Source organism: Scyliorhinus torazame, chromosome 8 (genome assembly GCF_047496885.1).
Source record: "Scyliorhinus torazame isolate Kashiwa2021f chromosome 8, sScyTor2.1, whole genome shotgun sequence".
NCBI classification, from domain to species: Eukaryota; Metazoa; Chordata; class Chondrichthyes; order Carcharhiniformes; family Scyliorhinidae; genus Scyliorhinus; species Scyliorhinus torazame.
Genome location: NC_092714.1, coordinates 31,994,588 through 32,138,766, shown reverse-complemented (window position 1 = coordinate 32,138,766; position 144,179 = coordinate 31,994,588). Strand labels below are relative to the sequence as shown.

General features: G+C 45.8%; 4 protein-coding genes across 57 annotated transcripts; 1 reads left to right on the top strand and 3 right to left on the bottom strand.

The window, feature by feature from the left end:
• Positions 1 to 6,195: 6,195 nt before the first annotated feature.
• On the bottom strand, positions 6,196 to 15,142 carry LOC140427726 (uncharacterized). 2 transcript variants are annotated; one of them, XM_072513320.1, is made up of 2 exons: positions 10,551 to 15,142; positions 6,196 to 10,190 (listed from the first exon to the last, which is right to left on the bottom strand). In XM_072513320.1, exon 2 carries the CDS (start codon positions 8,221 to 8,223, stop codon positions 7,399 to 7,401), a length of 825 nt encoding a protein of 274 aa, XP_072369421.1. In that variant the 5' UTR covers positions 8,224 to 10,190; positions 10,551 to 15,142; the 3' UTR covers positions 6,196 to 7,398. The 2 variants fall into 2 exon arrangements, with proteins under 2 accessions (XP_072369421.1, XP_072369422.1); XM_072513321.1 differs by having other exon boundaries at positions 6,196 to 9,556.
• A 1,803-nt stretch (positions 15,143 to 16,945) lies between these two features.
• pigp (phosphatidylinositol glycan anchor biosynthesis, class P) lies at positions 16,946 to 26,112 on the bottom strand. Of its 7 annotated transcripts, none has more exons than XM_072513326.1 (5): positions 25,980 to 26,112; positions 24,211 to 24,325; positions 21,493 to 21,565; positions 20,128 to 20,246; positions 16,946 to 17,270 (listed from the first exon to the last, which is right to left on the bottom strand). In XM_072513326.1, exons 2-5 carry the CDS (start codon positions 24,290 to 24,292, stop codon positions 17,062 to 17,064), a joined length of 483 nt encoding a protein of 160 aa, XP_072369427.1. In that variant the 5' UTR covers positions 24,293 to 24,325; positions 25,980 to 26,112; the 3' UTR covers positions 16,946 to 17,061. The 7 variants fall into 7 exon arrangements, with proteins under 7 accessions (XP_072369427.1, XP_072369423.1, XP_072369428.1 ...); XM_072513322.1 differs by having other exon boundaries at positions 24,211 to 24,428; positions 25,980 to 26,108; XM_072513327.1 differs by having other exon boundaries at positions 24,211 to 24,357; positions 25,980 to 26,100.
• Positions 26,113 to 40,848: 14,736 nt separating this feature from the next.
• LOC140428725 (SH3 domain-binding glutamic acid-rich-like protein 3) lies at positions 40,849 to 68,699 on the top strand. The gene is made up of 3 exons (XM_072515446.1): positions 40,849 to 41,086; positions 63,030 to 63,197; positions 68,568 to 68,699. The coding sequence occupies exons 1-3, from the start codon at positions 41,039 to 41,041 to the stop codon at positions 68,652 to 68,654; spliced, it is 303 nt and encodes a 100-aa protein (XP_072371547.1). The 5' UTR covers positions 40,849 to 41,038; the 3' UTR covers positions 68,655 to 68,699.
• A 7,227-nt stretch (positions 68,700 to 75,926) lies between these two features.
• Positions 75,927 to 133,183, bottom strand: sh3bgr (SH3 domain binding glutamate-rich protein). 47 transcript variants are annotated; one of them, XM_072513270.1, is made up of 12 exons: positions 132,985 to 133,183; positions 104,557 to 104,742; positions 98,100 to 98,180; positions 94,768 to 94,830; positions 88,906 to 89,001; positions 87,271 to 87,363; positions 84,293 to 84,322; positions 83,776 to 83,805; positions 83,485 to 83,511; positions 79,357 to 79,386; positions 78,810 to 78,881; positions 75,927 to 77,386 (listed from the first exon to the last, which is right to left on the bottom strand). In XM_072513270.1, the coding sequence occupies exons 1-11, from the start codon at positions 133,027 to 133,029 to the stop codon at positions 78,855 to 78,857; spliced, it is 708 nt and encodes a 235-aa protein (XP_072369371.1). In that variant the 5' UTR covers positions 133,030 to 133,183; the 3' UTR covers positions 75,927 to 77,386; positions 78,810 to 78,854. The 47 variants fall into 47 exon arrangements, with proteins under 47 accessions (XP_072369371.1, XP_072369374.1, XP_072369370.1 ...); XM_072513273.1 differs by having other exon boundaries at positions 87,292 to 87,363; XM_072513269.1 differs by lacking the exon at positions 78,810 to 78,881.
• Between the last annotated feature and the right edge of the window lie 10,996 nt (positions 133,184 to 144,179).

The following is a 144,179-nucleotide window of genomic DNA, read 5'->3' as shown; positions in this document are numbered from 1 at the left end:
AGTGAAACTCCTTGGATTTTATTCAGGCCTTCAGACTATATTTATACTCCAAGTTACATCTTTGCACTGATGGTGATTTATGGGGTGTGAATTCACAAGATACCCTGGAGGTACTCCAGAAGATGCACTAAGGCATCCTCCAGAAATCTCCAAATTAAGAGCTACATGGGAATCGCCCAAGATGTTGAAACTTCCGATGGGAAATTACCCTGCACTGGGAACTGTCTGAAATTCCGATGTGAATCGGAGACTTTGGATGATTCCAACTCTCTTAGCAGAATAGTTACTGAGGAAAAGTTGGAAGAACTAAAACTACTTCTAACTCCTGGGTAACTATACTAGTGACCCTCCCAAGCCACCACTGTAACCCCCCATCCCCCATCCTCTTGATTACCTCCACTAACCGGCCCGACTACCCCGGCCACCTACACCAGCCCCCTGACTATCCACAAAAACCCTTCCTGACATCCAATCTCCTTCTGATCACTCAAACACAAACCCCCCTCCCCGACCATTCAACCCTAATCCCCTCCACCTCCAACTACCCACCCCCTCACCCAATTGCCTTACAAACTCACCTTCCCCCTGGTTTCTCAAAGTGCCTGGGGCCTTTAAATTTACCTGGTTTACAGCAGCTAGTGTTGTAAAAAGAGGGCATGGCTTCATCTCCCCTGACACTGTGATTCGACTGTGATTGCCATTCTCCAGAAGTTCCGACTACAACTGTTCGGAGTCTGAAACAGTGGGGCCAGTCAATTCTTATTATCTGTCTTACACTACCATAAGAGTTCCATGCTGGAAACTGTTGAAAAACAGACCACTGCCAAGATAATTAGACTCCTTGCATTCTAACACTGCTTCAGGCATTAGGCAGTTCACTAAAAAAGATTGTGCAGTGCAACCTTATATTGGTGATAACCAGCCTGTGATCAAAGATGGCTAAGGGGTGAGATTGAGGGCAAGTTTAGGTGTATATTGCCTCCCTCCCCCACTAGACCAATCCTTAAAAACTTTGGACATATGATCCGATTCCATTTACTTTAAGCTCCTGAGTAAATCATTACTCTGGGGACACTGCTCTATGATGGAAGCCTTGTTTGTTTGACTGCTTTATCTAAAAGCAGTGATGACAGTTCAAAGCCACTGAATTGTCTGTGTTCTGTGTAAACTATGATAGGCCTGGGTTTAGGTGAAATTCTGCTGCTTTGTACGAGCACACCAATTGAAAAGCCATGGTGAAAACCACATTGATAAAGATCAACCACCTATTTCACTTGCACCCCTAAGATTAGGGGTCATGGACTGTAAGCTGTCACTTTACATTATGGCTGCTCCTGTGCACTGAGTGATCACAATCTAACACACCCTAATCGGGGTGCTAATAGTAACATACCAAAAATGTTAATATCAAGAACTAGTTCAGGAAATTATAAACCAGCACCTGATAAAGCACCCTCACAAACAATGTACAACTACTAATTATCCAGCAGTTTGACCTTGTATTCAATTGAATAAGTCCTACCAGTTCAGTGACTCCCACAAAACTGACTAAACTCACTCAAATATGTCCGAGGGTTTAATTGACAAGAGCTAAATAATCTATATTCTTCCTTAACACTCAGGATAGCAAATACTGTGAGTTTGTAAGGGGAATGCCGAATATTGTTGATACCATGTCCCAAAGATTCTTAATCTGTCGCTGGATTTGTGGGTCCATTACCCCATAGAATTCCCAAATAGGGATCCTCAATTGAATATTCACCAGGCTACTGGCTTTCTATGGGATGTTATTTTCCGCCTGGGGGAAAGGCACTTTAACAGAAGGATAAATGGCCAGCAATCAGCCGGTTTGCAACATTGTGTAAAAGCAAAATACTGTGGATGCTGGAAATATTCATTAGGTCATGCAGAACCTGTAAGGGAAGAAACAGTTAATGGGCGGGATTTTCAGGCCCCACTCACCACAGGACCAGACATTCCCGTCCGAAGTCAACAGACCTTTTGCTGGTCCGTCAAATTTCCCATCGCACCTATGACGGTTCCTGTGGCGGGCAGGGCTGGACAATCCCACCCAATATTTCAGGTCGGCAACTTTTCATCAGAACTGGGAGAAGTTAGAAATTCAAATATGTTTTGAGTGCAAGTGAAGTGCTGAAAAAATGTCAGACCTGAAACATGGGCCGGAATTCTGCAGCCGTCAGGATTCTCTTTTCCCGCTGGCAGCGCAGCCCCGCCCATTGGTTGCCTGGCTGCATGAGGTGGCTTCAATGGGAAATCCCATTGACAAGCAGCGAGAGTAGAGAATCCTGCCGCCAGTGAACGGCGCGCCGCGAGAAACACGCAGCCGGGGGCACCAGAGAACCCTGCCCATTAACTCTGTTTTTCTCTCCATGGTGCTGTCTGACCTGCTGAGCGTTTCCCGCGTATGCTTTGGGTTTTCTATTTCTGTGGGAATTTCTGAACCATCCTGCTCCCAGTAGTAACCTTTTGAAGATTGAAGTACGACCGTCGTCTTACATTGCGCCTGTAACAAATACTATGGCTTAAAAAGCAACACATCTCATAACTGTCAAATGCCTTGTCTCAATGATAGCACCATTGTCTCTGAGTTGGAAGGTCATTGATTCGAGCCCCAAAGACTTGAGGGCATAATCCTGACTCTCCAGTCCAGCTACAGTGGAATGCTGTGATTACTGTTCACTGCAATGTTTAATTATCCTCTCAAGTGGGCATAAAAAGATCCAAGACACTTTTCAAGTCAGACAGCACAGTTCACCAGGTGTCCTAGCCCACGTTGATCCCTCAGCCAACGTTGCTGAAACGTCTGCTCTGTGAAACAGCTCCATTCAGTCCACAAACACATCCTGAGCTTTCAGTCACGTCTGTCCAATGCTCGCCCATTTCCACTCTGAACGCTCAACATCACTAATTCAATGATAGCAACAGAAATTGCTGGGAATAAGCAGCAGGTCTGGCAGTACTTGGTGTGAATCTGATCAATGGTCACACACCTGAATTGACACTGTTTCGCTCTCCACAGATACTGCCAGATATGCTGATTATGTTCAGCATTTCCTGTTTTTAAGTCAGATTTCTAGTACGTGTGTCAAATTAAATAATTTTAGATCAGAATCACCATCCCCCTTATTTGTTCGTCGGCCACTGCTTTTCCCATTTACACCTCCTCTTGCCCCACCTTTTGTTTCTTTACTTATTCCATTGCCGTCCCTTTTGCCATTTAATCTCGTCTCTCTCCTATCACAGACCTTCCTGTATCTTTTTGCCCCTCCCCCTTTTCTCTGCCTCTGTACCTGAATGACCGACCCTCTTATGGACTGAACTGATCTCTCTACGCACCTTCTCTACTGTTTTAGCTCTACATGCAGTATGCTTCACCCGATGTCTATGTCCATGTATTTACGTTGTGTATTTATCGTACATCATGTAGGGAACGATCTGCCTGGACGGTACGCAGAACAATACTTTTAACTGTACATAGGCACACGTGACAATGCATCTAAATCTAAATCTAAAACCTGCTGCATCTCTTTTTCCAGTTTTGATAAAAGGTCATCCATCTGATGTGTTAACTCTTTTTCTCTCTCTACATGCTGCCTGACCTGCTAAACATTTCCTCCATAGTTTAATTTTTATTTCAGATTGTCAGGCTCCCTTGCATTTGGTTTATAAATATAAATGATTTAATAATTTATCTCATTGCTTTTTGGGGGATATTGCTGTTTTCAAATTGCCTTGTTGTGCTTCCCTATAACATGGTCACCTTAGAAAGATTTAATTAGTTGTAAAATATTGTGGGATGTCACGAAAGGCATGGACTTGGATGGGTATGGGAGTACACATCATGCTAACATGTCTTCTCTTTTCCCCCTGCAGAGAATGAATTTTGGAGTACAGTCAGGAATGGTTGCCTTCTGCCTGGCCGCAGTTGCCCTTGCGACTCACTAAGGCCGCAGGCACAGGCGTTGCTCGGGGAGGACCCTGCACAACAGGTGAGCAGTGATGGGTCACTCACCGGGTTGGCCGTTCTACATGGCACCCCCAACATCTCTGGCCTTGTTCCCTGCTGCCTCCGAAGGTGACCCCAGGTGGCACATTGACCGACTTAGGGGCCCTGTCCCGTGCCTCCCTCTAACACCCACACCCCATACCACCAACCTCCCATAACCACCCACCCTGCAAACCCAATAGATCTGGCCCAGACCATCCCTCATGCCCTTCAGGTAGAGGATTTAGGCAGATCGGAATGATGGTGAACAGGTGTTTAATAGCCATGTGCAATTATTGCACCTCGGTCCCTAACGCTATCCTGTGTGCTACACCCATGCCAACTTAACTGGTGTCTAACTTTATTTTCATTATTCCTTCTAGTTGTGTCCCCAGGCGGCACATCAGGGGCGAGAACCTCCGACCCCCTGCCGGGTCGGAGAATCGCCGGGAGCTGGTGTGAATCCCGCCCCCGCCGGTTGCCGAATTCTCCGGCACCAGAGATTCGGCGGGGGCGGGAATCGCGCTGCGCCGGTTGGCGGCCCCCCCCTTCCCGGCGATTCTCCGGCCCGAATGGGCCGAAGTCCCACTGCTGGAATGCCTGTCCCGCCGGCGTGGATTAAACCACCTCTCTTACCGGCGGGACAAGGCGGCGCGAGCGGGCTCCAGGGCCTTGAGTGGGGCGTGGGGCGATCTGGCCCTGCGGGTCCCCCACGGTGGCCTGGCCCGCGATCGGGGCCCACCGATCCGCGGGCGGGCCTGTGCCGTGGGGGCACTCTTTTCCTTCCGCCTTTGCCACGGTCTCCACCATGGTGGAGGCGGAAGAGACTCCCTCCACTGCGTATGTGCAGGGATGCCGTGAGCCGCCGCTGACGCTCCCTCGCATGCGCCGCCCGGCAATGTCATTTCCGCGCCAGCCTGCGGGGCACCAAAGGCCTTTCCCGCCAGCTGGCGGGGAGGATATCAGTCCGGCGCGGGCCTAGCCCCTCAAGGTTAGGGCTCGGCTGCTCAAGGGGCGGAGGATTCCGCACCTTTGGGGCGGCGTGATGCCGGACTGATTCGCGCCATTTTTGGCCCCAGTTGACGGACATCGCGCCGATCTCGGAGAATTTCGCCCCAGATGTGGAGATGGCCTGCTGTGCATCTCGCCTGGGGTATCTTTGGCGGCCATCCTCTGGAGCGACTGGGCCTGGATGGGCCTGGCCATCTTGCAGGTGTCACAGGTGGTAGAGTGCCACACTGTTCTGCTCGCTGCCAATGCGATGCACCAGGGACAGGTGGGGGGTTTCAGAGGCACTGCGGCATTCCAGGACATTACCTGCGGGTGTCACTGGCACGGGTCCCAGCATCTCCTCCGTCCTCAGAATGCCCGGTGGTCTCTGGTATACACCTTCGGGCAGGTGTGCGGCCGGAGTGAGCGCTGGAGACTCCACCGGCACCTGGCTCTGCCTGTCCTGGAGGTTCACTCTCGTCTTGACCAGGTTCTTGACACCCTCAGCCATGGAGCACAAGGACTGCACCACATCCCTCCGTGATTATGCCGCGTACCTCTGTGCCTGGCCCACGTCAGCCAGCACCCGGCCAATGCTCTCGGCGCCCTCAGTCAAGATGCTTTGTGACTGGGCCAAGTTCTGGAGTGCCACAGCAATGTCAATGTGGGTCTGGTACATGGCTGCCTGTGACTGGGCTGCCATATCCTGCGCTTCAGCAACTGCCTGCACAGTGTTCCCCAGGCCTTAAACATTATGCCCATGGCCATGACCTTCGCACCCAAAGCTTCCACCACACACCACCTGTTCGGTGTGGCCTAGGTCGCACGCATTTGTTGCCACTGCCTCCTGCTTATGCAGGGGGTTAGACTCCTCCAATTGCAGATGCTGGAAGGTTGCTGACACCCCCTCCTGCAGACCCTGACTCTGCGTTTGCATCTCCAACATTGGTGGGACCATCCTTTCCAGAAGCACGAGGCCTGTCTGGACTACAGCTAGTTCCTAGGGTCGTACGGCCCTCCGACTGTCCGCCCCCTCGGGGTTCCTACCTCCACCTGATGTCCCGGAGCATGTATGACATGCGCACCAGAGAGTGTCCTGGGAGCCTCTTCACTAATATATCCTAATTTGTTATGTTGTAGGTGTAACATAAGCAGCTTCCTTGTGGTGCACTTGACAAAGGAAGGTTCAGACGTGGAGATAACTTTAACACGTTTATTAAACTATTTACACTTCTATTACTCGGGTTCAACACTACTGCTAATCCTACTATAGCTACCCAGACTGACTAACCAGTTGCTGCAATCCACGTGGTGGGTGTAATATTGAATCAACACTGTGTCTCTACTCACTGACTGTCTCCACTGGAAAAAGGCAGATCATGTGTGTGGTGTCCTTTATATATGGATTGGTGTAATGCCCCCCTGTGGTCATGTCACCTCCTTGTGTATCGTGAATGTCTATTGGTCGTGTCCTATCTACTTGATCTATTGGTTGAGTGTGTGTGTGTGATGTCTCTTGTGCTCCCTCTAATGTCTAGCTAGCCTACATGTATTTACATTGATGCACATCACCACATCCCTCCTATTTTATATGTTACATATTTTCTGCACACCTTAAGAAAATTGAACAAAGAACAGGTAGATAAGGTAAGGTTTATACAAGTCATGGGAACAGTGATTAAACAATAAGTCCAAATTATTCGTTTGAGTCCATAAACCATCAATCACCATGGTCCAATGTCTCTCTTGGTTATGAACGTCATCAACGTCCCTGTGCCACAGGAACCAAGAAGTGGTCAAATCACTTCGCTGTCTGATTTGGAGTCCCTTTCTTTTTCCGATGTTTGTGATGATGCTGTCAGATGGCATCTTGTGGCTGATAAGGTGTTGACGTTGAAGAGGTACCATCAACAGTATCATTCGAGGTCATGGATGTGCCATATGTTGAAGTTGGATAAGACTGTACATACTGGTTCTGGCCACGTGCTGTGCTGGAAGGGTGATCCTGCTGAGAACCGTTGAAGCTTGTCGAATTGGAAACAGAATTGCTACTCGCATAAATACCTGGTGATGGTGTGAAACTCGAACCTTACATCTGATAGGAATATGCCGTATGGCCAGGCTGGGGTGCAGCAAATCCTGGGCTGTAACTAAGGCATCCTGTCTGTAGTGCAGATTGCGCTTGCGGTAGTCCTCTTTCGGTCTTGATTCCATCAGTGGGCAATCGTAGTACTGGCTTGTTTGAGAATATGCTGCATAGACTGCTGGCTGCTGCATGCCTGAATACTGGGTTTGTCCAGCATGAGCTGTCATTGGCTGCACTGCTGGTGTGGAAAAAATGTGTGGATATAGCTGTGGTGAATATTGGTGTATTCCTCTTGGACTGTAGCCGCTGCTTGTTATTACTGACCCAGTGTAATTGTTAAGTGATCCATCACCCTGAGCATGCCATCAGTGAGGTTGTGGCACTCCCTATCTGGAATAAAGTCCGGCTTACGTGAATCAGAGTCGGCGTTTGGTTGCTCCCCATCTGGAGTCTGGTCTGTTTTAACTGAGTCAGTGTTGGTTTGTTGATGCTCCCCGTCTGGAGTCTTAGCAGGTTCACTGGAGTCAGCTGAGATTTCTTGAAGCTGCACGTCTGGAGTCAGAACATGCAGGAATGCATTGACTTGTAGAGAGGTTCGAGTGAATGAGGGTGGAAGTATTATGGTGTCACCGGTGTCACCAGTGGTCTCACAGGGATCGTCGAGTGCCTCTGTACACACTAGCTGAGGTCTGTCACTTTGCACATCTTGCATGGGAAGTGGGATGCTGTCACTCGTCTCACATACCGTGGGTAGATCCTCAGTAGCTGCTTGTTGTTCACTTGGGTTGGGTAAATTGTCAGAGTCTTCATCTGGTGGTGCAAACAATGTGGGTGGACTGTCATTGTCACTTTGTTCTTCACTGTAGCATGATAGACCATCATGGTCGTCCGGCTGTGCACTGGAGCGTGGTAGACTGTCATAGTCTTCTTGCTGTTTACTTGAGCATGGCAGACTTGCATCATCTGCCACTAGTTGGTCAGAGGAGGTTGCTAGACCCTCGTGGTCTTGTTCCTGCAAGGATTGCGCGTCGGAGTCCTGCGTTGCTTCTATCGTGGAGGCTGTCCACGAGCTCGCTGCGGAGGCTTGTGACATTGGAGTCATGTCTTGTGTGTGCAAGGACTGTGCTCTGGAGTCTTGCATTTCTGCAATTGTGGAGTCTGTCCATGAGCTCGCTGTGGAGGCTTGTGACACTGGAGTCACTTCCTGTTCATGCAAGGACTGCGCTCTGGACTGCAATTGTGGAGTCTGTTCACGAGCTAGCTGTGGAGGCTTGTGACACTGGAGTCACTTCTTGTTCATGCAAGGACTGCGGTGTGGAGTCTTGCATGTCTTCTTTCGTAGAGTCGGGAACCCTGAGCGGTGCGTGGACCACGCTCTGTGTGGCAGCAGGCCGCTCTCTGTGGGCGTGTACTGCTCTCGGTCTCTTAATTTCAGGCTGCAGCATCATCCTGCATTCACAAGTTGGGATGTCATATCTGCTGGGCTGAAGATCCTCAAATCCGAAGAACGAATCCGCGCCTGCGTCGGATTCAATATGGGGGTCGCCAATGTGCAACATGTCTAGTTGCGGTTCGGATTTGGTACTGGGGAAGCCTCCCAAGGTGAAAGGTTTGTCTGAGTCGTAGTCTTCTAGGACCATATCATCACTGTTTGCGTCGGAGCTGGCATTGGGCTCGCAAGGTCCAGAGAAAATGTAAAGGTCGGTATCGAAGTATGCAAGATCGGAATCATCGGTTTGGGCGCAGGTAACTGCTTGTTGCATGGTTCTTCGGAGGTTAATTTCATTCCCTGGTTCAATTTGAGGCATTGTGCTGTCATTCCAGGTGAAGAAAGGTTGTTTTACGCCTTTAAAAGATTTTTCTTTGATTTGGGACATTTCCCCTTTAAATGGGCGTGGTCCAGGGCCTCTGACGTCATGACGCATGTGCCATAGCGCGTAGGAAGTTATTGCTCATGCGCAGATCGCTGTTCCTTTATTGATGGCCGTTTTCGTGATTGCGCATGCGCAAACGGACCTTCCCGTTCTGTGCGCTTCTCGCGCAACTATGCAAGTACAGTCCCTTTAGAAAGATGGTCGCCGATCAAAACTGTTCTCTGCTCTGGGATCTCGGCCTCGTGGTGAGTACTGGCGCTTCTCTTACCTTTTCTTGCTGGTTGGAGTGTGTTTTCCTCACAGTATTTGCCGAATTTGTCCAGGACTGCCTGGAAGTCGCTCTTGTTTTGCCCCTTGGAGAACTTGAATTTTTAAAAGATTTCTTCTGCTCTGGCACCGGTGATGGTGAGGAGAAACTCTGTTTTTTCAGCATCGGCCAGGTCTTCTAGTTCAGCTGCTACCAGGAAGATTTCAAACCTTTGCCGGAATCCCCGCCAGTTTTCGCGGAGATCGCCGTGACACTGGAGCCGTTGCGGAACCCAGATCTCGAACATCTTGCCTGGGTATCGTTGCTGGTTGTCGCTGTACGCTGAGGTATGGCTATGTGGATTGAAACATTTCAGTCCTGGTACCATAATTTGTTATGTTGTAGGTGTAACATAAGTGGCTTCCTTGTGGTGCACTTGACAAAGGAAGGTTCAGACGTGGAGATAACTTCAACACATTTATTAAACTATTTACACTTATATTACTCGGGTTCGACACTACTGCTAATCCTACTATAGCTACCCAGACTGACTAACCAGTTGCTGCAATCCACGTGGTGGGTGTAATATTGAATCAACCCTGTGTCTGTTCTCACTGACTGTCTCCACTGGAAAAAGGCAGATCATGTGTGTGGTGTCCTTTATATATGGGTTGGTGTAATGCCCCCCTGTGGTCGTGTCACCTCTTTGTGTATCGTGACTGTCTATTGGTCGTGTCCTATCTACTTGATCTATTGGTTGAGTGTGTGTGTGTGATGTCTCTTGTGCTCCCTCTAGTGTCAAGCTAGCGTACATGTATTTACATTGATGCACATCACCACATATCCCACTGAAGTGATAGTCTCTGGGACGACGGAGAGTGCAGCTGACAGTGGCGATGTAAAGTCGGTGGGTGTTGTGGGGTTATGGCTCGGGGCATGGAACACCAGACGGTCCAGCTTTGTCCGATGGTGATCCTGCAAGACAAACTACAAAACACATGGTGAGGTCTCGGATAGGGGTGGTGTGAGTGTTAGGGGTGACTCACTTGCTATAGGGACAGCACTATGCATTAGGGGCTCAATTGGATGACCCATGCCAACCTCCACCTCGGAGAAGGCTCTCTCTCCCACCTCCCTGGCTACCTCCATTGCCCTCTGCTCTGCGGTGGTCAGGACTCGCAGATCGGGCAGCCCACTCCAGTTTTTGTTGCACTCCCGAAGTGGCCATAGTGCTGGCCCATTAGCATCTCCTGCATATCGCCAGGACTGGCACCCCCAATGGGAATGGGAAGCACTCCGAATTCAGTCCCTCCATCAACACTTAAGTCTCTCAACTGAAAATCTCACCTGTTGAGTTGGCTGCCAGATGCTATCGATTGATCCGGTTAACAAAGTCCTCTATTTTCTCTCCCCATAGCTGAGTTGGGATTACAAACCTGCTGTGATAGAAAACTGCAAATTTAAATCTATAAAACATTAATCTCTGCTGCAGATTACCTGTTTGTTATTTTCTGTAGCCAATGACACCTGATGATGAAATTTGTGAAGCGTACTATTGGTGTCAGGCAAGGCAGTGAGTATTAGTGGGGCTACAATTGGTCTTTGTCCCCTGGATAAAACACACAGCCATGGTCCATAATCTTGGTCACTGTCTAGTAATCCCTGTGGCAAGTTAACACAAGCATGATCACTAGTGGAGAAAGTAACAGCCGTTACAGCCTCCCCGAACAGGCGCCGGAATGTAGCGACTAGGGGCTTTTCACAGTAATTTCATTTGAAGACTACTTGTGACAATAAGCGATTTTCATTTTTCATTTCAAGTAGATTCAATCATAACAAATATGTGAGGCTTAAAGTTCCATCAGTCTAGTGGAGATTCTATTAATTCCCCATGTCAAAACTGACACTTGGTTGAGCTAATCGGAACCCATTATTATTATTCATAGATTTACATGGAATATATAGCACAGAAACAGACCACAGGACCCAACTAAACTATGCTGCTGTTTAGACTTCACCCGAGTCTCCCCCATTCCATCTATCACATTTTGGTCTTTCAATTTAACTTTCCATTCCTTTTTCTCTCAATTAACCATCTAGTTTCCTTTTTGAAGCATCTAAACTATTTGCCCCAACCACCTCCTGTGGCAGCTAGTTCCATATTCTAACCATTCCAATTAAAGAAATTTCTTATTTCCCAATTGGCTTTATTAGAAATGATCTTGTATTTATGGCTCCTAGTTTTGGATTCTCCTTGAAGTGAAAACATTTCTTCCACATCTTTCCTGTTCGACTCATTCATAATTTTAGTGACTTCTATCATGTCTCCTCTTACAATCGGGAGAGAAAAGGGAAGATTTTTAAAAACAGTTTCACAAAGAAAATGTCTTTCCAGATGTAACTGCCGCTCAACTCTGACAGACAGGCAGGCAGTTTGAACAAGTAAATTTATCTCACCTGGACAGATGGCTCCAGGTTGTCTCTCCCTAGCTAACCTTATTATCTTTTCCCATCATTGTAACATTTCAACAATTAAACAAAATGACAGAGTTTGCCTTTAGCAATAATGATAAAATCTTAAAGTAGGATTTACAGTTCTCTGCCTCCCCCACACCCTCAGGTAACATCAGCTTACCTGCCACAGTCCAAACTATGCCCTATAAGGAAACACAAAGAATCTGCAATCACAATAATTCTTTGGTGTATGCTGATGAGTTTTCTTTCTGCTTTGAAACCCAAATTGTTAATTTTTCCAAAAAATAATCTCTTGACTGCTGAGCAGTTTTTTAAAAATCTGATTCCACATACATTATCCTTAGAACCCAAACCAACTTCATTCCCCATCTTCTCACTCAACATCTCTTACGACAATGCTGATAACAAATTAGTGAGGCTTAAGTTCTCCATTTGAGGTGTATGGAGACCTACAAGATAATTGAAACTCAAACATGAACTCTTGACCATATGGATTGCAAATTGACACCAAGGGACAAGTTGATGTCAAACGGAGAGTAAGAATTCGTGTTGAGGCAGGAGGTTTGGATATTTTACGTTTCCATAGGTTTGATTTAAAACACGGGTTAATATTTTTTTTTTTTTAAGAGGTACTTCCTCTAGCCAGTAATTAATTATGGCGGCACGGTAGCAGAGTGGTTAATAGGTGGCACGCATAGGTCCCCTGGGCTGGATGGGATTTATCCTAGGATTCTCTGGGAAGCTAGGGAGGAAATTGCTGAGCCTTTGGCTTTGATCTTTAAGTCATCTTTGTCTACAGGAATAGTGCCAGAAGACTGGAGAATAGCAAATGTTGTCTCCTAGTTCAAGAAGGGGAGTAGAGACAACCCCGGTAACTATAGACCAGTGAGCCTTACTTCTGTTGTGGGCAAAATCTTGGAAAGGTTTATAAGAGATAGGATGTATAATCATCTGGAAAGGAATAATTTGATTAGAGATAGTCAACACGGTTTTGTGAAAGGTAGATCGTGCCTCACAAAACTTATTGAGTTCTTTGAGAAGGTGACCAAACAGGTGGATGAGGGTAAAGCAGTTGATGTGGTGTATATGGATTTCAGTAAAGCATTTGATAAGATTCCCCACGGTAGGCTACTGCAGTAAATACGGAGGCATGGGATTCAGGGTCATTTAGCAGTTTGGATCAAAAATTGGCTAGCTGGGACAAAGGGTGGTGGTTGATGGGAAATGTTCAGACTGGAGTCCAGTTACTAGTGGTGTACCACAAGGATCTGTTTTGGGGCCACTGCTGTTTGTCATTTTTATAAATGACCTAGAGGAGGGCGTAGAAGGATGGGTGAGTAAATTTGCAGATGACGCTAAAGTCGGTGGAGTTGTGGACAGTGCAGAAGGATGTTACAAGTTACAGAGGGACATAGATAAGCTGCAGAGCTGGGCTGAGAGGTAGCAAATGGAGTTTAATGCAGAAAAGTGTGAGGTGATTCATTTTGGAAGGAATAACAGGAAGACAGAGTACTGGGCTAATGGTAAGATTCTTGGCAGTGTGGATGAGCAGAGATCTCGGTGTCCATGTACAAAGATCCCTGAAAGTTGCCACCCAGGTTGAGAGGGTTGTTAAGAAGGCATACGGTGTGTTAGCTTTTATTGGTAGAGGGGTTGAGTTTCGGAGCCATGAGGTCATGTTGCAGCTGTACAAAACTCTGGCTTTGAAAGCAGACCAAGGCAGGCCAGCAGCACGGTTCAATTCCCGTAACAGCCTCCCCGAACAGGCGCTGGAATGAGGCGACTAGGGGCTTTTCACAGTAACTTCATTGAAGCCTACTTGTAACAATAAGCAATTTTCATTTTCATTTTTCATTTCATTTGGAGTATTGCGTGCAATTCTGGTCGCCGCATTATAGGAAGGATGTGGAAGCATTGGAAAGGGTGCAGAGGAGATTTATCAGAATGTTGCCTGGTATGGAGGGAAGATCTTATGAGGAAAGGCTGAGGGACTTGAGGCTGTTTTTGTTAGAGAGAAGGTTAAGAGGTGACTTAATTGAGGCATACAAGATGATCAGAGGATTGGATAGGGTGGACTGTGAGACCCTTTTCCCTCGGATGGTGATGTCTAGCACGAGGGGACATACCTTTAAATTGAGGGGAGATAGATATAAGACAGATGTCAGAGGTAGGTTCTTTACTCAGAGAGTAGTAAGGGCGTGGAATGCCCTGCCTGCAACAGTAGTGGACTCACCAACACTAGGGGCATTCAAATGGTCATTGGATAGACATATGGACGATAAGGGAATAGTGTAGATGGGCTTTAGAGTGGTTTCACAGGTCGGCGTAACATCGAGGGCCGAAGGGTCTGTACTGCGCTGTACTGTTCTATGTTCTATGTTGCCCTGCCCTCACCGAGACACCTGGGAGTTCCCTACATTAACAGAAAGGGGTTCCACTCCCTCAATATACAGCTCTGGTGCGACCATCACATGAAGACCATGCACGTGTGTGCACGCTTCCCAGGGAGCGTCCACGACAGCTACATCCTGAGGCAGTCGGTCATCTTCAAGGACCACCCTAAGATGGGCGCCTGGCTCTTGGGGGATATGGGGTACCTGCTGAGGACCTGACCAATGATGCTGGTATGGAGACAGTAATTTTGCTAATTGCCTGTGACACACATACTTATGAAGCCTCACATACCCTGCAGTTCCAGGCGCTCACACTTTCAAACAGTTGGTGACACTGATGGGACAATACTTTAACCCTACACCATCCGTAATTGTGCAGAGAAACCGTTTCAATACGGCAGAAAGGACCCCTGGAGTTTTTGTTCAGATTGTGCAAGATAGCCAAATTTTGTCAATACGGTACTTCCCTTTTAGAAATGCTATGCAACCATTCGGTATGCGGTGTAAATAATGCAACTCAAAAAGAATTGCTGGCAGAACAGTCTTTAAACCTGCAACAGGCCGTGCAGATTTCACTTTCCCGAGAAAGCGCTGAGCGAGGGGTACAGGAAATCCAGGGGATAGAAGTAAAATTGCTGATGGGCCAGAGGTTTTGATCCGTCTAAGTATGATTTTCCCTGATATAGGCAGGAAAGTTTTCAGCAGCCAGGAGCTACCTGTTCGTTGCCCCGTTCGTTGACGACCGCCTAGACGCGTGGTACCAGGTGACACAGTCTATATTAGAAGCTTTGCAGAAGGTGCCCAGTGGATCTCCAGGACCTTCGTCCACCAAACAGGGCCGGTATCTTATTGAGTATAGGCACAAGGTTGAATCATGCGGAGCACCTTGCTCACATTCGGTCCAGACGACCAATTCTTCATAAAGTTCCTCAAGGGAAGAAAGTTCTTCCCGAGCCAAATCTGATACCCAAAGAGACCAGAGCATTGCCCCAAGGTGGTCCTGATGCCAACATGAGAGAGTTTGGCGATATAGATTTGGACATGCAAACCCAGACATCGGGGGTCTCTGACAAGCAGATGACAATGCAGCAGCCTCCAACAGTGCATCTACCACAGCACTCATGTCGGAAGTGGCATTTGCCATCCAGGTATAAGCAGCCTGATCCAGCACCGCAAGTCACAGAAGCACTGCCGTTTACAAAGCAAGTCCGGCACCCTCCTACTCCACAGTCGTCGGAGGAATCTTCGGACTTGGAGGGGCGGAGGAGGGATGTTAGAACCCGCAAGAGACTACAAAATTGGAGAAATCAATCTCCTTGCAAGTCTCACCGAATAGGAGCTCCCTCTCTAAAAGGGCGGGGAACCCTAAGTCAGTCAGGTATGGGACTGACAGTTCAGGCATGGTTGGGGTCTGGTGTATTGTAAATACTAATGTGCGTTATTAAAATCAAGTTTTCTTAAATCTACTGAGTCCGGACTCGCTTGTGGTCTACAAAACTATCGAAAGGGGAAAGACAGCCTTAGCACAAGCATGCTACCTTGCAAAAGCCATCACAACAACCTGGATTAAGCATTAAATGAATGAGGTTGGTACTGAGCCAGGATTTGGATATCTAGAACATCAAGGTGATTGGCACAATGTGCGTTGCCCCGTTTTTAATCCTTCCACCATGAAAAATAGATTTGTCCAGTGCAGCTCCTGAAGAAAGTCAAATTTGGGATGGCAGCTGCTGGAAAATATTACCTAGAGGCAAAAAATGAGATTACATACTTGTACATTCACGTCTTTATGTCTCTAATTATTGAGTTATAAAGAGACAAATAACTGCTGACGTTTTCTGCCTCCAACTACTGGAATCGCTGCTTGATTGGATACAGGAAATCTATACAGTGGTCAGGCAGTTCACTCACATTTTACAGTGAATTGTACTTTTCACCATGTAGCTAGTGAGGGGCTCCAGGTACCTCAAATGTCCTAAACCATACTTATCATTTGTCCAACCATCAACCCACGGACAGGGTCTCTTTTAGATCAATCTGACTCCATGCCTGTCAATGGGAATTCAGAATGAAGCAGTGAACTTCTAAATCAATTACCTAAAACAGGCAGGTCAGCAGTACCTGGTTAATGCTTGATCAACTAACCTAGTTCACTTTCAGAATCCAGTTACTAGAGGCAATCCTTCCTAATCAGCTCCAGATAAACCAGCAAGCCAATTCCCAAACGGCAGGGAAATTCCAGCTGGATAAGAAGTGTCAAACTATTACATAATACAGGTAATTTCATGAATTTAGCTGGTTAAGGTCCAGAAGTACCCACATGCATTTGACATAATTGCTAAACTGTATCCAAGCTTTCTGCACTGAAATACATGCAGTGTGAACCCCTCCTCAGACAAAGAGATTTTAAAAAAAACATTTAGAATACCCAATTCTATTTTTTTCCAATTAAGGGCAATTTAGTGTGGTCAATTCATCTACCATGCACATCTTTTTGGGTTGTGGGGGTGAGACCCACGCAAACATGGGAAGAATGTGCAAACTCCACATGGACAGTGACCCAGAGCCGGGATCGAACCCGGGTCCTCGGCACCTTGAGGCAGCAGTGCTAACCACTGCGCCACCGTGCTGCCCGGAGACAAAGAGATTTTACATGTCACGTGGTGATGGATTTACGTTTCAAGTCTCTCAAATCAAGGTCATTATTTCTTCTACCCTAGCTCAATGATGCTGTTGCCAATTGTTGCTTCCTCACTCCCAGTTAGTTCAACACAAACTATGGACTCAGTCTTGGATCTTTGTGGTTTGTATGGCCCAGTTTCATATAGCACAGTGCACTTATTAAATTAGTCTTTGGTGGAAACAAAAACTGCATTTTCTAGAATTTTGGAATATCTTTTAATTCACAGAGTTATAAACAAGTGTAGAATCAGAATTGTTTGTTGACAATATTCTTGAATAATACATACAGCATTATAATTACATCTTAGTTAGTTGTCAGAAACATCACTGCAGTTCTCAGTGTATGAATCCATATTCCTAGCAGCACATGAACGCCATACAAGTGGCTGATCACCAGCTGACTCGTAGGATGAGGAAAGGAAAAACATTTGATTGACTTCACTGATGGAAACATCTTGAAGGCCTGGAATTGCTCCTTCAACATATGGTTTGCTCTGTTGGTTTTTTGCATAGTTGTCTGAAAGAAAGAATTGTTCCTGATACGAACTGCAAAGATAATGAACTTACTATGTAAAGCAACAGATGATATCAGTAATATTAAATAATAGTCCAATAGTCCAAAGATGTGCAGATTAGGTGGATTGGCTATGATAAATTGTCCTTAGCATCCAAAAAGGTGAGGTGTGGTTACTGGGTTATGGGGTAGGGTGGAGGCGTGAGCTTAAGTAAAGTGCTTTTTCCAAGGGCCAGTGCAGACTCGATGGGCTGAATGGCCTCCTTCTGCACTGTAAATTCTATGATTCTAAATATTTTGCACCACCCAAACTAACCCTCTCCCATATGTATGCGTGCAAACACAGAAGTGAATGCAGATATGGGTACACCCTTTTAGAGAGAGCAGAGAAGCTAGTATGATTCTCACTAGCATATTCTTCCAGGTTCTCTCTTATATTTCCTTATGCCATCTCTGAGCTAAACTTATCCACAAGGCCTATCCTTCTGTTCCTCGAACCTATTCTCACTAAACTGCTGACCACCCAACTTCCCCTCCTTCCCCATGTTATAATAATAACATTCTTTATTGTCACAAGTAACACTGCAATGAAGTTACTGTGAAACTCCCCTAGTCGCCACACTCCAACGCCTGTTCGGGTACACTGAGGGGGAATTCAGAATGTCCAAATTACCTAACAGCATGTCTTTCGAGACTTGTGGGAGGAAACCGGAGCACCCAGAGGAAACCCACGCAGACACGGGGAGAAAGTGCAGACTCCGCACAGACTCCGCCCAAGCCGGGAATCAAACCTGGGATCCTGGCGTGGCTGATATTGTTAATGGTTTTCAATCTTCAGATGTCCTCTCTCTCTCCTTTAAATCTGTAACCATCAAACTACTGCTCCGAAAACCAAACCATGACACCACCATCATTTTACCAGCCAATCTCCTCTCCAAAGTTCTTGAATGTATTATTACCTCACAAATCCATGTACAGCTTTCTTGCAACTTTTTGAATGTTTCTGAATGTTTGAAACTAACCAATCAGGCTTCTGCCCTGGCACTGTGCCAAAATAGCTCATGTCAAGGTCACAAATGAGACCCTATATTACTGTGGCAACGGTAAACTTTCCCTCCTTGTCTATGTTGACCTGTCTGCAGCCTTTGATAGTTAATAAAGCCACTCTTGTCCAACCCCCTCCACTGTCATCCAACTGGCGAGGACTGCTCTCACCTGGTTCCAATCTCATCTACCTCACCGTGGCCTAAGTATCACTTACAATGGCTTCTCTTCCTGATCCCACACTGTTACCTCCAGTGGCCCTCTGCTAGTCCTCATCCACATGCTGCTGCTCAGCAATATCATCTGAAATCACAGCATCAGTTTGCACATCTAGTCAGAGCTCTACTTTACCTCCACCCCTCTTGACTCCCCACTGTTTGCTAAATTGTCAGACTGGGAGGCAGTGATGCAGCGCTATTGTCACCAGACTAGGAATCCAGGAACCCAGCGCAAGTTCTGGGGACCTGAGTTCAAATCCCGCCACGGCAGATGGTGAAATTTAGATTTAATACAAATCTGTAATTAATGATGACCATAAAACCTTTCTCGTAAAAACCCATCTGGTTCACTAATGTCCTTCACGGAAGGAAATCTGCCATCATTACCTAGCTGTGAATCCAGATCCACAGCAATGTGGTTGACTCTTAAATGCCCTCTGAAATGGGCAATAAATGTTGGCCCAGCCAGTGACACTCACGTCGTATAAAATGAATTTTAAAAATCTAACTAGAAGAGCAGAAATTTGATACAATTAAATATTGGCAAGACTGAAGACATTGTGTTCAGTCCCTGCTACAAACTCCATCTCTAGCTGCTGACTGCAGCTTAGCTCTTGTCAATAGTCTGAGATTAAGCCAGTCTGTTTGCAACCTCCATGCAATCTGACCCAGAGATGAGCTTCTGACCACAATTCGCACCATTACTAAAACTTAATTTCCATCTCTGTAACAGCCCCCAACTTTGACCTTGTCTCAGCTCATCTGCGGCAGATACCCTTTGTTACTCTATATTTGACTACTTCAACGCATTCCCGGCTGGTGCTCCACATTTTACCTCTGCTGCCCAAATCTTAACTGGCCCAAATCCAGTCCACCTAAAACCTGCTGATATACATTGGATTGCAGTTAAGCAATGTCTTGATTTTAATATTCTCATTCTTGTTTTCAAATCCTTCCATGGCCTCAGTACTCCCCATATCTGTAATCTCCTCCAGCCTCAGCTGCACGGATTTAATTCTGGCTGTGAGTATCCTCGATTTTAATACTCGACCATTGGTGGCTGTGGGTATCCCAAAGGCCAGAGCGGAGTACTGCTATGGAGACATTGTACTCTGATTTTTACATTGCATCTTGTATTCTTTAGGTAACTTTAGATCACTGAAAGCAAGGAGTGGGTACATAAAACTGAAGAGTACTTTCTATACCTGAAATGAAATTAAATGAAAATTGCTTATTGTCACAAGTAGGCTTCAAATGAAGTTTCTGTGAAAAGCCCCGAGTCGCCACATTCCGGCGCCTGTTCAGGGAGGCTGGTACGGGAATTGAACCGTGCTGCTGGCCTGCCTTGGTCTGCTTTAAAAGCCAGTTATTTAGCCCAGTGTGCTAAACCAGTACCTAAAGCTATCTGCATTCTTGCCAGAAAATCATACATTCAACACAAATTTTCATCGTAGCATTTTACAAAAGATCAGAACTGGTGAATTTAGAACAAAATAAATCATTCCCAATAAGAAATAAAATAACAAGTTATTTAATGATCACTTAAGCATTTCCAATACCGCTCTGACTTCTTGTCAGATTTGACAGTCACGACCCACCTGTAACATTATCTACAGAGTCCAGTGGAGCAGTACTCATCATGTTAATTCCACAGAGTAAAATGTAAGCAATCACTATGATGACAAGGACATAAATGGGCAAGGCCACAGCCCAGTACCTATGAAAAAAGTTAGTAATGTGTTAAATAAGAACTGATTGTACATTGTGATGTTACAACTTTAAGATGAAAATTACTGCACGCTTCGTTAAGAAGAAATGTGCAATTTTGTGAATGCTGGAAAAATGGGGTTTATCATTAAAATAGTTAATTTTATTACGAGTAGATATCTGGTTTATTGTTATTTCCACATTTACACATGCTATGGATTTCTAGAGAAACATATTGCAGGCAAAATGACAGAAGCCAAGACATTTCAAAACTGTGAGTATGTTCTCCTTTTCACGCATGAGAGCAAGAATGTTGGTACATATCAAGGAATAAAGAAAATGGTTTTCATCCATACAGCATCTTCTTTGTCCTCAGGATTTCCCAATGTACAGAATCCATAGAGTGCAGAAGGAGGCCATTCGACCAATTGAGTCTGCATCAACCCTCCGAAAGAGCACCCTACCTAGCACTCTAGCCTATCCCCGAAACCCCACCTAAATGGCATATTTGTGACTGTGGAAGGAAACTGGAGCACCTGGAGGAAACTCACGCAGGATGGGGTAGAATGTGCAAACTCCACACAAGGCCGGAGTCTAACCCGAGTCCGGAGAGGCAGCAGTGCTAACCACTGTGCCACCGTGCCGCCCACCATCAGCCTGTTCATTCTCTTTGAAGTGTTACCTTTATTTGTATTCAGCAAGATTTCAAACAACAGTATGTGAAGTGGGAATACATCTCCCATCCACATGCAATTGTTTTATTAATTTTGTGTTAAGTTGCTGCTCAGTGCTATGTTAAAATCACATGAGACATTTTGATTTAATGCAATATATTTCTGCAGCTGTTTTAAGCCGTTTGTGCCGGAAATTCTTAAAGGAAGCAAACACTTAGTAAAACATTTTTTAAAAGTTAGTTGAACTTGGGATCTTTCTGGTTTAGGTACTCTTTTTCACAAGGGGCAATTTAGCGATGCCAATTTACCTACCCTGCACATCTTTTGGGGTTTTGGGGGTGAGACCCAGGCAGACATGGCGAGAATGTGCAAACTCCACACGAACAGTGACCCAGGTCTGGGATCGAACCCAGGTCCTCGGCATTGTGAAGCAGCAGTGCTAACCAATGCACCACCGTGCTGCCCATTGGTTTCCATACCCAATGAATAAATACACAAATATCAAGATGACTATAGGATAAATGTTATTAGCTTTAATGTGGAGCCACAATTATTATTAATATTATTTTCATCGATACTTACTTCTGTGGCCAGTAAGTGAGACCCACTGAGTGTAGCCAAGGTTCTGGAACATAGGCCCATACTAAATACAGAACTGTTAAACACAAGAACAAATAAAAGAAAAGCCATTGGATAAAGAGACCAAGTAACATGGTAGCAACCTATATCATAAACTCCTGCTTATTTGAAATTTGAACAAATTACATTCTGCATCGTTAAATAACTTCAGTATCATTTCAAATAGCCATTAATTAGCACTATTAACACCAGCATGACCTCTTCAAGCTGGCTAAGGCAAAAATGACACATTCATGACCTGTTTCAGTTTTAGGAGTTTGCCAAACTAGATGCACTTCAGCCCCAAGCTTCTCTGATCCTAAAGGTGCCAAAAGAGCAAGCATTTTGTGAATGAACCCTTTAAGACTGTTCTTCTCTCTGGTTGCAATTGTACTATATTATGGTACTGTACAACGTAGCTTTGATGCAAAATTATTTTCATTCACACCAATACAACAAATATATGTTAAATACAGCTTGAATCAGTGACAGTGGAAATCAGTGATAATGTAAATTTGATTCAACACCACCAAGTGAAATGAGAAAATTCTATTAGGAGGGAGTAAATGAGACAATGGTTGTTCCTAGTAATTGCGCGGTCCAAACTAAATGTTTTTCAGCAGGTTGGTACCAGTAAAAGAAAAGTGACTATCATAAAACTGGGTCACTATGTTCCTTTACTTAAGGAAATCTGCCATCTCACCAGGTCAGGCCTATATATGACTCCAGTACCACACCAGCATTGTTGACTTTTAATTTCCCCGTAAAATGGCCACGCAAGCCTTTACGAATGCTTACTGTCATGGTCACCCCTCTGGGCATCTAAATGGGCAATAAGCTTTAGCTTTACAAGCAAACACAAAAACACAAACAAACTCACTATAACCAATTGCTATTCATTAATTCCTGGGGGAGGGCAGCACGGTGGCACAGTGGGTTAGCCCTGCTGCCTCACGGCGCCGAGGTCCCAGGTTCGATCCCGGCTCTGGGTCACTGTCTGTGTGGAGTTTGCACATTGTCCCCGTGTTTGCGTGTGTTTTGGCCCCACAACCCAAAGATGTGCAGGGTAGGTGGATTGGCCATGCTAAATTGCCCCTTAATTGGTAAAAATGAATTGGGTATTCTAAATTTATTTAAAAAAATTTAATTCCTGGGGGAATTAATGACATTGAGTGCATCGGCCTCAGCTGTGAAGTTCCTTATTGTCAAATAGCCTGTTATAAACAGTTTTTAAGTGGAAGGGATAGGTAAATCAATGAACAACTAATTGTTCCCAGCAAGGTATCAAAGATTGTGGAAAAGAAGGGGAAAAAATTAAAAGAGAAATTGATGAGAAAAAATATACAACGTCTCTCCCCAGCCTTCAGATACCTGAGGAACAGAGTGTTTGAAGACCAAGATCTCAAATCCAGCACCAAGCTCATGGTTTACAGAGCAGCTGTGGTCCCGGCCCTCCTGTATGCACCAGAAACATGGACAATGTTCAGCAGACACCTCAAATCCTTGGAGAGATATCACCAATGTTGCCTCTACAAAATCCTGCAAATCCACTGGCCGGATAGGCGTACAAATGTGAGCGTCCTCTCCAAGGTCAATATCCCCAGTATCAAGACACAGGTCATGCTCGACCAGCTGTGATGGTCAGGCCACATTTCCTGCATGTCCGACACAAGACTCCAAAACAAGTGTCCAACTCCAAGCTCCACAATGGCAAGCGATCACTAGGAGGGCCAAGGAAACGCTACAAGGGCACCCTGAAAACCTCCCTAAATAAATGCAACATTCCCATCGACACATGGGAATCGCTTGACTTAGAAAGCACAAACTGGAGAAAAGCATCCGCGAAGGCACCAATCACCATGAGTGTTGACAGGTGGAGCTTTGCACGGTGGAGCTTGAGGAGGCAAAGTGTAAACAGCGAAAGGAGTGCGCAGGATCCAGAGTGTCCCACCCACCCACCTTATCAAACACCAGCTGCCAAACCTGTCCCAGAGTCTGTTGATCTAGGATCGTACTATTCAGCCACCATGGAACCCACTTCCCCGGAGTGGAAGCAAGTCATCCTCGACAGTGAGGGACTGTCCAAGAGGGACTCCAGATCCCACAGGTATTAGTCATGAACACCATCATTTTGCAACCAGTTCATGCCAGATAAAGTATCTTCACAACCCATATAAAAGGACAGGGCACACATGCTCTGCCTCTTTCCACAGACAGACATCTAGAGAGTACATCAGGGTTGATCAACAGCATCACACCCAGCACGTGGCTTAGAGGAGGCTGGTAAAGATAGACTGAGTTACTACAGCTAGATTAGCAGAGAGTCGAACTCATTTAAGAACTGTGTTAATATTTCAATAAACACGTTGAACTCATTTCATAGCCTGGAGCTTCCTTTGTCAAAGCATACATCAAGGAAGCAGCTTATGCTACACGAAGCCGCATAACACAACACTTCCCATTGATTTTTTAGTCCAAAGTTTATCTAGATAGGACCCTCTTTCAGGACTTACATGGTCATCAAGGAAATCTTTTTATAATACTGACCAAAATAAAGACAGGAGGTTAGAGCAGCAGCAACAGTTTAAATGGAAAAATGATAACTATCTGCTACATTCATAGCAAATTATACTTGAAAGACTTAAACGGATGCATTTTAATTTAGTACACAATGTTACTTACTGAATGCAAACTTTGACGCGAGAAATAAGACAAATCCATAAATGGCCCTTTCAGGTAATGGTGAAGGGGAGCTCACCACCATCGTTCATTTCCAAGAATGAGGAGTTGGCTTTCACTGAGAATACAAAAATATCCCTTGGAGAGATCCTGTAACGTTATTGCAGTTGCCTTTCTGAAATGTGCGACTTTTAGCAAAATTAAGCAAATCAGATTTTCCCCTAAAAATTAATGTATAAACTGGAGTTAAGTTCTTTTGGACACATTTACAAAATATTATAGATACTAATAATATTTATTGCTATAATTATGTGTAATAATAATACAGTAATATAGAAGTGCAATTGTGGCCACAAAGCACTGCTTGTTTGAGTTTGTTTACTGCGACCAGAGAAAAACGATAAATGACAAAATATTGTGCTGCAATAAGCCTCTCTATAACGACCCCTCAAAAAGATCAGACAGTTTTATGGTAATTCTTAATGCTTACTATTCAATCCCAGCTTTTTAACTCTCAGTGCAATTTGATACTCCTATTCCATGAGCCTCTACCTGGGCCAACATCAGACACAAACCTTACAGGATCATTCCCTTCCGCACCAATATGTTTAATTTCCCAGATTAAATATCCTTCAGGCCACTTTGTGATTACATTTATTTTAAGATTGTATAGTGGCTGACAGTTTTACTTAACATATCAGTCTGGAATGCATGGTGACACAGTGTTAACACTGCTGCATCACTGCACCAGAGACCAAGGTACAATATTGGCCTTGGGTGACTGTGTGGAGTTTGCACATTCTCCCCTTGTTTGTGTACGTTAGGTGGGATTACATGGATGGGGGGGGGGCCCTTCTGCACTGTAGGGATTCTATTCTATTCAAACGGGGGGGGGGGGGAATAGACCGAGGTATGGTGCTCTTTCAGATGGTCGGGTGAGACTCGATGGGCTGAAAGGCCTCCTTCTGCACTGTAGGGATTCTATTCTATTCAAACCAGTCACAGCGATTGGTGCTTATTTCACTTTTTAAAATTCAAATATATAATGCAGGTCAGTTTTTTTTCAACTGCTCTAATTATTTTTCTCTGGGACTGTGAGGCAAAGATAAGGGTGAGGCACATGGGATATTTCCCATGACAACAGTGGAAATATTGATTTTTTTTTGTCCGCTTATTGTCACAAGTAGGCTTCAAATGAAGTTACTGTGAAAAGCCCCGAGTCGCCACATTCCGGCGCCTGTTCGGGGAGGCTGGTACGGGAATCATCATAATACAACAAAGTTGTTGATTCTCCAGCTCAGTTGGCATGTTAAACCATCCAAGCTGCATTCTGAGGCCAAGCCTTCCTGTTAAAACAGCTGCTCAAGAGGAAATAGTTTTTATTAAAAATCAGATATATCAGTTTCTGGCTCTCGCAGCAGAAGGCGCTGGGCGGGTTGAAACCTGGATTCCTCAACCAGGTCTCAATGAATCTGCAAAGTAAACATGAGGCTTCCCACCTACAACCGTCCATTCTGTCCCCTGTCCAAGATTTTAACTTGGCAAAATCTGAGACACCGATCGCAATTGATGCATCCTCCTTTCAATTACAGATAACTATAAACCAATAAAATACTGACAACAGTCATTGTCGTCGCTACCCTTCTTCCGACACACCATCCTAACCCAAACCAACTCATCATCTCTCTCCCTCCTCCCTCTCTCTTCCTGGTCTTCCAGGGATCGTTTCCGATTAAGCGGAGTCAAATTCCGACATTGTCTTTTTCTCCTACCCGTCAATACCGGATTAGTGGAAAGACATCAGGCGCAAATTGGGAATCACAGTCAGCGTCCAGTTTTAATGTAAACTGAAAGCGTTTTAACGTCACTCTGCCCCGCATCAACATGGCGGCACTTCCGGCCCAGCACGCATGCGCCAGCTACAGGCCTCTGAGTCCCTGTAATAATTGGGCAATCAAACTGCAGATATTATACAGGAACTGCTGTATCAGACACATTGGACAGTGGAGCAATGAAAGTGCAGATGGTGTATAAGAGCAGCTGTTTGCGATACACTGGGCAATGTGGGGAAATTGAACGGCAGATATTGTACAAGGGCAGCTGTAACAGATACACTGGGCAATATGGGAAATTAAACTGCAGATATTGTACAAGGGCAGTTAAATAGTACAATTAGCATTGAGGTACTATTGTGCATAATTCAAAGGTATAATATTGTGCATAAGTTAATGTGTGCATGTCAGTTATATAACTGCAATAGTGCAGAGATGGTGCATGGATCAGCAATGGGAAGAGCTCTCTGCAATTTTGTGCATTGGGAGATGTGTTGTTATCTGGGGAGGGGGTGACATAGTGGTATTGTCACTGGACTAGTAAACTAGAGACCCAGATTAGTGCTCTGGGGACCCAGGTTCAAATCCCAACACTGCAGATGGTGAAATTTGAATTCAATAAAAAATATAGAATTTAAAAAGTCTAATGATAACCATGATATGATTGCCGTAAGAACCCATCTGGTTCACTAATGTCCTTTAGGGAAGGAAATCTGCCGTTCTTACCTCGTCTGGCCAACACATGGCTCCAGACCCACAGCAATATGGTTGACTCTTAACTGCCCCCTCAAGGGCAATAAATGCTGGCATAGTCATGACACGTCCCATGAACAAAATTTTAAAAATACATAAGATCATAATAGGAGCAAGTAGGCCATTCAATGCTTCGGGCTTGCTCCACCATATTGTGGTTGATCTGATTGGGGCCTTAACTCTACTTTCCTGTCTGACCCCTAACCTTTGACTCCCTTATCCACCAACTCAGACCTGAATATATTCAGTGGCTCAGTCTCACTGCAATCTGTGGAAGAGAATGATACTCTAAGAAGATATTCCTCCTCATCTCCATTTTGAATGGGAGACACCTTCCTTATTGTTAAACTAATAATAATAATAATCTTTATTGTCACAAGTAGGCTTACATTGCAATGAAGTTACTGTGAAAAGTCCCTCGTCGACACATTCCGGTGCCTGTTCGGGTACAGAGGGAGAATTCAGAATGTCCAAGTTACCTAATAGCACGTCTTTCTGGACTAGCGGGAGGAAACCCGAGCACCCGGAGCAAACCCACGCAGACACAGGGAGAACGTGCAGATTCCGCACAGACAGTGACCCAAGCCGGGAATTGAACCCGGGACACTGGCGCTGTGAAGCCACTGTGCTGCCTCGCCAATGTAATGCAATATCCTCTCAGCATTCACCCTGCCCAGAAGCTTACATAGTTTAATAAGATAGCCTGTCATTCTTCTAAATTCCACTAAGTATAAGGCAACCCTTTCATCCCAGCAATCAATGTGGCAACTTTCTCTGAACTGCTTCAAATGCAGATATATCCTTCCTTAACTAAAAAGAATAAAACTGTGCACCAGTCTCACCATTTGCACAGTACAACTGTAGCAAGATTTCCCTACTTTTATATTCCATCCTCCTTGCAGTAAAATCCAACATTTGATTTGCCTTCCTAATTACTTACTATACCTCCAAGCTAACCTTTTGTGATTCATGTACAAGGACACTCAGATCCATTTGTACTGCAGAATTCTGTAGTCTTTCTCCATTTACAGAATACTCCGTTTTTCCATTCTTCCTGCTAAAGAGGATAACCTGACATTTTCACAGAATCACAGAATGCTACAGTGCAGAAGAAGCCCTTCGGCCCATCGAGTCTGCACTGGCGCATGAATGGCCCTGACCTGCCTACTGAATCCCACTTGCCAGCACTTGACCCTTAGCTTTGAATGTTATGGCGTGCCAAGTACTCATCCGGGCACTTTTTAAAGCATGTGAGGCATCCCACCTCTACCACCCTTCCAGGCACTGCATTCCAGACCACTTTCTGGGTAAAAAGGCTTTTCCTCAAATCCCCCCCTAAACCTCCCACTTCTTACTTTGAACTTGTGTCCCCTCGTAACTGACCCTTCAATTTTTAAAAAATTTTAGAATAACCAGTTATTTGTTTTTCCAAATAAGGGGCAATTTAGCGTGGCCAATCCACCTAACCTGCACATTTTTGGATTGTGGGGGTGAAACCCACGCAGACACGGGGAGACTGTGCAAACTCCACACGGACAGTGACCCAGGGCCGGGATTCAAACCCGGGTCCTCAGTGCTTTAGAAAGCAGTGCTAACCACTGTGCCACATGCCGCCCTAACTGACCCTTCAATTAAGGGGAAAAGCTGCCCCTATCCACCCTGTCCATGTCCCTCATAATTGGCTCCATCTGCCAAATTTTTGCCCATGCACATGTGCCCTGCCCGAAGCCAGGTCCTTGGCTGATTAGTGCCTATGTTTCATCCTGCACTGTTTTGTTTGGCAGTATTTGTCAATGTGGTTCACCATTGCTTGCACAATCAGGGGCAGGGTGAGGAGGCAGGTCCCCAAGTCTACCTCAGCCAGGACTGAAATCAAACCTGCGCTTTTGGCGTTATTCTGAATCACAAGCTACCCATTTGCCAACTGAGTTAACCGGCCTTTTTACCTATCATTGTATTATCAGCAAATTTGGCTACAGTGCAGTCAGTCTCTTTATCCAAGTCATTAATGTAGATTGTAAATAGGTAAGGCCTTAGCACTGACCCCAGTAGCACTTCACCAGTTACAGTTTGCCAACCCAGTTATCCCGACCCTCTGCTCCTATTAGCCAATCCTCTATCCATTCTAATTCATCAACCCCAACACCAGGAGCAGTAATCTTTTATATGGTACCTTATCGAATGCCTTTTGGAAATCTGAATACACTACATCTCCTGGTTTCCTTTTATCCATCCTGTTTATTACATCCTCAAAGAACTCTATTAATTTTGTCATACACAAGTTCCTATTCACAAAACCATGTTGACTCTGCGTTATTGTATTGTGACTTTCTACTTTCTTAATAAAGGATTCTAGCATTTTCCCAATGACAGGCGTGAGACTAACTGGTCTAGATTCCTGCTTTCTGTCTCCCTCCTTTCTTGAATAGTGATACTCCACCTGCAGTTTTCTAATTCACTGAGCCTTTCCAGAATCTAGGGAATTTTGGAAGATTACAATCAATGCATACACTGGGGGTGATTTAGAGCACACACTCACCGCCAGTGAGAAACTCGACGCAAGCTCAAAATCTGGAGAGAATTGGAAAAGGGGGGGGGGGGTGCGAGAATGGGCTGAGGATAAGTGGGGGTGAAGGAAGAGAGGCGAGGGAGAGGGGGGATAGGCAGGGAGAGGAGGGAGTGAGGGGGAGGTGAGGGAGAAGGGAGATAGATAGCAGAGAGGAGGGGTAGGGGAGAGGAGGGGGAAAAATGCAGGGGAGAGGAAGCCTTATAGGTGGGAAACCTGTGAGGTGGCTGAGTGAGAGATCACCTTGAAAGTGCAAGGAGGGGTGAAGGGAAGCAGCGAGAGACTGTAGGTGGCATACATACCCTGGCTGTGTGAAGAAAATCATTCATCTTCTTCCTGCACTGCCACCCCGTCCTCTTCTGAAGTGAGCTGACACTCACTTATGCAGCTATTCCCTCCTAGGCGGGGGTGGCCCCTTGCGGTTGGGCACTTCCTGGAGTGCAGGTACAGGACGTCCCTTCTCTGCTGCACACCATCCAGGGATCTAGTCAGGGTTCCCTCTAAGAAATGCAGTGCTGCTTCCTGACAGCCATCCCCTGGAATGGATCTGGACAAGTGCTGGGATGGCGTTAAAATGGAGCTCTCCAGTAATTAAGTTTCACTGGGCCAAGTGAATCAGCGGGAGGCCACCAAGAACCCAGCGCAATTCACGCGGGGAAAAAACATTTCTTTAAGAGGCTCAAAATTTTCCCATAGTCCCTACTTAAAGCCCAGATAGAGTATAGAACATAGAACAGTCCAGCACAGTACAGGCCCTTCGGCCCACGATGTTGTGCCGACCATTTATCCTAATCTAGGACCAACCTAATCTAAACCCTTCAATTTACTGCTGTCCATGTGCCTGTCCAAGAGTCGCTTAAATGTCCCTAATGACTCAGATTCCATCAGCTCCGCAGGCAGTGCATTCCACGCACCCACCACTTTCTGCGTAAAGAACCTACCTCTGACATCTCCTCTATACCTTCCAACAATCACCTTAAAACTATGTCTCCTCGTGACAGCCATTTCCGCCCTGGGGAAAGGTCTCTGGCTATCCACGCCTCTCAACACCTTGTACACCTCTATCAAGTCACCTCTCTTCCTTCTTCGCTCCACTGAGAAAAGCCCTAGTCCTAGAGTATGTGACAATTACTTTTTCAAAATTCATTTATGGGATGTGGACATCACTGGCTAGACCAGCATTTATTGCTCATTCCTTGTTGCCCTGGAAAAACTGCCTTCTTTAAACGCTGCAGTCCTTGAGATGTAGGTACACCCACAGCAGGATTTTGACCCAGCGACAGTGAAGGAACAGTGATATATTTCCAATTCAGGATGACTCGGTATTGTCATGGAGCACCATAATTGCTTTCAGTAAATCTTAAATCAGTGGGAATAAAACCAGCCAGCATTTTCATTTTCTGCAAAATTTGCATGCACAGATGTCACATGAAGGTATGTTCAGATTTGGGGGCGATGCCCACCATAGTTCAGTAATCTGCTGATATTCCCTGCCGACATTTGGCCATGGTTCAAACAGGCAGTCAATGGAACTATATGAACAATCACTTGTCCAAGTAAGGCAGCATCAGGAAGGGAGCTCAAATTGGGGGAAAAACATATACTTTACAGGTGTACTTTATCTCAACTCAGATAAAAGCTTAAATATGAATATTCTCACTATCCCCAGGCATCACAAATATCTGTGCCCATGCTTCTACACTGGATGTTGCAACTGAATATCAAATATTGCTGCACTGACTCAGCACTTAAGTTTTAATAGACGTTTAGTCCATTACAGGAGAAGTAATCAATAATGAGTCTATGGTATGTAAACAGAAAGTGTTAAATACTTTCAACCCAGCCAGTGAAGATTTGTCCACTAGTCACCCTTGTCTAAGTACACAAAAACGTAATAACATATCTGATCCTCCCATAGTGCTCCATTACAGAGGCACAAAACGTGATGACACATCTGCACTGATCTTTGATAAGCAAGGGTCTGAGAGCAGCAGGAAAATTAAAGTCAGCAAAAGTTCATCATTGCAGTTGGCCTCTGTATGCCCTGTGTGGACATTCCCGGTCAATGGAATGTCAGAGGGTCACCGACTGGTCAGTGCAACAATCAGTGATAACAGAGGTCTAAGGATCTCTCAACTCTTCAGCTTTAATAAGAATGCACTGACATTGAGCAGCAGCAGTGTGAGAAAGCCTGCAAAATCAGCTGATCTGCTGGTTACACAGAAAACCATGGCTCTACTCCAGTGTAATCCAAATTTCACCCTTTCAACAGATTGGAGATTGTGAGGGATGACTTGACCTCCTTCCAATCATCATTCAAACCAAATCTGACATTGTAACTATTTATGCACTATTTTATCTAACAGAAGTTGTTTTTGCAAAAGGAGATGCATTATCGGAAAGAATACTTTTCTTTTAATCTATCACCGATATTGATTGGAGGATGGAAGTAGGAAGCATTCTGCTGTCCCAAGCTATAACAAACTAGTTTTATACTCAAGTAATATACTGAAAACTCTTATTGTCCTCACATTATAGCAGAAATCCCTTTCTACATGACTGATTCAAGATAGATGTTGCAGATGAAATCCCAGTTTGGGTGAACCTCAGACCAGTGCCAAATTAATGCCTCCTCTCTGCCATTCACTAGTGTACAGGTATACTTAGTCCCCTTGCAATCTCACCAAATATAAGACTAGATTTACCGGAATATTCCTTTCAACCATAACAACTTGGTTTTTATAGTCTCAGAATATGGGTGATGCACCAAAGCTGTATTTATCACCAATCGCTATTTGCCTTGAAAAATGGTGGGCCTTCTACTACTGCTCGGTTTGTACAACTGGGAGGTTTGCTGGGTCACCTCAGAGTGTAATAAGGGTTAAATGGGTGGTGTGAGCTGCAGATTCCTGAGGGCTAGGCCAGGTAGGACTCGAGTTGGATTTTTGCAATAATTTTCTAGTGCCAGACCTGTGTCCAATTTATTAAAGTCATCTTTTTAAAAATTAATTTCAAGGATATGGACGTCACTGGCAAGGCCAGCATTTATTGCCATCCTTCATTGCCCTTCAGAAGGTGGTGGTGAGTTGCCTTCTGCAGTTCTTGCGGGGTAGGTACGCCCACTATGCTGTTAGGGAGGCAGTTCCAGGATTTTGCTCCAGCGACAGTGAAGGAACGGCGCTATATTTCCAAGTCAGGGTGGGTGAGTGACTTGGACGGGAACCTCCAGGTGGTGGGGTTCCCAGGTATCTGCTGTTCTGTGATATCGCTTATTGTCACAAGTAGGCTTCAAATGAAGTTACTGTGAAAAGCCCCTAGTCGCCACATTCCCGTACCAGCCTCCCCGAACAGGCGCCGGAATGTGGCAACTAGGGGCTTTTCACAGTAACTTCATTTGAAGCCTACTTGTGGCAATAAGCGATTTTCATTTCATTTCATGAGTGATATGACCAAACATGGTCTGCTCTTTGCATCCGTTTGTATTTCCGATCAAACTCCTGACCAAACTGTTGCCACATAATCTTGATAAAGTTAATGTATAAATATTGAGCTAATTCTCCACGAAAAGCACGGAACCTGTGAAAGACTGAGCAGTTTTGTTGACTGCCCTCTTACTTCAAGTTTCAGCCATTACTGCAAGTAGTTGTTTTCGAAAATAAAGCTTGTTATTCTGTCTTAACGAGTGTGTTGAATTTTTGTCCCACAGAAGCGAAAATATTTACTTTCACAGTTCTTGTCCTTCTAGGTGGTAGTGGTCATGGGTTTGGTAGGTGCTGTCTAAGGAACCTTGGTGAGTTACTGCAGTGCATCTTGTAGATGGTACACATGGGTGCCAATGTTCGTCAGTGTTGGAGGGTTTGAATGTTTGTGGAAGGACGAGCAATCAAGCGGGCTGCTTTGTCCTGGATGATGTAGGGTTCTTGAGTGTTGTTAGAGCTCCACTCATCCAGGCAAGTGGAGAGTATTCCATTACCCTCCTGACGCGTGCCTCGTAAATGGTGGACATGCTTTGGTGGGTCAGGAGGTGTCTTACTCACCATAGGATTTCTAGCCTCTGAGTATAACTAACTTACTGTCAATAGAATCATAGAATCCCGATGTGGCAACAGAAAGAAAATGTTTATTCTTTCCAGATTTACTCCATTTCTGATTTTTACAATGGGCTAAAGGAATACGAGGAAGAGGTAAGGAGGGGATTTGAGACCAGGAAGAGATCAGCCATGATCTGATTGAATAGAGAAGGCTCAAGGGGCTGATTTGCCTACTTCTGCTCCTAATTTTATGTTCCACAATAGTTTTTTTCTCCCAGAAAACAGCTCTAGTTTTGAAATTTATGGTATTATCCAAACCTCTTGACAAGTCTGCTGCCATCAGCACCTTTCCTCTCAATTTTCAAAATGGTATTAACACTATTGTTATAACACTTTTCACACTATTACTTAGAAGTGCTGGGACATTGTTACTTTGACAGAAACAGAAACCATTCTATTCTGCTCAGGCAATGTCCCACAAATAACAATAAAGTTAATGTTTTTTGGTGATATTAACTATGAGAAATGTTGCCCAGGGTACTTGGACAGTTCCATGTTTTTGTTTTGAATGGTTGATGTTCCTTTCAGGAGAAAGTACCTCTGTCAATGTACAGCTCTTTAAATATTGAATAAAGTGTTATCTCAAATTGTGAACTTAAGCCATAGTCATAGTGCCTTGAAACTTTTTACTGTGTAAAAGACACTATATAAATAGAAGTGTGGCTTAAAATAATAAACTTCTGATCTAGACTCCAGAGGGCAACACACTGAATCAACTTCACACTACTTGCTGCTCTTTTCCCCATCTCCCTGAGCCTGGAAACATTTGGAATCTTAATCAACTCATGAGCCTGGAGCGTCACAATGGTTAGCACTATTGCCTCCAGCGCCAGGGACCAGAGTTCATTTCTGACCCTGGGTGACAGTCTGTGTGGAGTTTGCACATTTTCCCCTTGTCTGCGTGAGTTTCCTCCCACACTCCAAAGATGTGCAGGTTAGGTGGATTGACCATGCTAAATTGCCCCTTCGTGTCCAGGTTAGGTTACGGGGATAGGGTGGGGTGAATGGGGGAAGTGGACATGGGTAGAGTGCTCTTTCGGAGGGTCGGTGCAGACTCAGTGGGCCAAATGGGCTCCTTCTGCACTGTAGGGATTCTATCATTCTACAGACAATGAGTATTACCAAGCTATTCATTCATAGGGGTCATCACAACTCAATCAAATATACATATGACATCCATATTTCCAGCAGGAATCACGGGGTTTCTATGCCAAGTGGTATCCAAGTGGTATCTATCCCAAGGGTATCAGCACTGTCTGGAAGGAAACACATGAGTGCAAGATGTAGATTGACACTTGTGTCGGGGGGCGGGAACACGAAAATTCAAAATGGAAGACATATGGTTTGAAATTGTTTGAACTCAATGTTGAGTCCAGAAGGCTGCAAGCTGCGTAATTGGACAATGAAGTGCTTGAATTGGGCTTCACTGGAACATTGTAGCAGGTTAAGGACCAAAACATGAAGATGAGAGCTAGATGACAAATTTAATTTGCAAGCAACCAGAAGGTCGGGGCAAATGCGGACTTCCACAAAGTGGTCACTCAGTCTGCGTTTGGTCTCCCCAATGTAGAGGAGACTGCATTGTGAGCAGCGAAATTGAAAGAGGTACAAGTGACTCCCTGCTTCACCTGGAGGGAGTGTTTTGGGCCTTGCATAGGATAATTGAGGAGGTAAAGGGGAAGTTGCTACACCTCCTGTGATTGCATGGTAAGGGGCCTTGGTAAGGGGTTGAGATGTTTGCGATGATAGAAGAGTAGACAGGGCGTCGCGGAGGGAATAGTGAATAGTCCCTTCGGAATGATTGACTTTCTTGATTTGAATAGCTGTGCTGCCTGAATAATCTACTGTGTTAAATACTCTGTAAACGTTAAATAGGACAGGAGGAATAATAACGATAATCTTTATTAGTGTCACAAGTAGGCTTACATTAACACTGCAATGAACTTACTGTGAAAATCCCCTAGTTGCCACATTCCGGCGCCTGTTCGGGTACACTGAGGGAGAATTCAAAATGTCTAATTCACCTAACGAGCACATCTTTCAGAACTTGTGGGAGGAAACCGGAGCACCCGGAGGAAACCCACGCAGACACGGGGAGAACGTGCAGACTCCACACAGACAGGGACCCAAGCCAGGAATCGAACCTGGGTCCCTGGTGCTGTGAAGCCACAGTAATAACCACTGTGCTACCGTGTTGCCCGAGAAATACTCTATCAGTCTGACGTGATAACTACTTGCATTCATATCGTTCCACCAATAAAACACCCCTATGCAGTTCAGAGGAGCATTATCAAAAAAAAATTGACACAAGGCCATGTAAGGAAATATTAGGACAGGTAAGCCAAAGCTTAGTTAAAGAGTGTTAGGATCCCTGATGAGAATCCAACTATTTTCAATTTCTAAAACTGTGTGGAAATAATGCTTCAGCCCAGGAGTGATAACACTGGCCAATAGGTATCTCTTCTGTTAAAACAAATTCTAATTTAAACACAGAATAAGCCACATTAGCAACAAGGAAATAGCTTTACTGTTAACAGTTACAACAGTTCTTAAGTAAAAGAGAAAACCTTAACTTGCTTCCTAAGCCTGCCACTATATTCCAATTAAACAAACCAATATATTTCAAAAACCACTCATGAATAAAGTTAACAGCTAGGATTTTACTTGCTTTTCTCTGTGCAGAATCTTTGGAAAGGGAGAACCGTTTGGAGCCAAACTGAAACCCCTCTGCTCAAATGCGAGTTTTAGGACCAACAGACTTTTCAGGCAGATCTGGCTCCTCCCAATAACTACATCATCTGTACCCAAAGCATAAGGCATTCTTTTATCAAGAATGTCCTTCTTTCAAGATGTCCCTTGACTTGTTTGTGTGCATCTTAACATAGGTTTTAATAACATCACTGCAAAAATATGATAATTGATTTCATTCATCACAAGAGATAGGTTTTAATGATAAGGAAAGAGAGCTGGTCAGGCATATGGAGAGGAATTCAAGCTCCTTGGGCCCGGGCAGCTGCCAATGGGGCAGTGATTAAAATTGGGGTTGTGCAAGAAGCTAGAAATGGAGAAGTGCAGCTCATATCACTAAGAGTTGTAGGGCCGAACAAGGGTACTAAGATAGGGAGGGGTGAGGCCATGGTGGGATTTAAAACGTGGATGAAAATTTTCAAATTGACAGACTGGGACCCAATGTAGATCTGTGAGCACAGCAATGAAGGATGGGGATGAGAGGTTCTTTTCCAGGTTGGCAAACTGCAACAGTGGGGTTCCACAGGGATTAGTGCTGGGACTGCAATTGTTTACAATATATATTAATGACTCGGAGGAAGGAAGTGAATATACTGCAGCCACATTTGCAGATGACACAAAAATAGGTGGAAAGGCAAGTTGTGAGAGGGGTACAAACAGTTTGCAAAGAGATATTGATAGGTTAAGTAAGTCGGCAAAAAGTTGGCAAATGAAATATGTGGGAAAATGTGAAGTTGTTCATTTTGGAAGGGAGAACAAAATAACGGTATTATTTAAATAGAAACGGCAACACAAAATGACTTGCAAGAAACGCAGTAAACAAGCACACAGGTGCAGCAGGTAATCAGAAAGGCTAATGGAATTTTGCCCTTATTTCAAGAGGGTTGGAGTATAAGGGTAGGGAAGTGTTGCTGTAACATAGGGTGGCACGGTGGCGCAGTGGTTAGCACTGCTGCCTCACAGTGCCAGAGACCCGGGTTAGATTCCGACCTTGGCTGACTACTGACTATGTGGGCTTCCTCCGGGTGCTCTGGTTTCCTCCCAGAGTCCAAAGATGTGCAGGTTAGGTGGATTGGCCATGCTAAATTTCCCTCAGTGTCTAAAGATGAGGTGGGATTATGGGGATAGGGCGGAGGATTGGACCTAGGTAGGGTGTTCTTTCGGAGAGTCAGTGCAGAATCGATGGGCTGAATGGCCTCATTCTGCACTGTAGGGATTCTATGGTGTTCCAAGGTGCCTCATAACTGTACAAGGTACTGGTGAGACCACATTGGGAGTACTATGAGCAGTTTTGGTCCCCTTATTTAAGGAAAGATGTTATTTCATTGGGCATGGTTCAGAGAAGGTTCACGAGGATGGTCCCTGGATTTGTGTTATGAGCAAAGGTTAAACAGGTGGGGACTCTGCTCATTGAAGTTTAGAAGAATGAGAGGTTATCTCATTGAAACATACAGAATTCTTAAGGCACTTGACAGGGTAAATGCTGAGTGGATGTTTCTGCTTATGGGAGAGTCTAGGACCAGAGAGCATAGTCTCAGAAAAACGGGGTGCCAATTTAAGATTGAATTTTGGAGGAATTTCTTCTCTCAAAAGGGTTGTGAGTCTTTGGAACTCTTTGCCGGTGACTGTGGGGACAGAGTCCTTGTGCATATTTAAGGCGGAGGTAGATAGATTCTTGATCAGTAAGTGAATCAAGGATCACAGGGAAAGGGGAAGAAAGTGGACGTGAGGAATGTAGATCCTATTGAATGGTGGAGCAGGCTTGAGGGGCTGAATGGCCTACTTCGAATCTTCATGGTCTTATGATCTTACCAAATTATACATAATAAATATTTTAGAAAAGGGGGATCTATTTCAAATTAAACCATGATAGTCGAACAACAGGACACAGTTTCAAATTGGCAAAGGGCATATCTGGGGCTGACGTCAGGAAGTTCTTCACATGGACAATGATCCACCCACAGAACCGTTTTCTGGATAGTGGAGATGAAAATCCTATTATCATTTAGCAATGTTAAGGTCCCTTGATGGAAAAAAAGGTTAAGATATTAGACAAAGGAGCTAAAATGTCCATTTGTTTTCAATTTGTATCTTTCTTTTGATTATCCCTATCTGCAAATGCTGTAAGGAATAACACAGGCACAAAACACATGACAAATGATTTCATAGAATTTACAGTGCTGAAAAGGAGGCCATTCGGCCCATCGAGTATGCACTGGCCCTTACAAAGAGCACCCCACTCAAGCCCACGTATCTACCCCAACCCCGTAAACCCCACTTAACCTTTTTGGACACTAAGGGCAATTTAGCATGGCCAATCCACCTAACCCGCACATCTTTGGACTATGGGAGGAAACCCACGCAGACACGGGGAGAACATGTAGACTCCTCACAGACAGTGACTCAAGCCGGGAATCGAACGTGGGACCATGGAGCTGTAAAGCAACTGTGCTAACCACTATGGTACCGTGCTTCAAGCTTAGATGTCATTACTGTGGTGATATGCCTGTCGATAATATTACATGTACTCAGCAGTGTGACCACCCACCAGCAGGTGGCCATGTATTCAGCAGTGTGACCTCCCACCTGCAGATGGCATCAGATATAAGTCAGGTGATATCCAGCTACGGCCAGAAGGTTGTAAGGCATACATGAGGATAGTCATGCATAAGTGGGCAGCATGGTAGCATTGTGGATCGCACAATTGCTTCACAGCTCCAGGGTCCCAGGTTCGATTCTGGCTTGGGTCACTGTCTGTGCGGAGTCTGCACATCCTCCCCGTGTCTGCGTGGGTTTCCTCCGGGTGCTCCGGTTTCCTCCCACAGTCCAAAGATGTGCAGGTTAGGTGGATTGGCCATGATAAATTGCCCTTAGTGTCCAAAATTGCCCTTAGTGTCCAAAATTGCACTTAGGGTGGGGTTACTGGGATAGGGTGGAGGTGTTGACCTTGGGTAGGGTGCTCTTTTCAAGAGCTGGTGCAGACTCGATGGGCTGAATGGCCTCCTTCTGCACTGTAAATTCTATGATCTAAGGGTCGTTCCAGGAGAGTCTAATATAACTTAAGAACATAAGAACTAGGAGCAGGAGTAGGCCATCTGGCCCCTCGAGCCTGCTCCACCATTCAATGAGATCATGGCTGATCTTTTGTGGACTCAGCTCCACTTTCCGGCCCGAACACCATAACCCTTAATCCCTTTATTCTTCAAAAAAACTATCTATCTTTATCTTAAAAACATTTAATGAAGAAGCCTCTAATTTGTCTGCATTTGATCGTTACCTTACAATGTGTACATTAATAAATCCGAGTTCTGGCTAAGTCACCAGCAGTTCTGTAGATTCATTACTAGACAAGATCACGGAACACAACAATTATGAAATCATTCATTTATTTTAACCCCTTGCTCACGGTCGCATTGCAACACTTATGTGTTATATTCTTTTTTAACATGAGACTTCAACAGTAATATCAGATTCCAAGGCTAGGGATTAGGATGGGATAGAGGATAAATAAAACTACATCATGCCATTGCCATCTCTTTCCAAATTCTAACGCCAGGCAGCCTCCAGAAGATGGGCAATGGGACTCTCACTCCAGTTCTCTCAGATGGAGATTGAAAGCCACATTTACTGCCAGCACCGCACATGCGCACTTGCACGCGTGCCCGCCATCTTTATGGGGTGAAGTAATCAGTAAAGTCAGAGTTAAAAGCATCGGCGCTCATTAACGATCCCTGCCACTCCTCGTAAAACACTGCAACACGTTCTCCAAGCGTCGGTAAAATACTTGTATGCTGGATATTCCGAACAACTTGCCGACTCAGTCGTGTGCGGTGTCCATTAATCGAAAGCGAAATAAGGTGGCGGTGGTGAATGGTCTGCGCATGCGCGGACCAGCGCGCATGCGCAGACGGGTCCAGGCGGCCATGTTGCGATGGCAGGAGGGGGGTGTCCGAAGTTTCACGCCGGAGAAGAAAGAGAGCAAGTGGAGGCGATGGAAGTTACTCCACTCCGAGAAACAGGCCCAAACATTCCCAGAAAATTAATTCCGTGGGCGTTGACACTTTTCCCATGCAGAGATTAAATCTGAATGATTGGTGAATCTTTTTTGACATGTTGTTGAGGGGAGAATGCTGATCAGGACTGCAGGAGTCGTTGTTCTCCGGATAGTTTTCAGATCTTCTAAATCCACGTTCAGAGAGTTTAGTTTAATATTGCACCCAAAGAGGAACACATCCCGACAACGTAGCTGTCGCTCATCTTTGCACGGGAATGCCAGCCTAGAATAACGTCCACCAACCACACACTGGGGGAGTCGTCGCAGTCATAACTTTCTTAAATAAAAGCAAAATACGGCGGATGCTGGAGTCCGAAACAAAACTTTATGTCTCAGAAGTTGGAATCGAACCGAGACAGTAGGTAGCGAGCGAGAGGAGGGTAGGATAATCTTCTATTTAAAAATAAACTTGAAATCCAGATTCCAGCCCCAGAAACATCCAGTCACCCAATGCAGAATCCCCTATGACGCCCAGAATTGTCACCTTATTCCAATTCCTACTCATTAACATTGACGTAAGGAAACAGCCTTTCAAAACATGATACTTTTCAAAAGTTTTACTAATTTCAAATAATCTGCAATAGCGGTGGTCGTTTACTAACATTTAAATTTTTCATAATCCTAATTTGGGCAATGCTGCCCACGCCTTGAAAGCACATTCCCTTCCATAGAACGTCTTGCAATTCTGACAGTTACGCGATTTGTGTAAACAGACACAACCGAAGGTGCTGGTGGCGGGGGTTGATAAATAAGCGGTCAAGTTGTTCAAGTTAAGGCTGGACGAGCCATGTCTGGAGTCCAATTGTACATCTCTAGTGTGTCAGCATCGAGAGAGGTAAAGCGCGATGAACCAACCTAGAGAAACATGTAATCATTGTTAATATAGTTAATTTATTCCAAACATTTCGGCAACGAATTCTACTAGACTTACATACGATCAGTTATTCGGTGTAACCAGCTCCCCATTTGAGTGTGTAGGAAATCAGTATTTCGCAAATTTCATTCATGTGAGACCATGATTGTTTTGGAGATAGATATAAAATAACATGTTGTAAGGGATCGGGAAGATGGTGAAGAAAACCATGAATTATACTCCTAAAATATTTCGGCACAAAATCATTTGAAAGGAGTTGCACAGATCCGCTGGAACTTTCCCGAGTTTAAAACTAAACGAAAGCTCTGGGATCTCTTGCCAGAAAGGAAACTTGCATTTAACATATAACGGCCCTTTATTTCAGTACATCACACTAACACACACAAACACTATAATTCAAATACTGATCGGCTTCACCAATTTTTGGGTAAGTGGAACCTGTGGCACGGACTCATTGAACCTCGGAATCCCTTATCTGAGGGGCGGGATTCTCCAAACCCGCGGCACAGTGTCCACGCCGTCGTAAACGTCGTCCCGTTTTACGACGGCGTGAACGGGCCGCTCCCACGACTAATCCAGCACGGAGCTGGAGCGGTGCAGATCCCGGCGCGAACTGTGCGCCGCGGGATCCGCGCATGCGCAATGGCACCGGCGCCAATGCGCGTATGCATAGTGGCCTCCTTCAACGCGCCGGCCCCGATGCAACATGGCGCAGGACTACTGGGGCCGTAGAAAAGGAGGCCCCCAGCCACAGAGGTCGGCCCGCTGATCGATGGGCCCCGATCGCGGGCCAGGCCACATTGGAGGCCCCCCCAGGGTCGGACATCCCTCCCCTCCCCAGAGGACGCCACCCGGCCCTTACACACTGAGCTCTGCGGAAAATGGCGGGGCGGTGTGGCGCGATTCACGCGGCCCACTGCCGATTCTCCAACCCGGCGTGGGGTCGGAAAATCCCACCCGAGATGTTTGTTGATTTCAGCCGGGCAAGATGATTGGCCTGTCTAGTCAGCGAGGGATTCTCCCCTGATTTCTGTCCACTGATTCAGAGAACGATACATCACAGAAGCTTGGCCATTTGGACAATCATACTTCTGTCGCTCTTTGAGTTATCAAATATTTTCCATATCCCTCTTTTTCTATGTAGTCTAACCTTTCCCCGTTCAAATATTTATCCAATTCCCTTTTAAAAGCTATTATTGAATTTACCGACAGTGCAATCCAGATTGACAACTCCAACATGAACTTTTTCACACGTGTTGCCTCTCGTTCTTTTGCCACTTACCTTAAATCTCAGTTGGCTGATTACCAATCCTTCTCCTTGTTTATTGTATCAAACCTTTCATAATATTGAATAATCTCTTCCACTGAAAGGAGAACAACTCCCAGTTTCCATAGGCCTTTCAACCCTAATACCATTCTAGTAAATCTTCACTGCACCCTAAGGTCTCGATATCCTTCCTAAAGTCTGGGACCCCAAAATGGCCATAAGTAGTTGTCACCTAGCTAGTATTTTATACAAGTTTGGCATAACTTCCTTGCTTTTGTACATTTTTGGGCTAGAATTCATATCAGGAAGTGGCATAAAACGTGCTATTGCAACTTCCTCATATGCAATGATTGTGCGGTTGCACAAATTCGTGGAGAAGGAAAAGATGCTACTTTGGGCCAGTGAGAAGCGAGACTGAATAGGAGGGGAATTGTGTTCGAAGATATCAAAATATCGGCGCTGAGCTGGTGAAGAGGCGTGCGGGATTCAACAGGGCCAAGGCGGTGTTGTACTGAAGGCAGATTCGATTTGGGGTGTTGTACCTGGTGAAACTGGGTCACATTTGGTGACCACATAGGCCCCCACGTCCGACCCCTCCAGCCCCTCCGTAAGGCCCAGAATCCGCAAATTCTTCCGCCTCGACCGATTCTCCATCTCCTCGAACTGTTCCTGCCATTTCTTGTGGAGCGCCTCGTGCGCCTCCATCTTTACCGCAAGGCCTAAGATCTCGTCCTCATTGTTGGAGACCTTTTGTCGGACCTCGCGGATCGTCACCCCCGGGCCGTCTGGGTCTCCAGCAGCTTGTCTATAGAAGCCTTCATCGGCTCCAGCAGGTCCGCTTTAATCTCCCTGAAGCAGCGCTGGATAACCTCCTGCTGCTTCTGCGCCCTCTGCATCCACGCTGCCTGGTCCCCGCCCGCCGCCATTTTGCTCTTCTTCCCTCGCACCTTTTTTTTTTAATAAATATTTTATTGAAAATTTTTGGTCAACCAACACAGTACATTGTGCATCCTTTACACAACATTATAACAATACAGATAATAATGACCTTTTTTTTTAAATAAACAAAAAACAACAAATAAATAAATGTTAAATAACAAAAATGAAAACTAGCCCTAATTGGCAACTGCCTTGTCACAGGCTATACCGCCCATCCCTCCCCCCCCCCCCCCCCCCCCCCAAGTCCTGGGCTGCTGCTGCTGCCTTTTTTCCCCCATCTATCTTTCCACAAGATATTCGACGAACGGTTGCCACCGCCTGGTGAACCCTTGAGCCGACCCCCTTAGGACAAACTTAATCCGCTCTAGCTTTATGAACCCCGCCATATCATTTATCCAGGTCTCCACCCCCGGGGGCTTGGCTTCTTTCCACATTAGCAATATCCTGCGCCGGGCTACTAGGGACGCAAAGGCCAAAACATCGGCCTCTCTCGCCTCCCGTACTCCCGGCTCTTGTGCAACCCCAAATATAGCCAACCCCCAGCTTGGTTCGACCCGGACTCCTACTACTTTTGAAAGCGCCTTTGTCACCCCCACCCAAAACCCCTGTAGTGCCGGGCATGACCAAAACATATGGGTATGATTCGCTGGGCTTCTCAAGCACCTCACACACCTATCCTCCACCCCAAAAAATTTACTGAGCCGTGTTCCAGTCATATGTGCCCTGTGTAATACCTTAAACTGAATCAGGCTTAGCCTGGCGCACGAGGACGACGGGTTTACCCTGTTTAGGGCATCTGCCCACAGCCCCTCCTCGATCTCCTCCCCTAGCTCTTCTTCCCATTTCCCTTTTAGTTCGTCCACCATAGTCTCCCCTTCGTCCCTCATTTCCCTATATATATCCGACACCTTACCATCCCCCACCCATTTCTTTGAGATGACTCTGTCCTGCACCTCTTGTGTCGGGAGCTGCGGGAATTCCCTCACCTGTTGCCTCGCAAAAGCCCTCAATTGCATGTACCTGAATGCATTCCCTTGGGGCAACCCATATTTCTCGGTCAGCGCTCCCAGACTTGCGAACTTCCCGTCCACAAATAGATCTTTCAGTTGCGTTATTCCTGCTCTTTGCCACATTCCATATCCCCCATCCATTCCCCCCGGGGCAAACCTATGGTTGTTTCTTATCGGGGATCCCCCCAATGCTCCGGTCTTTCCCCTATGTCGTCTCCACTGTCCCCAAATCTTCAGTGTAGCTACCACCACCGGGCTCGTGGTGTATCCCTCGCACCTTCTTTGGGTTCACCACCACTTTTTTAGTCGCCCTGCTCCTGGTCCAAGCCATACACCGTCGAGGAACTATTGCAATCTCCTTCCCACACCGGGAAACGTCGAAAAAGTGCCGTTGGGGGCCCTGAAAAGAGCCCAAAAGTCAGTTTTTAGCGGGAGCTGCCGAATGTGCGACTTAGCTCCGCATAGCCGCAACTGGAAGTCACTGGGTCACATTTGCAGGCCAGGAGTACTATTTTGAATTACCAGAATACGCTAATAACTTTATAAGGGACCATAAACTGGGGGGAAACTGAAACTTGGTATGAGACGGAGGAGTTGTATCTGCAAAGATTGATGGATATGGTTGTGGTATGTTGCCGGAGGGTGGAGAATTTTTCTCTTGTTTGTTTTTGTTATCATTGTTATTGTGCTTTTGGGAGTTCTAAGTTTGTACGTGGGGTCTCCCCCTCCCCCTTCCGGCCATCTGTGGTGTTTTTCTTTTGGAGGGGATGGTTTGTGACTTTGGGTGTTTTTTCTCTTTGGGTAACGGGTGTGTTTGGTGGGGCCAGCTGGGTGGGGTTGTGGGTGAGGGGCATTCGGGGGGTGGGGGGGGGGGGTGGGGGGGGGGAGGCACTTGCACAGGTGAAGAAGGGATCAGTGGGGTGGGGGGGAGGGTGGCAAAAGGGTGTGCAGAGGGAGCCTTTGATCTGGACCTGCCACGCTGGTGAATGGAGGTGAGGTGGGGGAGGAGTCCAGGAGAGGTGGCCAGGTGGGGAGCATTGCGATATGGCAGAGTTGGAGATTGAGCGTGGTCATGGACGAAGGGAGGATTTAGGGTGGAATTAGAGGAGGCAGAGCCATAGGGGGATGATGGCGGACAGTAGAGGAGAGTGGAGGTATAAGTGGAGACCTGAGTGCTCATCCGGGCCAGTGGCCTTCTGTGGGTTGACCTTCGAGAAGGCTGCTCTGACGTCTGCAATGGTGATCTCAGATATAAGTTCATCCGAGGCTTCTGGGGTGGAGGGCTCGCTCTCGCTGACCTCTTGCTCAAAGTGTGCATAGAATGCGTTGAGCTCATCAGGGAGGGGTGCATTGGAGCCGGTGATTTTACATGCCTTCATCTTGTAGCCCGTTATGTCTTGCAGACCTTGCCATAGACGGCGGGGGTCCGTGTGAATAGCCTGGGACTCGAGCTTGGTCCGGTACTGTCTTTTGGCATCGTTGATGGATTTCTTTAGATCATATTTGGCTTTCTTGTATAGGTCAGGGTTGCCTGACTTGAACGCCTCAGACCTAGACTTCAGCAAGCAGTGGATATCCCTGTTCATCCAGGGTTTCCAGTTGGGAAACATGCGGATTTGCTTCTTTGGCACACAGTCTTCTACACACTTACTAATGAATTCAGTTACTGTAGTGGCGTACTCGTTCAGGCTGGTTGCAGAGTTTTTAAATACTGACCAGTCCACTGACTCTAAGCAGTCCCGTAGAAGATCATTCGATTCCTCAGACCAACAATGCACAACTTTTTTTGATAGATTCTCCCGCTTCAGTTTTTCTCATTATTATATCTCATATAATATCTCATTATTACGGATGAAGGTATTGTCTTGAGTAAGAATAGAAGAGCTTTGCTCAAAGTATGGCAACGATTTGTGATGCAACCACCAGAAAAAGCATACAACAGTCCTAAAACATCTGAGGAACATACGGAGCAAGCAGAAGAGGATGATAAGTCAATACATGAAGAACATCAAACTCAAGCAACAAATAGTAAAGAACATGAAGAACCCTTGCCAGTTCAGCAGACACTGAGAAGATCCACAAGAATAAGGCACAAGCCAGAAAGATTGAACTTGTATACAGTTCTGCATATTATGAGGAAATGTAAAAAGTAATTTAATGCATGTGTCATGCGCGAGTCCCTTAAAGAAAAGTGTGTTTTATCCAATGGCTGCAGTGATGTCATTGTGTGGGTGGAACTGGGCTCTGCTCTGCCTTTTACTTTCATTTTGAGCTGAAAGCTCTTTTTGGACACTTCTTCAGTGTTTCCCTCCCTACCCCCTCCTCTAACCAAAAAAAACCCCAACCGCTGTAAGGATCCCAGACGAGAGGAAGGCTCGAGGGCAGGTAGAAGTAGAAAGAAGTTGAACCGTGATGTCACAGCCTGCAGGTAAGTGATTGACTGATGATTGGTCAGTAGTTTTTCTTTTCCCTGAGGTGTTATCGTATGGGGCGCAGTGGTTACTGAGTGAGTGCTTGCTGAGAAGGGGAGTAAATTTTTAACAAAACTTAGTGTAGGGAGTTTCCAGCTGAATCCGGTTGGAGTGAGGACAGAGTGACTGCCGGGTAAGTAGTAAAGATTTAAATTGTTTGCGCAGGCTGTTGATTGATTGCTGTTTTCGTGTGGGATGCAGTGGTTGCTGGTTAAGGGTTTTTTTTTTACCTGTATTTACGTTGGGCAGTTTCGAAACCCTAGACACTACACTTGTAGTGTCCCCCACCCTTCCACCTCCTTTAACTTAAGGGGCAGAGTGAAGAACAGGTAAGCTCTTTCTTTCTTTTTCTTTTTTAATCTAGAGGGGATGGCAGGGAAGGCAGTGCAATGTTCCTCCTGCAGAATGTTTGAGGTGAGGGACGCCGTCAGTGTCCCTGCTGATTTCATCTGTGGGAAGTGCACCCATCTCCAGCTCCTCAGAAACCGCATTCGGGAACTGGAGCTGGAGCTGGGTGAACTTCGGATCATTCGGGAGGCAGAGGTGGTTATAGATAGAAGCTTCAGGAATGTAGTTACTCCAAAGAATAAAGATAGATGGGTGATGGTGAGAGGGGCTGGGAGGAAGCAATCAGTACAGGGAACCCCTGTGGTCGTTCCTCTTCGTAACAAGTATACCGCTTTGGATACTGTTGGGGATGACGACTTACCAGGGGTAAGCCATGGGGTACAGGTCTCTGGCACAGAGTCTGTCCCTGTTGCTCAGAAGGGAAGGGGGGAGAGGAGTAGAGCATTAGTCATTGGAGACTCCATAGTTAGGGGGATAGATAGGAGACTCTGTGGGAACGAAAGAGACTCACGGTTGGTGTGTTGCCTCCCAGGTGCCAGGGTCCGTGATGTCTCGGATCATGTTTTCGGGATCCTTAAGGGGGAGGGGGAGCAGCCCCAAGTCGTGGTCCACATAGATACCAACGACATAGGTAGGAAAAGGGATAGGGATGTAAGGCAGGAATTCAGGGAGCTATGGTGGAAACTTAGATCTAGGATAAACAGAGTTATTATCTCTGGGTTGTTACCCGTGCCACGTGATAGTGAGGCGAGGAATAGGGAGAGAGAGGAGTTGAACACGTGGCTACAGGGATGGTGCAGGAGGGAAGGTTTCAGATTTCTGGATAAGTGGGGCTCATTCTGGGGTCGGTGGGACCTCTACAAACGGGATTGCCTACACCTGGACCAGAGGGGTACCAATATCCTGGGGAGGAAATTTGCTAATGCTCTTCGGGAGGGTTTAAACTAGTTCAGTAGGGGATTGAGAACCTGAATTGTAGCTCCAGTATACAAGAGGTTGCGAGTAGTGAGGTCATGAGTAAGGTTTCAAAGTTGCAGGAGTGTACCGGCAGGCAGGAAGGTGGTTTAAAGTGTGTCTTCTTCAATGCCAGGAGCTTCCGGAATAAGGCGGGTGAACTTGCGGCATGGGTTGGTACCTGGGACTTCGCTGTTGTGGCCATTTCGGAGACATGGATAGAGCAGGGACAGGAATGCTTGTTGCAGGTGCTGGGGTTTAGATATTTCAGTAAGGTCAGGGAAGGTGGTAAAAGAGGGGGAAGGGTGGCATTGTTAGTCAAGGACAGTATTACGGTGGCAGAAAGGACATTTGATGAGGACTCGTCTACTGAGGCAGTATGGGCTGAGGTTAGAAACAGGAAAGGAGAGGTCACCCTGTTAGGGGTTTTCTACAGGCCTCCGAAAAGTTCCAGAGATGTAGAGGAAAGGATTGCAAAGATGATTCTGGATAGGAGCGAAAGCAACAGGGTAGTTGTTATGGGGGACTTTAACTTTCCAAATATTGACTGGAAACGCTACAGTTTGAGTACTTTAGATGGGTCAGTTTTTGTCCAATGTGTGCAGGAGGGTTTCCTGACACAGTATGTAGGTAGGCCAAAGAGAGGCGAGGCCGTATTGGATTTGGTACTGGGTATTGAACCAGGACAGATGTTAGATTTGGAGGTAGGTGAACACTTTGGTGATAGTGACCACAATTCGATTACGTTTACTTTAGTGATGGAAAGGGATAGGTATATACCGCAGGGCAAGAGTTATATCTGGGGGAAAGGCAATTATGATGCGATGAGGCAAGACTTAGGATGCATCGGATGGAGAGGAAAACTGCAGGGGATGGGCACAATGGAAATGTGGAGCTTGTTCAAGGAACAGCTACTGCGTGTCCTTGATAAGTATGTACCTGTCAGGCAGGGAGGAAGTGGTCGAGCGAGGGAACCGTCGTTTACTAAAGCAGTCGAAACACTTGTCAAGAGGAAGAAGGAGGCTTATGTAAAGATGAGACATGAAGGTTCAGTTAGGGCGCTCGAGAATTACAAGTTAGCTAGGAAGGACCTAAAGAGAGAGCTAAGAAGAGCCAGGAGGGGACATGAGAAGTCTTTGGCAGGTAGGATCAAGGATAACCATAAAGCTTTCTATGGATATGTCAGGAATAAAAGAATGACTAGGGTAAGAGTAGGTCCAGTCAAGGACAGTAGTGGGAAGTTTTGCGTGGAGTCCGCGGAGATAGGAGAGGTGCTAAATGAATATTTTTCGTCAGTATTCACACAGGAAAAAGACAATGTTGTTGAGGAGAATACTGAGATTCAGGCTACTAGACTAGAAGGGCTTGAGGTTCATAAGGAGGAGGTGTTAGCAATTCTGGAAAGTGTGAAAATAGATCAGTCCCCTGGGCCGGATGGGATTTATCCTAGGATTCTCTGGGAAGCTAGGGAGGAGATTGCTGAGCCTTTGGCTTTGATCTTTAAGTCATCTTTGTCTACAGGAATAGTGCCAGAAGACTGGAGGATGGCAAATGTTGTCCCCTTGTTCAAGAAGGGGAGTAGAGACAACCCCGGTAACTGTAGACCAGTGAGCCTTACTTCTGTTGTGGGCAAAGCCTTGGAAAGGTTTATAAGAGATAGGATGTATAATCATCTGGAAAGGAATAATTTGATTAGAGATAGTCAACACGGTTTTGTGAAGGGTAGATCGTGCCTCACAAACCTTATTCAGTTCTTTGAGAAAGTGACCAAACAGGTGGATGAGGGTAAAGTAGTTGATGTGGTGTATATGGATTTCAGTAAAGTGTTTGATAAGATTCCCCACGGTAGGCTACTGCAGAAAATACGGAGGCATGGGATTCAGGGTGATTTCGCAGTTTGGATCAGAAATTGGCTAGCTGGAAGAAGACAAAGGGTGGTGGTTGATGGGAAATGTTCAGATTGGAGTCCAGTTACTAGTGGGGTACCACAAGGATCTGTTTTGGGGCCACTGCTGTTTGTCATTTTTATAAATGACCTGGAGGAGGGCGTAGAAGGATGGGTGAGTAAATTTGCAGATTACACTAAAGTCGGTGGAGTTGTGGACAGTGCGGAAGGATGTTACAAGTTACAGAGGAACATAGATAAGCTGCAGCGCTGGGCTGAGAGGTGGCAAATGGAGTTTAATGCAGAAAAGTGTGAGGTGATTCATTTTGGAAGGAATAACAGGAAGACAGAGTACTGGGCTAATGGTAAGATTCTTGGTAGTGTGGATGAGCAGAGAGATCTCAGTGTCCATGTACATAGATCCCTGAACGTTGCCACCCAGGGTGAGAGGGTTGTTAAGAAGGCGTACGGTGTGTTTTCTTTTATTGGTAGAGGGATTGAGTTTCGGAGCCATGAGGTCATGTTGCAGCTGTACAAAACTCTGGTGCTGCCGCATTTGGAGTATTGTGTGCAATTCTGGTCGCCGCATTATAGGAAGGATGTGGAAGCATTGGAAAGGGTGCAGAGGAGATTTACCAGAATGTTGCCTGGTATGGAGGGAAGATCTTATGAGGGAAGGCTGAGGGACTTGAGGCTGTTTTCGTTAGAGCGAAGAAGGTTAAGAGGTGATTTAATTGAGGCATACAAGATGATCAGAGAATTAGATAGGGTGGACAGTGAGAACCTTTTTCCTCGGATGGTGATGTCTCGCACGAGGGGACATAGCTTTAAATTGAGGGAAGATAGATATAAGACAGATGTCAGAGGTAGGTTCTTTATTCAGAGAGTAGTAAGGGTGTGGAATGCCCTGCCTGCAACAGTAGTGGAGTCGCCAACACTAGGGGCATTCAAATGGTCATTGGATAGACATATGGACGATAAGGGAACAGTGTAGACGAGCTTTAGAGTGGTTTCACAGGTCGGCGCAACATCGAGGGCCAAAGGGCGTGTACTGCGCTGGAATGTTTTATGTTCTATGTTCTGTGTTTTAGTTTCGCTTTCATTTGGAGATTATTAAGGGTTTCCTGTGGAGTACTGTATCTTTTTGTGGGTTATCAGTGTTGGTAGTTGGGAAGATGTTTAGTGTGGGTAAAATGTTAACTGGATTCATAGAATAAACATTGTTTTGTTTTAAAGATTCTTTAGATCTCTGTTGCATCACACCTGTAAAGTGGGCCCTTGTGCTCCCCAAAACCAAAATCAATTAAAAGTTGTGGATCAGGTGATATACCATGATATACTTTGGTGTTCTCTAAACCCTGGCCCATAACACGTGAATAATTTTATTTTACAAAGGAAAGGGGATGTGATGATCTGCATCAGACAAGTTTGTACATAATGTTATGCACGACTTCCGACCTCCTTGTAAACCCATCACATGACCCTGTGATCTGAGAGTTGTCATGCTGGAGGATAGACATATTTGCAATAGTTCCACAATAGTTGATTAGTGTTAGTAGTTTATTATTTTATTTATCTTAGTTGCCTCAGTTATCTCATCACGCAGTTGTTCTACAATAAATTATTTAAATTACATGTTCTGTAGTTCATCATTCACTTTGGCCAGTCTACAGAACATGACAGAGTGCACGTGCTGCATCATGGTCTTCACTGCAGATGCCTCGCAGTGTTGGCTTCTTTGCGTTCCATTGATGGCACCATCTCCTCAGTCAGAAGGCGATTGGACTCCTCTTTCTGGCCTCCTCGACAGGAGGGATGCTGTCATCTCTTCCTGATTCTCACAACTCTGGCAGTTCCATCAGCTTGGAGATGGCCAGACTCGGGGAGCGCGATTCTCCGGCATTGTTGCGCTCCAGCTCAAACAAAACGAGGCCGGTGAATAGTGGGAGAGGCTGAAAACGAGAACCATGCCAGGTGCCAAACAGTTTATGATGTAACCAGCCCACACCCATGGGCGAAATCAGGATCTCACCGTAGTGCAGCGAGAAATCAATAATCACCACTGAAGCCCTATTTTCATACAATTAACCGGAGCCACCCAATATCCAACAGCCTCCCCAGCAAATGGTCACGCTGGTGCTGATTAGTAGTCCTTTTGAAAAACGTGAACCCGACGGAAGGGCTTCTGTGGGGAGTCGAGGTGAGTAGCCATCTTTACTCACAGGCAAAGAGCCCGGGGGCACTGGGCTTGCCATCCCAGTGCTCGGTGAAGATTGGAAGAACCCTCCGCAGGGGTTGGCCGCCATGGGAGGGTGGTGGAGTGCGTGTTGGGGGGGGGGGGGGCAACAGCACGCAGCACCATCATGCCAATCCCTAGATCATGTGTACCCAGTCCAGTGGCAACCCTATTCCTGCCCACCATCCACCCATAACCCCCATCAACTGCCGAGGCATCTGGCTGTGTGGCCGAAGGCTATTAATAGGGAACTGGCAACCGTGGTTAAATGAGCACTTCACACAACCCAAGTGGATTCCCGTGGGTAAGTAGGCCTTGCAGCATGTGGTCGTCATTGTCTAGCATCCCAATCACACCTTGATGCCTGGGCACTGTGCCTGAACACTGCAGGAGACAACACTACACACTACATAGCAGCCACCATACAAACACTCAGGGATGGGACACAGCTCCGGGGACATGTCCACGGCTGGAGCGTGGGTGAGCACCGGGGAGGGTTGCCTAGAGAGATGGGCCAAGGGTTCGGAGGTCGCCCCACATAGCGGAAGAAAGTGACAGAGGCATCATACTGGTTGTGCACAAGGGTGTTTATTGTATTCTACAATCCCCACCCTTCTGATGGTGCCGCCTCCTCCCCCACCAACTCACCAGCCCCCCACTCCCACCCCACCCCCCTGCCCTCAGTGATCCTCGATGCGCTTAGCCTTCCTAGCTCAAGCACTACATCTAGGTGTGTCCCCAGAATGCACATCTGAGGTGGAAGCAGCCAGTTGCTAACCACGTCCCGTGGCCTTCGATGCCCCTGGCGGGCGTGCTTTGGGGCCAGAGGGCCTGGATCACTTGACGGCAGCACATGCACCACTATGCCACCGTCTCCCGTGTACTGGCTGTGAGACATGGCCTCCTTAGAGGGTTGGAATTCGAGCTGGGACCATAGTCACCCTAGAGGATGGGTCCGGGTTTGCACCCGGCAACCCTCATCCCGCTCAGTGTGCAAAAGGCCCTGGGTTTATCTTGGGACGGAGGGGCAGCTGGTTCGAGCCCCGGCTGCCCCTGCATCTTCTGGCTCTACCAGCCCCGGCGGTTCCCTATGGTTTGCACCATCATGTCAATGCCTTCGGCGATGCTCTGCAGCACCATCTCGGCCATTCATTTTTAAAATTAAAATTAAAATATTTTTTTATTCTTCACTTTTTTCACATTTTCTCCCAAATTTGCCCCCAACAATAAAAAATAATCAGTAACGACTTCCGGGTGCGGCGATGACCAGCTGAGTCGCACGTTTCGGCAGCTCCCTGTGAAACGGACTTTTGGGCTCTTGATAGGAGCCCCAACGGCAATTTTAACGGCTGAAAACACCGTGCGGTAAACCAGAAGGGTGTTCCCCCTGGACACGGATGGAAAAAGGAGAGGAAAGTGGCCGGATTGCAGCGGATCCTTTGGAACAACGGCAAGGAAGGCAAGCAGAAACCAAGATGGCGTCGGAAGGTGGCAGTTTCATATGGGGCCCTGAACAACAAGAGTTTTTGAAACGCTGCGTGGAGGAGATAAAAAAGGAAATGAAGAAAGAGTTGTTGGCCCCGATATTACAGGCGATTGAAGGGCTGAAAGAGGAACAAAAGACCCAGGAGCAGGAGCTTCGGGTCGTGAAGGCGAAAGCAGCTGAGAATGAAAACGACATACAGGGCCTGGTGGTGAAGTCGGAGATACAGGAGGCACACCAGAAACGATCTGTGGAGAGGTTGGAGGCACTGGAAAATAACGCAAGGAGGAACAACTTGAGGATTCTTGGCCTTCCTGAAGGTGTGGAGGGGGCGGACGTCGGGGCATATGTGAGCACGATGCTGCACTCGTTAATGGGAGTGGAGGCCCCGACGGGTCCGTTGGAGGTGGAGGGAGCATACCGAGTTATGGTGCGAGGACCGAGAGCAGGAGAAGCTCCCAGAGCCATAGTGGTGAGATTTCTCCGTTTTAAGGATAGAGAAATGGTCCTTAGATGGGCGAAGAAAACTCGGTGTAGTAAATGGGAGAACGCGGTGATCCGCGTCTATCAAGATTGGAGTGCGGAGGTGGCGAGAAGGAGGGCGAGCTTTAATCGGGCCAAAGCGGTACTTCACAAAAAAAAGATAAAGTTTGGAATGCTGCAACCGGCAAGACTGTGGGTCACATATCAAGGGAGGCACCACTACTTTGAGACGGCGGATGAAGCGTGGACTTTTATTGTAGAAGAAAAATTGGAATGATTGGACTACGAAAATGAACGTTTGGACAAAGTGGTGGGACGAGTGGGGGGGGGGGGGGGCGAAGAGGGATTGTATGATTAATCCTGCGGTATGGTAACTTTTCTTTCTCCCACAGGTGGTGATGGGGGGAGGTGGGGAGGGAGAGGAGATGGGGCGATGGCCATGGGAGGCGGGGCCGAGGGAGAGGCGCGGGCTTGGTTCCCGCGCTATGATAATTATGGCGGGAATAGAGAAGCAGGAAGGAGGGGGCACCGCACGGGGCGAGCCGTGATCACGGGGGGAAGCCGAGGTCAGCCAGAGTTTGCTGACTTCTGGGAGCAACATGGGGGGAGTAATTACGCTAGCGGGGGGTCTAGCGGGGGGGGGGGGGGAGGGGGGAATTACTGGGTTGCTGCTCCTGGGGAAAGGGGGGAGTGGGTGCGGGAAAGGATGGGCGGGGGGGCACCGTCTGGGAGAAATACAGCCGCGTGGGAACTGGGCGAGAAGCTGGAAAAAGATGATGGCTAACCGGCAAGGGGGGGGGGTGGGAAGCCCCCCAACTCGGCTGATCACGTGGAACGTGAGGGGGCTTAACGGGCCGATAAAGAGGGCACGAGTACTCGCACACCTTAAGAAACTTAAAGCAGATGTGGTCATGTTACAGGAAACGCACCTGAAACTGATAGATCAGGTTAGGTTGCGCAAAGGATGGGTAGGGCAGGTGTTCCATTCGGGGCTGGATGCGAAAAACAGGGGGGTGGCTATATTGGTGGGGAAGCGGGTAATGTTCGAGGCAAAGACTATAGTGGCGGATAACGGGGGCAGATACGTGATGGTGAGTGGCAAATTACAGGGAGAGATGGTGGTGTTGGTAAACGTGTATGCCCCGAATTGGGACGATGCCAATTTTATGAGGCGAATGCTAGGACGCATCCCAGACCTAGAGACCGGAAAGCTGATAATGGGGGGAGACTTTAACACGGTGTTGGAACCAAGGCTGGATAGGCCGAAGTCCAGGACTGGTAGGAGGCCGGCAGCAGCCAAGGTGCTTAAGGATTTTATGGAGCAGATGGGAGGGGTGGACCCGTGGAGATTCAGTAGACCTAGGAGTAAGGAGTTCTCGTTTTTCTCCTATGTCCATAAAGTCTATTCACGCATAGACTTTTTTGTGTTGGGTAGGGCATTGATCCCGAGGGTGAGGGGAACGGAATATACGGCTATAGCCATTTCGGATCATGCCCCACACTGGGTAGACTTGGAGATCGGGGAGGAAACAAGAGGGCGTCCACCCTGGAGAATGGATATGGGACTAATGGCGGATGAGGGGGTGTGCTTAAGGGTGAGGGGATGCATTGAAAAGTACTTGGAACTCAATGACAATGGGGAGGTTCAGGTGGGAGTGGTCTGGGAGGCGTTGAAGGCGGTGGTTAGGGGGGAGCTGATATCAATAAGGACACATAAAGGGAAGCAGGAGAGTAAGGAACGGGAGCGGTTGTTGCAAGAACTTTTGAGGGTGGACAGACAGTATGCGGAAGCACCGGAGGAGGGACTGTATAGGGAAAGGCAAAGGCTGCATGTGGAATTTGACTTGCTGACCACAGGCACTGCAGAGGCACAATGGAGGAAGGCGCAGGGTGTACAGTATGAATATGGAGAGAAGGCGAGCAGATTGCTGGCACACCAATTGAGGAAAAGGGGAGCAGCGAGGGAAATAGGGGGGGTGAGAGACGAAGATGGAGAGACGGAGCGGGGAGCGGAGAGAGTGAATGAAGTGTTTAAGACATTTTATAAAAAATTGTATGAAGCTCAACCCCCGGATGGGAGGGAGAGAATGATGGAGTTTTTGGATCGGCTGGAAATTCCCAAGGTGGAAGAGCAGGAAAGGATGGGATTGGGAGCACAGATCACGGTAGAAGAAGTGGTGAAAGGAATTAGGAACATGCAGACGGGAAAGGCCCCGGGACCGGACGGATTCCCAGTTGAATTTTACAGAAAATATTTGGACTTGCTCGCCCCGCTACTGACGAGGACCTTCAACGAGGCAAAGGAAAGGGGACAACTGCCCCCGACTATGTCAGAAGCAACGATATCGCTTCTTTTAAAGAAGGAAAAGGATCCGCTACAATGCGGGTCCTACAGACCAATCTCCCTCCTCAATGTAGATGCCAAGGTCTTGGCCAAGGTAATGGCAATGAGAATAGAGGAATGTGTCCCGGGGGTGGTTCATGAGGACCAAACTGGGTTTGTGAAGGGGAGACAGCTGAACACGAACATACGGAGGTTGTTAGGCGTAATGATGATGGCCCCACCAGAGGGTGAAACGGAGATAGTAGTGGCGATGGATGCCGAGAAAGCATTTGATAGAGTGGAGTGGGATTATCTGTGGGAGGTGTTGAGGAGATTTGGGTTCGGAGAGGGGTATGTTAGATGGGTGCAGCTGTTGTATAGGGCCCCAGTGGCGAGTGTGGTCACGAATGGACGGGGATCGGCATATTTTCGGCTCCACAGAGGGACAAGGCAGGGATGTCCTCTGTCCCCATTACTGTTTGCACTGGCGATTGAGCCCCTGGCGATAGCGCTGAGAGGTTCCAAGGGATGGAGGGGAATACTTAGGGGAGGAGAAGAACACCGGGTATCTTTATATGCGGACGATTTGCTACTATATGTGGCGGATCCAGCGGAGGGGATGCCAGAAATAATGCGGATACTTGGGGAGTTTGGGGATTTTTCAGGGTATAAATTGAACATGGGAAAGAGTGAGCTGTTTGTGGTGCATCCAGGGGAGCAGAGTAGAGAAATAGAAGACCTACCGTTGAGGAAGGTAACAAGAGACTTTCGTTACCTGGGGATCCAGATAGCTAAGAATTGGGGCACATTGCACAGGCTAAATTTGACGCGGTTGGTGGAACAGATGGAGGAAGATTTCAAGAGATGGGACATGGTAGCATTGTCAATGGCAGGGAGGGTGCAGGCAGTTAAGATGGTGGTCCTCCCGAGATTCCTTTTTGTGTTTCAGTGTCTCCCGGTGGTGATCACGAAGGCTTTTTTCAAAAGGATAGAAAAGAGTATTATGGGTTTTGTTTGGGCCGGGAAGACTCCGAGAGTGAGGAAGGGATTCTTACAGCGTAGTAGGGATAGGGGGGGGGCTGGCACTACCGAGCCTAAGTGAGTATTATTGGGCCGCTAATATTTCAATGGTGAGTAAGTGGATGGGAGAGGAGGAAGGAGCGGCGTGGAAGAGATTAGAGAGGGCGTCCTGTAGGGGGACCAGCCTGCAGGCTATGGTGACAGCCCCATTGCCGTTCTCACCAAGGAACTATACCACGAGTCCGGTGGTGGTAGCTACACTGAAGATTTGGGGACAGTGGAGACGAGATAGGGGAAAGACCGGAGCACTGGGGGGGTCCCCGATAAGAAACAACCATAGGTTTGCCCCGGGGGGAATGGATGGGGGATATGGAATGTGGCAAAGAGCAGGTATAACGCAATTGAAAGATTTATTTGTGGATGGGAAGTTTGCGAGTCTGGGAGCGCTGACCGAGAAATATGGGTTGCCCCAAGGGAATGCATTCAGGTACATGCAATTGAGGGCTTTTGCGAGGCAGCAGGTGAGGGAATTCCCGCAGCTCCCGACACAAGAGGTGCAGGACAGAGTCATCTCAAAGAAATGGGTGGGGGACGGTAAGGTGTCGGATATATATAGGGAAATGAGAGACGAAGGGGAGACTATGATGGACGAACTAAAAGGGAAATGGGAAGAAGAGCTAGGGGAGGAGATTGAGGAGGGGATGTGGGCAGATGCCCTAAACAGGGTAAACTCGTCGTCCTCGTGCGCCAGGCTAAGCCTGATTCAGTTTAAGGTATTACACAGGGCACATATGACTGGAACACGGCTCAGTAAATTTTTTGGGGTGGAGGATAGGTGTGCGAGGTGCTCGAGAAGCCCAGCGAATCATACCCATATGTTTTGGTCATGCCCGGCACTACAGGGGTTTTGGATGGGGGTGACAAAGGTGCTTTCGAAAGTAGTAGGAGTCCGGGTCGAACCAAGCTGGGGGTTGGCTATATTTGGGGTTGCACAAGAGCCGGGAGTGCAGGAGGCGAAAGAGGCCGATGTTTTGGCCTTTGCGTCCCTAGTAGCCCGGCGCAGAATATTGCTAATGTGGAAAGAAGCCAAGCCCCCGGGGGTGGAGACCTGGATAAATGATATGGCGGGGTTCATAAAGTTAGAGCGGATTAAGTTCGTCCTAAGGGGGTCGGCTCAAGGGTTTACAAGGCGGTGGCAACCGTTCGTCGAATATCTTGCGGAAAGATAGATAGGGGAGAACAAAGAAGGCAGCAGCAGCAGCCCAGAACTTGGGGGGTGGGGGGTGGGGGGGGGGGGGGGTGTGGCCTGAGACAAGGCAGTTGCCAATTAGGGCTAGTTTTTATTTTTGTTTTTTAATATTTATTTATTTGTTGTTGTTTTCTTTTGTTCTTGTTTAAATAAAAAAGGTCATTATTATCTGTATTGTTATAATGTTGTGTAAAGGATGCACAATGTACTGTGTTGGTTGACCAAAAATTTTCAATAAAATATTATTTAAAAAAAAAAATAAAAAAAATAATCAGTAACGAATGTAATGTAAATCCCCATATCAATAACAACAATCCCATCCTCCCAGCAAACCCCAGACATTGGCCCGCATGTTAACATAAACAAATGACAAAAAGGAATCAGGAATCACCCATAGTCACCATTAACACCTACAGTCCCCCTCTCCCCAACCCTCCCAGCCCCCAACCCCACTAATGTTCGATGTGATCCAGTTCTCGAAAATGCATAATGAATAACGCCCATAAATTGTAGAACCCCTCCATCCTTCCCCTCAGTTCAAATTTGACCTTTCAAGCATTAAGAATTCCAGCAGGTCCCCCTGCCACGCCGCGCACAGGGCGGAGAGGTTGATCTCTACCCTAACGGATCTGCCTTCGGGCGATCAACGAGGCGAAGGCTACAACATCTGCCTCCGCGCAGATCCGGCTGGTCCGACAACCCAAATGTGGCCTCCCGAGGGCCCGGGTCCAATCTCACCTCGGCCATTCATATCTGAGAGGGGGACATGTGCCGTGGAACCTCATCAAGGTCAGCTTGGTGCTGGCTGACATCCCCCAGCGAGGCGGCCATTCTACAGAAACCCTTAGCCATGGCCGTCACCGACTGCACAACGCCTTGGACACTTTCATTAATGGTGCCGACGTCGTGCACCAGGCTTTCCACTGCGGTCGCTACCCTAACTGTGTTGGCCTCGGTGCCACGCATTGCCGGCGCCATCTCCGGAGTCCGTAGCCTCTGAGATTCCTCCAAGTAGCTATGGATCTGCTGGGGTGACGATGACATCTCCCTCTGAATGTTCCGGCCGCACCCTAACATCTCCATCAGCTCCAGGAAGACCTCGTCCACAGGCTCAGCATCAGGCTGGGACCCAGATGAGTCCTGAGATGCAGCAGACCCCCAACTGCTGTCTCGCCTGGGGGTTCCTGCCTCCACCTGCTGTGGTGCTCACCAGATTTTCCCCATAAATCCGACACTAACATTTCTCACAGAGGTGCATCTGCGCTGGTGGAGGGCAGGGATGAAAGCTGTGACACGCCTATTATGGTGGCATCCTCGGAACTCTCCTACAAAATGTTCTCCTGGAAGGCAGGAGAGGGGGCCAGCCAGGATGGGCCGGCACCGTTGGCTGGAGGACCTGCAGGAGAATGGATATGTGATCAGTGGGAGGGATTGGTCAGTCAGGAAGACATTAACAACTCACGTTTGGCAGGTCCTCCAGGTGGAGCCCGGTGATTCCTCACCTCTGCGGAATCTGCCAGCCTCCGCGTTGGTGACAGCCCTGTTGTCGGCCACATCAGTCACCTCCAGGGCTCGCTCCTCGAAGGTGGTGAGGATTCTGATGTCCGGCTCACCTCTGACTATCTGGGCCCTCTCCCCGGTCGGGGGGGGGGGGGGGGGGGGGGGGTCTACTCACTCGTGCTGCCCGGCGTAAATCGTTGACCGTTGTCCTGCACAGCGAAACAGCTGGCGAGCCTTCATTTGCGGCGAGAGGCCAGGTGCTCGTGATGCCTTGTTAAGTGGACCAATTAACGTTAAGTGGACCAATTAACGTTCAATAGCGTTGCCAGCCTCGCTGTGCCGAGCATCGGGAAGCTCACGGCAATTCCCACTCGCTACACTTCGAAATCTTTTCACAGAATCGCGTCCAGAGGCATGTTTAGCACAGGGCTAAATCGCTGGCTTTGAAAGCAGACCAAGGCAGGCCAGCAGCACGGTTCAATTCCCGTAACAGCCTCCCCGAACAGGCACCGGAATGTGGCAACTAGGGGATTTTCACAGTAATTTCATTGAAGCCTACTTGTGACAATAAGCGATTTTCATTTCATTTCATTTCATTGGAGGCCAATCCTCCTGGCCACACTTCCGCCGGCTCTTTCTCCCAGGCTGCACTGGATGCCCTATGGCTGACCCTCCTGGACCCTAAGGGGAACAAGACATCCATCCAGGCCTCCACAGTGTCCAGCAGCTGCCTCAAGTCTGTGCCCCTGAATCCTGGGGCCTGTCCGCTGTGCACTATTGTTGTGAGCTGGCTGGGGTTGGCTGAGCGAGTACTGCTTAACCTCGTTAGCGAGGGGCTTGCAAGCATGGTGCCAGCGAAACAGCTGGCGAGCCTTCATTTGGGGCGAGAAGCCAGGTGCTCGTGAGGCCTTGTTAAGTGGACCAATTAACATTCAATAGCATTGCCAGCCTCGCTGTGCCGAGCATTGGGAAGCTCGCGGCAATTCCCACTCGCTACATTTAGAAATCTTTTCAGAGAATCGCACCCAGAGGCATGTTATCAGCCAGGGGCTCAGTATCCTTTGGATGTTTCTACCTCCACCTGTGGTTCATCAGCTGTGAGTGCTCACTAGCGAGTGACCCAGAAGCCTGACTACTACAAACTCCATTAGGGGGAGGTGACATTAGTACATTGACGTGACTATCAATTCACACGAGGCGATTAGTAGAAGTGAACACTGGTTTTAATAAGCTAGATCTGTGCCTGCCTGCGACTGCTCTGTACTGATTGCCGCCTACAGGCTGCAGATCTATATACCACCCCCGAGGGGGCGAAGCCACAGGCGGAGCCCACAAGGGCATCAACATAATACAACACAATAGTGGTGAATTGTAGCAGCAATACGTTCACCACATACATCATGGGGCATAAATGATGTGACATGCTTACTCACGTGAGGTTTGAGGCATGACTGTGTCCTTAGGGTTCTAAGAACATAAGAACTAGGAACAGGAGTAGGCCATCTGGCCCCTCGAGCCTGCTCCGCCATTCAATGAGATCATGGCTGATCTTTGTGGACTAACTGCTTTTTTTGCTTGCTGCCCCCACTTTGCCATCTGCACAGGCGCAGGCCTGCTCTTCCCCGGCCAGCTCAAGGGCCCTTTCCTCATTAGGAGTGCGGTTGCAGAGCTCCCGCATGACTCCAGGTGGCTGCACCCTCTTATCCCGGTTGTGCTCGAGTTTGTCCTGCAGAGAGACAGATGGGGAGAGCGTTGGCCGGTGTCCTGGCAGTTCAGATGGTTGCGGAGTGGTACGCGTGGGATTGGAGTGGGAGCAAGAGATGAGAGGAACAGAATAGAGACTGTGGGCACCATAGGACAGCGGCAGAGGAAAACAAACGAGGGCATCTTGGCAGGTCGGCAACACTTGCGGTGACTAGGTGAGAGATCACCTTGGAGGTGTGAGGGGTGGGTGAGGGGATGCAGTGAGACTGGACTTGGCTCACTTATCCTGGCCGCATGGAGAAGATACTTCACATTCTTTCAGCACTGCTGCCCTATTCTCTTCTGAAGTGAGCTGTACTCATTAATGCCGCTACAGCCTCCCAGCAGAGGTCATCTCCTTGTTGGTGGGCCGCATCCTAGAGTGCAGCCAGGATAGGTCTGCCAAGTCCAGTTCCCCCTCATGGAATCTACCGAGGGCTCCCTCTGAAAACCTTCAAGCTAGTTTCCTGGCAGCTAACATTCCTACCCCCTGCCGACCCTGGATCTGGAACAAGTGGTGCAGAGGTGTTTGTATGGAGCTCCCCAATGATTGTACTGTTTAAATATCGCAAGGGGGAGCAAATCAGTGAGAGACCACCAGGAGCAGTATGATTCACGTGGCGGAAAAACCTTTCTTCAAGAGGCTCAAAATTCTGATAAATCCCACTCTCTCACTGGAATTGACAAGTTGCCATTTTTTTGGTAAGATTCCACCCTCTGTCTTCTATCAGTTAGCCAATCCTCTAACCATGCTAATATCTTATCCCCTATACCATGGGCTCTGATCTTGTTACATTATCACCGTGGTGTAGGTACAGACACAGTGTTGTTAGGGAGGGAGTTGCAGGGTTTTGACCCAGCGACAGTGAAGGCAACAAGGCTGAATTAATGCCAATCTGTCTGGTTTCATTCCTTTTTGTTGACTTTGTATCATGACAAGTGCCAAAGATGGATTACTATTTTAGTTCATAGTAGATTCTTTACTGCTCCTAGATCAGGTCGCAACAATCAGAAGTGGAAAGGGTGCTAGACATTAAAAAAATTAAGTACAAACGGATAGATATCTCAGTCAGTGAAACACTTCTGGAAGAAATGAGAGGCCGAACAGCCAACCCTACTGCTCTTCCACCTCAAATATTCAATGAAGACAGTTACTGTGGGGTAAGAGATCTTTAATTTGGCATTATAACCATGAAAAAGAAGTTTTTATTCAGCGGATAAAATATTGTGGGCTGGATTCTCCGTTTGGGTGACTAAGTCCCCACGCAGGCGTGTTTTACGCCAGGCAAACTGACGCAAAACGGGCGATTCCCTGCTCCGGGGGGGGGGGGGGGGGGGGGGGGGGGGGTTGGGGGCGGGGGCTGGCAGCCAGGCAGCGTAGAGCTCTCGCTGCCCGGAGCATCGCCGGGTCTGTGGCTGCACTGCCTGCAGCGGCCGTGCCGTGCTTCGTGGCGGACACAGCCCGCAGATCTGTCCCGCAAAAATAGTCCCCCCATTTCGGCTGGCTTCGCGCACCCTCCCCCTCCTACCAACCCCCCAACCCAGCTAGTGCCCTAGCTGCCGGATCGGCCCTCCCCCGACTGTGGTGGCGCTGGACTGAGTCTGCAGCCGCTACGCTGAGTTCCCGATGGGTGAGATCACACATGTCCCATGCCGTCGGGAACTCGGTCGGTCGGGGACGGAGCATTGCGGGGCGGGCCTCAGACCATCCGGTCAAGGGGCGGAGCATCACGAAAGCACCGCCGCCCCCGATTTTGCTGTCGTGGATTCTCCGCCCTGTCCACAAACACGATTCCGGCGGGGTATCGGAGAATCCAGCCCCAGATCTCATCATAAGATGCTCCAGTCAAATTGTCATCCATCAGGAGGTGGTAGTAGAGAAATTGATAAGATAAAAATACCTACAAGATTGGCAGCAGTAAAAAGTATAACATGTCACCAGAAAGAATGCATCCTAAGCTATTGGGAAAAGTAGATGTTGGAACTGCGGAGGCTGTGGCCGCAAATGACAAAACCCGGAAATGTGTTAACTAGTGAGAATGGTAATGAACTACGTAAGGACATATGCATGATGGCCTGGTGATCTAAAGTAAAAACTTTTAAGTCCATCACTTAGCTCTGCCCTAATCACTCAGTTGGTTAAGTATATAACCGAGATTATGGTTCGAAACTATATATACACCAAGAGTGTTTCAAGCTCAATTACTGGTCTGTGCTATTAGTCAATCTTCACAATTGACCTCAGCCCTCGAGGAAAAGAAAGAAATATCAAACATGTCTCAGACCCGAAGTGATTTCTGTTTCACGTTGTACATGCTTTGATGTCAATTCAGGTCAGGTTAATTTTAGCACTAATATTCAGAATTCCTGAATGCCCTGCAGGCATCTATTGCTCAGGCATATAATAAATAGCTATGGTACCAATGTGCAATGCTAATGTGAAATCAGACCCACATTATCAGCCTTAGGTTTTGGGAACATGAACCCGTCCTCAGTGAAAGGCAATAAGTATACAGTGGACTGATGTACACTATAAACTGCGATGGACCCAAATCAAGGCTGGGTTTTATTTACCTTTCATATAATGAAGTGTGTGTATTGACATGTTTTAAAGTTGCTCCAACAGATTAAATATTATGACGTTAAACTATCCTGTGCTAATCCTGCATTTGGGCATTATTCTACCAATTAAGAATTCATCCCCTACTGGTAGTTTTGTTAGGGGTTTTCACACATACTACACCTGGAGGCTGCTAATGGGAGCACCAATTGGAGTGGAGGTATTAAAATAATAAAAGCAAATTACTGTGAATGCTGGAATCTGAAACCAAAGAGAAAAACTCAGCAGGTCTGGTAGCATTGTAAGGAGAGAAAAAAAGCTACCGTTTCAAGTCCAGATGACCCTTTGTCAAAGCTAAAAGGCATAGAAAGTGGGAGATATTGATACTGTAGGGTGAGGGAATGAAAGATGAGTCATAGCCTCAGAAACCAAGGGAAAAGAGTGCTAAAAACCACAGAAATCAAACGAAAAGAGTGCTAATAGCTACAGAAACCAAGGGAAAAGAGTGCGGATGGCAGTCCCCAGGGAGAATAAAAGGTGTGAAATGCCAAACAGCAGAGAAACTAAGACCAGAGGGGAAGCTGTGACAGGTGTAGATCTGGGGGGAGGGGGTACATGGGTGGGGGAGAGGTAAAATGAAAGGGAGGGGGGAGGGGGAAGCAAAGTGGAGAAAAGGAAAGGAAAGGGGGGGATAAGATAGAAGGAAAGGGGAGAGATAAGATAGAGGGAAAGGGTGGGGGGGAAATTATATAGAAAAGGAAGACCAGAAAGAAATACAAGGTAAAAGACAGTTAAAATGACATGGAATGAAAACAAAGGGGTCGAGGTGGGGTAAAGGTAATCATTTGATGTTGTTGAATTCAATGCCGAGACCAGAAGGCTGTAGTGCCTAACCGGAAGATGAGATGCTGTTCCTCCAGTTTGCGTTGAGCTTCACTGGAACATTGTAGCAGGCCAAGGACAGACATGTGGGCATGAGAGTAGGGTCTTGTGGTAAAATGACAAGCAACGGGAAGGTCAGGGTCCTGAATGCGCATGGACTGAAGGTGCTCGGCAAAGCGATCACCCAGTCTATGTTTGGTCTCTCCGATATAGAGACGACCATATTGGGAGCAGCGAATGCAATAGATCAAATTGAAAGGGGTGCAAGTGAAATGCTGCTAAACCTGGAATCAGTGTTTTGGGCATCTCGGGATGTTGCATGGTGGCTCGGTAGCACAGTGGTTAGCACTGTTGCTTCACCGCTCCAGGGTCCCAGGTTTGATTCCCGGTTTGGGTCATTGTCTGTGTGGAGTCTGCATGTTCTCCCTGTGTCTGCGTGGTTTTCCTCCAGGTGCTCTGGTTTCCTCCCACAAGTCCCGAACGACGTGCTGTTAGGTCACTTGGACATTCTGAATTCTCCCTCTGTGTACCTATGATGTGCACCTATGATGGGAGGAGTGGGCTAGATTATCCTGGAGGGAACGGTCTCTGGAATGCTGACCGAGAGAGTAAGGGAATGATGTGGTGGCATCACATTGGAGTTGGCGAAAATGGCGGAGCATTATGCTTTGCATATGGAGGCTGCTGGGGTGAAATGTGAGAATGAGGGGGACTCTATCCTTGTTTTGGGAGGGAGTGGAGGTAGTGGTGCGGGAGAAGGACCACACGCTGTTGAGGGCCCCGTCAACAACTATAGGTGGGAAATCACTTGAGAAAGAAGAAACACATTTTCGAAGCACCACTTTGGAAAGTGGAATCATCGGAACAAACGCGACGGAGGCGAAGGAGCTGAGAGAAAGGGATGAGTCCTTACAGGGTGTAGGGTGCGAAGAGCTGTAGTCCAGATAGCTGTGGGAGTCAGTGGGCTTGCAATAGATATTAGTAGATAGTCTATTGCCGGAAACAGAGACAGTAAGATCAAGGAAGGGAAGGGAAGTGTCTGAGATCATACATACAATTTACAGTGCAGAAGGAGGCCATTTGACCCATCGTGTCTGCACCGGCCCTTTTAACGAGCACCCTACCCACGCCCACACCTCCACCATGTCCCTGTAACCCCATCTAACCTTTTTTGGACACGAAGGGCAATTTAGTGTGGCCGATCCGCCTGACTTGCTCATCTTTGGACTGTGGGAGGAAACCACCTGGAGGACACCCACGCTGACACAGGGAGAATGTGCAGGCTCCGCAAAGACAGTGACCCAAGCCGGGAAACAAACCTGGGACCCTGGAGCTGTGAAGCAACTGTGCTAACGACTGTGCTACCAGCTGCTTCATCGATGAGATTGACCAGGTGAAAGTGATGGAGGGTGGAAACTGGAAGCGAAGGTCCATACGAGAGCATGATGCAGTACCAAAATAGTGATCGATGTACCAGTAAAGGAGTTGTGGAAGTGGACCCAGGTAGGCCTGGAACAAGGAATGTTTCACATACCCCATAAAAAGGCAAACGTAGCTCGGACCCATGAGGGTACCCATTGCTACACCTTTGATTTGGAGAAAGTGGGATGGGTTGGAGAGAGATAGAACAAGTTCAGCCGGGCGGATGAGAGTGGTGGTGGTTGGGAATTGTTCTGGCGTGGAGGTATTAATGGCCAGGAATAAATAGATTATACGTTGGGACACCTGAGGGAATGTCACTACCAGCTGTGGGAATCTGCAACTGTCTCCGTCCTTTTGTCTATTGCAAAACTCTGGATTCTTGCCAAACTAAAGACTCTGGTGGCCAGAACCAATAAATTAATATAAAGCACTCCCTTCTCCCGCCCCACATCCACCACACTTCACCCTCCAAATCACCTAATTGACAAGCAGTGAAGTGGTTTATTGAAATCATTTAGGAAACATTATAACTTATAATCACGGGGAGAACTCTCCACTGGTTGGAATCATACCTGGCACAAAGGAAAATGGTTGTGGTGGTTGGAGGTCGATCATCTCAACTCCAGGACATCACTGTGGGTGTTCCTCAGGGTAATATCCTAGGCCCAACCATCTTCAGCTGTTTCATCAACGGCCTCCCTTCCATCTTAAGGTCAGAAGTGAGGATGTTTGCAGAAGACTGCACAATATTCAGCACCATTTGCGACTCCTCAGATAATGAAGCAGTCGATGTCCAAATGTAGCAAGACCTGAACAGTAACCAGGCTTGGGCTGACAAATGCCAAGTTCTGTTCGCCCCACACAAGTGTCAGGCAATGACCATATCTTACAAGAGAGGATATAACCATCGTCCCATGACATTCAATGGCATTACCATCACTGAATGCCGCACAAACAACATCCTGGGGTTACCATTGATCAGAAATTGAACTAGACTGGCTATATTAATCCTGTAGCTACCAGGGCAGGTCAAACGCTAGGAATCCTACGGCGAGTAACTCACTTCCTGACTCCCAAAGCCTATCCACCATCTACAAGGCATAAGGCAGGTGTGCAATGGAATACTCGCCACTTGCCTGGTTGAGTGCACCTCCAACAACACTCAAGTAGCTCAACACCATCCAGGTCCACTTGATTGCTAGCCCTTCCTGTAACATTCAATCCCTCCACTACCGACGAATAGTGGCAGCTGTGTGTACCATCTACAAGATGCACTGCAGTAACTCATCAAGGTTCCTTAGACAGCACTTTCCAAAACCCACAACCACTACCATCTAGAAGGACAAGAGCTGCAGATACCTGGGAACCCCAGCACATGGAGGTTCCCCTCCAAGTCACTCACCACCCTGACTTGGAAATATATCACCATTCCATCACTTGTCGCTGGAGCAAAATCCTGGAACTCCCTCCCAAACAGAACAGTGGCTGTATCTCCACCTCAGGGACTGCCGCTGTTCAAGAAGGCAACTCACCACCATCTTCAGTAGGCCAACTAGGGATGGGCAATAAATGCTGGCCTAACCAGTGACATCTATATCCCGTGAATGAATAAAATAAATAAATGCTAAAAAGTTTTATTGAATTTACAAGTCTTTAAAACTTTGTAGGATTACTCGCAGTTTTATGATGCGGTGGAAGATGATGAGATTGATCACTTCTTAAAATTGAGAGAGACAGAGCAACAAAGGCTGTGAACTTTCAACAGACTTCAATCAAAATCATGCACCAGAAAACTGATTCAGTGGATGCAGTGTTTCACTTTTGTACAGATTTTTCTGCTATATATTTTGTGAGTTGTGCTAAAACAATATAATTTAAAATCACAAAAATTTGTATTTTGCTGCAACTGATAGCCAGTTAATAAAATTAAAACTGCAGCAATTTTTTTTCAAATGAATGAAGGCAGTAAACTTACGGTGGCAGCAAAAGTGATCCTCTTGCTTTACAACGGTGCTCCTAAATTCAGAGGTTTGATGTTGCAGACCAGGCAGTGGGGAGAAAAAACACACAATTACATGAAGGTGTTGCTAACTTTGGTTGGCTCTTAATTCGTTGCTCGTTGTGTCTTTACTTAATTTGCTGTTTCTATAACCTTTGCTCTAGAGTCGCCAGGTATCTTTATGATACCTCCACGAGGTTCAAGTTCAAGTACTGATCAATAACTCGACACACCAATTAGTAAGATTCAAATCAAAACACATTTATTATACACAGTCAATCACTACTCATGCATAAAACTCTACTTACTAGACTATCTCTATCACTAAAAGGCCTATACTTAGCTTTGGAACTGGCCCACCAGGTCAGGGGAACAAATGGCCTTTCGTTCGATTCCGAGTCTGCAGGATTCAAAAGCTGGTATGGACCGGTAGCTAGGAGCGTCTATCTCTTAGCGTGCGTTGACTGGAGACTTACTTGGTTGATGCGTCAGCTAGGCAGTTCACTGTCAAGGGTTGTTTCGCGCTGCTGAGTGATCCTGCCAAGAAAGCCGATTTGAACTTGGGGGCTCTACTTTATAGTCCCCAGCGGCTTCGCGCCGTTCGGGGCGGGCCCCGTATCTGGTTCCGAGTGATTGGACTACGTTCCGATCACTTGGATCGATTTCTCCAATACTGGAGTTGTTCCCTGATCGCTGGGCGGTCCCGAAGTGTCCGTTGGCCTTCCTTTGTCTTAGCTCCTACTGGCGCCGAGGAGTCTAGCTTGGCCTTATTCACCTTACATGTTTCAATTGTACCCGGGGATCGCTCATTAGTATGCAGATGGCTGTGAGTTTCAGTGCTGTTTGGGCTTTTGCAAGTTCTAATACACAGGCTTTTGCACTTGCTAGTTTTTGCCTGTGTTGACTGAATTTCCCTGTAGTCTTTGCGGATCTCCATTTTAAGTCGGGAAGTGGCCAACTCAGGTGGCTACAAAGGTCAGCCACGAAAAGAAGTCCATGATCCAAAAGATACCGTCCTTCAATTTGGAAAAGAGCTTTCAATTGGCATGTAAATGGGTGCCATTTCACAGGAGGGGGGTGGGGAAGAGTTCTGTTTTGGGTAAATCTGTGGGGTGTTTCTTGGCCGCAATCAAACGGGACTTTTGTTTTTTGGCTTCAGCGAAGAACCCCTCACCTAGGCCACACTTACCTTCATTTCCTGTACTGACAGGCTCAGCTTGTCAACGCAGAGAGATTTTTAAATGCCGCCCTGATCTCTCGCTCCCCCCAATGCACCAACATACGAGTCCCCCCCATGGGCAAGGCATCCCCAGCCCTGATCCCTAGCATGGGCAACCTGGCACTGCCAGCTTGGCACTCTGGCAGTGCCCCTGACAGTCCCAGGCAGAGTGCAGGTGCCCAACCACTCGGGCCTCCAGGTGGCGTTACACCTGGTCCACGTTTGAGTGAACCAGTGCTCAACGGCGCCATGATGAGCTCTCAGGCTTGGGCGTGCGATCCTGGGCCTTGGGAGAATTTTGCACCATATTTAAGTGAGCCCAACTGCTCACGTAAATATATAAATCTGGATCATGCCTAGTGAGAGAGAGATCCAGATCGAGACGTCTCATGAGATCCGTCAGATTTCACGAGGCGTTCGGAGCATTGCAAACAGCCTCATCGCGTCGCCGAGTCGGGCATGACGAGCACATTCGATCACGCCAAAAGTGACTTTAACGTAGTAAAATATGCCAAGGTGCTTTACCAGAGTCTAACCAGACAAACATTAGTATGCTAAAACAGCAGTCGGCTAAATGTTTATTATTTGGCAGGTGTTATGCAATGTCTTAAACAGAGATGGAGAGGTGAAGAGATTTGCAAAGGGATTTACAGAGCTTACACAGCTGAAGACATGATCATCAATGGAGGAGCATAGGAAATGGGGGTGCACAAGCGCCAGAGCTGGGGAACAAAGCTTTGAAGGTGGAGGAGCTCTACCAAACAGCAAGTTTGAGAAGGACTACCAAACAGCAAGTTTGAGAAGGACTACCAAACAGCAAGTTTGAGAAGGACTTAACAGCCATAGGCAAGCGATCCTGTGTTTCACCAGTAGCAAAAGCAGTTGGCTTTTGCTCTCGAATGCAAGTAGTGGCACCATCAGGAATGGAAATGTCTCGTAGAGGTACAGTACACCAATAATACACCAAGAAGACAGGGAGGCTCAATTACCAAGATCATTGAGAAATTTAAAATAGTTACCAGGATCAAATTAATGGTGAGGCTATTAGTACAGCAACTTCAGAAGAGAGACGGATGTAGGGGTAAACTGAAAAGTTGTTGTCCGAGTTGTACCACTCTGCCATTGGCTTTGCAAGAAAGGCATTGCACTACCTTTCACTACTGAACAGTTTGGAAGTTGCTGTACTTGCACGATAGATTTTAACTGCACTCAAGATTTAAAGTTAAATTTTGTCCATGTACATAAAATTAAATTCCTTCCCAGTACTTGGGCTGTTGATTTTACAGTCCTCTAATCAGACCTCAACTGTTCACAATCTATATAAATGATCTGCATGCAGGGACAGAGTGCAACATAGCACAATTTGCAGATGATACTATGGTGGAAAAGCAGGCAGTGAAGAAAAGATAAAGAGTTTACAGATGGATATAGATACGCTAGAGAATCGGCCAAAATTTGGCAGATGAAGTTTAATGTGGATAGGTGTGAGGTTATTCATTTTGTCCGATAAAATAGAAAAGCAAATTATCCTAAATGGAAAGCAGATTCAAAAATGCTCCTAATTCCTATTCCTTAAGGAGATGCCCAGTTGCTTTCGATGTTCACTCAAGTTCCAGAGCCCCATTTCCCTCTGTGGAAGTACATGTCTAACTAATGGCAGACACTGGAAGATGCCCTGCAACAAATATTTTTGAACACAGGTAGTAGAGCTTTAAGAACTAAATCTGCAAGTTAAACCATGTAGACTAAGAAAATATCAACTCTGATTTTGAAGTGGACTTGTGAAGGCCATAAAAATTAGAAAAATACATCTATTTCTGAAAACCAATTAGAAATGCTGTCCCAAAATATTGTATTATTGAACTGGTTCTGTTTGTACAAATCTGCATGCAATCATCCATATAAATAACTACATGATTCACCAAAATGTAATGAAGACTATCAAGTTGCAGTGCAGCTTTAGTGGCTTGAATCCTCTATACTTTGAGCAGATAATAGTCTGGTGGTTTTACCATGCCAGAGATCATGGGCAAAATTCTCCCCCAACGGCACGATGTCCGCCGACTGGCACCAATCAGACGAGCATCGCGCCAGCCCAAAGGCGCGGAATGCTCCGCATCTTTGGGGGCCGAGCCCCAACATTGAGGGGCTAGGCCGGCGCCGGAGAGATTTCCACCCCGCCAGCTGGCAGAAATGGCGTTTGTTGCCCCGCCAGCTGGCGCGGAAATGCGGCGCATGCGCGGGAGCGTCAGCGGCCGCCGACAGTTTCCCGCGCATGCACAGTGGGGAGAGTCTCTTCCGCCTCCGCCATGGTGGAGGCCGTGGTGGAGGCGGAAGGGAAAGAGTGCCCCACGGCACAGGCCCGCCCGCGGATCGGTGGGCCCCGATCGCGGGCCAGGCCACCGTGGGGGCACTCCCGGAGTCAGATCGCCCTGCGCCCCCCCCAGGACCCCGGAGCCCGCCCACGCCGCCTGTAAATACCAGCTTTGATTTACGCCGGCGTGACAGGCAATTTCTGGGCGGGACTTCGGCCCATCCGGGCCGGAGAATTGAGTGGGGGGTCCCGCCAACCGGCGCGGCCCTATTCCTGCCCCCGCCCAATCTCCGGTACCGGAGACTTCGGCGGGGGCGGGATTCACGGCGGCCAACGGCCATTCTCCGACCCGGCGGGGGGTCGGTGAATGACGCCCCATGTCTGCACCAGAAAACTAAAAATCAGTTCTGCTTCAACACTCACCCCACAAACACTTGGGCCCACATTCCTGCTCTACTACAGATGAATTGGCTGCTGTCTTTAATGATATTATTCATTTTCATATGTGAAAAATACAAGATTTCTTTTGTGTGTATTCTCAAAGCTGTTCAGTTCTCCTTAGGGCTGTGAGGGTGATGGTAATTATACAAAATTGAGAATCACGAGTTTGTAAGTTTCATTGCCACAATATGCTGAAGTTGACAACCTCTATCATAACAGCAGTGTGTTGCTGCAATTAGTCTCAATCGCCTTCGGCGAAACGGTCTGCCAGTGTTCTTGCTGCCAATTGCTGTCCAGAGATTTTCTGATATCGGCTGAAGACCAGAAGTGGCACAGCAGTAATAATCTCCAAGTAAAATATTCTGACATTTACCGATGAAGAATAGCTACTAGAATTTAATTGGCCTTTGGAGAGGTAAGAATTTGTAAAAACTTACCATGTTAATTTTAGATGACAGAGAATATGTTTTACCAGCAGCAAAAGACAAATTTCACACGTTGTACAAAATGTATTATAAATGGACCCTTAAGTTTGCTTTAAATGGACCACTCATGAAATTGAAACAGGGATAGCTATAAGAAGTAGTACATGATGGGACTAATTGAAATTTGTAACTAAATGGTCAAAATGTTAAGTGGCCACCATTTTCTCTGTTATAATTTGCATAACAGTGCAATGAGAACATTACCTGAATCCAGAGATCAAACCTTTTGATCAGCCGAAAACATCCTGCGAAAGGTTAGTGTCTCTTCACACAAGCACAATGTCTCCAAATGACCCAGTGAACTATTATTGGAAAATGCTGACATCTGTAATTTTTTGTCATGCAAGTTTTTTTTTTAAACATACAAAGACACATTGATGGGTAGAGCATAAATATAATTGTTGGGTGTAAGAATTGATAAAGCTTTGACTGATCACAATTCTTTGGTGATAGCACTGAAGGAGTAGGACTATTATTACAGCTTTTACACATAGGTAGTAAAAAGGGTATTATCGCTACATTGCAGAAGAGGCTAATAGAGTAAAATCATTAACTGTGAGGGTTGTTCCACCAGTTCAAATTGGCAGGTCATCCAGCCCTATACCTCCCACAAGGAGCACAATTATAATGCTGCACCTTTCAGTCACGTTCCATTATGGAAAAAGGTAATGTAATGTATTCTACTTTTATACACAAGAAATGGTAGAGAGATTCGATAAGGGCCAAAAATCCTATCCATGTTGAAAGTTGCTTAAAAAAAACACTGAAAGGACTTCCGGTGGCGGCGGGTAGGAGGAAGCCGCACATTGGAGGGCTCCCGCCCGAGAATTGATTTTTCGGAGTTTTGATGCCCCGTCCCAGGAGCAGCTTTTGATGAAACAAGGGTAGGAAGGCGTAGAGAAGAGAGATATCCAAACCTCAAAAGAAAAGCGACCGTGAAAAAGGGGGCTAATGAAGGTCCGGCGGTGAGTGGAAAGGCCGGCTCAGGAACGGGAAGGAAGGTGGAGGCGGGGGTGCCGGGTGAGGCCGCACTGCTCACAGCAGAAAGGATGACAGAGGTGATGGCCGTGGAACTTGAAAAACAGTTCACAAAACACATGGAAGCGATGAGGAAGGGGTTGGGGGCGGTATTGAAAGTGCTGGTGGAGGAGGCGATTGCGCCGGTGAGTGCGGCGGTATCGAGTGCAGCGGCTGAGGTGCGGGAGCAGGGTGAGACACTGAAGGAAGTGGAAGAGGCACTTTCGCAATACAGTGATCAACTCACCTTGATGGCGAAGGAGCTGCGGAGGGTGATAGGAGACCAACAAGGGTCTCCGAGCTAAAATGGAAGACCTGGAAAACAGATCGAGGCGGCAAAATCTGAGGATCGTGGGTCTGCCTGAAGGGGTGGAAGGCCTGAGGCCGACGGAGTATTTTCCCACGATGTTGGCGGAGCTATTGGGGGAGGGGGAAGATCCCTCTCGATACGAACTGGATCGGGCTCATAGGTCGTGGAGACCTATACCAAAAGCGAGTGAGCCGCCAAGAGTGGTAACTGTTTGTTTCCGTAGGTACCGCGTGAAGGAGTCGGTCCTGTGCTGGGCAAAGCAGAAGCGGCACGATTCCCGCCCCCGCCGAATATCCGGTGCCGGAGAACTCGGCAACCGGCGGGGGCGGGATTCACGCCAGCCCCCAGCGATTCTCCGACCCGGCGGGGGGGTCAGAGAATCTCGCCCCTGGTCTTGTATTGCGGGTAGGGGGTTGGTAGGAGAATATGTAGCTGTATGTAGCTTTATCTTTTCACTGCATGTTGTTGTAGGTACTAAATGAGTCAACGCTATTCTGACAAGGTACGAGTTGGGACTTTTCTTTGCAATGATGGCTCTTTGGGGCTTGTGTGCTTATGCTGGGGTTGTGTGTTAAAGGGGATTTCTTTGTTTTCCTGGGACCGGCCCGGGGGGTGGGGGGGGGGGGGGGGGGGGGGGGGGTTGGAAAGAGAGGAGACCCGGGCAGGTGCCTCCACACTGGTTGGTTTAAGCTGGCCAGTAAATGGGAGTCAGGTGGGGGGGCTGCGGCCATCAGAGCCTGGTACAACAGGTTCCGATGCACCTAGCCGAGGTGAAAAGTTGGGGGAAGGGACCGATACTGGGTGAGGTGTTTTCGAGAGGAAGTGGAGGAGTCTGGGAGAGGGGTGGGGGGTTTACAATTCATGGGTGTCATTCACGGTACACTTTTGGGGCTTGGATGGCCTTGAATATTAGCGGGGGGGGGGGAGGGGGGGAGGGGGGTTTCGGGCTTGGATGGCCTTGAATATTAGCGGGGGGGGGGGGGGGGGGGGGGAATGTTGGGGGAACTATATGTTAATGGTGACCATGGGCGATTCCCGATTCCTTTACTGGGTTTCTTTTTATTTGATGCTTATATTGTCATGCGGGCTGTTGTGTGGGGGTTAGTGGGAGGATGGGATCGTTGTTCATATGGGGTTTGACGTTGTATCCATTTCAGTTTACTGTTTATTGGTGGGGGTAAATTTTGAAGAAAATGTGAAAAAGGAGAATAAAAACAGTTATTTAAAAAACACTGAAAACCTTTAACAAATGTAGCATAACACTGGGTGTCTGTTGCTTTTAATTTGATTTAAAAATTGGAGAATGCATTCCCATCAATGTTAGACGGCCTTAAGTCATTAATTTGAAAATAGAGAAGAGCAGCCATTTGTCCCATAATCACAGAGAAAGTCCAAGTGATTTGTGAGCTGTTACACTTTAAACTGAACAGAGTTTGCATTGTTGCTGTTCAGGATCCATATTGTTGGAGACTAAACTGATACAAAAAGGCATGTGAAGAAAGAGACACATCAAGGGACAATTCTAACTTTCACTGCTGGGCAGTAAACATGTTTCCACTGCTCATTATGCAACCTGCCCGATTTCCTTTTCTAATTAACCTTAATGCAATAGATAAGTAGGCAAGAGAAAGAACAAGTGGCTGTTCCATAATGTCGAGTTTATTGTCCAGCAGTGAACGTTAAAAATCACACTCTCCACCATGGCACTGCTGCCTTCAAAACTAGACAAGGAGCAAACAAGTACGATGCACAGGCAATCATTCAACCATACAGTTACCCTTCCTTTAATATAAACTGACAGAAAAGAAACTTTTGGTAAGGAAAGGAGTCCTTTTCTAAAATAAGCAGACACAATTTCTGCATGAGATGCATTAGAGTACTGCACACAAAATGTCACAGAACAGAGAGAACAGCCCAGATGTTTGCTTTAAGACAGAAACTGAATCTGATAATATAGACGCACAATAAACACTATCCAGACCTGGGGATGAATATTTGAACACCTAAGAAAGTGAGAAGAGGCAAAAACTTTCTACTGGATGGTGCAGTTTAATCTAACGTTTTTCCCCTGTTAAAATGACACCAAAATGCTCTATTAAAATAAAACACATCATTGAGGGGGAAGGAGGAATGCAACAAGGAGATTTTTTTTTTTTTAAACTTCATTGCATCATTTATCTGTAGTTACTCTCTTCAACATTCACAGCAACTGATTTTCAGTGAAGGGAACATTGGCAAAAATTAATAGGAAACAGAGGCAACTTGGCATAATTGAGAAGATGAACGTTGAAAAAATTGGCAGTTCTTATTGTGAAGGCAAGCTTTGATCTAAGGCTTTCACCGGGTGCAGCTCCAAGGAGGAAAGTTTCAGGTGTTAAATGAGTTTAACAATGCCATGTTGTCGTGAGTGCTTAGAACAGCTTCCAAAAACTTAATTTTGCTTCTACAAAGCTCTTTGGCTCCAAACACAACAGCAGCTAATCATCTACAAACAGGAGGAAAAGGTTGATTGCGGCTCAATATTTGCAAAAAAAAGGAGTGGATGTTCGAAGGCGTAAGGCTTCTGCTGAAATCCATGTTTTTTTTAAATTGAAGAAGTTCTTGGGCAGTGCCTATGTTTTTGCTGAAGTTACCATAGGTGGTGCAATGTTCCTGGGTCAAGTTTTTACACTTGCTTTTGTTCTGTAAGGGCTTCTGCTTCCTAAAATAGATAAAACAGAAAAAGGGATTAATTAAAGACCACTGCTAAATCCCAAGGCCAACGTATTGTGCCCTTCAATAACATTTGAAACGTATTCCCTCAGTGAAGCTATTCTAATCTTTTCTAACAGAGAACAGTTCTCAATTTGTGAGCAAATATTTTGTTGTGAGCAAATATTTTGTTGTTTTACATAACAAGCAACAGTGTGGAGTTCACATTTAATTAAATCTAAATTTCCAACCTTGTTGACACACTGCTCAGATCAGAATGCTGTGGGAAGGGTGGAAAGGAAGTCAGATGCTCCCATCAATGTAAAAAGTTCCTCCTTGGTATTAGATCACTTTCCCTGGTCTTAGATCACTGATACAAGGGCACAAAATATTTCTACAGTCTACAAAGTTGGAAATAAAAATACATTTCACGAGATGTTGCATTTCAACCAAGGAAACTTGAAGAAGTTTTATATCATCAATTTTAACATCCTTGTGGTGATAGTTTAAATACTGTCACTTCTCACAGTGAAGTGAAATCTTAAGAGTTTTGGCTTATGGTGCTACAAAGTGACATTGAATGATGATAACTAAAAGGCACAGGTCAATAGTGATAGCTTCTCAAGACAAGATTAAAATAGTGATTAAGCAGATAAGGTGGCTGAAGAACAAAGTTTAATTATTCAGTACCAAAAACCTAGAGTCTATTTTACTTTAGAAATTAAACTGAGAAAAGAACATTTTTCAAAAACATCTTCAAGCAAATATAGGCATAATAAGCAATACAAGAGTAACACACTTTGCAAGATGCAATTTAATGCTTTACACACCAAGAGGTTCTTCAAATGTCAAAGTGATATTAAATAAAGAGAAATAGACTGACAGTCAAGCAGCCATGTACAATTAGTTCCAAGTACTCCATTCCAGCAGACTAGCCCTGATTCAACTTAAAATAGCTCATCTGCAGTACAATTATCATAATCAAATAGAACTCTTCAAATGGAGGATGCGTGGGGAAATCAGTCAATAATAGCACATGTAAAATATATAATCAGATCACTAGTCATGTTATAGTCAGGGGGTCAGTTCACTTAGTTGGCTGGATGGCAGGTCTGTGATGTGGAACAACGTTAACAGCGCAGGTTCAATTTGCATACAGGCTGAGGTTATTCAGGACGGCTTTGCCTTCTCAATTTTGCCCCTCGTCCGAGGTGTGGTGACCCTCAGGGTAAATCACCAGCAGTCAGCTCTCTCAACCTGGAGAGCAGCCGAAAGTCCTCTGGGATTGAGGCAAAATTCATAGTCAAAAACGACATACCACCCACTTAGGCTAGTTATGTTTCAAGCAGTAGTGTCAACAGGCATGTCATTAATTCTGCATGCTTATCAGAATGGTGGGATTAGGTGGTCGGGTGACCATTCTCTCTCATTACCTTAAACCCTTGTAGATGAAATTATATAAAAGCAAAATCATTTTTTTAAGATTCATCCACTTCATCCTCATCCTAATCAATAAGAAATAAAGAAAAAGAGAAAGAAAAATGAGCACAGGTAGTAAAATTAGAGATGTAAAACAATAAAAAGGAGCGCATACTTATCAACACTATCCATGCATGTCATTTGTGATGCTTAGATGTTCAGGTAAAATTCTACAATTTTTATAACCTAATAATTTTCTAATTAAAAAAAAATCAATACTCTCCTTCCTGCAAAAACTTTAGTATTTTGAAATAAGCTTTTTAAAACCAAAGAATTGATGGATCTTTCTGAATGTAAGATAACCCTATCTAAAAAAATTATCAAAGTTAATGAAATTTCCATTTGTTATCAACTAATAATTATTCAGCTTGTATTGTAGAAAATATTTTAGTGAATAATCAGGTTACACAGAGGTTCAGCATGTCAAATTACTTGTTCAGGTACATAAAGCATGGTGAGAAAGAGGCTCCTCACATATAAACTGCTCTTATATTAAAGTACCTCAGTCACTGGTTCTTCTTCATCCTCCTCCTATATTAAAGAAGAGTCGGAAGGGAGGGAGAAAAGAAAGGAGGGTCATAACTTAATGAAAAAGGAAAAGAAAACAATGCAGAAGAAAAATTCAGAAAGCATCCCACAACAGAACCAAAGAAGAATTCAAGAGGTGAAGAATAGCGGTGAAATGATGATGGATGAAACTGTAGCAAAAGGAAATAATGAATGCGGTTAGAATATATTAGCACTGCTGCCTTACGGCGCCAAGGACCTAGGTTCGATCCCGGCCCCAGGTCACTGTCCATGTGGAGTTTGCACATTCTCCCCATGTCTGCATGGGTCTCACCCTCACAACCCAAAGATGTGTAGGGTAGGTGGACTGGCTTCGCTAAATAATTGCCCCTTAATTGGGAAAATAATTGAATTGGGAACTTTAAATTTTTTAAAAAGATAACAGAGAAGAACAGGACGGAGCATGAATGTGTGTTTACAATATTCAAATTTATGTTTTCACAGACTGAATGAATGGCAGTGGCTCATATTTTGACTTTGAAGAGAATTATGCAGGATATTTAAGAGCTCATTCATTCTATCAACCCCATTAGATTTGTAGCTGAAAATGTGGAACAATTTGAGTTTTAATCAACAGCAGGGAATCCCAGAACTGTAAATCCAATCATTTGTATCCAAGTACATTTACACCATTTTTAGTGGTGGTGGGAGGCATGGACAGGGGTGCAGGCATCTTTAATGCTATAGGAATTAGTTTGAATTTTTAAAATATATTTTCCTCAGCTATTTCCTCCCACATTCATAATGCAAACTGTTTGCTTGGGTATGATTCCAAGCCAGTTAGCATCCTTTCCTTTGTGGCCATTATGACTCTAGCCAACGGGTGTTGACATTATTGAACCAATACAGGTATCAGAGTAGAGTAGGGGGAGAGTGGGGCAGGGGGAGAGTGAGAGCAGGCGGAGAGTGGGGGCAGGGGGGAAGAGTAGAGAACTCTTTGTGCTCTTTGTTGACATGTTCTTTTACAGATCTTACTGGCTAGCAATTAAAAGATGGAACCTTTTATTTTTCCCTCTTCAGTCCAGGATTGCTGAGCCCAACTCCAGCGCCATAACAGTCAATTACCTTCGATCAGTGGAAATCCCCGGAGTAGAGTGTAAGGACGAACAGGACGACATCGGACTACTTTAGACTGCACCGTAGGACAAGTCAGGGCTGCCCTCTCTCCCCACTGCTGTTTGCGCTGGACATAGAGCCACTGGCAATTGCACGGAGAGCTTTTAGGGGCTGGAAAGGGCTGGTCCGGGGGGGGGGGGGGGGGGGGGGGGGAGTGGAACATAGAGTCTCGTTATATGCACAATGGACCCAATGGTGGGGATGGACGGTATTATGGCAACCCTGAGGGAATTTGGCCGGTTCTCTGGCTACAAACTGAACATGGCTAAGAGAGAGTTGTTTGTAATTCAGGCGAGGGGGCAGGAGAGTAGGCTGAAGGGTAGCCGAGAGTTTCTGATATTTGGGGATTCAGGTGGCACGGGACTGGGGCAAGTTGCATAAGCTCAACATGTCCCGGCCTGGTGGAACGAGTGAGGGAGGAGGTCCGGAGGTGGGATGCGCTCCCGCTGTCATTGGCGGGGAGGGTGCAGACTGTTAAGATGACAACTCTCCCACAGTTCTTGTTTGTTTTTCAGTGTCTCCCCATCTTTATCCCGCGGTCCTTCTTTAAGAGGCGGAATAAAATTATTCTGGGATTCGTATGGGCAGGGAAGTCCCCGCGGGTGAAGAGGGTGATGCTTGCAAGGAACAGAGGAGAAGGACGGCTGGCGTCGCCGAACTTCAGCAACTATTACTGGGCGGCCAACATAGCGATGATAAGGAAATGGATGGTGGGTGCGGGGTCGGTTTGGGAGCGGACGGAGGCTGCTTCGTGCAGGGGCACTAACTTAGCAGCCCTGGTCACGGCACCTCTATGCTTCCGCTGGCATGGTACTCCACCAGCCCGATAGTGGTGGCGGCTCTTCGGATCTGGGGCCAGTGGAGGAGGCATGTAAGAGCATCGGTGTGGACCCCAATCTGCCGCAACCACCGATTTGCCCCAGGGATCATGGACAGGGGGTATTGACTGTGGAGGAGGGCGGGGATTGTGAGGATGGCAGATCTGTTCCTGGAAGGGAGCTTTCCGAGCATGAGGGCGCTGGAGGAGAAGTTTGGGCTGGCGAGAGGGAACGATTTTAGATACTTACAGGTGCGGGATTTTGTACGCAGACAGGTGCCGTCCTTCCCACGTTTCCCGCCGAAGGGGAGGCAGGACAGGATAGTTTCTAGGGGAGAGATGGGAGAGGGTAGGGTCTCAGACGTCTACAAGGAACTAATGGGAGCGGAGGATACGCAGACCGAGGACCTGAAGCTTAAGTGGGAAGAGGAGCTGGGGGGGGGGGAGAGATGGAGGACGGTGTCTGGGCAGAAGCCCTGAGCAGAGTAAACACGACCGCAACATGTACCAGGCTCAGCCTGATCCAGTTTAAGATTGTGCATCGGGCCCACATGACGGTGGCCCGGATGGGCAAACTCTTCGGGCTGGAGGACAAGTGTGCTAGATGCGTCGGAGGGCCGGCTAACCATGTACACATGTTCTGATCGTACCCTAAACTCAGGGGGTATTGGCAGGGATTCGCAGATGTCATGTCCCGGGTATTGTAAACTGGGGCCCTGAGGATTGGGGCTTCGGAGGACCCGGGCGTGAGAGAGGCCGACGTTCTGGTCTTTGCTTCCCTGGTAGCCCGGCGACGAATACTGTTAGCATGGAGGGACTCAAAGCCTCCGAGGGCTGAGGTATGGCTATCGGACATGGCGAGCTTTCTTGACCTAGAGAAAGTCAAGTTCGCCTTGAAAGGTTCGCTACTAGGGTTCGCCCGAAGGTGGCAGCCATTTATTGACTTCTTCGCAGAGGAGTAAGCGTCAGCAGGGAGGGGGGAAACTAGGGTAGAGTAGAGTAGGGGGATATTGAGGCAGGTCCGTGCGTGAACAGAGCCGTGGTTTGCACTATGTTTAATTTGTGTCTTGACTTTTTTTTTTTAAATTGTACAATGTCACTTTTTCTATATGCCTAAAATACCTCAATAAAATTGTTGGTTAAAAAAAAATTTAGGTTGGCAAAGAAAAAAAAAAAGGATTTGGAATAAACACCCTTCTTCCTCAGCAAAATAATATGCTATTACTCCATGTATCCTCACAATGTTGAAGGCTCATTATAGTAGTCTATTCAGAAACTCTCTCTTTTAGAGCGATGCAGTATTTTCTACCTGCAGCACAGTGGTTAGCACTGTTACCTCACAGTTCCAGGGATCCGGGTTCATTTCCGGCCTCGGGTAACTGTCTGTGTGGAGTTTGCACTTTCTCCCCGTGTCTGCATGGGTTTACTCCGGATGCTCCGGTTTCCTCCCACAGTCCAAAGATGTGCAGGTAGGTTGATTTGCATGCTAAACTGCCCCCGTGTCCAAAAGGTTAAGTGGGGTTACTGGGATAGGGTGGTGGCGTGGGCTTAAGTAGGTTGCTCTTTCTGAGGGCCGATGCAGACTTGATGTGCCGAATGGCTTTCTGCACTGTAAATTCCTTGATGCAATCTAAAAACCAAGTTTGTCCTCACCTGCTATTTGCTCCCCAATTTACCCCAACTCGTATTAACCTTAGCAACAGACAGCACCATGAGCCATCGTCTTTCTGGTCGGTAAAACCCATCATAAGCATTAATGCTCATTAGTTAATTTAACAGTCCGCACAAAAAGTGTTTTTAAAAGTATGCTTCAAAGTGAATCCATGGAACAATGTGATTGTCAGACTGTTGATTCTAAATACTCGTTTCCTTAAAGAAGATCATAATTTTACTTGTATCCAAGACACTTGTAATTAGAAGAGTCATTTATAGACACGGCACAATCCCATAAATGCACAAAATTTCTCGTCAGCCTAGATGTTATCTGGTAACAGTCTATTCCAGTTCAAAACGTCAACAATTGGCCAATGAAGAATATGACAATGAAATGGAAACATTACAAAAGAGGATGATTAATTAGCATGAGATGACAAAAAGAGACTGATGAATCACTGGAACAGCTAATCTACCTCAGTTACAGGCTGTTCTTCTTCATCCTAAACAAGGAAAGGAAATTATAAAAAGGAAAAGGAGCTGCACAATTACAAATAAAAAAATGTGAAATATGCTGGTTAGTTATAATGAGAAAAGTGCAAAAAGATATGTTATCTGTCTAAATCTAATTATAAAATCTTCAAGCAGTTTTTAAAATTGGAAATGCCAGAACATACAGGAAAATTAGGATTGTTACACAAGATTATGTTAATTAGTTTCTGAACCACCAACGGTTTTTAGATGCCTATAGAATCTATTGATCGAACCTCTGTTACTGGTTCCGCTTCTTCTTTCTCCTAGTAAAATTACAAATAAAAACACAAGAGACAAAAACAAGAATGACATGGCAGCTAAAGTGTGAAAGCACACAACCTCTCAACAACTTTGTCACCTGCTCAGCAACTATTCCATTTATCTAATTATTATTTTTCGTCTCGGTCAACATAATTTACTTAGAATAGGTTAACAAGGCAAAATGCTTGCGTGTTGGTGTTGGAGCAGAGCTCATGGCAATACAGTTGGGGGTGGTGAGTGGGAAGGAGAGAACATCGTGGTGATTCAAAAATGTGACGGCGGGAAAGAAGTGGGAGGAGAATGCAATCTAGGTCAAAACATTTTTGAACTGGGCAGAAACAAATTAAGATTAAAAAAATTTTTTTTAAATCTCCCAACCCTACCCAAACATTGTATTGTACACGGTCATCAAATGTATTATTGCTTCATACATATTTATAATTAATTTCAGTAAATCATTAGAAAAAAAAAACACACTACTGGTCCAACCTCTGATTCTGGCTGTTCCTCTTCCTTTGCCTGGCAAAGTCATGAAAACAAACGGATAAGACAGGAGAAAAGTAGGAGACAGGCAAACCTCTACATTCATGTAATTAAACCAACGCTAAGAACTAATTGCTCACTTGAGACAGTCATGGTTATTTACATTGAATGGAAGAGCTCATTTCACATGACATTGCTCACAAGTACTCAGGGATCAAAGAACATGTTTGAAGTAGTTAGCTGTTAACATAACCCATTCTTACAAGGCAGACCCTGGAGTCACTCTGTGGAACTCACTCACAGACTTTTTCCCTCTATCCCTCCCCACCCATCCACCACCTCTCCTCGCTCTCTCCACCTTTAGGAGGTTTATTAAAGCCCACCTTTCCAACAAACCTTATGGTCATTGTGGTGTTCTGCGTTATCAGTATGGATGTTGAAGTGTTCACAAAGATCACAAAAGCTAAGTTCATCAACAAAGCTAACATTTATTTACACTACTTATTAAGGCTCAACCACTTACTCCTAAAGTAAACAATAATGTAGTAATTTCCAATCTAAACTCAACTAATACTAATCTCTACACACTAGTCTCTACACTCTTATCTATAACTGTACTTTGATCTCTCTCACTGCTCCTATGCTCTCCTCTCCAGCCTTCTCCCAGATGCCCGAGAGTCAGTGCTTTATATAGTTTTGCATCTAACTCCATCTAGTAGTTAATTATGATATGACACGATGTATTCTGAACATTTCCCATAATGTCACAGTCATCTCTCCTAACTCCACCATGGTCTAACGCCTAGAACTCTTTTACTTTTCTCTCTGTAAACCATATGAAAATGTTTTTCTATACAAATACAAGTTGTTGTTTGACAAGTGCTGCAGTACAAGCAGTACACAATCAGTCCTGCCTTTCCCGCACTTTCACCTTCAGGACTAGTCTCCTTAGTGAAAAAAATTGGATAGGACAAAGAAAGAAATTAAAATAGAAAACACGTGTATTTTTAATACAAAAGTGCAAAAGCATATTTGTTGAGTAGAAAGGTGGAAATGAGATGAATGCTATAAATATTAACATGTTAGTTCATGGATAATGTGTTATTCATCTGCCCAAAATGGTAAACGTATTCATTCTACGCAATCTGAAAAAGTTAGGCACTCTCTAAATAATGTATTATGACAAACACAGCAAGTCTTTAATTCTGGTACAGGTGTCTCAAAACATTGGGACCGAGCAAATGTGGGATTTCAGATCTTGTTGGATTTCGCATCCAGAATGGTTTGGTTCAGATCAAGCTGGGTTGGGTAGGATAAAGGGTCGTTCAGAGCATGGGAATAGACTTGAACGTAAGCGGTGAAGGGGCCAACAAGTCAGGCATCACACCGCACCAATGCAGTGCCTCACTAAATTGTCCAGGCAAGTTTTTTTCATTTCACTCAATTAAAGCTGATGTATGGCACATTCTAAAAATGTCCCATTTTCAGACAACTCTACCAGCTTTTGGAGACACTCTTCTGTACAATGGAAACCTACACACAAACTGTCACCATTATGGGCCTTTTACATATCACATACTGTGATTGTGATTGAAAAGAGTCATGTCTTGATCCTAGAAGTCTAACATTAAACCTATTCATTTAGTTAAGTATTAACTTTCAATGCTTTTACTGGAGAGAGATCTTTCTTTCATGTTCTCTCATTGACATGCAATGATGCAGTCTGGTCTTTTCTGGGGTGTTAAAAGCAAAATGAGGAGGAACAAGGCACTATAACCAAGCATGCTAAACCTGGGTTCCTTTTATCTCTTCACTTTATTTAAGGAGCAAGAAAGTAAAGCTGACATGCTATAACAATTACCCTTGACATTACAATTTCAAGAATGCTCCAAAATTATCTGGGCATTTTGAACAATATAGAATAAGTGACACCAACTGCAGTTGGAAGAAGTCAAAAACAACAAATTTATAATTTCACCACAAATAATTAGTTTTCTGAATATGGTATCCTAGAAAGCTTTTTCTGTGAGTGAGGAATCTACATAGGGAGTTTGGCAAATTAAATACTTTAACCAATAAACCAGGTTTACAACTCCAGATGCAACATCATTTTGGAGGGTCGAAGGACCTGTTCCTGTGCTGTATTGTTCTTTAGGGTTTTGGCAAAGGGTAGTATCATGACTGGTACAGGCTTGGCGGGCCGAAGGGCCTGTTCCTGTGCTGTATTGTTCTTTAGGGTTTTGGCCAGGATGGTATCATGACCAATACAGGGTTGGAGAGCCAAAGGGCCTGTTCCTGTGCTGTATTTATTTTTTATTATGTACATTACTTTGAATACTATTTTCAGATTAACTGATTATAGAAAGGACAATATTCGATCATACTATCTTCCAGTGCCCCCCTTGCAAATCCTACGTCAACTTCTAAAATTAAAAATGAATGTTCATGCTTCCTTCCCAACCCTATGTAAAATGCCTAATTTAATCAACTGGCCATAGAATCAGATTTACAGTGCAGGAGGTGGTCATTCGGCCCATCGTGTCTGCACCGGCCCTTGGAAAGAGCACCCTACTTAAGCCCACATCTCCACCCTATCCCCGCAGCCCAGTAACCCCACCTAACCTTTTTGGACACCGAGGGCAATTTAGCATGGCCAATCCACCTAACCTGCACATCTTTGGACTGTGGGAGGAAACCGGAGCACCCGGAGGAAACCCTCGCAGACACAGGGAGAATGTACAGACTCCGCACAGACAGTGACCCAAGCCGGAATCGAACCTGGGACCCTGGAGCTGTGAAGCAACTGTGCCAACCAATGCGCTACTGTGCTGTAATTAAAATGATTGCTGGCTTGAACATTAGATGGTTATTAAGTGACCTGCGGATTATTAGTCTTTCGTGTTAATTGGAATGATTTAAAGTAAGGATTAACATTGGGAATGAAATGGTTAAGCCACACAAATGAAAAAACATAGGACTGTTACAGGTGTGTGAAATTCTCTTACAGCCTCTTCTGGTTCAATAGTTTGATGGACAGATTCTTGATCTTTCTCAGCTTCATTCTCACCAATGTTTTCCTGCACACACCAACATCAATATTCAAAGGAAAGCAAACTGCTTATGAAAATATAACAGATTCTAGATGTTTGGACAAAAAAAAAGAACTGTAAAAACCAGAAATTTGAAACGAAACAAAGAATGCTGTAACCACTCAGCAATATCAGAGGAGAAAACAGACATGCTGCTGTTTCATCAGAATTGGAAGCTATTACCAATGAACACCATTCAAAAAGGAATAAAACAAAAAAGGATGAAAATCGGTACACAAGAATATAATGTAAAGTTGTTAAGTGAAAAACAGGTGATAGTTAAATGGCAGAAGCAATATTAGCATGAAAACATGTCATCTCTTTGATGCAAGGAGCAAAAAAAAATCTCATCCTATTACTCTCTTCTCTCATGCCATTACTTCTTTCCCACAAAAAGATAATAAATGTTGAATCAATTGTTAATTTTAAATCTGAGATTGATGTATTTGTTAACTAAAAAGGGTCAAAGCATATGTACATCAGCCTTGAGCTCACTGAATGGCAAAATAGGCTACAGGGGATAAATGGTCTACAGATGCTGTGAGATGTGAGCAGGTTCTCTTAACAGATGCACCCGGAGACACTCCAAAGTGCTCCAGTACATTTCATTTTTGTTTCTTGGAGTAATGAAGAAGTTTGACAAAAACCTAAAAGCTAACAGGATTGATACTCAGGAATGGTTAGTGCTCCAGTACATTTCATTTTTGTTTCTTGGAGTAATGAAGCAGTTTGACAAAAACCTAAAAGCTAACAGGATTGATACTCAGGAATGGTTACCAGATAGTCATTTTAACCAAGGGGTTTAGATAGGAATTTCCAGTTAAAAGAAAAATTATCAGAACCTCTAAACTTACAGCCTTGGAAGTTACTGCATGTGCATGACTGTATACATACAATTCATTTTCAATTGGCATAAAATACATGTGATTGAAATGTTATGATCCACCTTTGGCACATTGCATCAGAGGTCTGCAAATAAAGTTCTATCAAAAGATCCTTTGATGGCAGCTACAAAGTATTTAAGTTATGAAACACCTTAAGCAACTCAGGCTACTCTCCAAAATACCACACTATACAATTATTTTGTGGACCGTAAAATATTGAGATAAGAATTTAACAATCCAATAATACTTTAATGTTGAACTGTATTAATGCAATTTTTGACAATCCTTCACTTCATTTATGATTGCTTTCAAGGAGCTCTCTCTCTTGACAGCTGTGAATTAATGAATAAAGGTGTAAAGAAATATACAGTTTGTCTATGAAACATCACAGTAACTTCATTGCAATGTTAATATAAGCCCACTTGTGACACTAATAAAGATTATTATTGTGGCTTAAACTTCCTTACATCAAGAAAAAAACAAATTTGAATTATTTTCAGTTTTCCTGAGCTAGGACTTGATGACTTCTACCCACACACAATTAGAGATCAAAGTTAAAAAAAAACAGAATTAAAGAGTAAAAAAAGCACGCACAAAACAAAGACCACACGCACACAAAAAGCAATGCAAGCAAATACATAATTACATTTAGATCTGTTGGCTGTTCAAAATGATTATGCAACATTTCAATATTTTCTTCAGGCTGATCTTCTGCAGCTATGTGCAAATGCTGCTCATTGCCCTACCAAAGTGAAAAATCGAGATGAGGGAAAACGTTGCATCATGCAAAGATGTTGCCGACAAGACAAATAATTGAGACAGAGAAAGAGTATTGATCAGAGACTGTATTCTTTTCTGTTAACCAAGCTAAAAATGATTAGAGACATAAAAATGCACAGAGCATCTGGCCTTTTCTGTATTCCAGTTTTTACAAATGCCTATGATTAGGTTAATTAAAATCAGGTTTTACTGATTATCACTGATAATTCTACATTTCTTTTGTGGCATGATGTTAAATTAATTTTCCTTCTCAATTTGAAGTACACAAACCTACTTAATTTCCCAGCTTTTTCTTATTAAAAATTGCATCCGGAGATTGCATAGAATCTCTGACCCCTGAATTTATGTTCATAGTTATCCATCGTGTAAGCAATTGTCCTAATCCAATATGCCTGCTGTTACCAAATTCCTTTATATCCCTTTCCTTCGATCACCCACCTTAAAAGGTTGACTGTGTCTCTCTTCTAGGAGTTTCCACAACCTCAGAATCCGGTGTAAAAAGATTTTTCATGCTCTCTCCTGAATCCTTCTACATTTAATCTTTTATCTCTTATACACATCCAATTTTAGATGCCCCAATCACTGGAAAGGATCCATTTATGTCTACTCTATTCCTGCTTAATTTTAAACAGTCACATTAAATCACCCTTTAATCATCTCTGTTGTGAGATAAAAGAAAAACTGTTGAAGCAATCATAGGGTGGGATTTTCGTCGCGGCAACCATTGGCCAGCGGCAGGATCTTCTGGTCCTGCTGCTGTCATTGGGGTTTCCTGTTATATGCATCCCCACCGCCAGAAAACCCACAGGAATGATCTGAAAATTCAGAAATGGAATCTTGTACCTCAGAAATTGTGCCAATGTCATCCATTTGAAAGAACTATCCAAATAGTCCTATTCCCCTAATCTTTCCCCACAGACCTGCAACTTTTTCCTATTCAAGTATATAACCAAGTTTCCTTCTGTAAGTTAATCCTGAACTTGCTTCCAATGTGTTTTTGGGTAGTACATTCCGGATCACAACTTGCTGCGTAAAATAACATTTACATTTCCCCTGTTTTTTGTAAATTATTTTAAGTTGGTATCCTGTAGTGACCAACACACTTTCCTTCATAAGTTTAAACACCCCATTAAATTACCCTTTCAGCTCTGCTCCCAAAACCATCACATTATCTCCAGTCTCACCATATAACTGAAGTTCCACATCCCTGGTATATTGCCATTGCACCCTCCACAAGTTCTTGATATCTTTCTGAAAATTAAGTGGTCAGAATTGGACATAATACCAGTTGAGGCCCAATCAATGATTTATAAAAATGTACCAGTATAATTTTCTTTAACTGTTTCACTTTTTATCATACAAAGATTAACACAGATCAACTCGTAATCAAAGATTTAATACACCTTTATCAACCTGTCCTGCCACCTTCAACAAAGATTGGTGTATGTAAAACCTCCAGGTCTATCTTTTCCTACACCCCGTTTAAACTTGTACACTTTGTTTTGTATCGCAACCCTCCCCCCCCCCCCACCCCCAAACACCTTCATTCTTCCATCACTTCCCAGCATTAAATTTCATTGCAATTTGACTGTCCAATTCATCAGTCCATCTAAAGTTGGTGACTGTTGTCCGTGCGGACTCTCAGATAGAGCAACCTACCCAGTTGCACTCCCCCACTTTTTCCTCGTAGCCCTCTTATCTTCCCTCTTGAATCTACCTCCACTTCACTCTCGGGCAGAGTATTCCAGATCCTACCCATTCGCTGCATAAAAAACTTTTTCTTCATGTCGCTATTGCTTCTTTTGCCAATCATTGTAAATCTGTGCCCTCTGGTTCTCAATCCTTTGGCCAATGGAACAGTTTCACCCCATTGCTTACTCTGTCCAGGCCCTCATTATTTTGAGCACCTCTATCAAATTCCCTCTTCTCTTCTCCAAGGTGAACAGCACCAACTTCTCAAATCAATCCAGGTAACAGAATTCTCATCCCTGTGACCATCTCATGAATCTTTCCTACTTCCTAAAAATGTGGTGCCTAGAACTCGGCACAATACTCTGGTTGAGGCTGCAGCCTCATGCTCTTGTACGCTATGCCCCTATTTATAAAGCCCAGGATAATGTATGCTCTATTAACCACTTTCTCAACCTGCCCTCCCACCTTCAATGCACACATATCTCCCTCTACTGGTGCACCCGCTTTAGAATTGCACCCTTTTATTTATGTTATCTCTCCAAGTTCTTCCTATCAGAAGAATGAAGAACTTCACATTTCTCAACATTAAATTTCATCTGCTATTTGCCCGCCAATTCCATCAGCCTATCGCCCAAGTTTATCACTATTACAGAAGAGCAGTATACTATTCAAATACTGATTTTTAAAAATTATTTAGTGGAATGTGGGTGTTGTTGGCTAGGCCAGCATTTGCTGCCTACCCCTAATTGCCCTTGACCAGGTGGTGGTGAACGGCCTTCTTGAACCACTGCAGTCCATGTGGTGTAGGTATACCCACAATACTGTTAGGGAGGGTGTTCCAGGATTTTGACCCAGCAACAATGAAGGAACGGTGATATAGTTCCAAGTCAAGATGGTGTGTGGCTGGGAGAGGAACTTGCAGGTGGTTGTGTTCCCATGGATCTGTTGCCCTTGTCCTTCTAGGTGGTACTGATCATTGGTCAGATGCAGTACAACACAACTAAATGTGAAGTTATACACTTCCGTATGAAAAGCCACTTCCATGTGAAAAGCAGAAAGGAAGAGTATTATTTAAATGGTAATATATTGGGAAGTGTGGACGTACAAAGGGATCTAGGTGCCCTTGCCACTTTCATTGACTAGTGCGTGAGACAGGTGCAGCAAGCAATTAGGAAGGCAAATGGTATGTTGACCTTCATTGCAGTTTTACTGGGCCTTGGAGAGCCTACACCTAGAATATTACATGCAGTTTTGGTCTCCCTATCTAAGAAAGGATGTACTTGCCTAGAGGGAGCGCAGCAAAGGTTCATTGAGCTGATACCAGGGTTGGTGGGACTGTCCTATGGAGGAGAGATTGGTTCGACTGGGCCTGTATTCATTCGAGTTCAGTTGGACGAAAGAATATCTGATGAAAACGTATAAACCTCTAACAGGGCTGGACAGACTAGATGCAGGGAAGATGTTTTCCCTGGTTGGGAACGAGGGGACACGGTCTCAGGATATGGGGTAGACCATTTGGGACTGAGATAAGGGAACAATTCCTCACTTGGAAGGGTGGTGAACCTGTGGGATTCTCGACCACAGAAGGCTGTGGAAGCCAAGTCGCTGACTGTACTCAAGAAAATAATAGATAATGTTTGATCATATTGAATGGCTGAGCAGGCTCAAAGGCCAAATGGTCTACTCCTGATACCAATTTCCATGTTTCTATGGAGGATGCCGTAAAAGGAACCTTGGTGAGTTCCTGTAGCATATCTTTTAAATGGTGTACACTGCTGTCATTGTGAATTGGTGGTGGAGAGTAGTGGATGGGCTGCTTTGTCTTGGATGGTGTTGAGCTTCTGGAGTGTTGTTGGAGCTGCACTCATCCAGGCAAATGGACAGTATTCCATCACACTGTTGACTTGTGCCTTGTACATACTGGACAGGCTTGGGAAAATATTAGCAGGCGAGTTACTCTGTAAACTTCCCAGCCTCCGAACTGCACTTGTAGCAACATCATTTATATGGTCGGTCCAGTTCAGTTTCTGGTCGATGGAAATCCCCAGGATGTTGCTAGTGGGGGATTCGGTGTTAGCAATGCTATTGAATGTCAAAGGGAGTTGGTTGGATTCTCGCTTGTTGAAGATGATCACTGCCTGGCACAAATACGACTTGCTAATTATCAGCCCAAGCCTGAATGTTGTCCAGGCCTTCCTGTGTAGGCCATGGGCTCCTTCAGTATCTGAGTGAGGAGTTGGGAATTGTGTTGAACATTCCCCATTTCTGACCTTATGATGGAAGAAATGTCATTGATGAAGCAGCTGAAGATGGCTGGGCCTAGGACACTACTCTGAGAAACTCCTGCAGTGATGTTCTGGGAATTAAATGATAGGCCTCTAACAACCACAATCATCTTCCATTATGTTCGGTATGACTCCAAGCCAGGTGATTTTTCACCCCAATTCACATTAACTTGCTAGGGCTCCTTGATGTCACACTCAGTCAAATGTTGCCTGGATATTAAAGATTGCAGCACTCAATGGAAAAGAGATCTGGGTGTTGTGGTACATGAATCAAAAGAGGTTAGCAAAAACATGAAGCAATTGATTCCGGCAAATGGAACATTGACATTTATTGTAAGAGGAATGAATGTCAAAGTCAAAACATGTGCAGGTTAGGCCATACTACATTGTCTCTTAGCTTTCAGAAGGTTATGTGGGATTACAGGGATAGGGCGTGGGACCAGGTAAGGTGCTCTTTCGGATGGTCAGTGCAGACATGATGCGCCGAATGGCTTCCTTATGCACTGTAGGGATTCCATGATTCTGTGAAGTTTTAATGCAACTGTACAGGGGCTTGGTGAGATTACATCTGGAATGCTGCATACAGTTTGGTACCCTTTTTAAAAAACTTCGTAGAAGGTTCACTTGACTCATTCCTGGGAAGAAGGGCTTATTTTATGAGAAAAGGTCAGACCTACATCCAATGGAGTTTAGAAGAATGAGAGCTGATCTTATGGAAACTTGCAAGATCCTGAGGGGACTTGATTGGGAGGATGAATATAGGGAGAATGTTTTTCTTATGGGGGAGACTAGAACTAGGGGACATAGTTTAAGATGTCTACCTTTTAAGACTGAGAAAAAAAGAGAATATTTTCCTTTTGATGGTCGTTAGAATGTGGAATTATGTTCCCCAGAAAGAAGTGGAGGCTGGTTCATTGAATTTATTCAAGGCAGTTAGATTTTTGAAGCACAAGGAAGTCAAGGCTCATGGGGGCAGACAGGAAAGTGGAGTTGAGACCACAACCAGATCATTCATAATCTTTTTGAATGGTGGAGCAGGCTCGAAGGGCTGAATGGCTTACTCCTCTTTCTATGTTCCCATCAACCACATTATCCTCATCAGCCCTCTCTATTGCCTCATCAATAAAAACAATTTAGTCAGACACAATTTGCTCTCAACAGATTCAGGTTGGTTTCCTTAATCATCCGCACTTGGCGAAGCAACTGATAATATTGTCCCGGATTATTGTTTCTAAAGGTTTTCCACCACAACGTTAAACTAACGTGTCGGTGGTTGCAGAGCTTATCTTCACACTTTTACAAATAAGGGTATAACATTTGAAATTCTACAGTCATCTAGCCCCAGCCTGTATCTAAACGCGAGTAACAAATCACCTCTACAACGCTGATAACAACAGACCATAAATATCGTTGAGAGAAAACTGATACTTGTAAAAACTGGAAACTCGCGAGCTACAACATTGCTTCAATAGTATGAGTTCACATTTCAAACAAAGTTTTCATTTTGCTCAATCAATTGTCCCATATGGTTATTAGCTGTAAAACATACCCTAAACAAATTCAGACTCTGTCCTATTAATATGTGCCAACCAAGAAGCAATTATGCAGCTCCTGAACAGAATTCCAACCAGAAAATGGTCTGCAGTGCATGCTCCAAAGAAACACTTGACAGTTGGGTAAGTGTTAGTTCAAATGAGGAAGTGGAGCAAGACAGAAAACATAAAAGAGAAAGAAATTCAATGCGTAATTACTAAGTCTCCTTTATCACTTTCTGGAACTTCACCGTTCTGGATGATTGCAGCCTGATGTGCTTCCTGTAGCAGAGCAAAAAGCAAACAAAGGAAACCCTGAATTGTATACAAACTATTAATTAACACACAAGAGCAAAGGATTTCAATCAATTACTCCATCTTAGATTTAGTGTAATAAAAATGGCTAAACTGATGTTCAGTAACATTTCAGTGTTGGCCATTATCCATTAAGAATGAATTCATCAAGAGGTTCAGAAACCAACTTGTTTAGAAGTTGATCCTCAAGTTTTAGATTAAACCAATAAATATTAAGCGTATCAATGGAGAACCATTTATCTTAACCCACGTATAAGCTATCTACAACAGGACTGCATATCCCAACTCCTCCAAGGCACTTTATTTGAAATATGATTATAATGTGAAAGTCAAACATGAAATCAAAAAAATAAACCGACACGGCATTAAAGAAGTCATTTATCCACCTTGCACATAACGGCATTTGTAAGAATGTTATTTTTGTATTAACAGCAATATACCAAGCTTGTAATCTATTGAACAATCCAATATTTTGACCTCAGTTAATTGCTAAAACCCTTTCTGGTTACAATATTCAAGAAATCGATTAAAATAGCATACCTAGGGAAACTGTGAAGATGGTAACATTACTCTCATTCCTGGGATCTCAGCTCAAATGCGATTCAGACTAATGGGATGACAATGACTTATTTCACCCACTATCAAGTGAATGGTATTGGGTAATTCTCAACTGATGTTCCTGGTGGTGGTTGTTGACCCACAATGTATAAAGTGCTACTTTGTTGGCAACCGCACTCAGACAGATCAGGTAAATGACTGGTATTCTAAACAGAAAATAATTATACTGGTGTAAATTATGGTTTTCTTCGGAGACTGGGCTTAAGGCAAAGAAAGAAAAAGCTTATTTTTGAATCCAACCATCCTGTACCCAACAGGAAGTTCCATAGATGCCGACACCAGGTTCATAAAACTAAAACAGTATTGCTTCTCTTAGCCTCAGATCTCACTATGCTGAGCACAAAAATATAAAACGTGCATGGTGCAAAAATAAAGCAATAAAAGTAAATGATTTCCCTTGTACATCAGACAAGCTACATTAGACAAGCAAAAATATAAAACTTTGGTTTCCATTCTTAACTGCAAATAAATAACTCGAGTGGCACAGCGTATTAGATCGCCAGTTCCTGGAGTCATGATGAAAGGGAATGCCAATTTCACTGCAGAAACCTGTACATCATTCAGCCATCCCACAGATTAACTTCAAATTTGAATATGACCTGGGAGTAGGATGCTCTGTGGTAGGAAGGCACGGAGAGCCTCAACTCTTAAAAAAAATAGATTAAAAACTTTTAGGCTGGGAGTTTCCATGAGATTATATTATTTTAGTTTAGCACAAAATAGGCCAAACCAGTACAAAGAGGATCACCGAATTTAAAACGCAAATTGCACCCAGTGATATTTTGCATTCGTTTTTTTTTTAAAAATCACCCTCGATGCCAATCCGGACCACAAAACTGGCCATGCCCCCTAATCAAATTAATCACCCGTGCAAGTTTCTGCTAATTACATCGACTTGCATGCTTTAGAGGCCGACACTTAAAACTAAGTAGTTCTTTAAGGCAGAAGGGCATCAACAGTCATGCTTTAAAAGCTTTTGAATTTCGTTTCAATATACTAAGAAATTGACCACTGTACAACAATAAGATGTCGGGTGGCACAGTAGTTAGCACTGCTACCTCAGCACCAGGGACCCGGGTTCAATTCTGGCCTTGGATGATTGTTTGGAGTTTGCACATTCTTCCCATGTCTCCGTGGGTTTCCTCTGGTCTCCTCCCACAGTCGAAAGATAAGCAGGTTTGGTGGATTGACCATGATAAATTGCCCCTTAATGTCCAACGGTTAGGTGGGGTTACGGGGCTACGGTGGGGTAGTGGGCCTATGTGGGGTGCTCTTTCGAAGACTTGATGGACCGAATGGCCTTCTTCTGCACTATGATTCTATGAATATAATTAGCAAATTATTCTTTTTTTAAATTAATAAGTGGGTTACTTTGGGGGTACCAGACATACCAATATTTAAATAGAATTTTCAGCTGTATTAATCAAACTGCAGTTATCATTTTTAACTATGTCAAGAAATATATTTTAAAGCAATGTTTTCTATCAAAAGTTATATTCTAAACTGTTGCCTGATTGTACAGCTTGCCACCTCAACCCTGATCTCGCCACATCCTTAATATGTCTCAACTTGACTTCTCTTGCTCCACAGTAAGTGCTAGACAATGGTCACTTGAAATGGTCACCTACACTTTACTATTAATGGTATCAACATTGCTGAGTAAACACCATCATAACTTGGGGACTACCAATAACCAGAAGTGAACTTGACTAGTCATATCAACAATGGCTACAAGGATAGAGTAGAAATTGGCTATTTTGCTTCCCGACACTGCAAGGTTTAACCACAGTCTGCAAGGCTCAAGTCATGAGTGATGGAATATTCACTATTCATCTGGATGGATGCAGACTCAATAACACCCTCAGGATTTAGCACAATGCAGGACAGAGAAATTAATTTGATTGGTGTCCTTACCATCAAATTCAATAGTCACCCCTCCCTCTATCATTGGCCGCTACAACGTCAAGGATACAATGCAGCAACCTTCGAAGCCCACCCTTACCATAAGAATATCAGTTTGGAGAACACCATCACATCCAAGCTCCCTTTCAGGTAACCATACCAACCAAGTCTGTATATAAATTGCACCTTTGATCATAGTTGGATCAAAATCCTACTTAACAAAATTGGGGAGCAACAGTTAATCAAGCAGTAATTCTAATAAAGGCCCAATACCATCAACTAATGATCATCAATAAATGTAGATTTGTAACAGAGCAAGCAAAAAAATGCCAGCCCTGTGCCTGGAGTGAGACCACCAGTTATTGCCCAGAGATGCAAAAAGAAAGATGCTGCAAACTTGACCACGCTAAGTATTTGGCAGAATACTCAAACTAAATTCACAATGGAGCCCTTGGAGCTGGCAGACATTAAAATTTCATCCCATCAGTCTGTTCAGTTTTAACCTCAAGTCTCAGGAGTGCAAGGAGATGTACCAACCCACTATTCTTCCCAATCTACTCAGGAAGGATAGTTTTAATGTTTGTGAAATAAATATTATTTTACTAAAAAGCTAAACACTCATCTCTAGTGAAAGTAATTTCATGGTATTATCAGGTAGGCAATGGAATTTTATTTTACAAGGCTCAAATTGTACATAAGTGAAATGAAGGGCGTACCTTTGAACCAGGAGGTGGTGCCAGACCAAGAAATGCATATACTCCATGATCTTCCTTGGCATTGAAGAAAGAATCATAGTCCTACAGTGTCAAGAAGATTAGTGACTTAAAATCTGGAAATTGTTTGCATTGCATCATCAAGGAGGCTTTTAAATAACAGTGGAAAGTCAATAAAAGATTAGAATAAAATCTGATGTACAAATTCCAGGAGGAGTTATAACTGAGAAACCAGAATATCCTATTGCTCATCATTTATCAAGATATGAATCTGTTCAATTTTTTTTCTTCAGAATAACATCTAACTTGATGGATCCGGATAAAAACTTTAAGAACATTCAATAACAGCAAATTACATAATTCCTATATCTTTGCAAAGTAGGCCTAGACTTAGAGTTTTCAGAGGTTATCTCCTAGAGTAAATTTTAATGTTAGGCAGGAAATACGCTTGAAATGGTTCCATATGCAGAGCTAAGCCGCACGATTCGGCAGCTCCCGCGATTACGGACTTTCGGGCTCGCTAGAGGAGCCCCAACGGAATTTTTTTTACAGACAACCCGTGGGGAAGAGGAGAGAGGTCCCCTACCGACTTTTATGGACCGGACCCGAAGTGCAACGGCCAGAAAAGCGGCATTGGAGCAGCGGGAGAAGCGAGGGAAAAGAAACAAAATGGCGGCGGCCGGGGACAAAGAGGAGATGCAAGAATTCATCAAGCGCTGCTTCGAGGAGCTGCGTAAGGAGATGCTGGCGGTAATCGAAGGACTAGGGATAACCCAGAAGGCCCACGAGGTGAAGATCCAGGAGGTCCAGAAAAGAGTGAGTGAGAATGAGGACAAGCTTTTGGGCCTGGCGGTGAGAGTGGAGCGGCACGAGGCGCTACACAAGAAGTGGGCGGGAAGACTCGAAGACCTGGAGAACAGGTCGAGGAGAAATAATCTGAGGATCCTTGGTCTCCCAGAAGGAGTGGAGGGGGCCGATGCCGCGGCATACGCGGGCACGATGATCGGGGTGATGATGGGTGCGGAGGCCCCTTCAAGGGCGCTGGAGCTGGACGGGGCGCACTGGGTGCTGGCGAGGAAGCCCAAGGCAACTGAGCCGCCAAGGGTGATGGTGGTGAGATTTCACCGGTTTACGGACAGAGAGAGGGTCCTGAAATGGGCCAAGAAGGAGCGGAGCAGCAAGTGGGACAATGCAGAGATCCGAATATACCTGGATTGGAGCGCGGAGGTCGCTAAGCGGAGAGCGGGTTTCAACCGGGCCAAAGCGGTGCTGCATCGGAAAGGAGTGAAATTTGGAATGTTGCAGCCAGCGCGACTGTGGGTTACATACAAAGACCAACATTACTATTTTGAAATGCCTGAAGAGGCGTGGACCTTTATACAAGCTGAAAAGTTGGACTCTGAGGGTTTGTGAGGGTGGGGGGTGTTTAAGGGTTGAAGTATGATGGTTGTTGTATATAGGGGGTCAATCACGCGCAGGAAATGTTACATGGGCTGGGGGAGAGAGACAAGGCCGCGACAGGAGCTGCGCCAGAGGGGGCGGGGCAAGCTTTGGAAAGCGTGGGGTTTTTCTCCCGCACGCGGGAAGAAAGGCGGGAAGGGGAACGAAGGATTGATTGGGAGATTCCCACACGGGGAGGTCAAAGGGACGGAGGGGGAAGCCGGGGTCAGCTGACTTACGGGAGTGATATGGAGGGGGGAGCAAAAAAGCTAGACAGGGGTCTAGTGGGGGGGGGGGGTTGCTGCTGCACTGGCCGAAAGGGAATGGGACACAGAAGAGGTGGTCGGGACGGAGGTCCCCCGGCTGGGGGACTGGAGGGCGAGGGAGACGCGGACATGGGACTGGCCCAGAAAAGGTGATGGCTAGTCGGGGGGGGGTGAGCCCCTCCAATCCGGCTGATAACGTGGAACGTGAGGGGCCTGAATGGGCCAGTGAAGAGGGCTCGAGTATTCGCGCACTTGAAGGGACTGAAGGCAGACGTGGCTATGCTCCAAGAGACACACCTGAAGGTGGAGGACCAGGTCAGGTTAAGAAGGGGATGGGTAGGACAGGTATTTCACTCGGGACTGGACGCAGAAAATAGGGGGGTGGCAATTTTGGTGGGAAAGCATGTGTCATTTGAGGCCAAGACTATCATAGTGGATAATGGAGGGAGATATGTGATGGTGAGTGGTAGGCTGCAAGGGACGTGGGTGGTGTTGGTAAATGTATACGCTCCAAACTGGGATGATGCTGGATTCATGAAGCGCATGTTGGGGCGCATTCCGGACCTGGAGATAGGAGGCCTGATAATGGGAGGGGACTTCAATACAGTGCTGGACCCAGCACGGGACCGCTCCAGATCAAGGACGGGAAAGAGGCCGGCGGCGGCCAAGGTGCTTAGGGGGTTTATGGATCAGATGGGGGGAGTGGACCCATGGAGGTTTGCAAGACCGCAGGCCAGGGAATTTTCTTTCTTCTCCCATGTGCACAAAGCCTACTCCCGGATAGATTTCTTTGTTCTGGGCAGGGTGCTGATCCCGAGGGTGGAGGGGACGGAGTATTCGACCATAGCCGTTTTGGACCACGCCCCGCACTGGGTGGAAATGGGGCTGGGAGATGAGAGGGACCAACGCCCGCTGTGGCGGCTGGATGTGGGACTACTGGCAGATGAGGTGGTGTGTGGTGTGAGGGGGTGTATCGAAAGGTACTTGGAGGCCAACGACAACGGGGAGGTGCGAGTGGGGGTGGTATGGGAGGAGTTCAAGGCAGTGATCAGGGGAGAGCTAATCTCCATCAGGGCTCATAGGGAGAGGACAGAGGGCATGGAAAGGGAGAGGTTAGTGGGGGAGATTTTGAGAGTGGACAGGAGATACGCAGAGGCCCCGGAGGAAAGATTACTTGGGGAAAGACGACGGCTCCAGATGGAGTTTGACCTGTTGACCACGGGGAAGGCGGAGGCACAGTGGAGGAAGGCGCAGGGGGCGACCTACGAGTATGGGGAAAAGGCTAGTCGGATGCTGGCACACCAGCTCCGTAAGAGGACGGCAGCGAGGGAAATAGGGGGAATCAAAGATGGAAGGGGAGCCACGGTTCGGAGTGTAACGAAAATAAACAAGGTATTCAAGGCCTTCTATGAAGAGCTGTACAGATCCCAGCCCCCCGGGGGGGGGGGGGGGGGGGGGGGGAAATGAGACGATTCCTAGACCAACTGAGGTTCCCGAGGGTGGAGGAGCAAGAGGTGGCTGGTTTGGGGGCACCAATCGGTTTGGAGGAGCTGAGCAAGGGTTTGGGGAGTATGCAGGCGGGGAAGGCCCCGGGGCCGGACGGGTTCCCGGTGAAATTCTACAGAAAGTACAGAGATCTGTTGGCCCCGCTACTAGTGAGGACCTTTACCGAGGCAAGAGAGGAGGGGACCCTGCCCCCGACAATGTCGGAGGTGACAATTTCCTTGATCTTAAAGCGAGACAAGGACCCACTGCAATGTGGATCGTACAGGCCGATCTCGCTCCTCAATGTGGACGCTAAGTTATTGGCAAAAGTGATGGCCACGAGGAATGAGGATTGTGTCCCGGGGGTGATTCATGAGGACCAGACGGGATTCGTAAAGGGCAGGCAATTAAACACTAATGTGCGGCGGCTCTTAAACGTGATAATGATGCCATCGGAGGAGGGAGAGGCGGAGATAGTGGCAGCTATGGATGCGGAAAAGGCCTTTGACCGAGTAGAGTGGGAATACCTCTGGGAGGTGTTGCGTAGGTTTGGGTTCGGAGGAGGGTTTATTATATGGGTTAAGCTCCTTTACAGAGCCCCGGTGGCGAGTGTAGTGACGAACCGGCGGAGGTCGGAGTACCTTCGGCTGTACCGAGGAACGAGGCAGGGGTGCCCCCTGTCCCCCCCTGTTGTTTGCATTGGCGATCGAACCCTTGGCCATATCACTGAGGGAGTCTAATAAATAGAGGGAGGTGGTCCGAGGGGGAGAAGAGCATCGGGTGTCGCTATACGCGGATGACCTGTTGCTGTACGTGGCGGACCCAATGGAGGAGATGGTGGAGGTCATGCAGACTCTTAGGGAGTTGGGGAGTTCTCGGGCTATAAGCTCAATGTAGGGAAGAGTGAGCTCTTTGTACAGGCAGGGGACCAAGAAAGAGGGATAGGAGACCTACCGCTGAGGAGGGCGGTGGGGATTTTTCGGTATCTGGGTATCCAGATAGCCAGGACTTGGGGGGGGCCCTACATAAATTGAATCTGACGAGGTTGGTGGACCAAATGGAGGAGGACTTCAAAAGATGGGACATGTTACCGCTCTCGCTGGCGGGTAGAGTGCAGTCGGTCAAAATGGTGGTCCTTCCGAGGTTTTTGTTTGTGTTTCAGTGCCTTCCCATTGTGCTCGCCAAGGGCTTTTTCAAGAGAGTAGGTAGGAGTATTATGGGGTTTGTGTGGGCTAATAAGACCCCGAGGGCAAGGAGAGGGTTCCTGGAACGCAGCAGGGACAGAGGAGGCTTGGCGCTGCCAAACCTAGGGAGCTACTACTGGGCAGCAAATGTGGCGATGATCCGCAAGTGGGTTATGGAGGGAGAGGGGGCGACATGGACGAGGATGGAGATGGCGTCCTGTAAAGGAACGAGCTTGGGGGCGTTGGTGACGGCACCGCTGCCGTTCTCGCCGTCAAAATATACCACGAGCCCGGTGGTGGCGGCAACGCTAAGGATCTGGGGCCAGTGGAGACGGCACAGGGGTGCAGTGGGAGCCTCGGTGTGGTCCCCGATCAGGGGTAACCACCGGTTTGTCCCGGGGAAGATGGAGGGGGGTGTTCCAGGGCTGGCATCGGGCGGGGATTAGAAGAATGGGGGACCTGTTCATTGACGGGACATTTGCGAGCCTAGGGGCACTGGAGGAGAAGTTTGAGCTACCCCCAGGAAATGCATTTAGATATATGCAGGTTAGGGCTTTTGTGAGGCGACAGGTCAGGGAATTCCCGTTGCTCCCGGCACAAGAAATTCAAGACAGGGTGATCTCGGGTGTATGGGTCGGGGAGGGCAAGGTTTCGGCAATACACCAAGAGATGAAAGAAGAGGGGGAAGCGCTAGCAGAAGAGTTGAAGGGTAAATGGGAGGAGGAGCTGGGGAGGAGATCAACGAAGGTTTGTGGGCTGATGCCCTGGGTAGGGTTAATCCTCCTCCTCATGTGCCAGGCTCAGCCTGATACAATTTAAGGTGGTTCACAGAGCGCACTTGACGGGGGCGAGGTTGAGTAGGTTCTTTGGGGTAGAGGACAGATGCGGAAGATGTTCAGGGAGTCCGGCGAACCATGTCCATATGGTTTGGTCATGCCCGGCACTGGAGATGTTCTGGAGAGGAGTGGCGGGAGCAATATCTCAGGTGGTGAAAGTCCGGGTCAAGCCAAGCTGGGGCTAGCAATATTTGGAGTAGTGGACGAGCCGGGAGTGCAGGAGGCGAAAGAGGCCGGCATTCTGGCCCTTGCGTCCCTAGTAGCCCGGCAAAGGATCTTGCTAATGTGGAAGGAGGCGAAGCCCCCTAGCGTGGAGGCCTGGATAAATGACATGGCTGGGTTCATAAAGTTGGAAAGGATTAAGTTTGCCTTGAGAGGGTCTGCGCAGGGGTTCTACAGGCGGTGGCAACTGTTCCTAGACTATCTCGCGGAACGTTAGAGGAAGTCCGGTCAGCAGCAGCAGCAACCTTGAGGGGGGGGGGGGGGGGGGGGAGGAATGGGGGATTGCTTGGGGGGGGATGGAGGAGCAGGAGATAACATGAAGGGTGGGGGAAACTGTCACGTGCAGGAGAGAGCCAGTGTGTAAAGCTATGTAAATATACCATTTTGCCATGTATATATCTTGCTCAGTGCGTTTTCGTGTTATTTTGTTACGGGGAGGGGGGGTTATTGTTTGTAAGGGGGAAAAATTGTGTTGGTAAAAAACTTTAATAAATATATTTTTTTAAAACAAGAAATGGTTCCATTACTCGAGGCTTTGCCTTTTACTCAAAATTGGGCGATGCTAAAAAGACATAACTTTTGTTTCTGGTAACCAAGTAGGTTTCAGTTCTTAAGATTCAATGGCAGTTTTGTATCACTTGTATGTAGTTTCCCAGCAAAATATGAAGCAGTATAGTATCACAAACATGCTACACACCAAGTGAGACAGCATGCCATAATTAGAACAATTACGACAATTATAACAAGAAGCAACCATACCACTCTCTTTTGGAGTTAAGGAGTTAAAAAGACTCAGAGGAATGTGTTATGGCAAATGGCTTGCACACATTACCATTTATGACTAGGGCAAAAGCACTAAAAGCACCAGCTATCGTGGGCCGAAGGGCCTGTACTGCGCTGTATCGTTCTATGTTCTATCCTCTGGCCCAGGGATAATTGTTAGCAGAAACACAATCATATATAAGAGGTATAAAATAAGATTTTTAGCAGAAGTAAAGAAAATATCTGTTTTTTTTAAAAAACTTACCCCGCAATACAATTCATCATTGAAGATCTGCGGCGGGAGAGGAATGCCATTTTGTGGGCGCTTTTCTCCTGGAACATTTTCCCGCATCCACTTTCTGTTGTCTTCATTTGCTGCTATGTCCATTTCTTTAAAGTCAATTTTGTTGGCTTCCAAGAAACCCAGAACATCCTGTTGTTTCTTCTTGATCTGTGAACAAGATCACTGTTGAGTTGTGCACATGGAAATAAGTCAAATGAAGCAAATAAATAAAAGCAAAGAAGGAACAGGTGACACAGCCCTATTATCATTTCACTTCATAATCTCTGCAAGTACTTCCCTGAGCAGTTTACTGAGTGGCCACTCCTTCCAACGGACGCTACGATCCAGAAAGCACAACAGCGCCTATATTTCCTCAGGAAACTAAGGAAATTCGGCATGTCCACATTGACACCAATTTTTGCAGATGCACCATAGAAAGCATCCTATCAGGCTGCATCACTGCTTGGGATGGCCCAAGACCGAAAGAAACTACAGAGAGTCATGAACACAGCCCAGTCCATCACGCAAACCCGGTTCCCATCCATTGGCTTTGTCTAAACCTCCGACTGCCTTGGGAAAGCGGGCAGCATAGTCAAAGACCCCTTCCACCCAGATTATTCTCTCTCCCAGCCTTTTCCATCGGGCAGGAGATACAAACGTTTGAGAACACGCACTAACAAATTCAAAAATAGCTTCTTCCCCGCTGTTACCAGACTCCTGAATGACCCTCTTATGGACTGAACTGATCTCTTCACACAACTTCTCTACTGAGTAGTACTACACCCCATATACTTCACCCGATGTCTGCATCTATCGTATGTCCTTTGTTTTTTCATGTATAGAACAATCGGTCTAGACTGTATGCAGAACAATACTTTTTACTGTACCTCGGTACACATGACAATAAACCCAAGTCCAATCACAGTTAAGAATTTGTTAAATGCATCACACATATAGATGGTGAGTGAGACACATTTCAAATTACCCAAACTACTTGCTCAACCAAAGCAATTTACATGTTACCAAAATAACCGATTGTCAAATACCTAGAACTATTTAATGAGCAATGTTGTTGCAGAATGAAGGCTTAAGAGATTAAAGTCTACTGAATTGGAGTTTCTGCAATACCACAGATAACAGTGGCTCTGTTAATGAAGGGTGGCATTAGTACAATAGTGAGAGATGACCTCAAGATGCAGAATCAGAATATGCTGGAAAAACTCAGCAGGCCTGGCAGCAAATGTTAGTGGTAGGTCAGATTATTGGACAGAATTAAAAACCAGCAAAGAATGACTAAAAATATACTCTAATTGGTCCCTCGTTATAAAAGAAAGCGAGCTAGAAATACAAGAGCAGAGCAGATAGTAAGATAGGGAGAAAAAAAATGCGTTGGTCTTCTAGAGGAAGCAAGTCTGGGAAATTAATAATGGGAAATAGTAGAAGCATTGATCAGATATTTTGTGTCTGTCTTTACTGTAGAAGACAAAAATAATACCCCAGAAATACTTGTGAATCAAAGGTGAAAGGGAGGGGGGAAACTTAAATAATTTTTACAATCACTAGGGAAAGGATACAGAGAAAACTATTAGAATGAAAGGCTGACAAGACCCCAGGACCGGACAGAGTTCATCCTCAGATCTTAAAAGAGGTGGTGGTGGTGATGGTAGATGCATTGGCAGTAATTATCCAAAGTTCTTAAAATTAAATTAAAAGCCATCTACCTGGTCTAATCCTGTTATGTTTCTATAAGGTCCCCCCTTACTCTTCTAAACTCCAATGAATATAATCCTAACCGATTTGATCTCTCCTCATATGACAGTCCCGCCATCCCAGGAATCAGCCTGGTAAACCTTTGTAGCACTCCCTCCATAGCAAGAACATCCTTCCTCAGACAAGGACAACAAAACTGCACACAATACTCCAGGTATGGCATCACCAATGCTCTATACATTTGTAGTAAAGCATCTTGATTCCTATACTCAAACTCAAATCTTCTGGTACGAAGGTCAACATACCATTTGCCTTCTTTACTGCCTGCCGTACCTCCGCGCTTACTTTCAGCGACTGATGCACGAGGACACCAAGGTCTCGCTGAGTATCCACAATTGAGCGTATCTCTCAATTTACACCCATTCAAATAATAATCTGCCTTCCTATTTTTGTTACCAAAGTTGATGAGCTCACATTTATTCACATTATACTGCATCTGCCATGCAAATGCCCACTAACTCAGCCTGTCCAAATCTCGCTGAAACATCCTTCTAGAGTTCACCCTCCCACCCAACTTCGTATCATCTGCAAATTCCGAAATGCTACATTTTGTTCCCTCGTCCAAATCATTAATATATAATGTGAACAGTTGGGGTCAGAGCACAGGTCTCTGCAGTACCCCACTAGTCATTGCCTGCCAATCGGTAAAAGATCCATTTATTCCAACTATTTATCTTGATATTCCGACCATAGTCTTGGCATTTTAGGTTTACTACTCAAGGTAATTCACCCCCATCTTCACACATTCTCAAAATAATCATAAATATCTAACTCTCATTTCCTCAAGAAATCATCTTTATACTGCATTGTTCCAGATTCAGCTTCTTCTTAATTGGTTGTTCATCAAAGGCCCTGGAGCTCACATCACCACTGCTTTGTCCTGCCGTGGACTCTCCTGCGCAGCTATTATCCAGCAGATTTAGTTGAGAGATCCTGGCCTGTTTGTGACTCTGGCCCTCTCTTCCTCATTACAAAATGATCCATTTTCAATTCTTCATTCCTGTTGCTTGGTTGCTGGCAGTTCAAAATAGAGAAATTTCTCTCGCTCCCAGAGCACGTGACATCAATGTATGGGCCGTGTGACCTACTACCTGCCGCTTCTGGCCGGCATTTTTAAAAACCGGTCTCGGCCGTTGGGCACCTCTTCCCGTGATCGGGAATGCCACAATGATGGCCCCGCAACCCTCCCGACAACCGCCTGTGACCCTGAGTTTGCAAATGACTGAAATACATTACACAAAAATGCTCCGAACTCCATCACGGAGTCTGCACTAAACTGGGAGGGCTTGGCCCTTAAACCTGGCACTTTATTACACTGGTAGCATGGACCTACTAGATTCAATAAAGTCATGCAAAAAAAATCTAATTACATGCTCTTGAAATAAAACTAGCCCACACAGTAATGGTAGATTGCTCTATATGCACCACCCAATACATTTTTCCCTATTCATACATTTTCCCTACTATTGAAGTTCCAGAAAAATTCAGTTCATTTGCACATCACAGCTATGAAAAAATAATCTGTAAATGGAATCCAACTTTAATATGCTGCCCAATTCAGAAAAGTATTTTGCAACTTACCAGCCATATCTGTGACATAGGAATGCAAGCCAGCTCCCCTCCTTGTCAAAATGCAACACATCCACAGCAGAAAATCTGTTATGAAACATTGCTGACACCGCATCTCCCCCCATAGTGAAACATGAGCTACTGTATGAGGAGATAGGACATTCCAACTCACCAGCTTGAACTTCAAATGGAGTACTTACACATAGCATCTAGAGGATATTATATCAGCGAAGAATTACTGAAGTATTTTCACCAGCTTCACTGTCAAAACTATCAATACTATACTATAATCTGTAAGTAACCTGTAACAAAGACCCATGCAAAACTCAAAATAATTTTAACAAAGGAGCTTCCTGTACTTTTGATGCACGATCAATTACACAAAGACGAGAGTTGAATGCAACTGAGGCTTTATTACACTAAGATGTGTGGCCTCCTACAGCAGCTGACGAAATGGCTGCTGTATGGGGAGCACACATTTATACTCCGCCTACTGGGCGGAGCCAGCAGGCAGGGAACTACCCCCGTACTTGTAGTACAGGGCCTTACCACAAATCACCTAATATATACATCAATGGTGACTACCACATTCACCCCCTGTTAAAATTGAGTCCGGCCCCGGGGGGGGTGGGGGGGGAGGGTGGAGAACTATATACAAGTACATGTTTTAACTACAGAGAAAAATGGAGACCCGATCAAGTTACAGGTTCAGTCGGTCCGGAACCTTGATCTGCCGTTGGGAGCGCCGCAGTGGTGGCGGCAATTCCGGTGTCGATCTGGTCCTCGGTGACTCCGGGAGCATGTCGAAATCCTCATCATCTTCGGGCATGGGCAGGGGGAAGGACGGATTGTCCTGGGGCAGGGGCTGTGGTGGGGTGCGCCAGGGAAGGGGAGGGTGGCGCTGGGTCGGAGGGGTGTGTGTGTGTGGAACCAGCTGGTGCCAGGTCCCTGAGGGAGACAGTATCTTGGCGGCCGTCGGGGTACGCTATGTAGGCGTACTGCGGGTTAGCGTGGAATAGCTGTACCCTTTCAACCAACGGGTCCACCTTGTGGAGTCGTATGTGCCCACGGAGGAGTACGGGTCGGGGAGAGACACCCCGGAGGTGGACTTCCTGGGGAAGGCGAAGAGACGTTCATGGGGTGTGTCATTAGTCGCAGTGCATAGGAGTGACCGAATGGAGTGCAGTGCGTCGGGGAGGACCTCCTGCCAGCGGGAGGCCGGGAGATTTCTGGACCGTAGGGACAGCTGGACGGCCCTCCAGACCGTCCCATTCTCCCTCTCCACCTGCCCGTTTCCCCGGGGGTTATAGCTGGTCGTCCTGCTCAAGGTGATACCCTTGTTGAGCAGAAACTGACGCAGCTCATCGCTCATGAATGAGGATCCCCTGTCGCTGTGGACATTGGCAGGGAAGTCGAACAGCGCGAAGATGGTGTTGAGGGCTTTGATGACGGTGGCAGACGTCATATCAGGGCATGGGATGGCGAAGGGGAATCTGGAGTACTCATCGACCACACTGAGGAAGTACGTGTTACGGTCAGTGGAGGGGAGGGGCCCTTTGAAGTCCACGCTGAGGCGTTCAAAGGGGTGGGAAGCCTTCACCAGGCGCGCACGGTCTGGCTGGCAGAAGTGCGGTTTGCACTCCGCACAGACCTGGCAGTCTCTGGTGATTGCCCTGACTTCCTCAATGGAGTAGGGCAGATTGCGGGCCTTGATAAAATGGTACAAACGTGTGACTCCCGGGTGACAAAGGTTGTCATGCAGAGTCCGGAGTTGGTCCACCGTGCACTGGCACAAGTACCTCGGGATAGGGCATCGGGGGTCTCGTTGAGCTTACCGGGGCGATACAAAATCTCGTAATTGTAGGTGGAGAGCTCTATCCTCCACCTCAAGATTTTATCGTTTTTGATCTTGCCCCGCTGTGTGTTGTTAAACATGAAGGCAACTGACCGTTGGTCAGTGAGGAGAGTGAATCTCCTGCCAGCCAGGTAATTCCTCCAATGCCGCATAGCTTCAACGATGGCTTGGGCCTCTTTTTCGACCGAGGAGTGCCGAATTTCAGAGGCATGAAGGGTTTGTGAAAAGAATGCCACGGGGCTGCCTGCCTGGTTGAGGGTGGCGGCCAAAGCGATGTCTGATACATCGCTCTCGACTTGGAAGGGGAGCATCTCGTCGACTGCGTGCATCGCGGCCTTGGCGATGTCGGCCTTAATACGGTTGAAGGCCTGGTGAGCCTCGGCCGTTAGGGGATAAAGAATGGATTGGATGAGTGGGCGGGCCTTGTCCGCATAATTTGGGACACACTGGGCGTAGTAAGAAAAGAACCCCAGGCAACGTTTGAGGGCCTTGGGGCAGTGGGAGAGGGGGAGTTCCATGAGGGGGCGCATGCGGTCGGGATCGGGCTCCAGAACTCCGTTTTGGACCACATAGCCGAGGATGGCTAAGCGGATCGTGCTGAACACACACTTCTCCTTGTTGTAAGTGTGTTTGAGGAGAGTGGCGGTGTGGAGAAATTTGGCAAGGTTGGCGTCATGGTCCTGCTGATCATGGCCGCAGATGGTGACATTGTCAAGGTATAGGAAAGTGGCCTGCAGCCCGTACTGGTCGACCATTCGGTCCATTTCCCGTTGGTGACACCGAAAGGAACCCTTAGAAAGTGGTAAAGGTGGCCATCTGCCTCGAAGGCAGTGTATCGGCGGTCCGCCTTACGGATGGGGAGCTGATGGTAGGCGGATTTAAGGTCCACAGTTGAGAGGACCTGGTACTGTGCAATCTGATTGACCATATCAGATATGCGTGGGAAGGGGGTAACGTGTCCAGCTGGGTGTACCTATTGATGGTCTGGCTGTAGTCCACGACCATTCTGTGTTTCTCCCCAGTTTTCACCACTACCACTTGGGCTCTCCAAGGGCTGTTGCTGGCCTCGATGACGCCTTCCCGAAGCAGTCGCTGGACTTCGGACCTGATGAAGGACCTGTCTTGGGCGCTGTACCGTCTGCTCCTGGTGGCGACGGATTTGCAATCTGGGGTTAAGCTTGCAAATAGGGAAGGTGGGTCGACCTATAGGGTCGCGAGGCCGCACACAGTAAGGGGTGGTAGGGGCCCGCCAAATTTCAATGTTAGGCTCTGGAGGTTGCACTGGAAGTCCAGGCAGAGTAGTAAGGCAGAGCAGAGGTTGGGGGGAACGTAGAGGCGGAAGCCGGTAAACTCCACGCCCTGGACAGTGAGAGTGGCTATACAGTACCCCCAGATCGGGACCCGGAGGCCAGGGAGATTCTCTGATTGGCGGGGTGTTCCGCAAGGGAGCAGCGCCGTACCGTATCGGGATGAATGAAGCTCTCGATGCTCCCGGAGTCCAGCAGGCAGGAGATCTCGTGCCCATCGATTTTTATGTTTCTAGAGGTAGTTGCTAGGTTGTGTGGGCGAGACAGGTCAATCGTGACCGAGGCGAGACGCGGCTGATCGTCGATGGTGGCAGACGATGGGTCCTGATAAGACAGGGGGCATGGGTCCTGGTAAGATGGCGGCGCCCACGGGCCGTGGGGGAGACATGATGGCAGCGCTTGATGTTCCTGGGGAGGACAAGATGGCGGCGCCCACGGGCCGCACGGGGCGGGGGGGGGAAGAGATCGGAACAATAGCGGCGACTGAACAGGCCTGGCACACCACCGTGAAGTGCCCCTTCTTGCCGCAAGCCGGGCAGTGTTGTCGGGGGTGTTTTGGCTGCACACAGAAGTAACATTTGGGACCCCAGGGTTGGTTGGCTGCCGCGCGGCACAGGCGTGGTATTGGCTGAGTGGGGTCCCCGATGGGGCGGCCGTCTGCGCAGTCCACGATGCGTAGGAGGGATGGGCCGCGCGGCCGGGGTTGTAGGCCTGGATGTTGTGCGAGGCGACCGTCAGCGAGAGCGCAAGCTTTTTGGTTGCCACGAGGTCGAGCGTGGCCCCTTCTAAAAGGCGTTGGCAGATGTAATCTGACCCTATCCCCGTAACAAAAGCGTCCCTCATAAGCAAGTTCCGAGTGTTCCGTGGCCGTGACGGCCTGACAGTCACAGTCTCTGACTAGGGGAATTAGAGCACGCCAGAAGTCTTTTACTGACTCAGCAGGGAGTTGACTGCGCGTGGAGCGGATGTGTCTGGCATAAAGCGTGTTCGTTCATCCACTGAGCGTAGTTTTCCTTCAGTAGCGCCATGGCTTTGTCATAGTTCGGCGCGTCCTGGATAAGCGGAAAGACGTTGGAGCTCAGCCGCGTGTAGAGGATCTGAATCTTCTGAGCTTCCGGAATTGGGTCTGGTGCAGACCTGATGTAAGCTTCGAAAACAGGCTAGCCAATGTCCAATGTTCAAAGTCCTTTTTGGCATTGCCAGATTGTGGATCCAGCTGCAGGCGATCCGGCTTGGTGCGGAGGTCCATCTTATGAAAACTTTAGTGTAATAAACTGATGCACGATCAATTACAGAAAGACGAGAGTTGAATGCAACTGAGGCTTTATTACACTAAGATGTGTGGCCTCCTACTGCAGCTGGTGAAATGGCTGCTGTATGGGGAGCACACATTTATACTCTGCCTACTGGGCGGAGCCAGCAGGCAGGGAACTACCCTGTAGTACAGGGTCTTACCACAAATCACCTAATATGTACATCAGTGGTGACTACCATAACTTTGAAAGAAAATATGAAGGGTAATTGATGATTTATCACTCTACATTGGCCTGGATTGTAAACAGACACTCTACCTCTCCTGGCCACACAAAGGCTCAGATACTATTTTTATATTACACAAAAAACATTTTAGTGGCATCAACTCTCACAGGGCAGATCTCAAAACCACTGCAAATAAAGAAAGCAAACTTCACCTTTAGCTTCACAAAGCTCCATCAAGGAAACACAGCTAAAAAGGAGATAATTAACTTTTGATATTATAGACCGGTGCATAAGGTCCAAGAGTCACAGTCATTAGCGTAGTTATTACAAGATGAAAGCAGCTTTGTGGAAGGCCAATGACCTGCGGGATAGCCCATTGGATCCAGATTGCGCATTGAGCCGTCTTCCCATGCAGATCGTATCCGCGAACCTCCTACATTGGACAAAGTGATTGCTGTTCTGAACTTCATGGATTCCTTGCCTGTCATGATTCCTTGTCTGTGTGTTTATGACTAGATGCAAGCAAATCTTACACTTGCCAAGATGCAGTGACACATGCTATATGGTGGACAGCAGTGACAGCTACCAGGGGTGTTAAAGGCTTTCTCCTCAAAATTATCGGAGCGGACTGTGGAAGATGACATCCTTCAGGGCATGAGGGTTATTATCCCAGAGAAGGGGCAGGCTATCATGTTGAAAGTCCTTCACGATGGACATCCCGGACTGTCCAAACTTAAGATGCTGGCGAGAAGCTACATCTGGTGGCCGGGTTTGGACACGGATATCAAGACGTTGGCTCTGCAGTGCTCCATCTGTCAAGGGCACCAGAAGCTCCCCATGCCAGCACACCTACACCCTTGGGAGTGACCGGTGCTCCCTTGGGTTCAAGTGCACGCCGATTTCGCCAGTCCCTTCTTGGGTTCAACGTTTTTCATCCTGGTGGACACCCACCCAAAAATGACTGGAGGTCCACAAGATGGCGATCACTTCGGGCATTGAATTGTTTGGCGGGGGGGGGGGGGGGGGGATGTGCAGATGGTTAAACAAGAGCTCAAGAAACAGACGTCTGGCTCAATGGACACAGACTTGCACACAGTAATTGGGGTAGCTCCCGCTAAGATGTTAATGGGTCATGGGTTTCGTACACGACTGAGTTTGATTCTACCGGACATCGGCGCAAAGTTACACCTTTACCAAGATTTGCAACTGCATTGCCCAGTTGGACGTCGACCTCTTCCGACACTTTGCACCTGAAGACGTGATGTTTGTTCGTAACGACAGTGCTCGCCGTCTCTCTGGTGTCGTCGTCTGTCAAATGGGACCAGTCTCTTACCATGTTCGGCTCTGGGGGCAACTAATGAGACGGCACCTGGATCACATTTGTGATACACACAGACACAGCATAATGTGCAAAGTCCACACGGACAGTGACCCGGGGCCGGGATCGAACAGGGTCCTCGGCGCTGTGAGGTAGCAGTGCTAACCACTGCGCCACCCTAGGGACAAGGTATCTCAATTAGCCAATGTATAAAAGCTCAGCCAGTAAGGCATCGACTACAACAGGAACCCGATAGTGTTCTACCAGATATCGTTTGTGTAGATAAAACTTAGTTTCTTATTTTACTCGGTGTGGACTCCGCATGTCCTTATTAAAGTACCTTACTTAAAATTGTAGACAAAATGATGGTTTTAGGAATAGAAAAGTTATTTCCTGAACTTCTAGTATCAATGTATTTTGCAAATTCCAAACGAGCTGTTCCACTCCTAGTAGTGACACCATTCTAATCCTTGAGGTTACTTGAACAAGAGACCTGATAGTAAAGCATGTCATTAAACACCAAAGGAGGAGGGAACAGCATTGTTGGGGATCACAGGACTATGTAGACTAAAATTATTTTTACCTTATATGGTTCGGTATAGAATAGAAAAACAAGCCAGTTCAAACTGACAGGAAGCCACAATCTCAGGAAGTGGCTATAGCAAGGCCAGAAAATAGAACACAACCTTGCAAATGACAAACCAATATTTTACTTACACATCCATCTGCCTTGTTTCATGCTTACATTTTTCTGTAACACAAAAAAGGCTGTCTTTCATTGGGGTTTTCATTTAAGAGCCATAAAATGTTTTTTCTGCTTTATAAAATCACTATACCCTTCATCTGGGGCACAACTTCCAAATTCCATGTCTGAAGTACAACAAAATGTTTAAAACGAGTAGCAGCAACATCTGGCAGACTGAAATTCATACAGCATCTTCAAAGCCAAAAAGCAATGGACGTTTTTACCTTGCCACCACAGGGTGTGGTTGAAGTGAATCGTTTGGATGCATTTAAAAGGGAGGTTAGACAAGCATTAGAGGGAGAATGGAATACAGGAGGCTTGTCTATTGTGTGGTTTAAGGGCCGGATGTGGCCCACAAAGCCCCCCCCCCCCACAGTGTGGCCCCCAGAAGCAGTTTTCAAAATGCCAGAAGTGGACGATTTGGAAAGAAACTGTCTCTCCATTCATAGGCTGTTCCTCTCCCTCGTTGCTGTGGAGCTGGGATGGACAGGAGGAGAGGGCAGAGCAGGGAGGAGAGGGCTGGGCAGGAGAGGAGATGGCTGGGTATGAGGAGGAAAGGGGAAGCAGTGAGAGGTGGAGAAAGAGCGAGAGTCTGGTTGTTGGGCTGGGCAGGAAGATGCTGCCAAGCCAGAAGAGGCTGGATGTAGTAGTGTGTGTGCGAAAAGACTCTGCCTGGGGATGTGGGTAGATGTGTGAGCGAGTACCAGTGCAAACAAAAAAAGAGTACACGCCAGGGCATGAAAGGGGGGGGGGGGGGGAAGCAAGCGAGAGCGACACAGGCCAATGAAGTGTCCTTGTGCCTGGTTCAGTTTCAGGATTCTATTTCACCCTCATTCCCATACACCAACACAATATCTCACTTCCGTGGGTGAGGGCGAGTGAACCACATTAACAGACTTTGTCCCCCTCATTCTCCAATGGTGACCTTTAAAATTATAATTTTTTAATTATCAATTTATTGCTTTGACATTGTTTTAATTTTGTTAGCAAGTTGTTTCTTTTCTTCCTACCGCCTGCCGCATCTTTCTTTTGAAATTCATGTTTAACGCGGTGTCAAAACCTTATCTTTCTGAAATTTGCTCCTCGGCCCCTTAAGTAACAAAAAATGGAAGTGAAAATGTTGAACAAGAGGGCGGCACGGTGGCGCAGTGGTTAGCACAGCTGCCTCATGGCACTGAGGATCCGGGTTTGAATCCCGGCCCCGGGTCACTTTCCGTGTGGAGTTTGCACATTCTCCCTGTGCCTGCCTGGGTCTCACCCCCACAACCCAAAGATGTGCAGGGTAGGTGGATTGGCCATCCTAAATTGCCCCTTAATTGGAAAAAAAATGGATTGGGTACTCTAAATTAATTTTTTTTAAAAAAACAAATGTTGGACAAGCCTGCTTAGAGGGCAAGGCTGAAAGGTTTGGATGAGGAAAGATGGGAGAAGTGGAGCATTAATGTAGCCAGGGATTGAATGGGCCAAATGGCCCATTTCGCTGCCATCTATCCTATATAAATTTATTCCACAGCAAGATGACCACAAAGTTCTCAAGTAATGAACATTAACACTGCAAGAGTAGATTGGAATACAGGATGTACTGTCAGGTGGATGTACCTTTAAGAAATGGGTGTTTATCAAATAGCTGCAGTGATGTCAGTGGGTGGGTGGAGCTGGACTGTGTCTGTCTGTCACTTTCATTTTGAGCTGTTTTCAGAGTTGGAGAGCTACATTCACAGCAAGAAGATGTTATGATCTCTCTGCAATCAAAAGAATGTCTTCAGCTCATTGATGATTTCAAAGTAATACCTGTTTCTGTAGAGAATTTAAACCTGCTGTCTTTATTAATACCTGTTTCTGTAGAGAATTTAAACCTGCTGTCTTTATTTTAAAAGAGTTTAAACTTATGGGTGTTGTTTGGGAAGTTATTAAGGATTATCTATAGAGTACTGTATCTTTTGGGGGTTGTCAGGATTGGTAGTTGATAAACTGTTACTGTGTAACTATAAAATGTTAACTGGATTCATAGAATAAACATTGTATTTGTTTAAAAATACTTTTATATCTCTGTTGCATTACACCTGTAAAGTGGGCCCTTGTGCTCTCCATAACCAAAATCTATTAAAAGTTGTGGGTCAGGTGAACTCGATGATATACTTTGTATGATGGTTCACTACCTCAAACATCACTACAAATACTGCCACAATAATAAAAGGAAAAGACTGCTGGGAATATGAAACAAAAACAGAAAAATGCAGGAAAAAACTCAGGTCTGGCAGCATCTGTGGGGAGAAAAAAATAGAGTTAATGTTTCATGTCCATTTTGCCATCCTTCAGAGCCGGTTTAGCTCACTCGGCTAGACATGATGCAGATCCCCATACAGGTGGAGGTTATTCATGAAAGCCCCACCTTCTCAACCTTGCCCCTAGCCTGAGGTATGATGATTCCCAGGTTAAATCACCACCAGTTAGCTCTCCTCCTCAAAGAGGAAAGCAACCTATTGTCATAATCTGGGACTATGCAACTTTGCCTTTACTTCAGAGCTACAAGGAGGTATGGTGAATTATGTACTGTATAAAAGAGGGGTGGGGCAGCTGGAGCAGAGTAGAATGTCAGTGATAGATGGGAGCCAGGTGGGAGCCAGGAGAGATTGCAACAAAGATGTGTCGGTCACAGGACAGAGGAAACATAATGGCAGAAGGCGCCAGTAGTTAATAATAATAATAATAGCTTGTCATAAGTAGGCTTCAATGAAGTTACTGTTCGGGGAGGCCAGTACGGGAATTGTTCTGCATTACAAGCCAGCTATTTAGCCTGCTGTGCTAAACCAAGATGTACAAACGTGTTAATGGGAGAATAAAGGTCAATGTTCAGTGAAAGCAAAACTAAAGAGCAAGTGACAGACGGCCTGGTGTTTGGGGGTGGGGGGTGAGGTTGTATTGGAGCAAACCTTTTTTTGGATATTTAAAAAAAGGAGAAAGGTCACACTCTAAAGTTGTTGCACTCAATGTTCGAGTCCCGAGAGCTGTAAATATGCCTAATCAGAACTAGTTGGTGCTGCTCCTCCAGTCTCCATTGGCTTCATTGGACGCAGCATTGAAATTGTAAGCGACAGGAAAGTTGGGGTCATGCTTGCGGACTGAGAGGTGTTCCACAAAGTGCTTACCCAGTCTGTGTTTAGTCTCCCAATACAGAGACAGCCACATTGGGAGCAGTGAATACAGTCGACCAAATTGAAGGAAGTGCAAGTGAAATATTGCTGTCCCTGAAAGGAGTGTTTGCGGCCTTGGATAGTGAGGAGGTAAAGGAGCAGATGTTGAACCTCTGCAATTGCAAGGGAAGGGGATAATGAGTTGACCAGGGTGTCACAGAGGAAGTCCTGTAAAATGCTGACGTGAGGGTGGGCGGCATAATGTATTTTGTGAAGACATAATGCTGGAGTTTGTGGAAATAGTGGAGGATGATCCTTTGCATATGGAGGTCGGTGGGGTGGAAAGTGAGGAGAATGGCGCCCTGTCATGGTTCTGGGAGGAAAGGGGTGAAGGTGGAAATGAAGGTGAATGTGTCAAAGCTGGCTGAATGCCTGTCAACCATGTAAGGGGAGGGGGGAGGGGGGGGGGGGGGGGGGGGGGGGCTCGGTTAAGGTAAAAGCAAACATGTCAGAAGTAACATTTTTGAAGGTAGCATCATTAGAACAGATGCAATAGTGGCAGAGAAACTGGGAGAATGGGATGGAGTCCCTACAGGAAATGGGGCATGAGGAGCTTTGTGGGAGTCGGTGGGCTTGTAATGAATATTAGTGGTCACTTATGACTCTATCTTCAGAAAGATTTAGACAGTTTAGGAGAGTGGTCCAAGAAATGGCTGATGAAATTCAACGTGGGCAAGTGCGAGGTCTTGCACTTTGGAAAAAAGAATAGAGGCGTGGACTATTTTCTAAACGGTGACAAAATTCATAATGCTGAAGTGCAAAGGGACTTGGGAGTCCTAGTCCAGGATTCTCTAAAGGTAAACTTGCAGGTTGAGTCCGTAATTAAGAAAGCAAATGCAATGTTGTCATTCATCTCAAGAGGCTTGGAATAAAAAAGCAGGGATGTACTTCTGAAGCTTTATAAAGCATTAGTTAGGCCCCATTTAGAATACTGTGAGCAATTTTGGGCCCCACACCTCAGGAAGGACATACTGGCACTGGAGCGGGTCCAGCGGAGATTCACACGGATGATCCCAGGAATGGTAGGCCTAACATACGATGAACGTCTGAGGATCCTGGGATTATATTCATTGGAGTTTAGGAGGTTGAGGGGAGATCTAATAGAAACTTACAAGATAATGAATGGCTTAGATAGGGTGGATGTAGGGAAGTTGTTTCCATTAACAGGGGAGACTAGGACCCGGGGGCACAGCCTTAGAATAAAAGGGAGTCACTTTAGAACAGAGATGAGGAGAAATGTCTTCAGCCAGAGAGTGGTGGGTCTGTGGAATTCATTGCCACAGAGGGCGGTGGAGACCGGGACGTTGAGTGTCTTTAAGACAGAAGTTGATAAATTCTTGATTTCTCGAGGAATTAAGGGCTATGGAGAGAGAGGGTAAATGGAGTTGAAATCAGCCATGATTGAATGGTAGAGTGGACTCGATGGGCCGAATGGCCTTACTTCCACTCCTATGTCTTATGGTCTTATGGTCTAAATGGAGACAGAGATGTCAAGTGAAGTCAGGTGTCAGAGATGGACCATGTGGTGAGAAAGGGGTGGACATTAGAAACAAAAATCAATATGTTTTTCCAGATCCAGAGGAAAGCATGAAACGGCTCTGATACAATCATCACTGTACCAGAAAGAGAGTGCGAGAGCAAGCCCAAGTAGGACTGATAAAATACCGTAAGAAGTCTTACAACACCAGGTTAAAGTCCAACAGGTTTGTGTATTGTCGGAAATACCTTGACCTTCTCTTGCTAATAGGCAGGGCTCCTTCATGACAATTCCGCTTGTATGAATAGACTGAGGACTTTAACCTGGTGTTGTAAGACTTCTTACTGTGCTCACCCCAGTCCAACGCCGTCATCTCCACATCATGGTAAAATACCGACAAACCTGACACTGCCAAAACTGGCCTGAATAGATCAGGAGGTCATTAATTGTCCCCAGTTGGAACAATAAAGTGTAAATTGTTGGCCGGGTTTCCTAAGTTACAGTAGTAACTACAGCCCGATGTTGCGTTCATTAAAGGTGCTATACAAATGCATGCCTATCTTTACGTGATGGAGTTCAAATTGAATCCAGTCTCCAGATTTGAGATTAGAATGAAACTGAAACCAATTGGCAATTTGCCACTCGGTTCTTTGGGAATTAGGAATCTGCAAGTGGATTCATAAAGTCATCAGATTTCGGAATTGCTCGGTATTGGCCATTGCTATATACAAACAAAAAGCAGCTAAAGATCGATCTTTCTACCCTGATAGCATTGTTTACATTTTAATGGCTGGCCTTCTCTTTTGGTAGTTAAGGTTACAATGCTACCTGGAGTGCGTTAACATTTGGATGCTATTCCCAGGATATGTCAACATCGGGGTGATGTCATCATTTGATGATCAGGTGCCAAAATGCAACTGAACTAATAGTATGGAGGGAGAAGCTCAGCAATAGATACTTGCAAAGCAACATTGGAAGAATTTTCATGACCGTTATTGTAGAATGAAGCTTTCTGCGGAACCAGAAAGATCAGTTGGACCATCATGTTGGTGTCTTTTTCCACAAGCTTTATCTTCCAATCAGAGTCTCCTGCTTGGTCCCCATGTTTTTCCTCCTCAAAGTATGTGGATCCATGATTTAGTGATGGATTAACAACACCTGTTCCTCCAGGAGGTGCAAGAGTGGCATATGGATTTCTATGCTAGACTGGCAAGTCATTTATTTATCGGGCAGCACGGTAGCACAAGTGGATAGCACTGTGGCTTCACAGCACCAGGGTCCCAGGTTCGATTCCTCGCTGGGTCACTGTCTGTGCGGAGTTTGCACGTTCTCCCCATGTCTGCGTGGGTTTCCTCCAGGTGCTCCGGTTTCCTCCCACAGTCCAAAGACGTGCAGGTTAGGTGGATTGGCAATGATAAATTGCCCTTAGTGACGAAAAAGGTTAGGAGGGGTTATTGGGGTTACGGGGATGGGGTGGAAGTGAGGGCTTAAGTGGGTCGGTGCAGACTCGATGGGCCGAATGGCCTCCTTCTGCAATGTATGTTCCATGTACTGTCAGGTCCATCATGTTCGTTCAGATCCGCCTCCATCAGTCTCTAGTTCAGCTGAAATTGTTAAATTGGAGTAGGAAGGGGAGTCAGGAGCACAGTGAGTGATAATACTAGGTATCTTGGCTTGTGTATTGTCGGAAATACCTTGACCTTCTCTTGCTAATAGGCAGGGCTCCTTCATGACAATTCCGCTTGTATGAATAGACTGAGGTAGAATCAGTGCAGCCAGGTTCTGATTTCTCCCACCAATACCAATATCAACACAGGCACGGTAAAGCAGTGCTGCATCCACCTTCATACTTTGCACCAGAAATGCACAGCGATACTATACTTCAAATCCAGGAAAATGCTTGAGCACTTCACCAGTTACTGCAACCGTTTGACTTCCTATCATGGCATGTTGCAGCCCACAAAATGAAACGGCAATACTTGACAAAGACATTTGAATAGAATTTAGGAACAGCTTCTTCTCCACAGCTACTAGACTTCTCAACAACTCTCTCTCGGACTGATCGGTTCCCTGTAAGAACATTATTCACGACGCCCTATGCTGCTCTTGTTCATGTATTTGCTTTGTTTGGCCCCTCCCCACTGTAACCAATCACTGTTTGTCGATGTACCATGTCGATTATTCTTTTTCTGTCTTATATATGTACTGTGTACGTTCCCTTGGCCTCAGAAAAATACTTTTTACTGTACTTCAGTACATGTGACAATAAATCAAATCATGCTATTCAGCCCAATTGGCTTGTGCCATGTTCCACCCAACTTCCTGTGTCCATATATGCGGTTCCTTCTACTCCTTTCTTCCTCATCTACTTGTCTTGTATTCCCTTTAAAGATCTCGCTGCTATTTTGCCTCAAACACTCCACATGTTATCAAGTTCCACATTCTAAATCACTCGAAGTCAATACGTTATTTGCAATTGGGAGAGAGCTGAAATGTACTTTGAGTTTCTGAACATAATAATTTGAAATATTCAAGGAATTGGTCAAAGTTCGCAGATCTTTTTGTTTCTAAGAGGACATGATTGGACTGCAGTGGTTCAAGAAGACAGCTCGCCACCACCTTCTCAAGGACAATTAGGGGTGGGCAATAAATTCTGGCCTAGCCGTTCATGCCCACATCCCATGAATGAATAAATAATTTTTTTTAAATGTTGTGACAAAAAGACTACACAAAATTTATCTTTCTTTATTTGTTCCCAGTTGAAGATGCATCCAATTACCTGTTTCCACGGAGATGGAGGACAGTGAATGCCTGAGGTTGCAGCAATCAATGTTGAGATCAAAGAGTGCAATGTCCTCAAGGGAAAAATGAGCTATTGTTCCTGTGTGCCTTCAGCTCAGCTGGAATATTGTAGGAAGTTAAAATACAGAAAGGTTGTGTCAAAATAAGAGTCAAAGGCAGATTTTTAGGTGCAGCCTTTGTGCCAGAGCATTGTTGGTCTGCCTTTTCCTTTTCTGAATGCTGAAAAAACTTGTTCTATACTTTTCAGCATCATCCGTAGTGTGGAAACTATATTTGCATTATGGTTAAAAAATAAAGCTCCCACTTAAAATTGCAATTGGAACAATTTTGCAAGAAGTGAAGCATTAATTTCTTACCAGATTGGTAACAAGTTCAGCAGTCAGGATGTTCTTCTGTCCAAATCAAAGCACTGAGAACAATAGCAATGTAGAATGGAGAAGAGAAATGCCTAATTTATATGTCTGCCATTGTCGACTGCTGCAAAAGATTCACAAAGCGGCTGATCCTCTATTTGTAAGCAATGTTTACACGGATACTATTCCCCTCAACTGTTAACCACTAATACTCTCAACTATTAACCACTAATACTCTATACCTCTTTTCATAAACCAGTTGAATATATCGAACATCTTTAATGTTTCTGTAAAAATAGCAAGTTCCGATGACACCATTTATCACAGAACAGTTAAACATAAGAGAGTCTGCTCTTGGTTATGGAGTCTGTGGTAAGTGAATTGGTATCAGGTTTATAAACCTTTTAATACTTCAACCCGCTTACAAAATCAGACTTGGGAACTAATGTCAAGCTATATTGTTCTGCTATTAAATCAGTATAAACAAAGCTGGAAGCCAAAACAATTAAGTTTAAAATATGAAAATGGAACGGTTCCAGGCAATTAAACTGTGATTGCAGCAACTGCCAAGAAATGTATTTCCGTTCCTCCAACAAATTGGCCGCATGAGTAATACTGACACTCTCCAAGTATCACTAGCTCCACCATGTTAACTAGAGCACCACGTTGTGTGTGATGATTTGGATTGGAAACATACAGAAATTTTGTTGCCATGCATTGCAATAGCAATGTGACTCTTCGCATTCAACAGAACCAACCATATTTCTTTTGCCATATTTTTCAGTACATTAATCCCCTGTTTTCCCTTTGGCTACTGGTTGTCAATGTTCTGACATGCTGGACACTACGGTGTTGCACCATTTATTTTACTGCAAAAATCTCCCAAAACTGTCATTTTTAAGAATTCATTCATGGGATGTGGACGCTGACATTTATTGCCCATGCTCGGCCATTTGAGACGGCATTTAAGAGTTCTGGATCCAGACCAGGTATGGATGGCAGATGCCTCAAGGACATTAGAGATCCATATAGGTTTTTACAACCACGGATAATTACAATAGACTCTGAATTCCAAATTTTTATGGAATTCAAATTACACCATCTGCTATGTGGATTCAAACCCAGGTCCTCAGGTCTCTGGATTACTACTCCAGTGACAATACCACAGCATCTCTGTCTACTTGCTAATTAATTAGAGCTTGGATTTTGCATAAAAATGAAATGCATCCTTAAGTTTCACAAGAACAGTTTTCACTTAAATAAGATATAGCACCTTTCCACATTTCTCAGTTTCAGCAATGATGAATTTTCTGAAACTCAGAAGCCATCATGTAGACAAAGATAGCAGCAACTTTGTTGAGGGAGATAAGGAATCAGTACATTTTATTGGTGCTATTGTGTAGAAACATCTTGGTCATCTTCACAGTCATCAAATCTAAACGCATTAGAATGTGACTAAAATTAACACAATGGATGCCACTTCCAAAATTGCCACTCATGGTAACCTAGAGATTATGTACTAAGGTTCTACTGCTTGACCGCATAACTTTTCAATTCAAAAGCAAGACTGCTACCAATAAACAATTAAGATCTGAGAAATGGCTATTTATTCCATTTTGTTTTTACATCATTGTTCAATGGGTGGCATGTTGGCACAGTGGTCAACACTGCCGCCTCACAGCACCAGGGACCCAGGTTCAATTCCATCCTTGGGTGGGTGACTGTGTGGAGTTTGCACGTTCTCCCTGCGAGGGTTTCCTTTGTGTGCTCCGGTTTCTTCCCACAGTCCAAAGATGTGCAGGTCTCTTCTTAGTGACCAACGGTTAGGTGTAGTTATGGGTTACAGGGATAGGGCCTTGGTAGGATGCTCTTTCAGAGGGTCGGGGCAGTCTCAATGGGTCGAATTGCCTCTTCTACACGGATTACTGTGACAAGCTATTTAACCACTCATGCCATCTCATTGAAAATAGAAGTGGCAATTATTTACGACAAAAGAGAAAATAAGCATGGGGCACTGGGTTACATTATTACTTATGCTTTGTAATGGAAAATATATCAGAGAGTTACAGTGCATGGCCAGTAACTGACTCATCTTCATTAGTGACACATTTGTTTTAAGCTTGCACATTTGATTCTCAACAGACATCAATGAAAAACGCAGACAGAATTATCGGATATAATAGTGAGTTACCATTAAATAGCAAATTACATTTTTGGTCCGAGAGAGTGCTTTCCTCTATATTAACTCAATAGACACAGATAGAATGTCCACGTGGGTGGCAGAGTGCCCAGCTACTTAACAAAGCCAAACCGCTGATTCTTTAGGCATGTCTTAAAGCTTGCTCTGTGAATAAATGCACTGTTGCGAATTGCAATGCACTTTCTTTATTTGGAAATTAATAACTTTCTAATATTATACAACTGAGACAGGCTCAAGTGCTTTGTGATAAGAGACAGACATTAATAACTTGAACAAAAATGGTCAAAATTGCAAAGGGGTTTGTAAACCAACTAGAACTCATTAGGTTAGGGAACAGGGAAGTAACGAAGCTTAGCATGGACAGCAGTAATGAGAGTGTGCATCTGAACTGGGCTTGCACAGTTTGGATTAATTGAAGTTTATAAAGAATGAAGGTTGGTTGGGAGGCCGATTAGAAGGACATTAATAAGTCTATCTTTAATTGATGAAGGCACAGATGAATGAATGCGTGCTGCTCATTTGATCTCATCACTTCAGAATAGATTTTGCTCTTTACAGCTTTTCAATGCCTACCTGAAGAGGCAGAACCTTGGCTTTGCATCCTTTAGACAAGGCAATATTGGGCCAGAATTTGCTGTCAAAGTAAAGGCAAGTTTATTTACACATTAATAATGTGTAAATCATTCAGCAACTTGGGAGAGAAAGAGATGCACCTTGAATTGCAAATGGCCACAAGTTACTGGATGATTGGCGCCATTTCACCATTAGCCGAGCAAAAACAGCACCTCGACTTCAAGTTTCAGGAAGTTGCTACATTTGTACATCAATTAGCAATTAAATTCACCGCAGAAAGTTAGGACTGTACTCAACAGTGCAACTACATTTTTAATAATTAATTAAGAAACCAGTAATGAATTAGGAAAGCCAATAAAGTAGAGGTTGTAGTTCAGATATACAGGGCAGTGTGAGACTACGTCTGGAGTACTGTGTACAGTATTGGTTTCCTTATTTAAGGAAGGATGGAAATGCATTGGAAGCAGTTCTGAGAAGGCTTACTGGACTAATAGCTAAAATGGACAGGTTGACTTCTGAGGAAAGGTTGGATCAGATAGGCTTGTATCATGCTAGAATTTAGACGAGTAAGTGGTGCCTTGATTTAAACATAAAAGATGCTATAGGGTGGATTTGGAGAGACCGTTTCCTCTTCTGGGAGAATTTGGAACTAGGGGTCGCTTTAAAAATAAGGGGTTGCCCATTTAAGACAGATGAGGAGGATTTTCTTTTCCCTCTGAGGGCAGTGAGAATTCAGAACTCTCTTCCTCAAAAGGCTGTGGAAGCAGAATCTTTAAATATTTTTTGAGGTGGAGCTCAATAGATTTCTGATAAGCAAAGGGGTGAAAGGTTATTGGGAGTAGGTGATAATGTGGAGTTGAGGTTACAATCATATCAGCCATTCGATTACTGATTGCGGAGCAGGCTCGAGTATCCTACTCTTGCTACTAATTGGGGTTTTTGTAGGAGTTTGTGTTTTTACGATGCCAAGTTCTCCAATCCAATCCTTCCTCTACCATAAAAACCTCAGTTGTTCCTTCATCCCATAAAGATTGATTTATTTTCTAAGTGACCCCATCTTATCCATTCTTTACAAAATGCAATTGATCCAAAACTCGAAACCCAGGTGCAGATTATGCACTCCCATTTCCAGGATCCATGGTAGGCCTTACTATTTCCCTGCTCCCTAACAATTTTACGTCTTTTGCCTTACTTAAAAATATCAGCAAAGCCCTGAATCGTCCATTCAAGTGATGTATTCCAAATATGCATTCTCTGACATAAATGCAAAATACCATGGATGCTGGAAATCTGAAATATAAACAAATTGCGGGGAGGAAAAAAAAATCAAGCAGATTAGACGGCTTCTGTGGAAAAGAGTTAATTTAGCAAGTCTAATAGGACCCTTTTGACGTTAACACAGTTTTGTTGATGTTAACTGTTTCACTCTCCAGATGTTGCCAGAATGGCTGACTTTTTCCAGCACTTGGTTTTTATTTTATGCATTTTCTCACAATAATAATCGCTTATTGTCTGGCTCACTGTTTTCATTTCTTACATTCTCTGACTCTAGCTCACTGCTTCCAAGTTTCTTCGTCAATAAACTCTTGTTTCAATTCACTTCCACCTCTCATTAACCACATGACAGTAAAACTGACAATGGTATCCATATAGCAGACTTGCAAAACACTAAACCTGATCTTGCTTTCACGGAACATCAATGTCAGCACTTTGCAGCATAGGCCACTGCACAGGAATCAGGTGTAGGAACCCTGGAAGATCATTTTTCTGCACCTTGGTTCAAGGTACTAAGATCAATTTTGCATCCTACCACTGAAATCATCTAATTTAGCAATTAATCAAGCCTGGGACTTTCTGGTCTATATATCATCATGCTAGGTAGAACATGTGTGATGCATTGAACCATGAACCCATTGAGGGAAACATGAGAAATATTTTCAAAATCTCACCATAATGAATTTTGAAACAACTCAACTTTTACCTGGCGCTTCTGGATACCGTATCAAGACACTACAATGAATCACACGGAAAGCTAGAAACCAACAACCAAAGAAAAAAAAAATTGTTAATTGGATTTTTCTTCCCCTCCAAGCTCCATTCTTGCAATATTGGCACCATTGAAAAGATCTGCATTTATTGCCCAATGTTAGTCATCCTTAAGCAGGTGGCTGTGAATCACACCAACCTGGGAATATTTTCATTTAGATTATCTTTACCCAAGAGAAAAGAGGCTTGAGTGAAAAATAAACTAGAAACAGGGAAGCCAGAAGATGTACTTTCAAACATGTAAGCAGACCAACTATTCTGCAGCATTCAGGCCTCAGCAACAGTACTTCATAAAATCAATACAGATGAGGTAGGCCAGAGGGTCCACTTTACAACAGACATCCAGCAAGACTGGCAATGATCACAGATTAATGCAGGTTTCCATTGAGGGTAAGTAGATTCTTATTACTGTTGCAATTAGCAAAACCCCATTTACAAATACACTACATAGAGTCATAGATGTTTATAGCACGAAAACAGGCCCTTTGGCCAGCCTGGCCATGCTGCCCAGTTCCTATCTTGTAGAAAATATTACATGGTTATAAATTACATAGTTAGAAAGCAGAAACTGAATCGTGTCATTTGCAGGTGTGTGGCATTTAGATTTTAAATGCTTGACACTGGGGTGCAGAATATCAGAACACTTTGGGTGTTATCCTCCGACCACGCGCCACGGCACAGCGTACCCATTGAAAGCCGGACGACCCCGCTCCCAGGATCTACCCGGCTCGCAATGCCTCCCATCTCATAATTTCAGGAAGACATTAGAAGGTGAATCCCGGCCACAATGGGCAAGATCACATTTTGGCAAATCTGCATATTAGAGTACGGCTCTAATGTGCAGATTCCCGAGGTACATGAGGCTTTGGGATTCAATCCCTTCGCCTTGGGGACCTTGGGCGAGTGCAGTTGGCACTCGTCCCCACAAACGGGGACCAAACAGAACGGCACTCGTGGGGGTCTCCAGGGGGATCGAAGGCCTCCAGCTGCATGGGCAAGGTGGTGCCCTGGCACTGCTGGTGCCACCGGGGTTGCCTGGCATGAGTGACCCTCCCATATTGTGTTGAGTTCAGACGGGGAGGGGGGCGGGGTGCAGTGCGGTCCGGACACCATTTAAAAATGGGGAGTACCGGCACGCGGAACTCCCCATTGTAAACCGCATATGCAGCCTCGGCCGCACGTTCCCTGTTCAGGCCCCTTATTCAACACGAGTCGCTCGAGGACTTAGTTCCCTTTTAGGAAGATCGCGCCCTTTATCTTTCCTGCTCCCTTCCTAAAAAAAAGATTCAGCAAAAATTAAAGTTGAAATGTCTCACAGCTGTAAAATTAACTGGTATAACAAGCTTCAGGTGTCGTTATATTTTTATCCCTCAAATCAACATCACAAAAAACTGATTATCTGGACGGTATTGTGTCATAGCTTGATGGAGTTTGCTGTTTGCCAATTGTTTTCCAAAATTCATCATTACAACAGTGACTACACTTCCAAAAGTACTTCACTGGTCATAAAGCACTTCGGAATGTCCTGTGATTAGGAAATATGCTATATAAATGAAAGTCTTTATTTTCTTCAAATTAATAATTTCTCCTTGGTGTTTAAAGTTTAGCAGGACTGTATGTAGTTTGGAATCGCCATCCATGCCCTTGTGATCTCCAGACTTGACCATGCTCTCCCAGTTTGCCTTCCACCTTACCTTATTCGTAAATTTGAGTGCATTCAACAGTAACTACTCTTCCAAGATTACTTCATTGGCAGCAAAGTTCTTCAGAGCACCCGGAGATCACAAAAGGCTCTGCATAAAGACCAGTCTTGTCTGGTGTTATAACCCTTGCGGCGGTCACTGCATCAGGTTATCAGATTGCCTGTGACCCCCACTGAATATGAGCTTCCCTGCTAAGGGGGGGGGGGGGCAGTGCTTCCCCTTAATAGGGGATTAAGTCACTAGCATAAAAACACCAACCAGGTTGGGGAGGGAGACCCTTCAGGGAGTGGAGATTATGCATACTGTAAATAAATCCAACCTTTGTTTCTACCTGCTTGGTCCTTGCGTGCTACTTTGGCGGATTCTACACTGGCGACGATGATGGGATGGCCGGGCCCTCCCTAGTCCTGCCTCCACATAGATTTTGTGGGACCATTCCAGGGAGCAATGTTCCCTCATCGTCATAGACACTTATTCGAAGTGGATGGAGGTCCATAAAATTCAGTTACAACGGTTCGGCTAACTTCGGCAGGCTGCTGCAATTGCACATGCAGGATTCCAGAGGTGCTGGTCGCAAACAATGGAGCGGCTTTTGCGAGTGCGGAGTTTGGGGCGTTGATGACCGCAAACAGCTTACGATACGTGCATACCCTCCCGTACCACATGTCGTTAAATGGATTAGTGAGTAAGCAACCCAGACGTTCAAAAACGGAATAGAAAAGCAGACCTCGGGTTCCTGGGATACTCGTCTGCCGCAGTTACTTTTTTGCTACTGAACAATGTACGCCACAAATTGGGGGGGGGGGGTCACTCCAGTCCGACTGCTGCTGGCCTGTATACACGTCTTGAGTTTGGTTCTCCCAGACATTGGTGGGAAAATCCGCCGGTGTCAGGATAGAGCAGAGGCTGAGGCAGGCTGGCATATGTCTTTGCGCACTTTTCCTTTGTGGGACCTGGTGTACATCTGCAACTTTGGTGAGGCCGCCACATGGATCCCAGACATGGTGTTAACCCAGATAGGACTAGTCTCTTAGAGAGTGCAGGTGCAGGGGTGCAAGTCGAATTGGCACATGGATCACCTCCGTGGGCACATCCCCAAGACGCCAGATCCGATTCCAGAGGTTCCGGACAATTACTGCATTCACCCCAGCTGCTGCCGTTGGCACCGGCCACACCCGGCATGGAAAAGCTGGATTTAGACGTCGAGAGATCGGATGAGGTCCTGCTAAGCTCCAATTCCGAGACCAACATGGACATATTGCCACCACAAGTGCCCATTGTGTCGTCGCCCACAACAGCCTCCATTCTAATGTCCCGTCCAGGCGCTCCGCATGAAAATCCCATTCCCTGATACTGCGGCCCCCGAAGACCGTTCCTGGGCTAAGGTGACATGGGGTTCTTTGAACCTGCATGCAGCTATGGACATGGATATATCTCCGGACTGAAGGGGGGGGGGGGGGGGGGGTTATAACCCTCGCGGAGGTCACTGCATCCTCGTGACCTCCACTGAATAAGAGTTTCCCTGGTAACGGGAGGCAGATCACCGGTATAAAAATCCTGACCGGAGGAAGACCCTTCTGAGAGTGGAGATTCTTTTGTCCCATAAATAAATCCAACCTTTGTTTTTCACTTGCTTGGTCCGTGTGTGCTACTTTGGCAGATTCTACACCGTCTTTTACCCAAATCTCATGTCCTACCTCACACCATGTCCCATTCGCTGAATTCTCCCTCACCTATTTTGGCTCCCAAGCCCAGCAATAATTTTAAAATTCACATCCTCATTTTCATTTCCCTGTACAGCCTCCCAACTCTCTATCTTTCAAACCTGTTCCAGCCCTACAACGCTCCAAGCTCAGTATTCTCCAATTCTGGTATTTTATGCATGCCTATTTTCACTACTCTACCACTGGGGGCAATGTATTCAATAGCTTAGGCCCCAAGATCGGTATTTTTCGCTTTCTGCTACCTCTTTAAACAAGCCCTTCTTAATAACACTTTTTTGGCAGTGTCAAAATTAGCTTGATATCTATTCTGTGAAGTGCCTTGGAATGTTTTACCATATTGAAAGCACTATCTAAATTATAAATTGTTCTTCGAGGATTACACTGCTTGTCGTGCTACACTTCCTTGTAGATGACTAAAGAGACAACAAAGGCATTGTGTGTGCAGATGCAGAATTCTAGGACAGGTGCAAGCAAGAAAATGAAATTTAATAAAAGTGCTCTTTGATATGGTCAGTTGTAAAGGTTGAAAAGTTTTTTTTAAAGCATTGGTCAGCATGAAAAATGCAGTTAGTTTACTTATCGTATTGCCTTTTTAAGAGTGGCTTGCATCATGGGGGATTGGAGGATCAGGGGGATTGGAGGAGGTGCATGAATGCACAAATTATTTATATATGCAAATATCCTATGGCGACTTTAACAGTGGATGCTTACATTGTGGTAATGCAAATCCTGGCTGATACTTCCCCTCCTAGCTCAGGTGCACTGAGATTATTGTTGTTTGCGGGGAAGACATGCAAGGAACGAACAAAACTTCTACTGATAAAAACTGGATCAAATCTTCACCATCAATAGCACCAGGAAACAAAGTGAAGCTTCCACTCCCTTGCTCTCTCCCTCATTAACCAGATAATGTTGGATGTTTAAAGGCTAGGCATCTTCTGGTCATAGCTAAAAAATACAACATCCATTCATCAATTTAAAAGCACTTTTCCTGCATCCAGTGAAGCCAAGAAGCATAAATCAAGCAGCACAGTAGCAGAGTGGTTAGCACTGTTGCTTCACAGCTCCAGTGTTCCAGGTTCAATTCCTGGCTTGAGTCACTGTCTGTGCAGAGTCTGCACGTTCTCCCTGTGTTGGTGTGGGTTTCCTCTGGGTGCTCCGGTTTCCTCCCACAAGTCCCGAAAGATGTGCTGTTAGGTAATTTGGACATTCTGAATTCTCCCTCTGTGGACCTGAACAGGCACCGGAATGTGGGAACTAGGGAATTTTCACAGTAACTTCATTGCAGTGTTAATGTAAGCCTACTTGTGCCAATAACGATTAGTAATTTACACTTGGCCCTTGTAAGGATTCTGCTCTTTATTCCATTAACTAATAAGGCATAATAAAAATATATTTTAAAAATGAAGGTAGAACGTTAACTTAAAATTCAGACTTTTTGCCACCTCAAAGTTTTCACCCTCCGTTTCTGAAAGCATGGACTCTGACCAGCTTTGTTGGTGGTCACTGTGCAGGATTTTGCCATTCTTTGCCTGTGAATGAAATTGCCAGACCAATTTACCCAAAAGGGCAGCAGTGCCAATCCTCATTTATCTTTTAGAAATACAAGCACATTTTCAGAACGAATGCCCAGATAATGATCATGGCTGGCGTTTCCCTGTCTGAGTCAGGATTACCCTCCCCACCCCCCACACCATCCAGTTTGAGATCAATCACCAACTCAGCAGAGAGATTGGAGTAGCATCACAGCTCGGGCCACACTTATACAAATACACTGCAAACATGGACCGCTGGATAGCAATCTACACCAGGAACTCCCTCTCAAAAAAAAGTTTCTCTTACCCAGCCCTGAAGTGCTGAAGCCTTTCTATACACCAGCACAATTCAACTTTACTGAGGTCAACCGACTTAGTGATCAGTGACTGAACTCGATACCTTCCAGTTCTAACACAGCTCAGTTACCCTATTGTCTTACCCAAAACTCAAGTCATCTGCAAGATATTAAATACAGTTAACGCGCTGCCACAACAGGCTGTGCTCAAATGAGTGAAACACTTTCAATTTATAATTTAATGCAGAATCATTATTATTTTTCCTAATGTACAAAAATACTAATACTTTTAAAAAAAAACTCAACGTGGAAGTTGAAGTTCTGTAAATTTCTGTGTGCATGAAGTGCCTGGGTTTGACTGATTGCTGCCCTGGGTCTGGTATGTGTTATCAGCTGTGCTGGATATAAAAAGAAACGCTGCCCCCGCCGTTAATGGAGAGGGAAGTTAAATAAGGCTCACTTACCGCGGTGGAGCCGGACTGACTTGCAATAAAAACCTTGACGACCATGGTTCTCTCAGCGACGTCCGCCCCCAGAAGGAATTTTAAGAAAGCCAAACAAGACGAGACGAGGCGAAGATATGGGCAGCGGCTGCAAGCTTTGCTGAGCTCTCACCCATGCACGGGAACGGCGAAAACACGCCGCGCGAAGCCAGCCAGGTCCGCAGCGCGCATTGGCTGCCAGGGGCTGATAGGGCGGTGCACCGATGGTGAGAGTGGCCAATGCACCTGTCAATCATCGCGGGAGGCGGCACCCTCCCTCCCCATATGGCAAGTGAACGGGACAAACCAATGAGATTGTCGGACAGCAAGTGCTGAGGTGCAGTTAGCACAAGTTTGGAGAAGTTAAACATTCATTTTAATCATTTTTACGAGCTCCTGTTTTGCCTCCGGATCGTAAGGACAAAAAAAACACAGGGCACTCGACGATGCACAAACTTACTTTCTCCATAGTAAATTGCAGCCCCTTCCCTTCGCAAGCGGGACTTAGAACATAAGAACTAGGAGCAGGAGTAGGCCATCTGGCCCCTCGAGCCTGCTCCACCATTCAATGAGATCATGGCTGATCTTTTGTGGACTCAGCTCCACTTTCTGGCCCGAACACCATAACCCTTAATCCCTTTATTCTTCAAAAAACTATCTATCTTTATCTAAAAAAACATTTAATGAAGGAGCCTCTACTGCTTCACTGGGCAAGGAATTCCATAGATTCACAACCCTTTGGGTGAAGAAGTTCCTCCTAAACTCAATCCTAAATCTACTTCCCCTTATTTTGAGGCTATGCCCCCTAGTTCTGCTTTCACCCGCCAGTGGAAACAACCTGCCCGCATCTATCCTATCTATTCCCTTCATAATCTTGTATGTTTCTATAAGATCCCCCCTCATCCTTCTAAATTCCAACGAGTACAGTCCCAGTCTACTCAACCTCTCCTCGTAATCCAACCCCTTCAGCTCTGGGATTAACCTAGTGAATCTTCTCTGCACACCCTCCAGTGCCAGTACGTCCTTTCTCAAGTAAGGAGACCAAAACTGAACACAATATTCCAGGTGTGGCCTCACTAACACCTTATACAATTGCAGCAGAACCTCCCTAGTCTTAAACTCCATCCCTCTAGCAATGAAGGACAAAATTCCATTTGCCTTCTTAATCACCTGTTGCACCTGTAAACCAACGTTTTGCGACTCATGCACTAGCACATCCAGGTCTCTCTGCACAGCAGCATGTTTTAATATTTTATCATTTAAATAATAATCTCTTTTGCTGTTATTCCTACCAAAATGGATAACCTCACATTTGTCAACATTGTATTCTATCTGCCAGACCCTAGCCCATTCACTTAGCCTATCCAAATCCCTCTGCAGACTTCCAGTATCCTCTGCACTTTTTGCTTTTCCACTTATCTTAGTGTCGTCTGAAAACCTGGACACATTGCCCTTGGTCCCCAACTCCAAATCATCTATGTAAATTGTGAACAGTTGTGGGCCCAACACTGATCCTTGAGGGACACCACTAGCTATAGATTGCCAACCAGAGAAACACCCATTAATCCCCACTCTTTGCTTTCTATTAATTAACCAATCCTCCATCCATGCTACTACTTTCCCCTTAATGCCATGCATCTTTATCTTATGCAGCAACCTTTTGTGTGGCACCTTGTCAATGGCTTTCTGGGAATCCAGATATACCACATCCATTGGCTCCCCGTTATCTACCGCACTGGTAATGTCCTCAAAAAATTCCACTAAATTAGTTAGGCACGACCTGCCCTTTATGAACCCATGCTGCGTCTGCCCAATGGGACAATTTCCATCCAGATGCCTCGCTATTTCTTCCTTAATGATAGATTCCAGCATCTTCCCTACTACCAAAGTTAAGCTCACTGGCCTATAATTACCCGCTTTCTGCATACCTCCTTTTTTAAACAGTGGTGTCACGTTTGCTAATTTCCAATCCGCCGGGACCACCCCATAGTCTAGTGAATTTTGGTAAAATATCACTAGTGCATTTGCAATTTCCCTAGCCATCTCTTTTAGCACTCTGGGATGCATTCCATCAGGTCCAGGAGACTTGTCTACCTTTAGCCCCATTAGCTTGCCCATCACTACCTCCTTGGTGATAACAATCCTTTCAAGGTCCTCACCTGTCATAGCCTCATTTCCATCAGTCACTGGCATGTTATTTGTGTCTTCCACTGTGAAGACCGACCCAAAAAACCTGTTCAGTTCCTCAGCCATTTCCTCAGCTCCCATTATTAAATCTCCCTTCTCATCCTCTAAAGGACCAATATTTACCTTAGCCCCTCTTTTTTGTTTTATGTATTTGTAGAAACTTTTACTATCTGTTTTTATATTCTGAGCAAGTTTACTCTCATAATCTATCTTACTCTTCTTTATAGCTTTTTTAGTAGCCTTCTGTTGCCCCCTAAAGATTTCCCAGTCCTCTAGTCTCCCACTAATCTTTGCTACTTTGTATGTTTTTTCCTTCAATTTGATACTCTCCCTTATTTCCTTAGATACCCATGGTCGATTTTCCCTCTTTTTACCGTCCTTCCTTTTTGTTAGTATAAACCTTTGCTGAGCACTGTGAAAAATCACTTGGAAGGTTCTCCACTGTTCCTCAACTGTTTCACCAGAAAGTCTTTGCTCCCAGTCTACCTTAGCCAGTTCTTCTCTCATCCCATTGTAATCTCCTTTGTTTAAGCACAAAACACTAGTGCTTGATTTTACCTTCTCACCCTCCATCTGTATTTTAAATTCCACCATATTGTGATCGCTCCTTCCGAGAGGATCCCTAACTATGAGATCCTGAATCAATCCTGTCTCATTACACAGGACCAGATCTAGGACCGCTTGTTCCCTCGTAGGTTCCATTACATACTGTTCTAGGAAACTATCGCGGATACATTCTATAAACTCCTCCTCAAGGCTGCCTTGACCGACCTGGTTAAACCAATCGACATGTAGATTAAAATCCCCCATGATAACTGCTGTACCATTTCTACATGCATCAGTTATTTCTTTCTTTATTGCCTGCCCCACCATAATGTTACTATTTGGTGGCCTATAGATTACTCCTATCAGTGACTTTTACGCCTTACTATTCCTGATTTCCACCCAAATGGATTCAATCTTATCCTCCATAGCACCGATGTCATCCCTTACTGTTGCCCGGATGTCATCCTTAAATAACAGAGCTACACCACCTCCCTTACCATCCACTCTGTCCTTCCATAAAGTTTGATACCCTCGGATATTTAACTCCCAGTCGTGACCATCCTTTAACCATGTTTCAGTAATGGCCACTAAATCATAGTCATTCACGATGGTTTGCGCCATCAACTCATTTACCTTATTCCGAATACTACGAGCATTCAGGTAAAGTACACTTATGTTGGCTTTTTTTTACCTCTGTTCTGAATCTTAACACCTCGATCAGTAACCTCTCCTAAGTTATATTTCCTCTTAACCTTTCTCCTAATTTTCCTTGTCGTTGAACCCATATCTTCATGTAACAACCTGCCGCGTCGCTTACCATTAATGTTTTCACTTCCCATTTTATTTCTTTTAGTATTCCTGGTCCTATTCACTGAGCTCCCCTCAGTCACTGTACCTTGTACTGTCGCCCTTTTTGATTTTTGACTATGGCTTCTCTGCCTTACACTTTCCCCCTTACTGCCTTTTATTTCTGTCCCTGTTTTACTACCTTCCAACTTCCTGCATTGGTTCCCATCCCCCTGCCACATGAGTTTAAACTCTCCCCAACAGCTCTAGCAAACACCCCCCCTAGGACATCGGTTCCAGTCCTGCCCAGGTGCAGACCATCCGGTTTGTACTGGTCCCACCTCCCCCAGGAACGGTTCCAATGTCCCAGGAATTTGAATCCCTCCCTCTTGCACCATCTCTCGAGCCACGCATTCATCCTCTCAGTCCTGACATTCCTACTCTGACTAGCTCGTGGCACTGGTAGCAATCCTGAGATTACTACCTTTGAGGTCCTACTTTTTAGTTTAACTCTTAGCTCCCTAAATTCAGCTTGTAGGACCTCGTCCCATTTTTTACCTATATCGTTGATGCCTATGTGCACCACGACAGCTGGCTGTTCACCCCCCCCCGCAGAATGTCCTGCAGCCGCTCCGAGACATCCTTGACCCTTGCACCAGGGAGGCAACATACCATCCTAGAGTCTCGATTGCGTCCACAGAACCACCTGTCTATTCCCATTACAATTGAGTCCCCTATCACTATAGCCCTGCCATTCTTCTTCCTGCCCAGCTGCGCAGCAGAGCCAGCCACGGTGCCATGAACCTGGCTGCTGCTGCCTTCCCCTGGTGATCCATCTCCCTCAACAGTATCCAAAGCGGTATATCTGTTTTGCAGGGAGATGACCACAGAGGACACCTGTGCTGCCTTCCTACTCTTGCTGTGTTCTTGGTCACCCATTTTCTATCTCCCTCAGTACCTTTCACCTGCGTTGTGACCAACTCGCTAAACGTGCTATCCATGACGTCCTCAGCATCGCGGATGCTCCAAAGTGAGTCCATCCGCAACTCTAGAGCCGTCAAGCGTTCTAACAGGAGCTGCAACTGGACACACTTCTTGCACGTGAAGGAGCCAGGGACAGTGGACGTGTCCCTGAGCTCCCACATCGCAGACGAGGAGCATGACACGGGTCTGAGATCTCCTGCCATGTCTTAAACGTTCGGTTAACTTCAACAATTACAATTCCCCCCCCCCCGCCAAAATTAAATAAATAAATAAACAACAAAGAAATAAATAAATAAATATACCAATGAACAGAAACAGAAAAACAGAAACATTACTTACCAGTTCACTTACCAGGGATAAAAAGCACTTCCTCCGCACCCAGCTTTGAATTCCCACCGAGATTCAAATTCCCAAACTCACTTTTAGCTGTGTCTCACTCTGGCTGTGTCTTCTCTGGCTCACTGGGAGAACTCACTGGGAGTGAGTTTACAAGTTGCTCTTTTTAAACTGTTGTGAATTGACTCCCCTCCCCCACCTGCTTTTAGATCAAGGTAGATTTAAGTGACTGACACTTAACTGCCAACCAGTTATGTGAGTGGGTGGGGCAGCCCTTGTTAACCTACACTGCACAATTCTAGCTTAATTTAAATTAATTTAAACTCCTGAAATTTAAAAGGAGCTGCCTTACTGATTTAATTCAATTCCCACCTAGATTCAAATTCCCAAACTCACTCTTAGCTGTGTCTCACTCTGGCTGTGTCTTCTCTGGCTCACTGGGAGAACTTATGGGCAAATGGACAGATTGACAAGTCAAGATATATATGTAAAACAAAATTAGTCCGTCGGTGCTAAATGTACAAACTAATAATAATCTTTATTGCCACAAGTAGGCTTACATTAACACTGCAATGAAGTTATTGTGAAAATTCCCCAGAAGCCACATTCTGGCACCTGTTCAGGTACACAGAGGGAGAATTCAGAATGTCCAATTCATCTAACTGCACGCCTTTCGGGACTTGTGGGTGGAAACCGGAACACCCTGAAGAAACCCACGCAGACACGGAGAAAATGTGCAGACACCGCACAGATAGTGACCCAAGCAGGATTCAAACCTGCTAACCTGGCACTATAAAACAACAGTGCTAACCACTGTGCCACCCACTATAAAACTACATACAAAGACTTGTTATTTTGCAGCACATCAGCGAGTTAGCTATAAACTGAGATGTAAAGAGAAAATACCATAGAGAATTTGTAGATCAACAATATTTTTTAAATGATAATTGTAAAGGGGCTGAATATATGGCCAACCACTGTAGACCAGTGTTTTACAAACATTTTTTTCCTGGGACCCACTTTTACCAACCAGTTGACATTTGCGACACACGCCGGCCGTCCTCGTGACCCATGTCAACTGATCTTCACAACACACCATTTTTGCTTACCTTTAATGCAACAGGTAAGCTTGCTTGGTCCTCACGATCTCACTTGCTTTGTCATTCAATGTTACATTTCTGCCATGAACTTCAGCTGATGATTAAAGTTATTGCTGCATCCTTTGAAGAAAAACAAGGGGTCTGTCCTGGAACACGCTATGCTTAGTCTTCAAATGTCTTTGAAGTTTTGAGGGTTTTAAACTCTCATTTGCCAGTACTTCTCTGCATATAACACACATGGGCTTTGCATCCTGATTTGCATTGGCAAGATTAACCAAGCCATACCTTAAGAAATCATCTTTATACTGCTTTGTTCCCAATTTCAGTTTTTTCTTTGTTTAAAACGATCCATCTTCAGTTCTTCACAGTTCTGTTGCCTTGCTTGCTCCCAGCTAGAAAATGGAGGAATCTCTCCTCTGTGATTTTGCACCAAAAGCACAGATGTGCAGGATGTGTGACGTCAGTGTACGTGCCGGGTGCATGACCTTCTTTCTGCTGCCGCAGCTGGCCGGAAGACTCCATCATTCATATTTAAAATTTGGGCACAATCGGCATTCTCAATTTAAAAGCCGGTCACGGCAGTTGGGCACTTCTCCCATGACCGAGAACGCCACAACTGATCACTCCGCAACCCTCCTGACACCCGCCTCCGACCTACCTGCGGGACGTGACCCACAGTTTGAAAAACCTTCCTGTCGACAACCAAAATAAGTAACAAGTAAACTAAATTTGAAGAAGGTGTGTGAGCATATACAACTTACATTTATGTAGTGCCTTTGGTGTGGTAAACCTTTCCAAGACATTCCACAGGAGCGACATCAAACAAAATCTGACATTGAGCCACATGAAAGAAATATTGTGACAGGTGACCCAAAAGCTTGATCAAATAAGTAGGCTTTTAAGGAGCATATTACAGGAGGCGAGGGAGAAAAGTAGAGACATTTGAAGAGAGGTTAAGGCCTTGGCAGCTAAAGGCACGGCTGTTAATGGAGTAACAATAAAAATTAGGGTGACGCAAAAGAGGCCAGAATTGGAGGGCCGACATCTCGTTGGGTTGTAGACCTGGAGGAGGTTACAGAGTTTGGGAAGGGTCAGCCATGGAGGGTTTTAAATACATGGATGAGCAGTGTTGGCCATACTGGGAGCCTCTGAAGTCGATGAGTAGAAAGGTGATGGGTGAACAGGATATGGTATAAGTTAGGATACAGGTTGCAGAGTTTTGGATGTGTTTAAGTTTACCGATGGCTCAAGGTGGGAGACCAGCCAGGAGAGCATTGCAATAGTCATGTTGAGAGATAACAAAGGCACGGTGAAGGTTTCAGCAGTAGCTGAGTTGAGCCAAAGGCAGGACAGGCAATATCAATTTAATTGGAGGAAATCAAACAACCAAATGATGTTTCAGAAGCAGTGGAATTGCTGGCAAAGGTAGTGCACATGTCAAATCTGATGTGTTTTCATACAATGTCACTCCAGAGCATTTTTTGGAGAAGACATAGGCAGAATCAAGGATTTGTCCACTGGGCATTCTGCAGGAGCAGAAAATCATTGAGGGGATTCAGTGTTTATTATTGGATAAATAGGAATAAAGCCAGGTGAGGGTAGTCCCATCCAACTAGACAACAGAGGTGTTGGAGGCGGTTGGTGTGGTCAACAAGCGTGAGGAGGGGTAATTCACCATGGTCACAGCCACATGGGATGTCATTGTGACTTGGATGCCGTCTGTTTCAAAATTTATGCTCACCTGTTGAAACATTTGTGCAGAGATGTAGACAAAAAGACTTATTTTATGGATGTCGCAAAGCACTTTACAACTGCAATAAGTTCACGTAGGCAGAAGTCCCTTCACCAGAATGCCTTTTATTTACAAAACCGCCCGCCAGCCAACCAACCAGGTATATTCAGCTTGCTGTCTACTCTGGGAGTGAAGAGGATCTGACACTCTCTGTTATATACAGAGAAAGGGGTTCTCTGATTGGGCCACCAATCAGGGGACTCATATTCTAATTGGCCAATCTCAAAGGCCTGGCCTAAGTCATTGCAACAACCAATGAAATAATTTTGAGGAGCAGTCACCATGATAATATAGGAGATGTGGCAGACATTTCAAACTCAGTGCACTCTCACAGCAATATGATAACAATCAGATAATCTGTTTCTGTGATGATGTTGACGGATAAATATTGGCCAGGACACTGGGGATAACTCCCCTACCTTTCTTCGAAAAAGTGCTATGGAATCTTTTGCATCCAAATGAGTTTGGTTTAGCTTCTCATCTGAAAGACTGTACTTCCAAAATATCTCCCCATAATACAGCACTGGACTGTCAACCTGTGGTGCTCAAGTCTTGGAATGGGCCTTGAACCCACAACCTTCTGACCGAGAAGCAAGAGTGCTGCCAACTAAGGCATGGTTGACACTGTGATACATTCTCCCATGAGTTCAAGTAGCTTCAGATCAATGAATTTTAACTCTACAATGCAAGTTGGTCAAATATTAGTCAGAAAAGCATATATCTGCTGTGAAAGTGGACAAATGATAACTATGAGAGGATGCTCAAGTGCAGTGATAAACATCTGAAAGTTTTGCTGACTTAATCTGGGATAAAATCTGTGCTGCTCAGTTAGAATTTATGCAGATAGGGCCGTCAAAGACATTGTTGGAGAAATTTAACTTACATCGGACATTTTTCTTGTTGTTCTTGTTTTGTGGGAAATATGGAAAGGCTGTGACGCTTATATCCCATTTTTTTTAATGATGTTGGAGGACTCGGAGACGGAGGTCCACATTGAAGAATGTGATTAAGTTTTGACTTATTAGATGGTCACTGCCTGGTATTTATGCGATGTCATTGTTTAACACTTGCCAGCCTAAATCTGGTTGTTATCCATATCCTGCTGTGGGCTGACATGACCTGCTTTGATCAGAGGGATTGTGAATAAGGGACTAAATTGCCCCTTAGTGTCCAGGGATCTGCAGGTTAAATTACAGGGACAGGGCAGAGTGGACATGGGTAGAGTGCTCTTTCAAAGGGTCGATGCAGACATGAAGGGCGAAATGGCCTCCTTCTGCACTGTGATTCAACGATAAGCAGCTAAGCAGTAGGAATAACGAAAAACAAGATTACAGCTACAGCTACGTTTTTTTAAAAAAAATATTTTATTGAGGTATTTGAAAAATTGTTATAACAGTAACATAAACAATGACATCAACATGGTAAAATAAACATTCCCCCCCCAGCCCAATCTGCACGCACCTCAACCATACAACAACAATCCACCCCCTCCCCCCCCCCGCCCTTGGAATACTGCATCTGCTGACATTTTAGTTTTCCTCAAGAAAGTCGACGAACGGCTGCCACCTCCGGGTGAACCCTAACATTGATCCTCTTAAGGCGAACTTTATTTTCTCGAGACTGAGAAACCCAGCCATGTCACTAATCCAGGTCTCTACACTCGGGGGCTTCGAGTCGCTCCACATTAACAAGATCCATCTCCGGGCTACCAGGGAGGCCAAGACGTCGGCCTCTTCCGCACCCTGAACTCCTGGATCTTCCGACACTCCAAAGATCGCTACCTCCGTACTCGGCACCACCCGTGTTTTTAGCACCGTGGACATTGCCTTAGCAAAATCCTGCCAAAACCCTCTAAGCTTCGGGCATGCCCAAAACATGTGGACATGATTTGCTGGGCTTCCCACGCACCTCGAACACCTATCCTCTACTCCGAAGAACTTACTCATCCTAGCCGCTGTCATGTGTGCCCGGTGGACTACCTTAAATTGTATCAGGCTAAGCCTGGCACATGATGATGAGGTATTAACCCTGCTTAGGGCATCCGCCCATCGACCCGTCTCTATCTCTCCTCCTAGCTCGTCCTCCCACTTGCCTTTAAGCTCCTCCACTGGGGTTTCCTCCGCCTCCGAAAGCTCCTGGTAAATATCCGATACCTTCCCCTCCCCCACCCAGGTACTGGAAACTACTCGATCCTGTATCCCCCGTGGCGGCAGCACTGCGGAGAGGCCGGCACCTGCTTTCTCAGGAAGTCGCCCACCTGCAAATACCTAAAACCATTCCCTGCTGACAATTTAAATTTATCCTCCAAAACTTTCAAGCTGGGAAAGCTCCCGTCTATAAATAGATCCCCATCCTTCCAATTCCCGCCCTCTGCCAACTCCGGAACCCGCAATCTAGCCTACCCGGTACAAACATATGGTTATTATAAATCGGGGTCCAAATCGATGCTCCCTCCACTCTCTTATATCTCCTCCACTGCCCCCAGATCCTCAGAGTCGCCACTACCACCGGACTTGTGGAGTATCGGGCCGGTGAGAATGGAAGAGGTGCCGTTATCAGTGCTCCCAAACTGGTGTCTTTACATGACGCCTCCTCCATCCGCTCCCATGCCGACTCCTCCCCCACTACCCACTTCCTAATCATGGCTCTATTAGTCGCCCAATAGTAATTGCAGAAGTTCGGCAGCACCAACCCACCCTCCCCCCGGCTGCGCTCCAGCAACATTTTCTTCACTCTCGGGGTTTTACCCGCCCACCCAAAGCCCAAAATAATCTTATTCACCCGCTTGAAAAAGGCCTTAGGGATGAAGATGGGGAGGCACTGAAAGACAAACAGAAATCTGGGGAGCACCGTCATTTTCACGGTCTGTACACTCCCCGCCAGTGATAGCGGGAGAATGTCCCATCTTTTAAAGTCCCCTTCCATTTGTTCTACCAACCGGGATAGGTTTAACTTGTGCATATCTCCCATTCTTGGGCCACCTGGATTCCCAGATATCGAAAGCTCTTCCCTATCATTCTAAGCTGCAGTTCTCCCAGTCTCTTCTCCCGTCCTCTTGCCTGGACGCAAACATCTCGCTATTCCCCATGTTCAATTTATACCCTGAAAAATTGCCAAATTCCTCCAAGATTCGCATTACTTCCCCCATCCTCTCCAGCGGCTCCGAACTGTACAAGAGCAGATCATCTGCTCCACACACCCCGCCTCCCGAACCAGCCTTTTCCAGTTCCTAGAGGCTCTTAACGCCATGGCCAATGGCTCTATGGCCAGAGCAAACGGTAGCTGGGAGAGGGGGCACCCTTGCCTCGTCCCTCGGTGTAATTTAAAATACCCCGACCTCAGCCAGTTCGTACGCACACTCGCTACTGATAGAGCAACCGCACCCAGTCCATGAAGCCCTCACCAAACCCAAACCTTCCCAGCGCCTCCCATAGATAATTCCACTC

Coding starts and splice junctions, on each gene's coding strand:
- LOC140427726 (XM_072513320.1), bottom strand. CDS start 8,223: ATGCAAGACTCCAGAGCACAGTCCTTGCACACACAAGACATGACTCCA.
- pigp (XM_072513326.1), bottom strand. CDS start 24,292: ATGGTGGTGAGCTCCCCTTCACCATTACCTGAAAGGGCCATTTATGGA. Junction 20,247..21,492: donor CTCACTTACTGGCCACAGAA/GTAAGTATCGAT, acceptor CTTTTTTCATAG/GTACTGGGCTGTGGCCTTGC. Junction 17,271..20,127: donor CTCTGTAGATAATGTTACAG/GTGGGTCGTGAC, acceptor TCTTTCTTTCAG/ACAACTATGCAAAAAACCAA.
- LOC140428725 (XM_072515446.1), top strand. CDS start 41,039: ATGTCTGGAGTCCAATTGTACATCTCTAGTGTGTCAGCATCGAGAGAG. Junction 41,087..63,029: donor GTGTGTCAGCATCGAGAGAG/GTAAAGCGCGAT, acceptor TACTGCTCCTAG/ATCAGGTCGCAACAATCAGA. Junction 63,198..68,567: donor ATGAAGACAGTTACTGTGGG/GTAAGAGATCTT, acceptor AAAACTTTGTAG/GATTACTCGCAGTTTTATGA.
- sh3bgr (XM_072513269.1), bottom strand. CDS start 133,029: ATGGTCGTCAAGGTTTTTATTGCAAGTCAGTCCGGCTCCACCGCG. Junction 83,512..83,775: donor AAGCGGAACCAGTAACAGAG/GTTCGATCAATA, acceptor TTCCTTGTTTAG/GATGAAGAAGAACAGCCTGT. Junction 79,387..83,484: donor AAGAACAGCCTGTAACTGAG/GTAGATTAGCTG, acceptor TCTTTAATATAG/GAGGAGGATGAAGAAGAACC.